The sequence below is a fragment of the Podarcis tiliguerta genome, assembly GCF_965153285.1.
Source record: "Podarcis tiliguerta genome assembly, chromosome: 11".
NCBI classification, from domain to species: Eukaryota; Metazoa; Chordata; class Lepidosauria; order Squamata; family Lacertidae; genus Podarcis; species Podarcis tiliguerta.
The window spans coordinates 2,344,329-2,488,507 of NC_139544.1; positions in this window are offsets into that span (position 1 = coordinate 2,344,329).

Genomic DNA, 144,179 nt, shown 5'->3' on the forward strand with positions numbered 1-144,179 from the left:
ATGACGCCCATGTTGAAGCCATTGCATGCCTTTCACTTTTGCGCTGGGTCTAATTAAAAATAAAATTAAAGGGATAACCTTTAAAGCCTTCTATCCTTGGAACACCTACTTCCAAGTCTGCTGACTTTTTAAGAAAATCAAGAGAGGCTCTCCTGTGGCTCAGCAACTCTTGAAACACATCTGGTTGGGGCCAGGGACAGGAGCTGTGCCCGGGTTCAAGAGCTATGCCCAGGTTTTGAACCTCTGTTCCAAGCTTACCTTGCTTCGTGACCTTTTGCCACATTATAAAAACCTCATTTTCTTAGAAATGTTTTGGATAACTGTTTATTACTTTGCTGGGAGCTTTTTTTTTTTTTTTAGGGATTTCTGATTGTTGAATTGTTATAGCTGGGGTACTAGAGTCTGTTAGTGAATATTAGAAACTAATTAATGGTAGTATTTAGATAATACAGTATTTGGGATATGAGGAGGAAATACTAGCTGCAGAAAAGTGCCCAGACAAGAAAATCCTGGGTTAGGTTATGCAAACCAGTCTGGCTGGGCTAGCCAAGTGCAGAGCTATGAAGGAACAAGGGGAAATCAAGTACTGAACCATTAAGGGCAATTGGCAATGCAAAAGAATGCCCCCCCCCCCATGAGAAGTGGACAGAGAGAAATGGCAGGTTGCCAAGGGAGTAAAAGGTAAAGGTACCCCTGACCGTTAAGTCCAGTCGCAGACGACTCTGGGGTTGTGGTGCTCATCTCGCATTACTGGCTGAGGGAGCTGACATTTGTCTGCAGACAGTTTTTCTGGGGCATGTGGCCAGCATGACTAAGCCACTTCTGGTGAAACCAGAGCAGCGCACAGGAACGCCCTTTACCTTCCTGCCGGAGTGGTACCTATTTATCTACTTGCACTTTGATGTGCTTTTGAACTGCTAGGTTGGCAGGAGCAGGGACCGAACAATGGGAGCTCACCCTGTCGCGGGGATTCGAACCGCTGACCTTCTGATTGGCAAGCCCTAGGCTCAGTGATGTCACAGAAAAAAAGTCCCTTTTGAAACATAAAGGCATTCTGGGAACAAGAAGGGGGAAGAGGGCAGATCCATATTGGTGATGGCTAGAGGAAGCTGCACCGGGAGACCAGGAGCCATGACTGACTGTTGCTTTGGACCCAAGCTTGCTGAAGCTATGAGAGGGGCAATGCTCTGCACTCCCTCCTTTGAAGACTCCAGGTGTAAAGATGTGTACAGTAAACCATTATTCTGTGTTCTGCTCTGCTCTGCTGTTCGATGTCCCAATGGAAACACAACCCTGGCTGCGCACCTGGAACTCCCCTGGAATCCTGCTACCGCTGGGCAGAGATTGGGGGTGGCACACAACCTTCATAGCAGTATTAACCTCTGTTGTTCTCAATTTTTGTAGTTTGAAGTTGATGTTTAAATATAAATATAATCATTTTATTGTCTTTTGAAGGAAAGGGGGTTCTAAATAAATGAGGAAATCTTTAAATCTGCAAGAAGAAGAAAGATGCTTCCAGAGCAAGAGCTCCTCCCCCCCCCCCCCGAGTAAAGGCAAGGTTATAATTTAGGAGAAAATATATTCTGAGCCATTTACCCAGATTTTAATTTGTGTTACAGTGGACGCCCTCCCAGCAGATGTCAAGGCAATAAGCATATATCTGTTTACCTGGAAGTAAATACCACTGGGTTCATTGGGGCTTATTTCCAGGTGCATGCAGATAAAATGGCAGCATTTATTTATGTATTTAGCAGCTTTTGTTCCTCTGTTTGGTTTGTTCATGCTTGAACTATCACACTTCCTTATGTTAAGTCAGCTACATAACAGGAAGCTACAAATTCAACACCACCTACATTCCCTGATGCAACTACACTGCATACCTTAGCTCAGGAATAGCCAGCATGGAATAGCAAATTCCATCAGTCCCAGGCAGCATGGCCAATAGCCAGGGATGATGTGAGTTGAAATCTAACAATATTTAGAGGATCACAGGTCATGTTCCTCTACATGAGTTAAAATGTGCCATTCACTACAATCCTGTGCAGGTTCAATTCTAAAGTGTGAAGAGTCACATACTGTATTTTTCGCCCCATAGGACGCACCGCCCCATAGGACGCACCTAGTTTTTTTTTTGGGGGGGGGGGAATAAAGAAAAAAAATTATTCCCCCCCCCCAGGCACGGGGCTGGCGTGGGGGAAGCCTGAGCTTCCCCCGACCCCAGCCCCCAGAACAGCCTGCTACCCGCAAGCCTAGGGAGCCATGCCGGTCTCCACAGGCTTGCGGAGAGCTGCGCGAAGCCCGGGCGTGCTCTTTAGCGCGCCCCAGGCTTTGGAATGCAGGCAGCTCTGCCCAAGTCTCGGGAGCCCGGCATGGCTTCGCGCTGGGCTCCGGAGGGTTGCGCAGAGCTGCGCCAAGCTCGGGAATGCAGGCAGCTCTGCCCAAGTCTCTGGAGCCTGCCGCGGCTTTGCGCCAGGCTCCCGAGGGTTGCCCAGAGTTTCCTGAAGCCTGGAGTGTGAGAGGGGTCGGTGCGCACCGACCCCTCTCGCTCTCCAGGCTTCAGCGAAAGCCTGTATTCACCCCATAGGATGCACACACATTTCCCCTTCCTTTTTTGGAGGGGGAAAAGTGCGTCCTATAGGGCGAAAAATACGGTATATGACTGCTTGTAATGCATCATCATGCTCCTTGCTCTATGAATAGCCCAAACATATGAGTACTACTCATTCATTCATTCATTCATAATAATAATAATTTATTATTTATACTCTGCCCATCTGGCTGGTTTTCCCAGCCACTCTGGGCAGCTTCCAACCGAATATTAAAAACAATACAGCATCAAACATTAAAAACTCCCCTAAACAGGGCCACCTTCAGTTGTCTTTTAAAAGTAAAATATTTCTTATTGCCTTGACATCTGCTGGGAGGGTGTCCCACAGGGCAGGTGCCACTACCAAGAAGGCAGTTCATTCATTCATCTTTTTATCTGTATGCTGCTTTTTCATAAGATTATGCCCAAAGTAGCTCACAATATCAAATGTACAGTAAATTTTTCAAAATAATAATAATAATAATAATAAAATTTCAAGACATCTTTGTGACAATACGTTTATTTATTTCTCTCTCTCTCTCTCTCTCTCTCTCTCTCTCTCTCTCTCTCTCTTTCTCAACCAATATTTAAAGGAATTTGCCTCCCAGCTACAATTTCTCTCATCACAAGCTTGACCAGTCAGTTAGAGCAGAACCCACCTCTATCTGCTGTTTACTTCCTTCTTCCATCACCCCACCTTCTCATTAACCCTTATGAGGTCAGTTTAGAGGCTCCCTCTTAGCAGAGGCCCTGCATAAGGACTTCTGTTTGTGAGACGGGGCTTTCCTCCTCTCCTGCCCTGCATGCCCCTGCCAGGCACGTGACGTGTGTGATGTCACGTGGCAGAAGGAGGCCTGACGGGGCCCATCATGGCCTCTGAAAGGCCCCCCCCCCCACTGCAGCGATGGGCTCCATTGGGTCCTCCTGTGGCTGAGACGGGCTTCAACAGAACAGCACATAATGGCTTTTTCCACTGAGTGTGTGAGTCTTGTATGTCTGCAAAATATTTTCACCAAATAAAGATACACTCAGTTGGTTAAGCAAAATCCGAACTGCAAGGGACTCTATGAGAAATAGAAAACATATGGCCATTGGAAGATGAAGTGAAAGACAGAACATCACGGTTGAAAAGACAAAGTTTTTTCTTCTTTCCTGCTAATTTAAGTCTGAGTACCAGACTTTATTAATTTAAGTTTAAGTGCCAGCACAGATGCTTTTATTATAACAGAGAAGACCTAATATGAGTAAGAATGCAATATACCACAGAATATAAACTCAGCAATAGATAGTGGAAAAGGTATTTGTTTAATGCATTGCAGACCCATTGGTTTTGCAGCACCTTGTGTGGTAAGGAAAGCTGAACAGTAATGGAAACCCCACACAAATGTACATACAGTTTGATTATATGAAGCGCTTTCTGGAGCTGTGCCTTGCTGGCTTTTTATCTGTTTTGTGTGATCCAAGAAGCTCTGTGCAAGAGCTTCTTTCAAGCTGTTACCATATTTTTTTTCCCCCCGAATCAGAGGAGGAAGGGAAGGAGGTTGTAATACTGACGGCCAGCCCCCAACATACAATCAGCTACCTTCCCTCTTCCTTGCACTGTCTTTTCTCTCTCCCTTCACATCAATAATCTCTGAACATCTGGCACAACTGCTTTACTTACAACAATGAACATGTCCAGGGACTTAGGTTATCATTTGCTTCAGCTTTTTTATATATTCTAAAAACTATATTAAAATACAATTACGGGTCTAGATTAAACTGGCAAAAGCCAGAAATACAGAATGAAGGATTATCTCTCATCCTTAACTCAGTCGACTATGGCTGAATCTTACTTTCCACTGGGAAGAGGCTATCAGAACAACATAATTTTCCCAGTCAGTGTTTGAACTGTGTAGATTTTGTTGCTCAGTATTGTCTGCACCAGGGGTTGGAAACATCAGGCTGAGGGGGTGCCCTCCAGGCCTCTCTTGGAACTCTCTCCCTCCAGCCACCCGCCTCTCCCCAGGCTACTCATGTCTTGCGCTCTCTTTGAGTGGTCTTCTTGTTGTTGTTTGTCCGGTTGGAATGTTCCTGAAATCTGAGAATGTGGCTCACTTGTCTGGATGGAGGATAGAGAAGAGTGTGTGAACACGCATAGAGAGACTGTATGGAATGATGTTAGAGGTAGTATAGGGTTGGGAACCTGCATGGATGAGCGGATGTCAGAAGTAGCCTCTGCTGGATCAAAGGCTCTTCTGTACACAACATTATCTTGACCAGGGCTTTTTCAGGAGAACCTCATTGGAACTCAGTTTTGGCACCTCTCTGGTGGGTTCCATTGCCATTCTATGAGAAAGAGGTGTTCCCGGTGTGTTCCAGCACCTCTTTTTCTAGAAAAATAGCACTGATCTTGACGAGTAAGTTTGGAAAATGTGGCAATTTTATTTTAGTCCTGTTTAAGGTTCTGTTCAAAGCTCTTTAAATTTGAGACTGATTACAAGGAAGCTTAATTATAATTCATCTCCCTGCCCAATAATGATTTAAAGTAAAGAAAAATGTGTGTGATCTCTGACATATAAATTTCAATTTCATCAAGAAAGGACCACTCAGGCTGGCCATTTTTATTACCCTTCCATATGTGATTTGTGTAGTATAAGGCTACATTTAGCAAAGTGTCAGTAAACAAAACTTATTACAGGCTTTGACAGCTTTTGAAGGTAGCAGTAAGCAAATTTGAACTATGAGCTGATCTTTTAAATGATTTGTCAGAAAATTATATCAATGGCAGCCTTTTCACCAAGGCATTTAATATTCTGAATTGTTTCTCAACAAATTGAAAGAAACGTCTGTTATTCTGCCACTTGTAGATTTATTTCATGACTTACTATGAATAACATTTGACTCCTTTGTTTATTACTTGCAGTGTCAAGGAGGTTGTGCTCTCATGCTTCAAGTAGATCACTTTCTTTTCCTGGTTCCAAAGAGAGGTTAAATAGAAGAGCTGTTGCCAAGGCTTTGAGTTTTCTTTTAAATATTGCAAAAATTGTTTCAATTCAATATCCTTCACTACCAAAGGTGTATTCAGGGAAGACCTATTTTTCAGTGGCAGATCTTATTCCATTTCTGTAGGGGGTGGGGGGCAAAGGGAGAGAAAAGTTGTGATCAGACCTTGAGCTATTATGATGCTTTTGAATTCAAGGAGAGAACACACGTTGAATACACACAGATCTGTGCTTTTCATTAAGTCTAAAAGGCCAGCTTTGGCAGACTTTCAGATCAAAGTGAGTTTGTTTAGTTCCTCAATCAGGATAAACGCAGTAATGACCGAACATATCTAAAAGTATGGGTTGCATTTAAATTGTGGCAGCAATTTATTATAGGAACACAGGAAGTTGCCTAATACTGAATTGGCCCATTGATCCCTCTAGTTCAGTATAGCAGTATCCTGAGTTTTGGGAGACATTCCCAGGCCTACCTGGAGATATTTGGAGTTGAACCCAAGACCTTCTTCATGCAAACAGATGCCTTAACACCCAACCAGCTCCTTTCTTTGATTTCTCTGTGGCTGTGATTTACTTCACTACCTGCCCTCTCCCCCAAAAAACCACATTTCCTGTTTTCATGTTTCAAATAACAAATTCTAGGAAACAGGGCCAGTAATGCTTCTGAATACCATAAGTTGTTGGAAGCCACAAGAGGGGAAAGTGCTTTTCTGCTCAGGTCCTCCACATGCATCTGGTGGCTTTCAAAACCCTAAAACGTATTTTATATAATTGACTTTTTATTTCTATTCTTTGTATATCGCATTGTTGTTTTATTGCTATGGCCGATGGCTGGCGCAGAAAAAGATTCATTCATTCATTCATTCATTCATTCATCTGAGTGGCTGCTGTGAAAATGGGATCCTGGACCAGGCATGCTCAAGCAGGCTCTTATTGTGTTCTTATATTAATATGTAGTTGTTATCATATTTATTTGGAAAGAACTATGCTAAGAAGCCTCATAGTGCAATGGGTCAGTGTATCTGGCTGTTAGCCAGAAGGTCGGTGGTTTGAGACCACACAGAGACAACTGTGGGCAGGATTCCTGCATTGCAGGAGGGTGGACTAGATGACCCTTGGAGTCCCCTCCTACAATTCTATGATTTTATGAGGAGAAATATAATACAGAAGTAAAAGTACATAAGAACAGCCTGGTATGCCGGCTGAGACCCTCCCTGCCCACAGACTGTCTCGGCAGAGAGGTGCATGCTCTAGTTATCTCCCGCTTGGACTACTGCAATGCGCTCTACATGGGGCTACCTTTGAAGGTGACCTGGAAACTACAACTAATTCAGAATGCGGCAGCTAGACTGGTGACTGGGAGTAGCCTCCGGGACCACATAACACCGGTCTTGAAAGACCTACACTGGCTCCCAGTACATTTCTGAGCACAATTCAAAGTGTTGGTGCTGACCTTGATAGCCCTGAACGGCCTTGGCCCAGTATACCTGAAGGAGCGTCTCCATCTCCATCATTCAGCCCAGACACTGAGGTCCAGCTCCAAGGGCCTTCTGGTGTTTCCTTCACTGCAAGAATTGAAGCTACAGGGAATGAGGCAGTGGGTCTTCTTGGTAGTGGTGCCAGCCCTGTGGAACGCCCTCCCATCAAGGAAAAAACCAAATATTTGACATTTAGAAGGCATCTGAAGACAGCCCTGTTTAGGGAAGTTTTTAATGTTTGAGGAGAGTGAGGGCCTGGGCCAGCTGGAAAAGGCCTTGGAAGGGAGCAGGCGCTGCAGTCCTCACCACAGCCAAGAATGGAAACACCATCCCTCGAGTGGGACTGGCTTTTGCACTATCAGTTTATCTGATACAGTGGTACCTCGGGTTAAGTACTTAATTCGTTCCGGAGGTCCGTTCTTAACCTGAAACTGTTCTTAACCTGAAGCACCACTTTAGCTAATGGGGCCTCTGGCTGCTGCCGTGCCGCCGGAGCACGATTTCTGTTCTCATCCTGAAGCAAAGTTCTTAATCCGAGGTACTATTTCTGGGTTAGCAGAGTCTGTAACCTGAAGCATATGTAACCTGAGGTACCACTGTAGTTGGTTTATACTGTTCTTAAATTTTGCACTGATACTTCTGTAACTGATTTTCTTATTTAATTTTACTTTTTGTTTTTAAAAGTATTTGTTAGGAAAAAATAAGAACCCCCCCCCCAGCTTTAGTTAATAATTAAATAGCAATATTTAACTAATCTGCTACTTCCCAAAACTGCAGCCCTTTCAGGTCTGCTCCTCTTACCGTATATGTTTAACATCAACAGATTTTCTTGAGTCCAATTTCTTACCTCCAAATGCAGTGACTATCCTAACCTAGTGAAATCCTGAGAGACCTGCACCTGATCATAGATTAGTGCCTTGGCTGGTTTCTTTGTCAGCTGACAATGAATGAAAAGATCCAAACTGAATGAAACAGTCTTTTTACTTTGGGAGTGGGGGATGCTCGAGGAATGGGAATGACATGCTAGTTTAGATTTGGGATTAATTTCACCATCGAGTGCAACATCAGGGGGAAAGACTAGAAATGCCCTCAGCAGAAAATGGTGGGCAAGGAGGGGATGGCTTCCTCTCATCTTTCTTTTGTTAGATGTCTAAGTACTTTATCTGTTTCCCTTAGCTGTCAATGTCAACTTTGATCACTAATATAGTACCTCGACAGGAAGATAATCCAACAACATCCCTTAAAACTTTGTGTTTATGCAGCCTACATCTCTTAATGCGCAAGCCATATATCAGCCCTGTTGTATTATATATTTTTACAAACATATTTTATATTTTTCAAAACAGAGCAATTAAATAAGCTGCCTCTTTTAATGTCAAATAATGTTATATTTCAACTGTCTCTATTTACCGGTATGTTTAAAATAGTACTGCCTTTCCCCCATATAATTTACTGTTAAGACCATTTTAATTTTATTTTAAAAGAGAAACTGTGATCCTTAGATCATGTTTCAGTTTAGCTTGCTTTGTGGGACACTATCTTAATGAACCTTAGGGAACTCCATGAAAGTGCTTGGCAGTGAAAATGCCCGCTTGACTGAGCGGCGTATGAATTCCTTTGTAGAGAGAACACCAAAACAGATTAAACTGCATGCATCAGGAAGATCTTTTTGGAATTATATTGTACCGAATGGCTTCTTTCCTTATTGAAGGTACAAAGCTATCAGAAATAATGTTCACATCCAGCAGGTACCGTAACCTTCCAACAATTTGACTTCACCCCCAAAGGTGTACTCCTCCATCGTCTCCCAAGACAGGCGGATACCAACCAGCCACAACCATGTGATCAGAACCTCTTTCTTTGGGTCCAAGAGTCAAGGCCTTTATCATCCAGCAGGAAGGGCTGGAGTAGGAAGTGGGACAATTTCCCTGCCTTTCATATGTTCTGTGTGTATTCCTGAAGCCCTCACTGTATCTTACAGTCTGACCTCTCAGTTGCCCGGAAGCCTTATATAAGCTTCCTATAATTTGGAGACACCCGGTTGGATGTTCTGCTGATGACCTGTTTCCAGTAACTAGAAATCCTTTCTTCAGATATCCATTATTTGAAGCACCTTTCATAGTTTTCACCACCTGCTTTCTTGCCTTACAATATAACTGGAACAAGCTGTCTTGCTCCTGAAGTTCTTGCTGCCATGTGATTGGGTTTGTTTTATAGGTATAGTTTTTCTTGTGGTGCAGTATTCTTTTTCTGATTTTATGTCATGCTTTATGCTTTCAAAATTTTGTAGGTCACTTGCAAACTTTTTACCTGTCAAGCAACAAATAAATTAAAAATAGCAATAGCAATAATGCAATAGCATCAATCACTCCCTTTTTTATACAAAAGCATCGATCCTGTGATCTTTCCCATGAAACATTATATTGAAAGTATCTAACCAACTGGCCTACCTTGAATTTAAATTGTCCTACTTCTTTTTTGTAGTCTATGCTGAAGTTTGTCTTTCATCATTACAGATTGTATACAATATTTGGGTCCACCTCTAGGATCATAGGCTCATCCCATCCAGTGGCGTAGCAAGGTCAGGTGGTACCCGGTGCGGAAAAATTACTGTCACCTCCCCCCACCCACAATGAAATTATTAAAAGAAGGAAAATAAGATACTTACAGTTGCAACTGTTATTTTCTGGTTTATTTACTTAACATTGTGAGCATAAGCACTTAAAACCTTTTTTTTGTGATGGGGATTTCTTATGAATGAAACTTTTACTTAATTTTGCTATTTTGCAGCTTTGTCTTAATGTACAAATACAAACAAATAGCATGCATCATAAAATAAAATAAATTATTGGCATAACGTTTACGTTACTTACCGAACTCAATATCATAGAGAAGAGGATGATCACAATGAATCAATGAACTAAGAAAATGTAATAAAAATTACTTCACCACGGCACTTATAAGCTTCAGTAATAGTCCCATGGATTGCAAGAAGATCAAACCTCTCCATACTTAAGGAAATCAGCCCTGAATGCTCACTGGAAGGACAGATCGTGAAGCTGAGGCTCCAATATTTTGGCCACCTGATGAGAAGAGAAGACTCTCTGGAAAAGACCCTGATGTTGGGAAAGATTGAGGGCACAAGGAGAAGGGGAACGACAGAAGACGAGATGGTGGGACAGTGTTCTTGAAAGCTACCAGCATGAGTTTGACCAAACTGCGGGAGGCAGTGGAAGACAGAAGTGCCTGGCGTGCTCTGGTCCACGGGGTCACGACTAAACAACAACAATACAGTGGTACCTCTGGTTCCATACTTAATTCATTCCGGTGCTCTGTACTTCACCTGAAACTGTTCTTAACCTGAAGCATCACTTTAGCTAATGGGACCTCCTGCTGCCACTGCACCACTGGAGCATGATTTCTGTTCTCATCCTGAAGCAAAGTTCTTAACCCGAGGTACTATGTCTGGGTTAGCGGAGTCTGTAACCTGAAGCACCTGTAACCCAAGGTACCACTGTAATGCTCAACTAACTCAACAGAATGACGTGGGGTGACTGACCGGCATGGCAGCGGATAGGATTGGTTGCCAGTTGAGTGATGATGAGTCACCGGTTGTTCACGTCTCGCTCGAGTACAAACTGCGGAGACAGACTTCAGCGAATCAGCGGAAAGAAACACCCGCTCTCCCTCCTTATCCATACGCTCTCCACCACACAGCGTCGAGTTCAGCTGTGTTTCATTGCATTTGTTGATTGAACTAAAAAGTTTCAGTACGTATTACGTTGACTTGTTAAGGTTAATTAATTGTCAGACAAAGTTATTAAACTCACTTTAAATAAAAAAAAATTCAAAAGTGTCATGAGACCATTTTTTAAAAATATATATAAAAAACCCACATATTTTTGCCATTTTGTCACCCCCCTCAGTGATGACACCTGAGGCGGCCCTCACCCACCGCACCTCCCTTCCTACGCCACTGATCACATCTTCAGCATTTTCTTTGGCATGCTGTATCATGCATTGTTTTTTTTTTAAATAATTTTTATTAACTGGCCAATCAAATCAAATTAAATCACATAAATTCCGAATTACAAAGCCGAATTTTAAATTTTGTTGGGGGGACCCATATTTCAAGATCCGAAGGGGGATTCTGATCATCTTGCTACTGCGTTAATGTCCAAATCAATCCAAATCAGTTCAAACAGAGTTCATAATTCTATCCAGTCTTATCTTGCTGTTTCCACATCACATCTTGTTCATATATTTTCTCTTTTTTCTTTATGATCTCTTCTGATAGTCTCCTTAAGCCGATAAACACCAATAATATGCCTGTGTGAATTTTTCCATTCTTCCAATCCTCAAATCGAGATGGTTTCCATATATTGTCGCCTTCATAGATAACATCGCTCTTTCCATCCTTAATCTCGCAAAACTGTCGCTCTTAAGTCCCTCTGAGGAGTTTCACCCACAATATAAAAACAGCTCTAGTTCTCTCTTTCTCCTCCCAGACTCAAGACCTCCGACAGAACTTCCCAATATGGCGACGGCATTTTTAACTGCGTCATTCCAAAGCTCTTATACATTCCACGCTCTTCTTAAAACATGCTTTGATTCGAAAGTTTATCTCCACACAGCCTTAAATCCACAGCTTAAGTCCTTAAAACGGCTGTATCATGCATTGTTAGATGTACCAGAAATATGGGCAAAATGACAGCTCTTTTTGTATGCACATTCCCCCCCCCCCCAAGCACTAAGCAGTGCGAGATTCCTTGGCACTTAGCCAGCGTTTGGTTTCCTTGGAATGAGGGGCAGCAGAAACTGGTGTCTTTATGATATATGGTTTATTTACACATATATACAACCTGATCCTGCAGTGGAGGGGGTCATAGCATTAACCCCCCAAAAGGTCTTGCTTCTCTCACAGCCACAGCCTGAAGCTGCTTCTAGCCTGGCTCTCTTGCACACTGAACTCTGCCTTTGTCTTTCTCATTACCAGCCAGGTGAGGGAGGGGCTTCACCCATTTGCCTTCTAGCACAGAGCAACCTCCTTTGTTACACTACTTAGGGGCCATTAGGGCCCTTGCCTGGCTAATTCAACAATGGCATCCTCCATTAGACTTTAATGCTTGCTGGACCAAAGAATTAGAAGGGACTCGGGCATACAGCTTAACCCTCTTCCCCAACCCACCCCCCAAAACTCACAATGTTATCATTATGTCCATCCACTATGAGAAGCATTTATCCTGCAAATGCTATTCAAAAGCACCTGACATGTCCTTTTAGCCCTCAATGCAGTGTACTTGTGCCCAATCATTTGAATATGTTCTGTACAAACAGAGGGAAAGCAAAAATTAAAATCTATCATGGAGAGATTTGCCAATAACTTCATGCTCACAAATCCAGTTCTGGATTAGAATGAGAAAAATAAAAATAGGTCCCTCAGTATTGTTTATAAACATATTCTAAAACTTGATATACTTTTACTCTAATAGATCTTAGGAGTCACTACAAAGTCACTACAAAGAAGATATATGAACACACCTTTTCTGTATTTATCCCATTGCCCAATCACTAGCAATAATGTAAATACATGCCGCTGGTCCTCCTCCCCCTTACTTCACTATTAAAAAGGCAGCAAAAATTCAGAAATCTAGTCTAAAGATACACTCCCAGACACAGCTACTCTTCTGCCATATTGGCTGACAGCAGATTCTATCTCATTTTAAAAACGACTGAAAACACAGATTCTTAACAGAAGTGCTTGGCTTAACCTGAGCTCCTGTATAGCTACATGAACTCGCAGCTATAATAATTAAGCAATTAGGCATGACAGAGAGTTGTGAGTTTCCCGAGATAATCACCCCCCTGGGGTATTACAAGTCATGATCCAGAGATAAGTGTTTTTAATCCCCAAAGGGTGTGATTAAGTTATGATAACCACACACCCCCAGAGAAGGCTTATAAGTCATATAGAAATCTTTTTTACCTCAGTTCGTGGGGTGTGTGTGTGTGTGTGTGTGTAAATGTCTGTGGCTGTGGGCAGAAGTTCCTGGAGTACACAACTGGATGTGGTTGCCACAAATTAATTAAGAGATTTAAAATACACAACAGCCTGATAAAATGAGTCATCAGTTCCATCAAATTTAATTGGGGGAGGGGGAGGAATTATTAAATTGTTGGCTCATGTTCCTGTAGTTAACTCTCCCCCCCCCCCCACAGTTTAGAAATAATAGAGCCCCATAAAAGTAGCAAACTCTGCTGTATTTCAAGATATGCCAGAATACAGTATAATGAAACAAGGATGTGGCTATGTTTTTATTAACACGCTGGATATTTTCTCTCTTTAACTTCAGTATGTTGTTGTTGTTTTATTATGCTGTGCTTTATGGTTTTATTATTATGTTACATTAATTAAGTTCTTAATGTTGTGCACCACCCTTGGATCTTTGGAAAACAATGGTATATAAACTGAGTAAATAATTCCACCTGCAGACACCATCCTCCAAATTTCTCCTTCCCCATCAGTTTGTTTTCCTCGTTGCCTTTCATGTGCTATATCCCCTCTTTGGATTTTCCCATTGCATTTCTATACCATCAACTGCAGAACTTTGGCTTCTTTGCAATGGTATTTTTGAATTACATCAACTCGTTTGCTTGTGTTAACTTACTAACTTGGGGTCAGAAGCTTTGATGTATGAGAGAGAGGACCGTCCCGGAGCCGAGATGGAGGCAAGACGCCGACAGGGAGCACCCAGTGCAGGAGACAAAACCCTGGAGGAAGATGGCACCCAAAGCAGGACTGTCAGGAGCAATGCTGCGTATCTGGGGCTACAAAATTGATTCCATGCCCTCACCTCAGACACTGATTCTCAACCAGGGGAGCAAGTGTAGCGGTTGCAGGCCTCAGAGCACACCAAGGTGGCAGCGAACAGAACAATTTCTGTCCCTCCCAAGAGAAGGAAGAGATGTTTGGTGGTGGCAGGTGACTCCCTAAGGAGAGGGACGGAGGCAGCAGTGTGCGGAAAAATGACTCATGGTTTCAGTTGTCGCTACACAAATACACAACATATGGGAAACAAACAAGAAGAACTTGATACAGGATGGCAAGTGACGGGAATGTAGAAATTGAATACAACCTGCTCTAAAGAAATAGATCAAACAGGGAGGAGGAGTAACATGAAATGTATAAAAATGTGTACACTTGTGAGGAGATCCATGACTTGGAGCATGAAAGACAGCTTATATGGTAAAAATTGTTGGAGAAGGGAACAACAGTGACCTTCCTGTGGGCGTCTGCTGCAGACCACCAAGCCAGACCTCCTAGAAGCTGTCAGCATGTGGCAGCGGCCACACCCCCAGAACAGCTTCAACTGGCCAGCTAAACCAGGTCCATGATGGGTCTCAAATCCACAGTGAGTTAGGGACTTACCCTGAATCTGAAGACAAGCTCCAGCAGATTGAGCATGTATGATTGAGCATGTTGAGATTCCGGCACTGCAGGGGGTTGGACTAGATGACCCTCAGGGTCCCTTTCAACTCTACAATTCCATGAACTATGATTCTGTGTTGGTCCCTCTAGTAGTTCCTTACAAAATCATTGCACTTCCTAGCTATATCAGCTTCTTATCTTGGTATTTCTCTGCAGATGATGATGACAATATGAATTCCAAAATTAATTCAGAAAGCTGCAAGCTCCACCCCTTAAAGCATTCTTTTATCCTAGTTTATGCCAAGATTAGAATCTTGAGTTTTTTTTAAAAAGTAAGAATCATCATGACTATTGCTCCTTTTGTTTTTATAAAACATTTTATAAAAATGTTTTTATATATTCTAAAGTCTTTTAAAGGGTTTTTTACTTTTTACTTTGTTGTGCCACCGTGAACAGTGGTTTTTATTGATGTATTTTTATTTTGTTCCATTTTATTTTGGTTTGGGGTTGGATATTGAGTGGGGTGGGGATTTGTTTTGTTTGGTACAATTGTTTTTGGTTTAATTTGTTTTTCTATTTTGTAAATGGAGGTTGGTTTGAGGCTTGGGATTGCTACCGTAGTGGGGCGAGGGAGGTATGGCGGTGGGGGCAGATGTCATAGGCGAAGGGGATCGAGATACGGATATGCTCGTACCCCTTCCAATCTGCGCCCCATCCTGAGGGACGAGGGTAGGGTGAGCAAGGATTACTCACCTCCGTCACTGGTGTTGTGCAATGCCAGGTCTATAGGCAACAAAACCGCCACCCTGCGATATTTCTTCACCTCGCAGGGGGTTGACCTGGCTTGTGTGACGGAGACCTGGGTGCGCGAAGGGGAAACTGTTACCTTACGAGAGATGGCGCCCCCGGGTTTCTCCGTCCTCCACCAGTCGCGGACTGTGGGCCGGGGAGGGGTGGCATTATTAATCTGGGAAGATTGTTCTTTCAGGGCTCTACCATCGCCATCGATCCCCGGCATTGAATGTGTTGGCCTAGTGTGGGGCTCCGAGGAGAGCTTGGCTGTCTGGCTGGTGTACCAGCCACCTAGCGCACCAGCAGCCACCCTGTCAGGCCTGCTGGAGGCGGTGGCCGGCTGGGCCTTGGAGTTCCCTAACTTATTAGTATTGGGGGACTTCAACATCCATGCTGATGCCACTCCCTCCTCACAGGCTCTGGACCTGGTGTCTTCCATGGCGACACTAGGGCTCTCCCAGTTTGTTTCGGGCCCCACACATCAAGCAGGCCACACGCTGGATTTGATCTTTGGCGTCGGTATAGATGTGATCATGTCTCCTTCGATGAAGGTACCATGGTCTGATCACTACGCTCTGAAAGCCAGGATTGACTTTCCACCCCTACCCTGCTTAGGTGGCGAGCCGATTTGGGCTCGCCCGCAGAGGCTGATGGACCCTGATAGATTCCGTCAGGCCTTGCGGGACCTTGCTCCCTCTGGCGACTCATTGACTGAGCTTGTTGAGGGCTGGAATATCCAGCTCCTAGCAGCCATCGATGAGATCGCACCTAGGCGCCCTCTGCGACCCCGCAGAAACCGGGCTCCCTGGTTTACCGAGGAGCTTCGGAAAATGAAGCGGGACCTCAGACGGCTAGAGCGAGTATGGCGGGGTGCCCGTGACGGAGCCTCAAGAACATCTTATGGGTTTTTATGAAAACCTACGAGATGGCAGTGAAGGCCGCTAAGAAGTCCTACTTCTCGGCCTCCATTGCCTCTGCTGGCTCTCGCCCGGCGCAATCATTTAGTATAATTAGGTCTTTAACGTCCCTTGAAGGACAGCCAAATTTAAATAACAATTTGACACTCAGCTGTGAGGCATTTGCGAGCTTTTTTGCGGAAAAGGTCCTGTTGCTCCGCCATGACCTCCCTGCCAATTTGGATACAATAAACGAACTGGAGGCCCCTTGACTGTCCTCGGGTCCAGTATTGGACCACTTTGACTGGATATCCCCAGCCAATGTGGACAGACTCCTCCGAGCTGGAAAGCCCACCACATGTCCTCTTGACCCGTGCCCGTCTTTGCTGATTAGAGCGTGTCCAGATGAGGTGCGGGCCCTCCTGGGGGATATCATCAATTTGTCCCTTGGCACGGGGACATTCCCAGGGGAATTGAAGGAGGCAGTGGTGCGCCCGCTCTTAAAGAAAACATCATTAGATCCCTTAGATCTATCCAATTACCGCCCGGTTTCGAATCTTCCATTCCTGGGTAAGGTGATTGAGAGAGCAGTTGCCCTAGCCCTATACAGCCTAGGACCCTCGTACCTACGGGACCGCCTCTCCTGGTATGTCCCACAGAGAAATTTATGGTCTGCAAATAAAAACATCCTGATGATCCCAGGCCACAGAGAGGTTAGGCTGGCCTCAACTAGAGCCAGGGCTTTCTCGGCCGCGGCTCCAATCTGGTGGAAAGCTCTGTCACAAGAGACTAGGGCCCTGCGGGACCTGACATCTTTCTGCAGGGCCTGCAAGACAGAGCTGTTCCACCAGGCCTTTGGTCAGGGCACAGCCTGACCCCTTCCTCTGGCAATCTGCACAGAATTTTGCTTAATGGTTGCCATCAATTTGATTTTAATTAATTTTATAATGAATGTTTTTAGAATGTTGGATTATTTTGATTGTTGTTAGCCGCCCTGAGCCCAGCTTCGGCTGGGGAGGGTGGAATATAAATAAAATAATATATGATGATGATGATGATGATGATGATGATGACAGATCCAAAAGCTTTAGCTGCCACAAGTGCCACATTTGGCAAGCTTGTGGTGTCGTGTGGGGGTGGGGGTGTGGAGATGTAGACCTCCCCGCCCAGATGTTCTATTGAGCTAACCTTATCTATACTAGGTCAGTCTTAAGCACAAGTACCAAATGTTTTTTTTTAAAAAAGTTTCTAAGAACTTTTTGGTAATCCCACTACTTCATGACATTACTCTGCAGCATTACGAAGCATAGGGTTGTATCTAGTGAAGTTGTCCCATTAGAGCAAGGACTTCTGCTTCTGCAGTGGAGTTTTCCCTCCCTTTGCTTCCTTGCACACTTCCCTCAGACCTGTTCTGGGTGATTCCCCAACCCTCCATAGCAGACTTGGTCAGGGGTGTTGGGAGAGGAGGAGAAGAGGAAGTCCTTGCACTAATCAGATAAGTTCATAGAGTATATTTTGCGCATGGCCACATACCAAAGTACTGTGCTGCCTCTAGTGAATTTGTTCACCTCCCTTGTCGGGAGATGCATGGGCAACAGGTGTTCATCCCATAGAGATATATGTTTTCCCCCCCATTTGGAACAAACTGACAGGAGATGATTCTTCAGGTGTGGGCATACCTGGGAAAGCCACCCACTCGCAGTAGGTCCCATTTCTTTCAAAGACCACAGGACAGTGTTGGTGAGACTGGAGACAGTGGTTCAACTCCTCATCTCTAAAAGCCACTGGCAAGGGCTCACGGCAGCCCCTGGCTGTCTAGTCTCAGACTCTCAAGTTGTTTTTATAGATTGACAAGTCAAGCCATATAGTCGATGTACCAGAAACGGTCAGATTAAATCCTCTGCTGTTTTATTGCATCTGTGTTTGCACCACAGAACAGGTGGTTGGTGCTGAAAGCTTTTAAGGGTGGAGTGCCCTGTTAGGCCCCCAAAGGTGATCAAATTGGACAATGCAGCCCATCTGTTCAGAGAGGAGGGCCTCTTATGCAGCAGCATGTTTTTGGTCCTGCTGTTGTACAAGAGAAGGGGCGACGTTGTCACATGCAAAACCAAAAGCCTGTCATGGCTCTGATGAATAGTAAATATCACTCCTGCAATTTGTACTGTCTCACCCTTGGTCTTCTCTCTGCAATCGGGGGGTAAGAAATATACTGAAATATTTCTAATCCCTCTATATACAGTGGTACCTGTGTTTTTACATGAGTAGAATGTGTGCTTTTATTTAAAATGCATCTCTGGGTTATTTGTGGGGCATAGGAATTCATTCATTATTATTTTTTTCAAAATATAGTCCAGCCCCCCACAAGGTCTGAGGGATAGTGGACTGGCCCCCTGCTGAAAATTTTTGCTGACCCCTGTTCTTGCCTTTAGTACCCATTTTGTGTTGTCATTTTGTATTTTTATGTTGTGAACCACCCTGTGATCTTCAGATGAAGGGCAGTATACAAATTTAATACAGTTGTACCTTGGGTTACATACGCTTCAGGTTACAGGTGCTTCAGGTTACAGACTCCGCTAACCCAGAAATAGTACCTCGGGTTAAGAACTTTGCTTCAGGATGAGAACAGTAATTGCACACTGGCGGCACAGCGGCAGCGGGAGGCCCCGTGACTGGGGGCAGCCGCCGAGACCACATAACACTGGTCTTGAAAGACCTTCATTGGCTCCCAGTACGTTTCCGAGCACAATTCAAAGTGTTGGTGTTGACCTTGAAAGCCCTAAATGGCCTCGGCCCAGTTTACCTGAAGGAGTGTCTCCACCACCACACATAAAATGTGTGACATTTTAATGTATTTTTAATTAAGGGCTGGGGAGAAACTGGGGGTTGGTTTGTATTTTAATTTTAATTTTGTATTTTAATGTGAACCTATGTAATTTATGTTGGTTGACAAGGAAAAATAGATAAATAAAATGAGAATTCCTTGGATGATTAAGATCTAGGTTTGGGGCAATCACTCTTTGGTGAGAGAGCACCAGTAGAGATTTAAAATCACAAAACACAAAGCAAAGCAAAGTGTGGAAATATAGACTGTTAGACATTTAGAACCTCCTAAGTTTCCCACCTCCGGATCATAGAAAAGACCTAATACTTAGTAAGTTAACAATGGTTTACTTACAAACTCTTCAAAGGTCAGATGCATGTGCTTTTCCATACCGCAGTCAGAAACCACAGGTAGTAAGACTTAGGTTCGTTCCAAAGTGGTGGAAGTTCCTAAATTATTTGTTTAGGAGCATAAGTATAGCTTTGTATTCAGTTCAGATGGCCTGCAATGGCGCCCATCTGAGAGGTGCCAGAACTGCACTCTGGCATGTTCTGGCTGAAAAAAAGCACTGGAAATAATAGGCTAGACTTCCTCCCAAGGTGAGGGGAAGTGACCTAAGCTAAGCCTGGCAGGACATTAACTCTTTCATGCGTTAGTTGGATTTAAGCATTTTGATTATAGAAAGCTGGTTATTCTACAATTCACACTTTGTGAAACAACTTCATGTGTATTAAAACATGGTTATGCTTTGAAAGTATCACTTCTCCACATTTCATAATGAAATTCTCCAAACAAAATAATATATGCAGGAATATGTATGATAGGGGAAAGTGTGCATAAAAACAACACTCACAAATGTATTATATTAGGGGAAATTGTTTGTCATCATGTGTATATTAGGGTAAATTGCATGGAAAAGTGCTGATGAATTTTGTGAGGACATAGGGCAACCTGAACGTAAGACTGGAAAAGTGAGAAACTGAAATGGATAGGTTTGTCCATCTCTACCTGGAGACCTGTATGTCACCTTATATCCATGTTACTTGACCTGTGTCAAGTATAAGGTACTCTTTATATCACATTTGACCTGTGTTGCACATTGTACTTACCTTATGTTGCTTGACCTGTGTTGGTGTTTCACATTAAATAAATAGCAAAAAGTTTCCCCTTTTCTAGCTGTCTTAGCTCTCTGATAACTTACTTCAAAGAAACTTGCCATTCAATATTTATCTGCAGTTTATTTCAATGTTTATCAACTTTAAAAGTTTACTTGAACTTGCAGAGGAGCAGCAGACTTGCAAAGATTGAGTTGCTGGAGGAAAGGATAGCTTTTTGCAAGCCTGCAGCTCCTGTGCAAGTTAAAGTGAGCTTTACCAAATCTCAGCAAAGCTAATTTACCCTATTCCTATATTACAGCAACCAGTGGAAGACAGTTCAAGGTGACTTTGATTCCACAGGGTAACTGTGCACGAGTCACTCACCATACGGAATCTGCTACCATGTGGACCACTGTCACACACTTCTGATGGCAGCTGACACTGGGATGGAGAGACTCCATACAAGTAGGGCAATCAACATGGTAAGCAGCTCACACACTTTGTGGCCACCATGTGGAGCTACTGCTACATGGAAACATGTCCAGTGACTTCCCTGTGGTGACCCTAATGTAAGAATCATGGACATTGGGACGGTTGCCACCTCTGTGCCTAAGGCTGCTCTTTATATAGTACTGTCACCTCAGGTTGCTGTTTTGCATAGAAATATGATAAGATGCTGTAAAGCACATCGTGAGCATAAAAACTGCCACACTAGTAATAGTAATAACAATAGTACACATCTCCTTGGGGAAAGTCCCAATAATATAGAAAGCTAAACAATGAATGACAAAGCAAAATTAGTATAGAACTAGGTAGACCTGGAATTTTCTAATCACAACAGAAAATCCTAGGTAAGAGAGAAATGGAATATCAAAACAAAGCATAGCTCATTCCTTTTGGAAAGAGCGTAAGAAAGGCTAATGAACTTGCACTATTGCCACTTTTTCTAGAGTATATAATCTGAAAGGACGTTGGCCAAGTATTCCAGCCTGACATGGGGGAGAGAAAAGAAGGTCCTTCCCTATGGATCTGAAACTTGCAAGCAAGGCCCCCAAATGATGTCTCCATTCTCCACCGACTGCAATTGAAAATGACAGGATAACCTTGACAGTGGTTCATTCCAATTTGCGCTACAGCAATTTATGGTCTGCTTCTTTTTTTAACCCTTCTCCGTTCCTCCCTCCACCCTTTTCCCTGAAGAATTTGAGGCTAACAATTGTTGATGGATGATAGCAGCCTTCCTTTTCAACAGCCGCATTCTTCATATAGAAACAACATGCTTTGTTTATGGAGGTTGCAGTGCAAATGAAGAGGTTCTCTTCCCAGACAATGCCGAGGCTGCAACTCTGAATTGTAATATTGAACTTCCTTTGGTACAGCGCAGTCAGAAATCTTTTTTTTCCTTATTGTTGTTGTTGTTTCAGCAGAAAGTTTGCATCCATTAGCTTCCAGGATTGCAATTAGTGTTTGGGAGAAACAAAGAGTCAATATGATGTAATGTCTAGACAACATGTAAATTAATATGAAAGCAACTGAGTTACGAATTCTATACTAATACAAATTAATCTGAATTAAAGTTTAATCCACAGTTATTAACTGATTAAATGTGGCTGTTGGTGGCTACAGGGTGCTGACTTCCATCTGTGTTTATTAGAGGCACCGCTTAATCGCAGATTCTGAATGGGGAAATATTTAAAGGACATGCCATCTTACGCTTCCTCTGTGCGTGCAGTGGAAAATCTGGAGATGCAAATGTGAGCAACTGTTTTAAAAGCTGGAGAAACCTTTCCTCAACTTTAATAATTAGCTGTGGATAGAGGGATGCCTCATTTTTGATGTATTCACTTATTGATACCATGTATGAACGCCCATGCAAAGGAAGATAGCCACTGATGTTAACATTTGGAAAATAGTCATGGAAGGAAGAAAATATCCGTAAAATGTCAAGGGTGGTTGTTGTTGTTGTCATCATATGCAATGAATGGACCACCTGTTGCCAGGAATAAGGACATATGTGTCTGACACTGACCCCACTCGATTGAAGGTGTTTGCATTTCAGAGCAGGATGGGCACTAATGTAAACACAAGAGGGGCAGATTTGTCTACTGAAATTAAGAAAATGTCAGTAGCAGCAGTCAGACTAAGGCCCTGAGTCAAATATATTCAGCTGAGAGCTTTTAAAGAAAAATAAAATAAGGGTTTTTATTTTATTCTATTTTTGCAGCAAAACAATGCCCCCCTTTCCAACTAACCTCCTGTAAATCTTTTCATATTATCAGTAGTTTTTTTCTGTTATAAGCACCAACAGAAATCCAATTATAAGCACTCTGTAGTAAAGGCCCAGAAAGCCTCATTGTTCTTACATTTGTACAACTCCCTCGTTTATCAATAATCCAAAACTCCACTCGGATTAATCCTGCTTGGAAAACTGCTCAAATGATTGTGTGAAATAGTTTTGCTTTCTTCCTTTTTAACTGTGAACCATGAGCAGGCTCATCCAAAAACGCACTCCCTCGCTTCTCTCTCTTAAAGTTTTGACAAGGCTTTGAAATCTATTATGAATCTATCATATAGGATGTATAGCTGGTAATTACAAACTATGTGATATCAAAACCAGGGTCATTGCATTGTATAGACTCTTTTATAGACATCCCACTCATTGCCTTAATAACTGAAGCTGTCATGGCAGTGATCTGTGCCTAGCATGAAGCCCTAAACAATTCTGACAAGCTGCAGCTCATTAAGGGACAGTCATTTTGCTGCAATGTCTATCAGCTCTCAGGGATGTACCAAGATGAATAGGCCCAAAACAATAGCCCCATTTGTTAGCGCAGGAGCTTCTCTAATGCATGATGAGACAATCAAGCCAAGCCGTCTTCAGCACAAAGACATAATTAATCAAATGGACAAATGGTTCAAAAATGGCTCTACTATGTTCAGTAGTGGACAAGGCGTTTCCATGGAAACATTGGCGTTTGCATCATTGTTAATGACCAATTCGGTACAATGAAGTTACACACACACACACACCAAACAAGCTGGGGGCGGGGGGAAGGGAAGAGAAAAACAAGAAAACACCACTGTGTGTTGTGGGAGGAGAAAAAAGAATAATTTTTTAGAAAAGATTTTTTGTGTGCAATATATCCATTCAGTTATGTTAAGGGTGGTTTTAAATAGAAGTGAGCTAGCCTTTTCCCCAAGAGACTGCTAAAAATGTGTGGTAACACTTGCTTAGATAACACTTTCCAACAGTAACTTTTGGAAAGTACTCCAGGTGTACCGTTATTCACAGTTCCTCACCAGATTGCGCACTGCTTTCCTTTTGGGTGAAGAAAGTAGGTGTGGAACAGTTCTGCCTTCTCTGTCACCCCATAGCATTTCTCCGTCTTCTCCATGAAGAGGACCTACTACCTGAAATATCTACCGTCTCTTGCAAGGCTGAGTTCATTCTGAGCTTTGGCTGCCTGACCTTCTCCCTGCAAGTGTTTCTTCACAATTCCCCCTTTTCTTTCATTTCTTCTACATGCCCTTCTTACATCTCAGCTCATCTGCAAGCTCCATACGCAGCCACACTGGCTTCTTTAGATGCCTCCCATTTTTCTTTCTTGTTGGAATTGTCTGCATTTGTGCCTTCTATATTTCACCTTTAAGAAACTCCCACCCATCTTGGACTCCCTTCTCTCTGACTATTTCTGATCATGGGACTTCACCCAGTAGTTCCTTCAACTTTCTGAAATCGGCTTTCTTGTTTGTTGTTTGTTTGTTTGTTACTGTTTTCAGTATTAGTGTGAGTGAACTTCACTGGATACTGTGAGTCTCTGGCAGCTTTTTACTTTGTTTTCACTTACACAATTTCTTTAATGGATGGGAATGATTGGGATGACAAATTATTTTTAAAAACATTATTTTTTTGCCACATATCTGGTAGCAGTTTGCCCTCATTAAAAACTGATGAAATTAAGAATATAACATTGTTATGCCGATAGGATAGGAAAGGAAAGGAAAGGAAAGGAAAGGAAAGGAAAGGAAAGGAAAGGAGGAAGACTTTTTGTCTTCCCTCAAAGACATGCTGGGACATGTATTTTCTTTTGGCTACAATGGATACTGTCTGGCTTGTAACTTCTTTTTAAACTAGAATGGGGCTGCTCTCAGCTCTGGTGGAAGACTTGAAACATTGACTAGATTCCCTTAACATTACAAGGGCTGCTCTCTACTGGAGCTGGAGCCACTTGCTCCTGGGGGATGTTCCTTGGCATTTTGGTAAAAGCCTTTCAGTGGTTCCTCTGCAAGGGCTACCAGAGTCTATACTAACATGCATATTTTTTCAGCCTGTAGTTTAATGGAGTCATGCAGGTTCCAAGATGCTGCCATCCTATCATAATTAATTCAGGGAACCTGTTGCGTGTGAAGCCCCCCAAAACCACCCCCAAAATAAAGACACAATAGACACAGAATTTAGTTTAAGGTGGTTTTTTTGCATTAATTTTGGCCACAACTTTATTGATTAGAGCATGTGAGTGGTTACTTAGGCATTGGTTCCAGACTACCTGAACCTGCACTGAGGCAGGAACAGGACTGACAACTGGGCACCACCAGAGGTCAGTAAGGGAAAGCATCCTGGGGGAGCAAGAAGCTGACTTCAGTCTCACAGCTCACCCTAGATGCTCCCAGGGGCTCTGGCGTGGCCCTAGCCCCCTGACAGGGTTCGGACAAAAGCAAGGCGAGCCCCTGGAATCCTTTAACGGAATTTGCTAGCAGCAGTGATTGAGGGGCAGGCACATTCAACCACTTCCCCTCTGCAAAACGTTGAACCAATGCCTAACTGCCAACCTTACAATGTTGTGACAATTTGCTACATGGTAGGCAAAAACCAAGTGGCACCAGCCAATTAGCCAAATGGGAAAATTCCTACCGGGCCCCTGCTCCCCAAAACAGACGACCCCTAAACAGGCACAGCAAGGTCAGAAGAACAACCCTAAATATAGGGAGGGGGTGGGTGATCCAATACACGTCGTGATAAAGAGGAAGCTCGACACGATGTGCAGCAGCTTAAATAGCCCCTCAGTTGCCAATCACAATCCCCAAACAGCTAAATTCTACCTCAGCCACCGAGGGGCAACCAATGGGGTGTTGTGGCTATCCAAACGGTCCCGCCCCAACAACAAGGAGGCGGTTTTAGGTGATCTCACTGCAACACGTGCCCTCCATGATGGAGGACACAATTTCCCTGTCTAATGTTGTTCCAATCCACCTTAGCTAGCATGGCCAATGGTTGTGAGTTGTAGTCCAGCAACATCTGGTGAACCACCCAAGTTCCTCATCCCTGAATTAATTTGTAAACTGTCATCACCCTGTTTGATCAGTGTTCATTTATGAAACTTTGTGAGTGTGGTTAGGCCTTAGCTTCCTAAAACCACATAGGACTTCCATTCAGTTTTCCACTTCTAGATCATCATAATCTCATTTGAATTGTGTTTTATATATCCACACATCTAGTTATCTGAATGTTTTGACTGCATTTCCTAGCCTTTCAGGGAAGTCTCTTACTGTGTTTATTCACAAAGCAAATCAGGCATTTCAAGTTTGCAAATAAATTCTGTTTTATGACTGGAGAAGAAGAAGGAAAATGCAACTCCAGGAATTAAGTAGGTCTTGGTGCCATACAAACTGATAACAACAACACTGGATTATGCAGTGCTTATCTCCTTTTAGTTTCATTACATTGCATGCTAAAGGCATGAATAAGACAATTTCCCTGTGGTTACTCTTTGTGACCTTTTCTCTATGAATTCTAGAGTCCCCTAAGAATCTTTTTACTTTAGCACTATATACTGAAGAAAAATCCTTGCAGTTGAGACTCACGTGGCTCACTCCAGAAGGGTACAAAATAGCGTCAGGAAACTGGAATTGGATGCCTTGAGAGAAGGTGAAGAATCCTGGTATGTGGAGCATTCTGGTCTACAGGGAATATTTCTAGGCTAATTGTTTCACAATCAGCTAATTTTGCATGCCCAGCTTGATGCATGTGGGAATATCTTCTTTTGTCTAAAACTTTCATGTGTACATATGTACTACAGAAGATCAGCTGCTAGTTGCATCACCATCCTCTTGAGTTTTTTCCTGTCATCCTGAATGGGACAAAAGATTATTGCTAGCACCTATGTACACTCCTTAAAGTTGATAATCATTTTGCATGCCACATCTACACCATACTATCAGATGTGCTATGTAGAACCATATAAACTTTCATTTGTGATTTCATTTAGGTGTGTCTAAAATGGATCAATGCAGATCTTGAAGGTGTCACGATTAGGAAGACTAATTAAAGTTTTGTAAGATGCTGGAAGATAATCAATATGAAACCTAAGAGTGGTGTCATTCTGATAATATAATGTTCTGACAGGATCTTTCTTAGTTGTCCACTCCTTCATTTTTTTTTTACTCTAATGATAGTATCTACTTGATCCCATTATAGGCTTATACCACTACTGTAAGGTGTTCATACCATTATGTTTAATATGGAACAGTGCCACTAGCAGACAACATGGATTATGCTGTTCTGATGCAATTCACATGGGAATGAATGGATTCCCCTCCTCAGTGGTAATTTAGGAATGCATCTGGCTGCATAGTGGTACTGCATGTCAAAAATGGTGGTAGGAACTCTGCATAATTTCATTGCTCCTGCCATATTGTCACTATATGTAATGATGTGACTCTTCATTGGTCTGGCTTGAATGGCTGTCTCACTTGCAAAACTAGCCAAGGATTCCCCACCCCAACCAAACTTTTGCCTTATTCATAGCTGTCAACATTTCCCTTTTTTAAAGGGAAATTCCCTTATTCCGAATAGGATTCCTCACAAGAAAAGGGAAAAGTTGACATTTATGGCCTTATTGTAATATTCAGCTGCTAATAAATACTAAAAAGAGCACACACATATGAGAGAGAGAGAGAGAGAGAGAGAGAGAGAGAGAGCGCAGTCCCCATCCATTCCCCAAGTCCCATAAGTTAGCCTGTTCTGCACACCCAAACTAACTTGCTGCCAGTCCAGTTGGATTGTATCCATGGGACATGTCATCACATCTGTTTCCTACTACTCCAGAGCAGGGTCGGTCCTACTATTAGGCTGAGTGAAGTGACTTCCGCAGTCAACATTTGCTGGGAGGCAGCGATGGTGGTAGAGAGACTCTAGGAAGCAGCAGTCTGCTCCTCCTCTCCTTCTGTGGCGAGAGAACTTGAGGGCTTGCTCTGCTGCCTGCTCCCAGAAGAAGGAAGTATTACCTGCACATCCACTTGTCACACCACTCCAGCTCAGCTGGACCCTTGTTGTACTTCCCGCCTTGCGTGCAGCTACTGCCTGGAAAGGCCAAGTGGGATGCAGGGATGGGTGGTGGCTGCCATAGTGAGTGAGGGGAGCAGGGGCTTCGGCGAGGACTCAGAGCTCTCTAAGGCAGACTGGCCTGTGTGGAGATGGATGGAAGCAGGCAGGCAAGTGCCAACCCAGTGCATGGAGGTCCCCTCAGCTGAGCAGCCAAGCTACTCACTTGCTGGCTGGCCTGGGCTCGGTTCTTGTGGGCGCATACACCACTGTGACACCTCTCCTGGCCAGCCACACTTTCTGAGCTTGGAGAGCCAAAGAGAAAGAAACAGAGCCCCCCAAGTTCAAGGGCTATCTACCTCTGCATAACACCTGGGGGCACCATTTTCTCATTTACCTCAGGTGACAAACTGTCTTTGGTGAGCCTTTGGCTGCATGGCATACACTGCTCTGTCCTTCAGCCTCTCAACACCCCTGGCATTTGCTGCCTGAAGTGGCTGCCTCCCTCTGCCAATGGGTAGGGCCGGCCCTGCATGGAGCTTATTCACCCTTCTTAGTAATGTAGACCACTGCAGTCAGGTTCTGTGGGATGGGGAAGGTGTAGCTGCTTTAAACAATGCCGTCACACCTCCACAGGATTGGCTGGGCTACATGAGGTAGCACCACTGACACAGCAGTCTTCCCCTCATGTTCTGTCCCTGTAAGACATAGAAGCAAAATCCCTCCACCCTCAAAATGGGGAATGTCATTATCGCAATGGAAGTCCTTTTGCTGAGGGGAGATGGTGTCCTCTACAAATATGAATTCTAAGGGTAATTTTAGCACTTCAGATGATCACATATTCTTCTTACCAGAGAATGTAAAAATCTTTGGTGGTTCCACATGATTCTTGAATGTTTTACAGCACACCCACAGGACTTGGAGTTTTCATTGTAACTTCAATCCTGCCATACTCCAATCATACACCATTTGTATAATTTAGTGTTATAAAGAGCCATATCTTCCAGTCCTGAAGGAAAAAGTCTCCTGGAAATATCGGCTCAGAGACTTAAAAGTGGATTCACTTCCCAGCAGTTCACTTGGAGTTACCTCTCACCCGGCCTCTGCAGAAATCCTAATTCCCTGCCTACTAAACTTCAGGAGGTCCAAGATTCTGTGTCCAGAGCAGTACTCTAATACTTTAGGAAGCACGACTCTGTTGCCCTCAGTCTTTATTCCTCAGCTGCATTTCTCTTCATTTCAGAAGCCAATTCAAATTTGTCCTCCTCCTTCAAATCTCTCTCTGAAACGACGGCCTTTCCTGTACTTCTCTGACCCTGCTCTGCCAGCAGCCCACTCTGTTCTTCTAATCTTGGCCTCCTATTTGTGTCTTTCCTCAGACTCCACATTTGAGTGTCCCCTTTTACTTGTCACTTCCATATCTGCCCAGAATGATCTTCCTCTGAATCGCTCCCTTTCCTCACACCTCACCTGCAAAACCCCTTCAGGCTAGCCCACTGGCTGTGTTGCTCTGATCATTTTTGTGAGACCAGCAAAAGGTGGAATTTGAAGGCAGCTTTCCTTTCCAACTGCAGCAACTGCTTTGCCCCCTTGTATCTACTGAGGAAGTGCAGCATATTCCCCATCACAGTTCTCTTGGCAATAATGATCCTGTAGAAAGAGGGGATCTATGTCATGTAGAATAGAAAAGAAGTGTAAGGAAAAATGCTGTATTACTGAGAAAAAAACTTTGTTCCTTTCTTTCTTTGGCAAAGTCAATGCACCATTTTGAAATAATAAATGTCTCTGTTATGACATTTATTATCTAGTATAGTGAGTGTTCAGGGTTGTCAGTAGCACTGTTACACAGAGCCTTGTTTCTTCCCTTTGTGTTTAAATAATAGTGTATACCAGAGAAAAACTGGCAATGATGTGACATTAATAAATAGGAACAAAATTAACAGCTCAATTTTATGACCTATGCCACTGAAAAGGCATATTTCTATGATTCTATGATCTCCTAGGCTGGGGTGTCAAGGTCTCAATGATTGTGCAATATAGGGTGAATGCATATGACCTTCTAACAATTTAGGGCCAAACTGGATGCATAAATGCATTTAAGGCATAGAGTTTTCCTTCCTTCCTTCCTTCCTTCCTTCCAACAGCTATGGAGGAGGGGCTGTGACACATCCCACTTGTTTGAATTTATTTGTTCCAACAGCTGGATGCTAGATACGCCTGCATTCTGATCCTTTCCTGACAGGGAAGACTGACCAAGGGGGAGCATTAGCACTTCACTGAGAGAGACGCTGTCTCCCAGGTCTCTTAAGGAGGTGATGAGGAGATCCTTCCCCAAGAAGCCTTCTTTCAGATCCAACTAATTATAGGTAAGACTCACATTTACCATATTTTAGGCAAGATGATATAGCATGGGTAGTGTCTGCTCAAAGGCAGTTGCTTTTAGTTAAGCTAATATTCTGGATACATTTCAAATTGAATCCAAGATTGGTTGCGGGAGACAGAGAGGGGTATGTGACCATGTTGATTCCTTGTTGAGCCCTTGGTGGCTTTCAATGTCACCAGCTATGGTAGCCTTCTGCAAAGACTAGCAGAGTTTATGGACTGGTGGCTTAGGGCTATTCAGCACTTGTGAACTGCCCATGCTCAGTGTTAGAACCTCACTGGGATACTTGGTCATTTGTTGAAATGGCCAGAAAGGATTTTTTCCCTACCAACCTTGCTTGGCTCCTAGTTTGGGGTCCTTTGCTTTCCTTTGGTGACATATGGCTTATTTATGTTAGGCAATGTTGGTACTTTGTATACTCTGGTGGAAATGGCTTTGGGCAGGATTAGCATAGAAAGGAGGGGCATTAGGGGGTGGAGTGGAGGATTAGCTTGGGTTATGGCCTCTTTCTGGCTGGAATCTCTCACCCTGTTAAGCCAGTGAGACCCTGGATGCTTGGCTTGCACTATGCCAGGGCTCAACACTGGGTGCCTCTGAGTGCAGTGCCACCAGCAAGTTCTGGTGGAATGAGGAACTGGATCCTTGCCCTCCTGCCATGTCAATGTTACCTTCCACTAGAGTCAGTAAAGTTTTGGCCTGATTTCACCCAACCCCGGTGTTTTGTCTCAGATATTTCACTGCTGTTGTAGGGCCACAGAATGTGCCTGCCTGGGCAATCATAGAATCATAGTTGGAAGAGACCACAAGGGCCATCGAGTCCAACCCCCTGCCAAGCAGGAAACACCATCAGAGCACTCCTGACATATGGTTGTCAAGCCTCTGCTTAAAGACCTCCAAAGAAGGAGACTCCACCACACTCTTTGGTAGCAAATTCCACTGTTGAACAGCTCTTACTGTCAGGAAGTTCTTCCTAATGTTTAGGTGGAATCTTCTTTCTTGTAGTTTGGATCCATTGCTCCGTGTCCGCTTCTCTGGAGCAGCAGAAAACAACCTTTCTCCCTCCTCTATGTGACATCCTTTTCTATATTTGAACATGGCTATCATATCACCCCTTAACCTCCTCTTCTCCAGGCTAAACATGCCCAGCTCCCTTAGCCGTTCCTCATAAGGCATCGTTTCCAGGCCTTTGACCATTTTGGTTGCCCTCCTCTGGACACGTTCCAGTTTGTCAGTGTCCTTCTTGAACTGTGGTGCCCAGAACTGGACACAGTACTCCAGGTGAGGTCTGACCAGAGCAGAATACAGTGGCACTATTACTTCCCTTGATCTAGATGCTATACTCCTATTGATGCAGCCCAGAATTGCATTGGCTTTTTTAGCTGCCGCGTCACACTGTTGGCTCATGTCAAGTTTGTGGTCAACCAAGACTCCTAGATCCTTTTCACATGTACTGCTCTCAAGCCAGGTGTCACCCATCTTGTATTTGTGCCTCTCATTTTTTTTTGCCCAAGTGCAATACTTTACATTTCTCCCTGTTAAAGTTCATCTTGTTTGTTTTGGCCCAGTTCTCTAATCTGTCAAGGTCGTTTTGAAGTGTGATCCTGTCCTCTGGGGTGTTAGCCATCCCTCCCAGTTTGGTGTCATCTGCAAATTTGATCAGGATGCCCTTGAGTCCATCATCCAAGTCGTTGATAAAGATGTTGAATAAGACCGGTCCCAAGACAGAACCCTGTGGCACCCCACTAGTCACTCTTCTCCAGGACGAAGAGGAACCATTGATGAGCACCCTTTGGTCAGTCAGCCAGTTACAAATCCACTGAGTGGTAGCATAGTCAAGACCGCATTTTACCAGCTTTACAAGAATATCATGGGGCCTTGCTGAAATCAAGGTAGGCTACATCCACTGCATTCCCTTCATCTACCAGGCTTGTAATTCTGTCAAAAAACGAGATCAGGTTAGTCTGACATGACTTATTTTTCAGAAAACCATGCTGACTATTGGTGATCACAGCATTCCTTTCTAGGTGCTCACAGATTGTTTGCTTAATGATCTGCTCCAGAATCTTCCCTGGTATTGATGTCAGACTGACTGGGCGGTAATTATTTGGGTCCTCTCTTTCCCCCTTTTTGAAAATAGGGACAACATTTGCCCTCCTCCAGTCTGCCGGGACTTCGCCTGTTCTCCAGGAATTCTCAAAGATGATTGCCAGTGGTTCTGAGATCACATCTGCCAGTTCTTTTAATACTCTTGGATGCAGTTCATCTGGCCCTGGAGACTTGAATACATCTAGACTAGCCAAGTATTCTTGTACTATCTCCTTAGTTATTCTGGGCTGTGTTTCCTCTGCTGAATCATTTGCTCCAAATTCTTCAGGTCGGGCATTGTTTTCTTTATCGGAGAAGACTGAGGCAAAGAAGGCATTGAGGAGTTCAGCCCTTTCTGTGTCCCCTGTTTGCATTTCACCATCTTCTCCTCTGAGTGACCCCACTGTTTCTTTGTTCTTCCTTTTGCTATGAACATACCCATAAAAGCCTTTTTTGTTGCTTTTAACCTCTCTAGCAAGCCTGAGTTCATTCTGTGCTTTAGCTTTTCTGACTTTGTGTCTACACGTGCTGGCTCTTTGTTTGAATTCCTCTTTGGTGGTTTCCTCCCTTTTCCATTTTTTGTACTCATCCTTTTTTAATCTTAACTCAGTTAAAAGTTCTTTAGATAGCCACCCTGGCTTCTTTAGGCACCTTCCATGTTTCCGTCTCATTGGTATTGCCTGAAGTTTTGCTTTTACTATCTCCCTCTTAACAAACTCCCAGCCATCATGAACTCCCTTTCCTTTTAGTATTACTGTCCATGGGATCTCACCCAGCACTTCCCTAAGTTTTATGAAGTCGGCTTTCTTAAAGTCAAGAAATTGAGTCCTAGTATGCTTGGCTGCTCCTTTCCGCTGTATAGTAAACTTCAGAAGAGCATGATCACTCGGGCCTAATGATCCACTTCTACCCCACTAACCAGGTCATCAACATTGGTTAGGACCAGATCTAAAATGGCTGTTCCTCTTGTTGCTTCTCCCACTTTCTGGACAATGAAGTTGTCTGCAAGGCCAGTGAGGAATCTGTTTGACCTAGGGTTAGGGTTTGACCTAGGGTGAAGGAAGACTGGAGGAAGTTTAAAGACTATCTACAGAAACACTATAAGATAATGAATGTTTGATGACATCAGACTGAATTTAAATAGAATATAAGCATAAAAACTTGAGGATTAAGAAAGTCTAATGTTTTAAGATATATGGAAATGTAATTATATTAAGATATTAAGGTTAAGTTGAACTAAAGATAAGTCAGAGGGAAGGAATTTACTGTCACAATATAAGATCTGGAATACAGAGTGGGAAGGATTGGGGAAGTCGCAGACCCAGGTTAATGTTATATAATGCAAAGACACAATGATTGATTTTAATCTTTTTCTTTTTTTTCTTTTAATCTATAAATTTGTTATTGTATTGTTTGTAGTGTTTGTATGTATTATTTTCATTTTCTTTTTTTCTGTATTTGTTTGTCTGCAGTGTGTGTTTATTGATTGTAAAACCAATAAATATTACTTAAAAAACAACAACAACTAAATCTTGGATCTCTTCACAGGTATATACATCCCTGACATATAACGCCACTCCTCCTCCTTTCTTGTCTGGTCTGTTTCTCTGAAATAGATTGTATCCCTCCATTATTACATTCCAATCGTGGAACTTATCCCACCAGGTTTCAGTGATGCCTATTATGTCATATTTAGTTTGCTGTACCAAGAGCTCAAGCTCATCTTGTTTATTTCCCATGCTATGTGCATTAGTGTACAGACATTGAAGTCCATTAATCATTCCCCCGTGTCTCTTATTTAAGGATTTTTTCCTCCCACCACTAGGTCTGCGTGCTGTTTGCTCCATTTGGTCTATGACATTTGGATGATCATCTTCATCAGTTGATAGACTCCTACCTTCAGGAGCACTGTCTCCCTCCCCCACATTAGTCAGTTTAAAGCCCTCCTGATGAAGTTTCTGAGATTTTTGGCAAAAACATTCCTCCCAACCATTGTGAGGTGCAGCCCATCACTTGCCAGAAGTCCATCTTCAAGAAACTGCAGTCCGTGATCTAAGAATCCAAACCGTTCCTGTTTACACCATTTGCGAAGCCAGCTGTTCACTTCCACTATTTTTCCCTCTCTCCCTGGGCCACGTCGTTCAACTGGGAGGACAGATGAGATGACAATTTGTGCATTTAATTGCTTCAATTTCCTGCCCAGAGCCTCGTAGTCTCTTTTGATCTTCTGGAGGCTATTGCTTGCAGTGTCATTGGTTCCCACATGAACCAAGAGGAAGGGGTATTTGTCAGTGGGTTTTATGATTCCTGGCAGTCGTTCAGTTACATCTTGGATCTTAGCCCCGGGGAGACAGCACACTTCCCGAGACATCTTGTCAGGCCCACAGATCACTGCTTCTGTTCCCCTCAGTAGGGAATCCCCTATCACCACTACACGTGAGCTGTCCGTTCTTCCGTGAGCTGTCCGTTCCAAGGTCGCCTGCACATTCCCTGAGGACTGACTTTGCTGCTCGTCTTCATATACCTGATCGACTGTAATGAGGGAGAGATCCTCAAATGGAGTCTGTTCTTCGTCTTCCATGCTAGGGGAGAGGACTTCAAAGCGATTGTGTATTTCTAAACAATCAGAGCGAACCCTGGGCCTCCTACTTCTTTGAGTCACGTTTCTCCATATATCTGGCAGCTGTGTTGGTGAACTAGCCTCCTTCTCAGGGGTGTCCCCTGTCTCCTCCTTGGTGGAGACGGTGTTCTCTGTTGCTTCCAAGAAGAGCTCCAGCTCTCTAATTCTTTGGAGCGTAGCTACACGTTCCTCCAGTTGCTGGACTTTGTCTTCTAAGAGGGCAATCAACATGCAATTGCTGCAGGTAAAGCTGCCTGCAACCTTTGGCAAGATGGCAAACATTGCGCAGGAACCGCAGGCGACTGCAGCTGTTCCCTCCCCCTCCATCTTGAGAACGTGTCATTGGGGGTGGCTAGGGTGGTCCTCCATCGTAAAAAGCGTGAAGACAGGACAAATAACTCCCCCCCCCCCAAAAAAACCCCTAGGTCTCCCCCAACAAACGTTTGAAACTAGCTCCCCTAAATCTAAAAGATGGATCAAACTGCGCGTGCCGCTGCCCTGCAAGCTCTGATAAGCTCCTCCCACAGCTAATCACCTGACTCAACGGAAACCCCACCCCCTCTGACCTTTGCACAGGGAGAGCAGCTAATCAGCCACAAAGAATCACACACACAAGAAAACCCTAACAACTCTGTTAAACTCTAACAACTCTGTCTTATTTGTCTATCTAAAATGTCAGCTATTTCAACTAGAATGTCAAGGCTGCAGCTCATTGAATTTGCTAGTAGAATGGATCTGGTGGGGAGGGAAGTGCAATCTTTATGGAAGAGGAATTGTTATGTCACAGATTCACAAAACAATCTCTCTGCTTTCTGAAAGTATATTAACTCTTTGTACAGGAGTGTGGGTTCAGTCATGTTCTTTTTTAAAATCAATGGGAGAGATAGTCTTTAAAACACTGAAGCACGAAAGGTGGCACAATTGCAGGGGGCATCAGAAATACAATTTACTGAAGTGGAGCCACTCCAAGTTCTGTCTATGTGACTCATGAGGGACAGTTTCCAGAACAGCTTTATGCAACCTCTTAGGGTGAAATAGCATTGTCTAAAGTGTTGAATGTTGTTAATTGTTCAGAATATTATACTTTAAGTTTTTAGAAGTTAATACCTAGATACAGGATGGCAATTATAACAAACACCCTTTTTTGCAAGGTAGTTATTTTCCATGCAATAATAAGACATGATCAGAGGCTGCTCCAGGTTTAGCATATTGCTGTAGCTCACTAGCAGAGCAGCTGCAAAGGTCCCAGATTCAGCCTCTGGCATTTCTAGGTACGACAGAGAAAGGCTTCTATCTGAAATCCTGGAGATCTGCTGCCAGCAGGTGAAGAAGACAACAATAAGTTAGATGGATCAATGGTCCAATTTGCTAAAAGGCCGCTTCCTATATTCCTTAGTGGGTTAGTCTTTATGGACTTACCTGGTAGCGGTACAGTAGCAGTTGTGCTCTAACAAGTGCTAGATAGCCAGGAGCTGCCATTTTATTTTCTCACAATGCAGCAACTTTGGAGGGAATTAAAATGGTGCCTGCCAGCTCTAGCCCTGATGAGAGGTTATGAATGCCCCAAGGCCAGCTACACCTGCTGATGCCAGGCCTGGGACTGATGGGAGATGGCTAGTGTCAACTCACAAGGCCTATTCAACTACTTTGCAAGATTTGCTTTTGTGATTAACAAGAGTCAGGTTTTGTGTGTGTGTGTGTCTCTGAGTGTGTGCACGCGCACCCTACTTTTAAGGTGAAAGGGGCATCAGATAATGCATTAAACCAAAGTTGGGGAAGCTGAGTCTGTCTAGATGCTACAAAATTCCAATACTCATTATGCTCAGCCAACATTATTATTATATTATTATTTATTACATTTGTTTACTGCCCTATACTTGTAGGTCTCAGGGCGGATCACAGGATAAAATAACAATTGAAAAACAAAATACATAATCAAAATAAAAACAAGAACAATCCAATAGCCCCCCCCCCCAACATTTTAAAAGGCACTGAACATCAGCCAACCAAAGGCCTGGTTAAAGGGGAATGTTTTTGCCTGGGGCCTAAAGGTGTCTTTAGGTGAAGGTGCCGGGTGAACCTCCCTAGGGAGAGCATTCCACAAATGGGAAATCACCACAAAAAGCCCCGTTCTAGTGTTGCCACTCTCCGGACCTCTCATGGAGGAGACACATGAAAAAGAGCCTCAAATGAGGATCCCAGGGTTCATATGAAAAGAGGCGGTCCTGGAGGTATTGTGGTCCTGAGCTGTTTAAGGCTTTATAAGTCAAAACCAGCCCCAGGGCAGCTTTAGTAGTTGGAACTGGCCAATGGCCAAGGATAATTGCAGATACAGTCCACCACAGAATCCCTATCTGACCATTAAACCCTTACAGTTCCCTCTTCTGTGATTCCACAGGGGAAGAGTCTAATCTTTTCCCCCAGCTTAATTCAGAATCAACAGTTTTCTTTGCAAATAATTGCAAAAGCTGCTATTTATAGGACTGTGGGCAGCAAAGTTGGAGAGAGGGAAGAACTCTGAAGGCATGGGGTTTTTTATATGTGATAAAATGCATATAGCTTCGTAATTTCTTTGAGGGGAACTGTCCTGTCATTCACCCACACTTTTGCTTGTGAGTGATAATGTAAAAACAAGTCAAATAGGGAGAAAGACAATGGACCCCTGGTAAATTCAGACTCAATCAAAACTTGATCATTAGTCAACATTTCCATAAAAGCCATAAAAAGAGTATCTGCAACTTGAATTACAGGATCTTGCTTGAATTCTTGTTTACATGTGTCAGGGGTTCAGGAGCAGAGGCACAAGAAAGGGAGGAAATGGAGAGCGAGGGGGAGGAGTCCGAAGGAAATGTTAGCGATGACAGCGGTCCGAGGTCTCTGAGTCTTTCCAGCGAATCGGAAGATTCACAGAAAGGGGCTCCCATGGTAAGAGCAAGGGGGGTGCCTAGGGGGGCACCCCAGGAAGAAGGGGCCAGAGGGGACTCAGAGAGCAGCCGTAGGGAATCAGTACCAGCGTCCACACCAGAGTGCAGTAGGGGGGAGGAGTCCCAGGCATCGGGATCAGGCGGCGCACTGCCAGCGGGAGGACATGAGTCAGGATTGGCCACGCCTCCATCGGGGAGCGAGGAAACGGTCGAGAGGAAGGTTGAAGGCTGCGCGCGCGCGCCAAGTTCAAATGTAAAGGAGGGCGGCACAGTTGGCAGCCCGGATAGGGAGCCAGGTCCTAAAGCCCGCCGAAGAGAGAGGGAGGAGTCAGGGGGGTCAGCATCAGCGTCAGAGGAATCCAGGAAGGAAGGGACCCCGGGGGGTAGCAGGACCCAGAGGAGAAAGGAGAGACGGAAGAGGTGGAGTAAGGCTAGAATCTTAAACTGGTGTACAGGGGGCGGAGATTCAGATGGAGCTTCGCCGATCTAAACCCTAGACGTAGAGCTGGGGCGCTCCGGCTTGAAAATGGAAACTGTACTTCAATAAAGACTTTTGTACATTACTACCGGCTAGCGTTGGTCCTCTGTGAGCTGGGACCTGGAGCCAGCTCTGACAACATGTAATGAAAATCTGACAGAAATCCAAAATTTTGCTGAATTTTATTTTTTCAAAATAAAAAACCCAGATATTAAATGTCATTGAATCGAACCCTTTTAAGTTTTATTATGACAATTTCAACAATCTATTTTACTCTGTCCATTGAGAATACGCAGTGACTGGTCAAATAGGCTTCTTTACCCACAGACATGTGTAACAAATGGCATGGTTTGTATGGGCCTAAAGATGGGTGAAGAACACCACAAAACGGATGTGATGTCTTTGGACTGTCCATGAACTGTGTTGTATAAGCGCTAATGGAATGAGGAAAACATCATGATGTTGGGGCAAAAATGGTGTATTATAGGAATGGTACAGAACATCCCACACAAAGAGGCATGGAGATGGGCTACATAACATTACCTTCGAGATAGGATAAGAGTTGAGAGATGATGCCAAGGACAAGGATGTGAGATGCCAAAAACAAGGAGTAAGGAGTTGTGTAATGTCAAGAATCAGATGAAGAGCAAGGTGTATATATGGCAAAGCCCTCCAGCCTAAGTTGTGTGCCAGACATTGACAATGTTGTTGTCTGCCACCCGTGGCTCTTACTGAAACTGATCACTTCAGTGAAGAGTGGAGAGTGGTGAGTATGAGAGATGTATGAATGGATGTATGTATGGTTGAGGGCATATTCCTTGTCTTGACATGTGAATTACTTGTTAATCAATAAAAGCAATATTATAGAGAAAATCCAATGTTGGTTTGTCTGATGTTTACTTGTACCTTGCTAGAGTATACTGGGTCTCATTTATGTTAAACACCTAAACAGGTTAAAAGAACCTAATTGGTCATTTCACTTGCTGCAGTGAATTTCAGCCCATTCCACATTCAGCATCCGGTATGTTCAAGCCTAGCAGTGTATACTGTGACCTTAGGGGAAAATATCAGCCAGTTCTATGGCCTGGTGAAAATGTTCACAACTACATATTTTAGTAGAAATATATTTGGATTTACTAGGTTGTTTTTACAAAATGCAACCCGAGCATCCAAGTTTGTTGCTTTGGAATTGGATTTGTCAAAGTGTTTGTTGTGGGGGAGGAAGGGAAAGGAGGTTGTGAGCCGCTTTGAGACTCCTTCGGGTAGTGATAAAGCAGGATATCAAATCCAAACTCCTCCTCCTCCTCCTCCTCCTCTTCTTCTTCTTCTTCTTCTTCTTCTTCTTCTTCTTCTTCTTCTTCTTCTTCTTCACTGGGTGGCTTCTGCTGGTGTCTCTCTCACAGGCCCTGGATTTGTTTCAGGCATCATGGAAACAGAATGACATTTGAGTCAGCAATGACACAATTCTCTTTGAAAAGAGGCAACCAAAATGATTTGGAAATGGAATAATCCCCTATGATGTATTATTTTTTATTTAGAGAAAAAGCATGTTTGTGAGAAAGTGGATAGAAACAGTTGTTCTCTGTCTCTCATAATACAAGAACTTGGAAACATCAAATGAAGCTGAACGTTAGAAGATTCAGGTCAGATAAAAGTGAAGTTAATCTGTGGAATTTGCTCTTCTAAGAAGTAGTGATGGGCACCAACCTGGGTAGTTTTAAAATTCATGGAGGATGAGGCCACCAGTGTCTACTAGCTACAATGACTACTTTCTGCTGTTGCTATCAAAGGTTGTGATGTTTGTAGTGACAAACTAGAATCCATGCTCAATACAAGGTTTTCCATGTTCCTTCAGTGTTAGTAGGGAAATATAGTTTTCAATAAAACTTGTTCATAACAGAACACAAATTATTAACTCTGAATTAGGTATTGACATATGCACAGTTTTCTCTGCTGCATATAAACCAAGATACAGTTACTGTTTAAAAACATCATAGAATGCTCTCGGCAGATGAGGATTTCCCACTGACAAGTTGCTGCCCCAGCCTTGTCAAAGGTCCAAACCTAAGTGGAGGCGATAAAGTTTCATAAGATAAAAGTTTTGTGCATCACACAAATTTCATGAATAGCAGTGTGGGGGAGGGGAGAGATACTTTCAGAACTGCAGGGGTATATCACTAAGGCCAGATGAATAGCACCTAAGCCAGCTTTCCAGCAAAAGTGCACCCTTGTCTTCCCCAGCAACACTTTCCCATGCAAACTGGGCAAAATGGTTTCATTGCTCTCTCCAGGGGTGTGTGTCTCAAGGAACAATCCAAGGTGGTGGTGGTAGACAAAGATCAGCCTAATTGCCCCAAACTGTACATTGTTCCCCATCAATAACCAGGCCACATTGATATTTTGCATAATAGAATAGCCTGACTACAGAACCATGTTAGGTAAGAAACTGGATACAATTACATACAGCAACAGACAAACTTTGCACATCTTTTCTTTTATTTATTTAATCTATTTATTCTCTGCCTTTTAGAATATAATCCTCACCCCATGGCTTACAACATGCCAAGCTTTAAAGAGAAGCCAGTAAATTAAACAACTAAAACAGCTGTCATTGAAATATTAAGCCAGCATAAAACCATCAATGAAACATTAACGTAAAGCCACCAATGAGAAGGCCACACGTATTTCCTGGGGAAGGGAATTCTGAGGATGGAGACCTGGAAGGACCGGATGGTGAGGCAGAGAGCCGGGCCTCCAGAGCTAATCTCAGGCCCAGGGCAGCTTCATATGGATGCAGCTGGTACTTCAGGTAACCTGCCCCCAAAGCATTTAAGGCTTTCAAGCCCCTCCCCCCCAAACCCCAGTTTAAACTGGCCAAAGGAACAAATACGCAAGTGGTGCAACTGGAGCAGAACTGGTGCAGCAGCTTTCTGTACCTCTCTGACCTGTCTTGCAAAGGCAGCCAATTGTGTCATGTGCTGCTGAAACCAGGTCTGCTTCCTCCAGAGAGGGCCACAGCTGGCAAACCAGACTTACAGTGCAGTTCAAACTCCTTTTGACCTCACCCATCCCCAAACTGCTTCTAGACATTACTGGTCTTAAAAAAAATCTTTGCCAGAACTGTTAGGGGAAAGGGAACTTAAAGTACAGTCTCCTGAGTGGTTTTGAATTATGCTAATTATTACTCTTAATAATTATATCCTGTGGCAGCAGCCACAGGCCCCTTCATGGTACACCTAGCTTTTAATTGGAGGATAGCAAATCTGTAATAAAATGCTGTGTGAAGTCAGGTCATGCCAAGGCCCACATATTGGCAACAGGGGAGTGGGGAATAGGAATGCAAAGCTGGTCTACAGACTGTCATTTTGGAGAGTCCTACATCCCTAATTGTGGTTGTGAGTCCTAATTTTTAGTAATATGTCTGATTTTCTGTGGTTGGCCTTTATCACTGACACCAATTCCTCTTTTTATAGGGCATTCAGCACAAAGGCCATTGCAAAGCATTTCATAGGAAGTAACAGTTAACAGCCGGAATCTATTTTTAAACACAAAGCAAATGTCTAAGGGCAAGATTGTAAAACACTTGAGATGGCAGATAGTGACAAAGTGTTCCATAGTTCAGCAGCATGACAATAGAAGAGTATATCGACCTCTTTCTCCTTTAGTAAAATGCTGATTTTTACATGTGTGCAGTTAGCAGTCAGCTTAAGAATATTGCATGATCATGCTTGTGCATAATATGGCAAGCAATTATATTATTCATATTGGGATTATTTTCAGTCCTATGCTAAATGAGCATCATCCGATCTCAGCTGTAGCATAGTGGATTCCTAAGTGTGAACCTTATACCAATGTACTTGGTATATGTGCAGGTTCTATCATGCGACATCATTCTACCCATTGATGCCCCAGGGGGAGTCCAGGCACATGGGGCTGCTCCACTTCTGTAGCTGCAACTGCAGTGAACGTTTCCCACAATGGAGAAACAGTTGAAGCAGCACCTCTCACCCAGTGAATTGCTTGAGCCAAGAGAACAGGCGTGTGCACACAGTAGCCTCTGGGGCAAAACATGGTGTTTCAGCTTCTGTCCAAGCACACTTTTGTTAGGCCGATAGCCCAGGATTCTTGGGCCATGTCTCTCCATGGGTGCTAGTGGTTAGGATAGATTCTAACTAATAATGCCTGGAGATGCATGGAGATGCAGGGATGCATGGAGGAACATGGTTCACTTTCCTTACTTGTGTTTCCTGAAATGCATCCAAAGCACAACTATCCTGTGAACTTTGCACTTCCCTGAATTTTACAACCAAACAATCTTTTTAAAAGTGCACGTTTGGAAAGCCTGCATTAAAAATGCATTTAATAGTGAAAACAACATACAAAATGCATTATGGTTGCTGGTTTGTTTCCAGCTGTTTTGTTTTTAGTTCAGTCGGTTGTGGAGTCAAACCCCACAATGGGCAAAAGATTCCTGCACTGGAGGGGGTTGGGCCAGATGACCCTCATGGTCCACCCCAGCTCTACAATTCTTTAATTTTATGAAATTGCTGTATATTTGGCAAGATGGCACACAAAAATGTGTAGATTAGAAGAAATGCCAATAAATAGTGATGCCTTTTTTATAAGGACTTGGAGAAAAATCATAAACTAATGCAGAGAAATGGTGAGCTGAATTCAGAAGTGAGAGAAACTGAAATGGAGAGATCTGTCCCTCTCTACCTGGAGGTATCTCTAGCTGTCTCTCAAGGCGGCAGACTCCAGAGCCTGGGGAAAGTGACCTGCCAGCTAAGAGTAGCTGATGGTAGCTGTGCCTATGAGTGACTAAAAAAACATTTTTTGCAGCATAGAAAAGAATCTGACAGAAAGGAAACTGGACAAGGATGCACTGGGGGATACAGGATCTTTCTCTGGAAATCCAGCATGGAGTTGCAGATCTATGGGTTGCAGGTAGGTTTGCTGTTTGCCCCCTAATATGCACTCCAGTGCAAATGTCCAGTGCTGCCTCTCATCAAAAGGACACCAACCCAAGTCACCATGGCCTACTATCGGCATCCACTTCCAAGACATGTTTTCTACCTCTTCAGGTTGTGGGTGGATAATTCCATGCTTAAATGTTCATTCATGTGAAAATATCCTGTGTCAAAAACCAGCATGGCAGGGAGCTTTATTGCTGCAGAGTGATTCAGTCACTCAGTGCCCTCCTGCTCACTTTTAGGCTGCTGAAATGGTACAGTCCAGAAATGCAGATTTCACAGGAGGCTCTTGAGTATGTATAAAACGCAAAACTTAGCCCAAGTGGATGTTGCCTGCAAACCCTGAGAGTGAAATTTCACAAGACAAGCATATAAAGGCGAGAGCTTCATTAACAAATGCCTAAAGGTGTGCCGCAAGGCATAACCAATAACAAAGGGTTGCCTGCAGCATGAAGGGCGGGGGAATGCCCCCTGGTCTTGGGCAACCCCATGCTGACTCGGTCCCAACCCCCCAGTTTAAATGAAGGGAAAGTTCTCAGAGCTAACTCTTTGCCCCTTCTGCCCCTGCTGTCTGGCATTCAGCAAGGAGGCTCCTTCAGATCCAAAGCACATCACAACAAGCCCCCCTCGAGCTGGACAGCAATGTGAGGTGACTGGCCATATGCCCTTCACCCAAGGCTGCCTTGCCCACCCCAAAGTAAGCAAATGCCAGTTAGAAACCAAAATATCCACACCCACACCCCCCCCAAGCCCAAACAGTGAAGAAAAGGCAAAGAAAGAGCATTTGGAGGCCCATCAGAGGTATCCCCCAAATTCCTATTCAACCCCAGTGGGTGGGTGGGCAGATCTCTGCAAAGGGGCCAGGAGGACACCTTGAGGGCAGTGCTTTCCTTATAAAAAGGAAAAGGCCCCTGGGCATCCTCCTGGCCCCTTTGCAGGGATCCAGTCAAATACGACTATGGGGTACTGTGCTCCTCTCACTTTTCATTGACTAAATCACTACTGGCACATTGAGAGAAACCAGAGCGCATGGAAACACTGTTTACCTATTTATCTACTTGTACTGGCGTGCTTTCAAACTGTTAGGTTGGCAGAAGCTGGGACAGAGCAACTGGAGCTCACCCCGTTGGGCCAATTCAAACCACCAAGCTTCTGACCAGCAAGCCCAAGAGGCTCAGTGCTTTAGACCACAGCTCCACCCGTGTCCCTATCTCTTTTATAAAGAGAGCAGCTGTCGTGTCCCCAACTGAAGTGGTGTGAGTCTCCTTCCTCCTTCTGAGAGGAAGCCTCTTGCAAATCTTCTATGTGGATGGGACAAATTCATATCCACACAAAATAGCACCGTAATATACAGACCTGAACACACACTTGATTCCAGAAAGTTACACCCAAGGAAGTAGGTTGGAATATATAACATTTCTTGCCTAACTCTCTTTTAAGTTTCTGTTTTGCAATCTGGGATATTCGTTTGTCCCATAGCCGTTTTAGGAGAGCCTTCTCCAAAAGTGAATATCTCTAGTTATAGAAAGCTTCATCTTCCATTCATTAACAAAACTAAAGTTTCAAATAATTCTAGTGATCCACTTAGAAAAAATTTATATTTTAAATTAAAGGGAAAAAACTAGACGGCAACTGAAAAGTCAACCTTTTCCTCCTTTAAATTATTTTGGAGAGATTTTAAAAATGAAATATTAATGGTCATCATGGCACTTTCTGTTCTTTTAATACGTTCACTACAAACACTTCTCCAGCGAGCAGATCGCAGTTCGGTGTTCATTATGAGCTCTCATTAGGGTTTAGCAGTGGCCTGGTCCGCACCATAGATTTCACATCTAGTTAGGCTCTGTGCACTTTTGCCGCAGTGCACATCAGTATATGAAATATGGGATAGAATAAGACCACACTTCAGCAGGTTTTCTTCCATTCTTTTCTTTGTTTTCATTTATCTTTTGCATTCTTCCTTTACTTCATAGATGTTCCTAGCCAAGATTTGTAGCCTAGTGGAAGAGGGAAAAGCCATTGACAGGACTGAGTCCTACCAAGGCTAGTTCCCTAGAAAGTTCACAGAATAGGATAGCAGAACTTTCAGCATCCTGGGGCCCCCAGATGTTTGCCATCAGCCCCAGGCAGCACATTTGTGTAGGTTGGGGCTGATGGCAGACACAGGCTGTGCACACACTGTATTCATACAGCACATGAGAAACACATTCTTTCCCTCAAAGAATTATGGGCACTGTAGTTTGCTCCCTCACAGAGTTGCCATTCACAGCAACCCTTAACAAACTGCAATTCCCAGAATTCTTTAAGGGAAAGGATGTGCTTTAAAGGTATGCTTTGTACATAGCGATAGTCAAAACACCTGGAAGGCACTAGGCTGGGATAGTAGGCATTGACAACTAAAAAGCAGTGTTTCTGTGCCTTTCAATGGGATTGTCTAGAAACAAGGCCAGAAAGGTCAAAGTCACTATAACAAGATATTCAGGATAGTTGCAGGACTTGCAGTAGGCGCAAGGAACTAAAGACCAGCGTTGTTTCCAGCAGTCCAAAGGTTCATATGCTAAACCAGACCCTCACCACAGATGCTGGGTGTGCTGGATGATTGATCAGATTTTTTTTACGTGTAGACCCATGACTCTGGGTCTGTAGTTGCAGACTGTGCCATCCTTCTTTGGCCTGGACCTGAAGGTTTTGGCACCAGCTGATGTTGAGGACCGAAGGGCCACTCCACCTGCTCCTCTGACAGGGGCTTCATCAAGTAGCAACTCAGAGGCACCTCAAGGGAGACCTTCGGGACTGGATTCAGGGGCCTGTCAGCTCCTCATAGTTCTTGACCTGTGGGATGTTTGGTTCAAGGACTTCAAGGACTCCATGCCAAGTCAGGGCTAGGCATTATTATTGTTGTTATAAATTACATTTTCACACCGCCATTCATCCAATGATCATAAAGTAGTTTACAATATAAAAACACAAAGATGCACAACACAGTAACGAACAAAAACAATACCCCCGCCAAATTTAAAATGTCATAATTGTTTAATTAGATAAAGGCTTGGAATGTAAAGATATGAATTGAAGGTGCCAGGTGAGCCCCCCTGGGGAGAGCATTTCACAAATGGGGAGCCACCACAGAAAAGGCCCTGTTCTTGTGTTGTCACTCTCCAAACCTCTTGTGGAGGAGGCGCACAAAGAAGGGCTTCCAATGATGAAGATTGCAGGGTCTGGGTCAGTTCATATGGGGAGAGGCGGTTCTTGAGGCATTGTAGTCCTGGACCATGGCTTTATGGCTTTATAAGGCTGGATCTAGACACAGCAAAAAAGCAATTCACTTAAGCGCGTTGTGAATTTCATAAATGGAAGTCCCATTGGCAAAAGACGGGACTCCACAGCGCCATCTGGTGTCACGGTGTTATATGACTTATATTATATAAAGTGCCTTTTCTTTACTAATGTAGCTGAGTCCTAGGTTAAAACCAGCACTTTGAATTGGGCCTGGAAACTAATTGGCAGTCAGTGCTGTTGGGCTGGGATTGGTCTTATGTGCTCAAAATGTCTTGCCCTGGTGAGCACCCTGGTTGCTGAATTTTGCACTAGCTGAAATTTCTGAATAGTTTTCAGAGGTAGCCCCACATATGATACATTGCAATAATCTAGCCTAAATGTTACCAGAAGTTAGGCTGTGCCTGTCCATATAGGGGTGCAGATGGATCACCAGCCGAAGCTGATGGAGGGATGACACATTGGCTGGGACAAATGCACCCTCAGTATTTTATGTCCCAGCCATTTTTTGTTTAGGAAACAAAACGAAATGGTATGCAGCTAAGTATGGGGACATGTAAGAGAACCATGTCCAGAATGTTCTGTTTTTAAAATTAATTAATAAACAGAAGAAACTACATTGTAGACTTACTTCTGTGTAAATTCTACAATGAAAAGTGTAGCCAAGGTAGGATTTTGTTCCAAATTATTGTAATATGATATACATCTGCCAACATTTTTTATTGGTGAACAGTGTTGGTCTTCAGAAACATGCAGTAAATACTGGGAAATCTGCAAATTAGATGCTGCTCATTAGTACATTTTTAAATAAGAGATCATGTAGCATGGAAGAGGCACAATCTTTTTCTGAGGCAGTATTAATTTTGGCTCTCTGTGATAAATAACAAAACACTCTGTTTAATGTAAATATGGTGTAGATTAACTCACTGAGTTGCAATTAGTTATGGCAGTAATTATTGATGACAGTAGCTGCACGCATAAGCCAGTAAAAAATGTTATAAATACTAGTGTAATATTGTGAACAAAGATTCCTCTAGGTATAATAGCTCCCCTCCTCACCCAGCAGAATGGAAGCCTTCAGTATATTTTATAACCCCAATTTATGTACTGTAACGGCTCATTCAGAATGTTATGATCTAGCATGTTAATAATGCCATGATAAAAATACTTTCAAATTGTTCATTATGCCACAAACTACTTGTAGCTACTTTTATTATTTTTTTAAAAAGAAATGTAATAAAGAGTAGCTGCTTTTAGTATTAAAAGGATATCTTCTCAATATGGATTATTCATATTAAAAGTTAATGTACAATCTGCTACATATATATGTAGCCTGACTAGGCTGTCCGGCAGAACTATGTACACACTCTGACAGAGAGTTTTAAGTGTGTCTAAATTAGGAAGCAAGGTTGTCTTTATATGTTTCAGCCTTGTTACCGAACAGGCACATTTGTCTTTGACTGAACATGTGAAACTGGCTTTTGCCAGGCTGGGTTCCTCCAGAAGTTTCTGGACTACAATTCCCATGAGTTCCAAGGATAAAAGAAGCTGTGGTCCAGCAATATCTGGAGGACCATTGGTTTCTCATCCTCCACACATGCATTTTCATCATTTGATGCTTGTAATATAAATCATATGACAGTTCCATGTATGTGTGTGTGTGTGCACTCGCCTGCACAGATCTGGCACCACAGACAGAACTTTCAAATGTTTTCTATTTATCTGAGTATATTCTTTTTTCCTTTTAAGGCCCACAAAAGTATGTATATATATATTTTAAAGCCTTTATGGCATAATTTAAACATACATGTGGAATTATTTCTACTTATTTGAATCCTTACATAACCAAAATAGTCCATCCAGGTCTTCTTCTTCTTTGGCGATCACTCGTAGCCAAATAAGATTGTCTTCCATGAACATGGTTTTAACTGTGAGTCCGTAAGTGACTGTTGAGGCCAATTCTGGATCCACACGTCCTTCTGCAGTGGGGACATAGGTTTCCGGGAGGAGTTGATCACTGTGAGGGTTTGCCAAGCGTGCCTTCCTCTTAGCTCGTTTCTCCTTTTCGTCCTGTTTGTGCTTTTTCAAAGTCCATGGCCTCTTTGGTGAAGGCTGTTCTCCAGTTGCAGGACAGTGTTTCCCAGTTATCAGTGCTTATGTTACATTTTTAAAATATCTATCTTGAGAGTGCCTTTAAACCTCTTTTGTTGTCCACCGATATTTCACTTTCCATTCTTGTGTTGGGAATAGAGTAGTTGCTTTGGAAGACAATAATCAGGCATCCAAACAACATGACCAGTTCAACAAAGTTGATGTTGAAGAATCATTGCTTCAGATTGGTGATCTTTGCTTTGTCCAGTACACTGACATTAGTTTGCCTGTCTTCCCAAGTGATGTGTAAATTTTTCCAGAAACACTCAGCTAGCTTGAGAACCTAAATATTTCTAGAAGTTCAAAAGCAGCTGGCTTAGAGATTGCCTTTTTATGACTTATCAATTGACTAGGTAAAGTTGATTTGATGGAGTTTGGAAAACAGCACTTGCTGATAAATTAATGCAACATTGTAGAGTGGTTTGGGGAGAAATTCACAGAGACATAAAATTGAAATATTATGATGATTTGTTTCCTTTCATTTCCTTTATCCACTCTTCTCCAGAGGAACCACACACGCATGCTGCTCACTTTTCCTTCTGGGGAGTCTTTGTTGCCTTGAAGTGTGTTCCTGGTGGGAACACATCTTACATTTTCATTGAAGGCTGATATCTGCATGCACACACACAGTGTGTCTGCGTTTCTCTCTCTCTCTGTGTGTGAGAGAGAGAGAGAGAGAGAGAGAGAGAGACTTTGTTCTAGGAATGATTTGTGCATAAAGTGATATTGCCTGGAGAAGCGTGACCCAGAAGGTGGTGGGAAGGTGGACTTGCATCTCCCCATTGTGCTCTTGTGAGCTCTTGTGGGATGGCAATCATTCTGTGGGATCTTGTGTGAAGAAGGAGGGGCTAAGGCAATGCCCTTGAAGGTTTGGGGCCATTCTACCCTGAAAGCTTCCCACCCACCCACTCATGGGTTAGAACTTCACTGAGCTACTGGGGTCCTTGGCTGACAGGACAGAAAGGTCTTTCCCCCTTCCTAACCCCCACTGCAAGGGATGCGGTTGCCTTTCCCTCAGTGAAATGAGGCTTAGTTATGTTAGGCATTGGAGAGCACTCTGGGCATTGGCAGCATCAGTGTTGTAAAGTTACCCCCATACCCCTATGCCTGAGAGGAGGATGGACTAAGGCACCCCCTGAGTTCAGGTCAGGACCTCTGCCTGGCTGGAATCTCTCCCCTCAGCTGCCCAGTGAGACCCTGGATTCTTGACTTGCAGCACACCAGGGTTCAATGGGGGCAATTCCCATGGAGGGGGCTTCGTTGATACCCAACCCTGATGATGTGCCATTCCATTTGCAAGGTCTTACTTATATGGTTCTAAGAGGTCTGAGATTAAGATATGTGAAGTAATCTGGACACCCCAGGTATCATAATCAATCATCTATTTTACTCATTCGCCTGAATCCTGTGCAAAATTCAAATTTTGTGAACATGCCAGTTCTGTAATTTACACTAATTTTAAAATAATAAATCCTTGATTAAAGCAATTATTTTCAATGTATAGGCGGGAAATAGTAGTGACCATCTCCTAATGTGGTTGGCATGAATAATCCTCAGCCATTCTAATGGCTGTCTTTTTTATGAAAAGGAAAAATGTGAAAAGCATAAATAATGGCTTAGTATAATTTTTAAAAGTCATAAATTGAATGCATTTTTTTTAAGATAGCTGGATGCTATTGTGATTATCCCTGAGCTGTCTGAAGTACTGCTGACTGTCTGGTCAAATTATGAAACATAATTAAATTACATTACAATTGATAGACCTAAAAAACCCTCATACAATGAGACACTTAGATAAGTGCTCTGTAACTTTGGTTCTAAATGGTATCTTTAAAGGTTACATAGAAAGTACTGTACTGCTTTGGCTTACTCAAAGCCACTGATGAGTGTTAGTCAGAAGTTGTGTATGTTATATAACAGTCTCCTTGAAATGAATTTCTGATGGAACTCTTTAGCTATACATCTGCTCAAGAAGATGTAACTGTTAAATTAAAAGGCTGAAAATGCTCAATTTCAATAGATATTATATTTTAATAATTAAATAGCAGAAGGTTCAGACTTTCAACCCTTGGAATTTTGCAACAACAACAACAACAAGTGCAGTGTGTGGGGAAAACCTAAAAGTTGCTAAGATGGCACAGTACAAATAAGCAAACGTACAGCTTCCTGGGCCACTTTGCTCATCTTCTACTCCTGCTGCTGTGAGGTAAGCCTTGGTTTGGCTTCCTGTTACATCCATACCTAGGCTCATGGTTGGTCTCATGCCAGACAAGCTATAACCATGCTTTGTTCTTTGTTTACTGTTGTGTTTTGGAGGAGGTAAATTATAAGCTATGGCTTAGCCCTGATCTGGTGCCTGCCAGCTCAATGGACAAACCAGACACCCTACAGGTAAAGGAGCTTGAGGCCCCCTGAACCCAATGCTGATGATTTGAGGGACTCTCTGGGTTGATACCTAATGAAGAACCTCTGGAACTCTCAGAGAAGGAGGTGGGGTCAAGCCCCAGTCCTTGCAAGAGCTAGCCCAAAGAGCTTTGACTACAGGCCAAAGAGCAATGACAAAGTATGTGGCCTTGGAGTGCAGAGTCATTAGTCTACTCCTGAGTAAGCAATTGGCAATGTTTCTTTATTGCCAGCAGCTGTGGTTTAGGAGGCCAGATGCTAGAAAGAACTCAGGTCTCTGACTGCTTTGACTGGCTTTTTAAAACCATGCTTTGAATCTAGGCTGTTATGATTATACTGACCCTTATATCCTGCTCTCTTGACAAAGGTTTTTAGTAAAAGGCTTTATACTCTGTCCTTGGGGACACTCCCTGGCAGTGCCGGTGCCAGGCTATTTTGCACACTAGGCAAAGCTAACTGCTTGTACTCCCGCACCATGTTAATTTCGATTTTCAAAAACAAAACTTGCAACTGCTAAATTTATTTTAAATTGCAAGAATAAGTAATCAGTATAAAACTGTGCTCCTCAAAGATCAGTACTGCACCTCTCTGAAGTCTGTGCCTGAGGCAGCTGCCTAGTTGGCCTAATAGAAGCACCAGTCCTACTCCCTTGAACACGACAGGTGGGGAGCAGCAGAGGAGGAGGGCCTTGGCTGTGATCTTGGGTCCAGGAGCCCACACATTTGCAGTTAAGACATGGTTTGGCTTAGCATTATGTGTGCTTCCAGAGGGGATTCCAGCAAAATAAAAAAGTGAACAAAGAAAGAAGAAAAGTTCAAGATAAAACTTGAAGAAACTTGTGATTTGCATGCAACTAACAGTAGATGTGTTCTTAGTCAAATGATATGGGTTACATTAATTTAGCTACTGAGTCCCATCAATGGAAGCTGTTTGCACAACTGGGCTTTCCCCTCTCCACATGCCCCTGCAGTTGGCTCAGGGAGGGCTTATGCTCATCTTGGGGCTAAATGAGATTTCTTCACCTTGAGCTGAAGGGAAGATCATAAGCTCGTTGATAAAGTGCATGTTTTTCATGGAAAAATATACAACATATCCAGGCAGGACTGGGAAGGACTTGTGCCTGAAAACACCAAGCACCGTTGTAAGCAGAGAGGCTGTGCTGAGCTATATAGACCAATGATCAGATTTAGTATAACACAACCACCTTTCTTTTACCCGTGCTTCCTCTGATAGCCAGTAGATTTTGGAGATATATGATAAATATATATTAACTTTATTAACTTGGTAACCCACCACGGATTTAAGAAACCACATGCAAACTTGCTCTATGGAACTTTTCAAAGTTCAATTACAGGGCAGAGGAAACTGCCCCTCCCCCCACAGAAAACTAGGAGAAGCAGCTAAATTTTCCAGAAAAAATGAGTCAGTTGACATGAGTTATACAAAAGAGAAGAAGCTACAGTATAAGCTGCAGGGGTTAGGTTGTTTTCTTGTTTGTTTTTTAAAAAATAATTTACCAGACAAAGGAAAGTTTCTGGTGCATTGTATAAGTAAATGCTTTTGTACTTGAGTGAAGATGAGGTTGAGTGAAAAAGGGGGAAATAAGAGAAAACTTGAAATACATTTCTTAGTACATTCATGATGAAGGTTACAATGTCAAAAGGAAAATGTATTTCACTTTTAGCGTATGAGGCCTACAAGTAGAGCTTCTAAATGGAGAGCAGGAATTGCCCAAATTGAAATAAGGGGTAGCAGGAGGGGATTGAGAACTTAATTGCAGTGAGATTGCAAATGATGATTAGTAAATAGATATCTGATCCAATCTTTATTATGGTCATAGACCAGCCTAAGATAAAAGCACCTCTGTACATAAATAAAACATGCTAGATAGGCAAAAGGGCAACTGCAGGAAAAGAGGGTACACATCCTCATTCTCTCAATTACAGTAGACTAGCATAAGATTTTGTTGTTGTTTAGTCGTTTAGTCGTGTCCGACTCTTCGTGACCGCCTGGACCAGAGCACGCCAGGCACTCCTGTCTTCCACTGCCTCCCTCATGCTGGTCGCTTCTATAACACTGTCCCGCCATCACGTCCTCTGTCGTCCCCTTCTCCTTGTGCCCTCCATCTTTCCCAACATCAGGGTCTTTTCCAAGGAGTCTTCTCTTCTCATGAGGCGGCCAAAGTACTGGAGCCTCAGCTTCAGGAGCTGTCTTTCCAGTGAGCACTCAGGGCTGATTTCCTTAAGAATTGAGACGTTTGATCTTGCAGTCCATGGGACTCTCAAGAGTCTCCTCCAGCACCATTATTCAAAAGCGTCAATTCTTCGGCAATCAGCCTTCTTGATGGTCCAGCTCTCACTTCCATACATCACTACTGGGAAAACCATGGCTTTAACTATATGGACCTTTGTTGGCGATAGAAATACATAAAACATGTAAATCAAACCTTCAGTTTTAGACTTGCTGTGTGTAAATAGATAGAATTGCCCACACGGCTATTTCAGAGCCATGTCTAGCAAAGCGCCTTTAACCGAATCAGATCACTGATCCTTCCATTGCTCTGTCTTCTTTACAATGACTTGCAATGGCTATCCTAAGGATTTCAGGCAAGGGGTTTTCCTGGGCTGGATCTACCCCTACCTGTTTAATGTTATTTCCCCCATTAGAATGTTATTAGATATGTCATTCTAAAATGTCACTTGTTAATTTAAATGTTTTTTTCCCCCCATCTAATATAAATAATACCCAACCACACCATTTTCCAAAATGCTGTTTCTTTCCCTGCTGCTGGTCACTGGTTGCTCTGCTCCGCTCTCTGGTGTCACATTTTAATTCTTCCTCCCTCCATCTGTGTCCTTTTTTATCTGCCCCCCAAATACCAATGGGGGGTGGGGTGGAGTTTGAAAGCAATAAATAAGGTAAACTGCTACATAGGGACATATGAGCAGTGTTTCACTGTTATAATAGCATAAAACAATGAAAAAGTAAGTGATAAAAAAACAAAGTAATGAGGTAAAGGTAAAATGCATTATGAACATAAAAGCAGGATGTCATGTGTCCATATGCTATCAAAACCATTCCTTAACCATTCCTTATTGCTAAAAACCATGAGTGTAGATCTGCCCCTGGTCTTACCAGGAGATGCAACAAACTAAACTAGAGAGCTTCTACAAGCAAATTTGCTTTTCCGCTAAGCTACTGCCCTTCTCTGTGTTTGAGTTTGCCACCTTTCTGAGCTAGCATTGCAGCAGTCCATTGTTCCTCTAAGAAGGAGGAGGAGGCACATCTCCTGGGTCATTAGAGTGCTCCACAGATTTTTGGTTCTTCATGTTGTGAATTGGTTGATGAAGAGCTTTATTGCAATTAGTATAAGAAGACTTCTTCTGCACAAACATGCCCTACAGAGAATGGAAACCCTGCTAGTTCACGCCAGTGGCGCGTCTAGTCCCACATCCTCTTCTCAAAGTGGCCAACCTGAGCAACGGACGGGGTGGAAGAACAAAACCCTCATGGCTGATAGCCATTGATAACCTTTTCCTTCATGGATTTTTTGAATCTTCTTTCAAAGCAATCCATGCTAGTTGCCACTACTTTGAATCCTCCCTAGTCCCAGTCAACCAGTTCACATTGTAAAAGTCACGGTGTATTTCTCTTTTTATTTCGTGTGGTGAGAACAAAGTAGAGGAATATCAGCAAGTATCAATTTAGAGCCTCATGTGGAAATAACATGGCTGGAAACAGCATCTCTTTAGGGTTCCCTTTTTCATGTGTCATAAAAATGACTTTGTAGCGAGCAGGATTAATGTCTTGCAATCAATGAAGATCATACAGGAAATTAATAGCAACAAGCTGCCTAAGAGAAAGACTTTTAAAAGTACAGCTGAGGAAGTAGGGGTGATATTTGCAAATAGGTTGTTTGATTTCAGAGAGAGAGAGAGAGAGAGAGAGAGGGATGTCATTTCCTGCAACCAGTGGTTTTCCTTTGAGGTTTTCTTTTTAATATCCTCTGCTTGCTGGGCTGGAACTTCTTCCCACTGGTCACCACTATATGAGTCATGTGGGAAGGGGTAAAATGCTTCCTGTTGCTGCCATGTTCCATGGGCCCCAGTTTACACAGGATAGTCTCTCTCTTTCAAATCGCCTTCTATGCTGCCCAAGTATGCTTTAAAGAATCATAAAAACAGAGCAGGGCCCTTGAAGTTACCCCTACACAGCACAGCCAATTGAACAGACCTACAAGTCACCTGACCACAGACTTCCTCACTATGGTTTTTTTTTGTTTTTAAAAAGAGTAATTATGTCTAAATGTGTATCTATACATTCCCATTAGGACATGTACATTTTATATAGATTCGAGTTCTCTTTTATTTTCACCCTAATTTGTGACACCCTAATTTGTTGAATGGGCCAGACCACTGCTGGGTGTTCAGTTGCAAAGTTTATCATGTTATATGCCCCAAGGCTGACCCGTCCGTTGAAAACCTCTTCTGAGGCAGAATTGTAGTGAGCTTTTTTTTTATAATAATATTTATTAATTTTCCAAAAAACCCAAAATTAGAAAACAAAAAATTCAAATACAGTAGCGAGCTTTCATTCAAACCAGATGTCTGGTTTTATATGATTTTAGTATGGTTTTGCACATGGATCCTTATGTAAGCAAGCACTTTGAAGGCTACAAAACCAGCTGTTTTAGTAGGGCAGCTCTAGCTACCTTTCTTTATTCTCCTGAGTGTTTTTGTTCTGGTGACTTGCATCTAACTTAAATAAACAACTGGATTCAGAGGCTGCAGGTATATCTAAGATCAATCTTATTATTGGCAGCTTGCTACTCAAAGCAGATGAGTTGGTAGGGACACTTATGGTCTTAGGTGTTATTGTAGTTGTAGATGTCATATGGATCAATAACATCCACCTGAGTTAAAACTGAAAGCTGTTTAAAAGCTTTGTGAGATCTGTATTGTCAAGGTGGATTCTTGATTAAGTATCCACTGTGAAGAGTTCTTTTTCAAGCAAACCTTGCAAATGAATTGGTATTGTGAGCAAGCACTTTTTCCCATTCATGCTGCTAGTTACTATTCATTCCAGAGCACCTTCTTTTCAAGCTCTTGTTTTAACTCCAAACAGTACAATGGCTTGAAACCAGATAAGAATGGTGGTGCAAACATAAAAGATATATGAGTAAATATGCTTTGCCAGTGCTGCAGATTAGTTCCAGTTCTTTTAAAAATACCATTAGGGGCCCTCTAGACATCCTTTTTATTATTCATTTGTGATGTTTTGTGTTCACAAGGCTCTTGGGCAGCCATACATGATCATGCTTTCAATACAGTTGCAAAGGTTTTGGGGTAGTCACACTGCTTCATTTCTAATCAGTGTACATCCTGTAACTTCCTGCTGAAATACGGTAATTTTTAATAACACAAATGCCCTGGTTAATTTTTGCTCCACTTTTGTTGTGCTATAGCCTATCCAGACAACCATAATGTGGTAGCATATAGGAAGCATCACAGAACAAACTATAGCAGAATAAATCTACCACTATTGCACAATTATTTTGTCAAAAACATGTTGCAGATTAGAGCTGCAACAAAACAACTGGCTCCGCCTCCCTGCAGTGCTGATTGGCTAACTGAGGCGCCCTTTGCGGGAACCTCCAATGACTAGCACAGGGAGGCAGGCCAGCCCAACCAGCTGGTGGGTCCCATGTGGGCCGAGGTGCTGTGCGCAGTCCCGCAAAGGGCGCCCACAAAGGAAGGTGTGAGCACTCATTCTGCAACAAATCATCAGTTTCAATGGATTTAGTTGAACTCTAGAGCAAGGTGCAGATGCCATGGTCCAAGATTTTAAAAATATGTGATGGACCTGTGTGCATGAATTAATTATTTTTCTAATTCCTGTATAGATCTTGCCTACTTCTATAGACAAACAATGATGCAGAAGTATGCAGTCAAAATGAATGGTTAGTGATATCTATGTGAAAACAGTCCTGATATTTGTAGCATTAATAATAAAACTACAATTTAACATTTGAGCAATTATTGCCATATTCTCTTTGAAACTTCATTTGTCACCTGATTGTGGCACATGTGTTTGTTACATTATCAACCAGCTGCTCCTGTGCCATCACACACACACACACACTGTTCACTGCTACAAAAATATATCCAAATTCCTCCCACCATACAGTTAGCAGGGAATTTAAAGAAACTTAAATACAATAACCCAAGTTCAAATGACCATAGTCATTTTCCTCTGCACTTCACCCTACTAAACACTATAAATTGTCTCCATTTAGTGATGTCACACCGAGGTGTCAATTAAAGATGATATGTGCAAATCATTTAGGGCCATAAAGGGACAGAAAGAAAAGGTTACAAAACATGAGGTCATGACTTGGTAATTAAGGAAGCAATAAAAATGGAGGTGATGCATGGAGGGAGATTAAGAGCGTACAGAAATGGAAGACATGCTGGTTGCATTCATGCACTGGAAACATATTCTACTTGGATGCCAGTGGCAGCTCCATGGATCTCCGCAGCCCAGCCCAAGACTGCCCCCCCCCGTACCTGCCCAGGAGAACAAGTCCCTTCCAAAACAACAGACTTTACACACGACAGAAGGATATGCCTCCTTCTTCAGTCTGAACAAACTGAGGCTTCTGGCCATGCAAAGGGAACAAGCCGCCTTGTTTATTCACCTGGCACTGCAGTTTAATAGGCCAAGAGAGCAGCAAACAACCAACAGGATATTGCAGGAGACAGATTGGTAATCAATGTTCCAGAGAGAATGAGTGATGGTGGGAGATCCCAGGACTAACATCACATGTTAATTAGAGCTGTCGGTTAATGACTTGAAAATGTGATATTGCTGGCATAAAATTCATGACAAATTGGGCACCCTTACCCTGAGAGTCCACTCTGTTTATAATGAATAATAACCAGGTGCATTTCAACTTGTTGCACCTCCTCTGTATCTGTGCGGAAGATATTCATCAGACAAGGATGACAGGCCTAGCAACCCCTGTCAGTAAATGCTTAGAACTTGGACGTACTTTTAAAAACTCAGGTCCATCCATCCATATGCGACATACATGGGGCTGGCTCTGAAAATAGATTGGAATCTGCAGTTAGTCCAAAATATAGCTGTAATTGTGTTAGCGCAAGGATTTCCATTTGCCCAATAGAATCTGCTCTGGAAGCACTGGAACAGATTTAGGTGGCGTATAGGAAGAGGAGAATTCTCTTGCCAAACTACTTCACCCAACGTTTGTAGGTTATGATCACATTGATCTTGTGCTTTTCCAGCTGCACTGGCTCTGAGTAAATTTCTGTATTCAATTCAAAATTATGGTTTTGAGGTTTTAAAGGCCTTCACAGTTTGGAATAGAGATACCTCTTGATTGGAACGTCAGCGGCTCGAATCCCCGCGACGGGGTGAGCTCCCATTGCTCGGTCCCTGCTCCTGCCAACCTAGCAGTTCGAAAGCACCTCAAAGTGCAAGTAGATAAATGGGTACCGCTGCAATGGGAAGGTAAATGCTGTTTCCGTGCGCTCTGGCACTTGTCACAGTCCTCCGTGCACCAGTAGCGGCTTAGTCATGCTGGCCACATGACCTGGAAAACTATCTGTGGACAAACACCGGCTCCCTTGGCCTGAAATCCAGATGAGCACCGCAATCCCATAGTCACCTTTGACTGGACTTAACCGTCCAGGGGTCCTTTAGCTTTACCTTTACTTTTAGCCAAATGACAGTTCATAGCCTCATGTTCCCCACCATACAATAACATAATCAAGAGGGGGTTTCCTTCTGATGCTCCCACACCATCTGAGGGGTTGCAGGTGGCTATAGAGGACAGGGTACTTTATTTATGTATTGATCCCCCAATGTCCCACTTTTCCTTAGGATGTCCCTATTTTCATTGGAGGAATGTTGGAGGGTGTGGTCAGTTATCCAACCCCTGAGCCCTCTGAAGGCAGCCCTGTATAAGGAATTTTTTAGAAAATGTTTAATGTTTTATTATGTTTTTATATATGTTGGGAGCTGCCCAGCGTGGCTACGGCTACCACATAAGATGTGTGGGGTATAAATAGTACAATTATCATTATGGAACGGGACAGCCCTCTTTTCACCAGAGAAATGTTGAAGGGACATTCCTGATTTGATTGTAGAATGTCCCTATTTCCCCCACCAGTGTTGCCACTGCCGAGCTCAGGGAGGAGGAGGAGGAGCTGGCATTTGGTGGTGGCAGTTGACTCCCCATGACTGCTGCTGACCTCCTCCCTTGGGCTGCTCGCAGGAGCAGTGGCCGAGGGGGCAAGGAGGAGGAGAGGCTGCTGCCACCGAGGCCCAGCCTTGCGTGATGTGCTGGTGCTGAGGGGCAGGAAGAGGGCAGGGCCCCCCGGGGCGGAAAGGAAGGGGAGTGGAGCGGAGCGGAGTGCAAGGAGTCTTGATTAAAAAAAAAAATGCTTTGTGTGTTTGCATCTACTGTAATCTTGCTCCTTTTTAGGTGTATGTGCGTTGTAAATCTACCAAAGAATAAAATGAAATAAAAATGGGATTAAGGGTTTTTTTCAGGACAGCGGAGGGTGCTGTGTCCCATTGGAGCAGTGGTGGTGAAAATGCGGGAGGGGGGCAAAAATGGGGGATGGAGGAGGGTCAGTTGGGGGGAGTGAGAAATGTCCCTATTTTCATCTGAGGAATGTCGGAGGGTATGTGATGGGGGTTCAACTCCTCATTCATGAGGTGCACCGGGTGACCTTGGGCCAGTCACTATCAGCCTTCCTTGCCTCACAGGGTTGTTGTGAGGGAAATGGAGGGGGCGGAGAAAGAAACTTGTTTGTTACCTTGAGCTTCCTAGAGGAAATGTGGGCTATAAATGCAGTAAAACAATGATAAAGATAATGTATTTTTATGCTAGAAATAATAATAATAATGTGCACTGCATGGTCCAAGAAACAAAATTAAGGCTCCGGCACCAGACACTTCCTGCCTTTCTTTCCCCTGTGATTCTTTGCCAGACAAACACAAACCAGGGTTGCACATCTCCTTTAAAATACAGAGTTGTTCATCTTGTTTTTACCAAAGGTGGTCTTGATCTTTCCTTTAGTTTGTCCACAGCTCTGATAAGAATGCCAGCAGGAGTTTTACTGTTTCTAGACTAATGGCAGAGGAAATAGAAATATTACAACTGCTACTCTGCATGTGGTAGTCATTTTGAAATGCTGCATTTCAGATTCCCACATTGAGCTTTCATTGCTATTCCCACTGTATCAAACAATTGGAATATCCAGAAGGCTGTGTTAACATTACAGGGGGGAGAGGAATCAGCACAGCCAGTTGAAGGAGCGGAGGAGGAAATGGCGTGATTTTTGTATTCATTTCTTGTCTGAAATCTGAAATTGCCAGTTCTGTATTTTTAACGTGCATAAGGTGTGTGTGTGCGTATACACACACGCACAGAGGCACAATATATTTTCCATACTGAAGATACTTTACCAGTTTGTATATTTCTCATTCCTTCCATAAATGAATGGGAAGCAGAATAATCTGCTTACAGTGGTACATTTTGAAGTGTGGGAGTTCATCATGACAGCCTCCCTTGCCATACCCCTAAGGAGAACCCATAGCCAAGGCCCCACGGAGAGTTCAAAACTGCAGCCAGTTGTGATGGTCTAGGACACTGTTGGGCTTCCATGGCAGCAGCATGCCAAACGGGGCACATGCTGCCCATCTGCTACTGAGACAGGTTCAAGGTCCTTGCATTAATTTACAAAGACCTGGACAGCTTCAATTCAGGGTCAGTTAGGGACTGTCTGAACTCTTATATCCCAGGTCCATCACTGAGATCATCTGCAGGAATGTTGCTGGCCCTTCCCCAAGATCACAAGGCTCATTTGACACCAACAAGAAACCCAGCCTTTAGAGTCCCCAGTCCAGTCCTGTCCCATCAGGCTCTTCTTGTGTTCAGTCTCGTGGAATACTCTCGTGGAATAGAGAGTTAGGATTCTTAACAGGAAAACAGAGTTTATGAAGACAAGCAGAGACAGCTGAAAGTGGACAGTTGCACAGTAAAATGAAATAAAAATGAAATTTTCAGCCTAAACTTCTAATCTTTAGTCTGGATGGAAGGCTGATTTTGTTTTCACAAGAAAAATGTCCAGCCTCCAGCTCTTCTTATGGGTTCAAATCCCATATTCAGCCAAGTAAATTAACTGGCTGGCCCTAGTCAGAGTAAGCCCATTGAAATGAATGAATCTAAGTTAGTCAGGTCCATTAACTTCAATAGATAGAGTAGGATGAGCAATGAATACAACCCACTCTCTCTTAGCTCAGACCTACTTTACAGGATTCTCACAAGCTAATCCTATGTACTCTACCTTGATGTCCATAACAGAAAAGCAGGAACTGAGTACAAATAAATCTGGATAAAAATGATCTACTCTTTCTATTTCTTACCACAAATGCTATTTTTTTCCTGATGGTGAGGACCATGTCTGTGATAATTTATCATATCTGCTGTCAGATGTCTTTATCCCACATTTCAGTAGCTGAAAGGCTTGAAGCTACATATAGTGGCCACGAGCCTGGGCTTTCTAAGACTCCATCTTAGTTTAATGTTTGCAGGCTTGCAACAGATACAGATAGGCATGCTTGAAAGAGCTACAGTTAGAATCCACCTTCCATTTACCACTGTCCAGGCAAACCTAAAAATCAGTACAGAAAGGCTGTTGATAATATTGAGGACTTGGGCAAGGACATCATTAGATTTGAATAATCAGCAAAACCGACCTGATCCATGAACTTATTCATCATGAGTGCATATACTGATGAAGGCATTGCAATTTAAAACAAAATACAGGTGAAATGCTGTACTATGAATATAAAATACCCATCTGTATAGCACAGAAAGGTGAGATATAGCATCTAAATGCTTTGTGTTGCTGTAAAATAATGGTGTTTTGGAAAACTTTGTGATTGGATGTTATTGGCATGATAGCAAAGACCATTGTTATCCCACCTATCTGTTTTCCAAGCAGCTGAATACATTTGAATAAGAGCGCTCTTAAGACTGCGTGTGCACCAGCCACTACATTAAGTTATTCTGACAGGAGAAGAGCACTGCAGATTTTCAACCTGCATACGCAGGGAAATACTGGACTGTTTGACAGCAAAATATTAGGGTAAAATGACATCCTTGCCAATGGTCACTATAGACATGCACACACCCTTTTGGTTTCCAGTCGGGAGAGGGGGAGATCTGTCTTTGATTTTCATGAAAACAGAACTGATTATTTCATAAACAGAATTCTAATTCAGGGAGCTACTGGTAACTTGTTGCAATCCTAATCAGGTTCTGCTAGGAAAACAGTGGAAAGGTTAAGTGCCTTTCCTCCCCACTGCTACTGCTTCTCTCCTCTAGAATTTATCTGGTTTGTTATCTTTTTAAAATGGAGCTGGTGGATATAGGGATATCGTTCCTTGTGCAACTTCCCACCCGTTCTCTTACAGCACCCACTTTGTGATCTCCCCCCCCCGCCGCCCTTATAAGAAGGACAAGCACTTGTTAATTTTCATCCAGTTTCTCATTTTTCTCTTCATAAATTCTGTTCTCCACATTTCTGCAGCAATTTGCAAATTTTCTTTTTTAAAAAAATCCTTGGGATAATTCTTGAACCTTCTAGTGCTAATTTCTCCTAATAGAAATGGTTTTTTTGTGCAGCTTTGAGTAATGTGCACATTTCTGAAGGCCATTTCTCCTAATATGGTTCATTAGGTATGGTATTTTTATGAATAGATTCATTTTTATGTGCATGTTTCCCCATCACCTGCATTTTGTAAACATTCTTTGGTTATGGAACGCGCAGTACACATTTCAGGTAAGTGTGAATTTCAGATGGCAGTACTTCAGTTTTCATATTGTTTTGGAAAGGGCGAATATGATAAATTTGGTTTTCAGTGAGAACTGAATTGAACCCCAGCCCCAGCCCTGCTCTCTACCCAGAGTTGCCTCAAACACATGAATCACAGATTTCCGTGAAGAAATGTGTCCCTTGCATGTGTGGTGCAGTTTCTGGGCTGGGGTGCCGTGCTGAAGTTTTGGATTCTGGCAAATTCAGGTCATTTGGGTTGAAGAGAGTTTGTGCTCCATTTGCTAGTTAATGCTTTCTGCATATTGCACAGTTATGCCTTTCAGCTGTTTGTGCTTTGTGGAGTATGAGATAGAAAACTCTCTTGTAAAAAAAATCAAAAACTTTATGGCTTTGTTGTAGCAAAACATGTATAGGGTGATGCTTTCTCCAGAGCACTGACAATGAGAATCTTTTCAACATTAATGTTTGCATCCGTGGTTTATTATTTATGGAATACCTCCCAAGATAAATTCTATAAAATGAAAATATTGTTAAGTTGAATAATAATTAGTTCCGATTCTTCAATAAATAGTTATTATTTGTGTCCCCTGGTACCTAAGATTTAGTGTATATCTGTGGAGAGTTGGTAATTGTACAAGCCAAGACGATGAAGAGGAATATTTTACAACAGAGATTTGAATAAAAGTCACTCATCTGTGCTCTTTCCAAACAACTTATTTGTGTAGAAGATTTAGGGTAGCATGACCAGGATTGCCAAAACAATGGTGTAGAACGGAGCATGAGAGGTGTGGGGCACACCAAATTTTAGCATCACACAGGGAGCCACTGAAATTTAAGAGCTGAAAGTCTGCCACTGTGCCCCACACCTGAAGGACCCTGAGACACCAGGCTGAGGCATGCGAGGCCCTTGGGCAGTGAATGTTTTGACATGCAAACCCTGAGCAAAGACCACCCCATTACGCCTTCCCACTGCGTTTCCCTCACCGCTTTCACTCTTCTCCTTGCTAGCACTGGTGTCTTGGACAAGTCAAGGCATAGCATCAGGGCCGGATTTAGGTTTGATGAGGCCCTAAGCTACTGAAGGTAAAGGGGCCCTTTATAAGCAAGTAAAATATTTAAAGTCTTTTTTTACCAATTCAGTATATTTTCTTTTAATTATCAAATAATTCTGTGTACATTGCGGCAGCCTTTCGCTATGTGCAATAAAACTGACTGAGTAATATAATTTTGGTATTTATATATAGTATTACAGTAGCAAGTGGGGGTAATAGGGAACTGTACTAGTAAATAATAATATAGGCCTATTAATAATAAAGATGAATATTTTTCTAAAGTAATTTTATAATGGGATCAAAATAAATAAATTATGTATTATATGAAATCAATCAGTAGACATAAGACTCATATCCTTAGTCTATGTTGCCTGGTCACCAGTCTACAAGCACTCTTTCATATTAGATAAGAGGTACAACAGCTTGACCTACATTCAACTCTGCTGCACTGCAGTCTGCAGCTGCATGCTGCATGTTGCCATGCAACCAGTCCATGCAGAATGTAGACACACTATATATAGAAAGGAGCAAACCAGTGATATTTTAGGGAGCAGGCTAGCAGGCGGGACCCATGACTTACATCATAGGAGCCTATATGTTTTTATTTGTTTTTTATCTTATATTTTGGAAATGTACATCCAGTTTTTTTCCCTTTAAAGGTTTTTGGGGGCCTAAGCTATAGCTTGTTTAGCTTATACGTAAATCCGGCACTGCGTAGCATGGCTGGCAGAGAAAGTGAAAAGGAACTGTGTGCTGAACTGAGCAGCAAAAAGAAGTGGAGGAGGAAGGCACCTGCCATGCTGTAGCCCCAGTTGCTGCTGCTGCTGCTGCTGCAGGGACTGCAAGTAGCCTTTTCACCCTCTGGCACTGCATCCTTTGGTTCACCTCAGCAGAGCACCTGGCCTTCCTTGCATGGGCCCATCTTCACTTGGCCTGCTGAACAAGAGGATGGGGGACACTAGTTATATGTGAATGAGCGGTTTTGAATGTATAGAATATTGGCTTCATCCCATCGTTTTTTCATTCAATCAAGGTCTTGTGGCTGTTTATGGCATGAAAGCTGCTATAAACAGATTTGCCTGACACACTTCTGACCAAGATTTAGCAGAGTTGAAATACAGTCTACAGCGAAGCATGAGGAAATCAGCCCTGATTGATGAGCAACACACAATTGGTCTAGGCAGATTACTTTATTGCCTGTCATTAAGCTTGGTTACTATTTACAGAGACTGCTGTGGATCCCCACAGCGGCAGATCTGCTTGCATCCTCTCAGCAGATCAAAACCAAAAACTCTCTCTTAGTCGCTCTCACATAATGTGAGCATTTCCATGACTTCATTGTCTTATTTTTGCACCTGTGTAAACAATCCAGCTTCACAGCCAGAGTTTCATCTTACATGCAGAAACTCACAAAGACAGTTTTCTGAAAATGAGTGACCAATACCCTGAACAGGACAAGGCTGGCCTGCACAGGAGGTGGGCTGAGGCAGCCACCTTGGGGAAGCAGTGGCAGCTTCTGGTGAGATCTTATGAGAAATCTCATGAGATCTCATGTATCGCCTCAGTTGGCAAAATGGGACATGTTGTCCCTGTTCAAGGAGTTAACAAGGAGAGGGGTAGTAAGCCTGCTCTGTTATTTTCTTCTTAGTGCCTCCTCTTCATTTCTACTTAGGAATTGAACAACACTGAGATATTGTATGGGCTCTTTCCCCACTTCTCAGGCTTGCTAGGATTCCAACCAGTGAGTCTTACAGTTCTGAGAAGCACGATGTCTCTGTCTCTCTGTCTCTCTGTCTCTCTCTCCACTCCCATTTTCCAGGCAGTTCTTTGTTAAACAGAATCAATGTAGAATCAGGTTGCGTTGAGTGCAAGTTGGTGTGCAGCACTTCTGTCTTTGATGCCTTGCTTGTAATGCTTAATCTGTAAAATAATGAAAGTGCACTGATGTGCCACAATGAGTGTACTCATTGTTGTAATAAAAATTTAGGTCCCTCTTAACAGCACGTAATCTGCACGTGGCAGCAAAGAGTTTACAAGTGAAATTGATAAAACAATACAAAGGGTGCACACTTTGTGTTAAATGCCTGTTGCTGGACTCCCCGTTGCTGTTGTGGAAGCAGTTTATGAACACTTTTTGTATTGGTTTAACTTCTAGTGCAACAAAACAATTTACAACCACATATGCCAGAATAAGTTTAATATTGTCTACCATAATAGCTCTCTTTCCTTTTTTGGTGCCATATGCTTCAAGTGAAGCAGTTTGAATGAAATTTTCAATAAGAAATCAAATTGTAAAATCGCATGTAATGAAAACCTGTTCAGATCGAGTGATCCTTGTAATTTTTATCTTCAAAAGAGGTAAGAGTTTGGAAATCTGACATCCAAGTTGTCAAGTAAATAGGTTTCTTGTTCTTCAGTAATACTTGCCATCTAAGGAGTCTGGTTTGTTTGTTAGAAATTTTCTCATGTAAAGAAGCCTTAAAGGTAAAGGTAAAGGGACCCCTGACCGTTAGGTCCAGTTGTGGACGACTCTGGGGTTCATCTCGCTTTACTGGCCGAGGGAGCCGGCGTACAGCTTCCAGGTCATGTGGCCAGCATGACTAAGCCGCTACTGGCGAACTAGAGCAACGCACGGAAACGCCATTTACCTTCCTGCCAGAGTGGTACCTATTTATCTACTTGCACTTTGATGTGCTTTCAAACTGCTAGGTGGGCAGGAGCAGGGACTGAGCAATGGGAGCTCACCCCGTTGCGGGGATTTGAAGCGCCGATCTTCTGATTGGCAAGTCCTAGGCTCTGTGGTTTAACCCACAGCACATGTGCAGGGGTGGGGTATGTGAAACTTTGTGAAGTTAAAAAGGGACCTTCATACTTGTAAAAGTTGGTGGCCACTGCACATGGGACCAATCCTATGGCAAGATCTTTTGGGATGAGCAGTCTAGGATAGACGAGAGCCAGTGTGGTGTGGTTAAGAGCGGTAGTCACGTAATCTGGGTAACCGGGTTCGCGTCTCCGCTCCTCCACATGCAGCTGCTGGGTGACCTTGGGCCAGTCGCAGTCTCTCAGCCCCACTCACCTCACAGAGTGTTTGTTGTGGGGGAGGAAGGGAAAGGAGAATGTTAGCCGCTTTGAGACTCCTTAAAGGGAGTGAAAGGCGGGATATCAAATCCAAACTCTTCTTCTAGGATGCAGCAAGTCTGCAGCTCAACCATTCAATTCCCAGCTCAGCCACGGTTGGGCTCAGCTGGCGTTCCGTCCCCAACCCCAGTGCCAATTGCGCATCTCATTTCTGCAAGAGTGCAGCTAGTGAGCCAAGGCTGCTGCTGTAACTCCCCCCTAAAAGAGGCATTCAGGGGCTGTGGGGAGAGCAGGGTGGGGAGCTTAGGCTGGATGCTAAGCCTATTCATCTCAGTCACTCAGTGACCCGACAACCCACCACAGAACATTATTTTAGAGGCTTGTTTTCTCTCTGCCAGATTTAAGTAGAGCAGTACCAGCACTCCCACTCCTGAACAGGTTTGGATCTGGTGGACCTTTATGGGGAGCCAAACTTGCACCAGCTTGCTTACCATGAAATTCTTCTGCATAAGGTTGCAGAACTCACATTAATTGTAAAAAAAAAAACCCCTTAATTGTCTGGTATGTTCCATCATCAAAATAGCCACAATCTGGAAGCTCCTCAAGCTTCCTCTACAACAAACCTTTGTTTCTGAGGTGTCCATGCACATTGAGTGTATGTGCATGTAAAACTCCCCTTGAAATGTTGTACTCTGGACTGTTCGATTATTTTGAAGTGTCTCTGATACTGAAGATAATGGCTGCATCCGCCCTCCTGAAAGCCCAGCCTCCCCACCTCCCTAGTTGTTTCCGCCCTGCGGCTCTCCTTTGGAGGTCAGAGGGGACAAAGATGCAGTCGGGATGGACAAATGTGTCAGTTTTTGTTGGTTTTTCATTTTTCCAGCCCTAAATCCAGCTCAGTCCATTTCTGCTGACCTGTTTATAGTTTTTTTTCTTTGAAAGGCTGCACAAAATTCCATGTGCATCTGTGCACATTACTCCTAATATAAGCATGCATGTATGAAAATTTGCCTAATTCACACATTTTTTGCAAGCAATTTTCTTCAGTGTAATGTAGTTTTGTACACTGTTTTCATTTCTGTGTACATTTTTGTGCACACTTTTTGGATGGAGAACTGCAGCACAAAATTCAGTGCTGTGTGATTTATTTATTTTTTGATAGCTGTGTTTCAATTTACTCACTGGTTCATGAAATGAAGAGTAGGTAAGAGAACCAAACCAAATACCCCCCCCCCCCATCCCTAAATGAGAGTCATTAGTTCTGCTGATCACTCCTGCTGCAAACATGGAAGTCAAGAGTCCCTGTATTTGCATTCTGGAGTGTACATTCCAAATAGTGGTGCCCCATGTCATTGTTCTGAATGTGTCATACTTCTGATGGTGTAGATTAGACTTTACCTGCCACTGTGCAGGTGTATCTGGCAGAGTTCTTGGGTGCAGAAGATCATTCAGGGTTTGCAAATCTACATTACTATTCTCTGTGAAACTCATCGGCAGCCAGGGCTTCTTTTGTGTGTGATGGTACCATCGCCAATCTCTTTTCCGTTTTTCTTTTTGCTGTGCATGATGGGCAGCCATTTTTTTTGCTAGCCCCCATGTTGCTTTTATTTTCTATTTTATTAAATTTACATATTACCCTTCATCCGAGAATCACAGGGTGGTTTAAATGATAAAAACACAAAAATACATAACATGATAAGAAACAAAGCAATAACATTACACAGTTTAAAAGGCCATAGAATGTTTAAGTAGCCAAAGGCTTTGGAGAAGAGGAATGTTTTCGCCTGATGCCTAAGGATATGTATTGAAGGTACCAGGTGAACCTCTGTGGGGAAGGAATTCCACAAACAGGGAGCCACCACAGAAAAGGCCCATTTTCATGTTGCTGCCCTGTGGACCTCTTGTGGAGGAGGCGCACAAAGAAAAAAAACAGATGATAACTGCAGGGTCTGGGTTTGTTCGTATCAAGAAATGGGTATGGGCATATCACCCCCCCCCCAAAAAAAAGAGTGCTGTGAGTAACTCTACAAGGAAAAGCTTGAGCATGACGGGCTGATAAGCCAGGTGCATTTTTTATTATTTATGGAGCAAAGCACCAAACAGGTTCTGCAGATTAGAAAAATGATCAGATGTGTTGCCAAGGAGTAGTTTAATTACCACTGTAAATGCTTAATGCCTGAGACCTTTTTATTACTATTATTTTTTAAAGGTCATGAATGGAGGATCTGTACTGGAATGTAAATCAGTATACTACTTTGGCTGTATTCCCCCCCCCCCCCCCCGGTTATGAGGGAAGGGGGGGGGGGAGAAATACATTACCCTAGGTCTTTTAAACTGAGACCAGACATTTGAACTGTCAATTTCACCTCTGATTTCCATCAAGGTTCACAAACCTTTTGATAGGCACTCGGTAATATATCCTAGATATCAAGATCCAAAAAAGACAGCGCTTCTGTTCTCTGGTGGTGAGAGGCAGAGCGCAAAAACCTTTGTAGTCCACAACGAGGGAGTTCAAAAGCACCAACAAAGGACTTTTATGCCGCCAAGGACTTTTTCCCTATGACTTTTATTCTAAGCTAAATGTATTCTGCTAACAAAGAATGGGAAATAGTGGCTTTAAAACAATTTTCATGGCTTCTTTGGGGATCTTTCAGGAATCTAATGAAGTACAGCAAAAGGATAATACCAATAATTAGATCAGGCAGAACATTTTCACCATCAAGAGTAATGTAATTGATTTCTGCTAATTCATATATTCTTATAATAGGACATTATGATTACATTAATGTGATAAGGTCAGCCCTAAGACCGCAAATGTCCCCATAACTCAAACTTGGGAGTTTTACAGTTTGAGCTCATATATGACCAATAGATCTCTGTCACTACTTATTTGTGGTTAGTAAGAATATGGACACACATACACACAGAGTGGGCAGCTAAATCCTATGCCTGCTTCTTCTCACAGCAGCTGACTCCCTGAAAAATATGCACAGGACTTGAGCCTGAGGGCCCAAGCACACATTATATTAAAGGCATAATTAGCAATGGTGATTTTGTTTCTTTGCTAACTGGGACCACAGTGTGTATGAACAGGGAATTTAACTCCCCCCATCCACCTGCTGCCTGGCAACTTCTCTCCTGGGGAAGAGAGGGGTAGAAGGAGGGGTGGGGTGGCTATTACAGAGAGGGGAGACATCAGTTGCTTCACTCTCCAGATATCCTTGAACTCTGAACTTCACTCTCCAAATATGGAAAGTTAGTTAGTTGGTGGGGGGGGGGGTATTGAAACTAGCCTACTGTACACTGGTAAAATGATGTAAATGTTGCCCCACCCACTTTTGCCTCTGGCTCCTCCCACCACTAGCATGTGATCCTCTGGGTTGCCAAGAAGTGAGCGTGTCCCTCTGGCTGAAAAGGGCTCCAAGCACCTTCTGATGAAACTGCACCATTTGCCAGTAAAGCCCCACTTCTAAGTTACATTATCTTAAGGTAACTTAGTATGTTGATGTTATATCAGCAGCATAGCAGTGGGAACAGTTTCCCCATCCCAAATCAAGTCCAATAATAATTTGAAAGGTTGTACCCCTCAACCATCCTAATTTGATTGGCACATCCCATTTGGGGGGTTGCATGCTCTTGCGCCCTGAAAGACCCTCCCCCCCATTTTCCTTTGGGACATATTGGAGGGTATGCAATGTATTGGTGAGCATTTGGATATTAATGAATTCTGCTTCAGGCAGTATATTACACAAACAGTCACACACACACTGTTTAAAGGGTCTGAGGGTGAGTCCTATGTGCTATTAAGGTGGATAATCTTGAATGAACTCTACATATAAAGATAACCACAACCTCACTTATTTTAGCTATATATGGGTTTTAGCTGTCAGTTTTTTTAAAGCAGGACTTGCAGCATTCCTGTGGTTGCATCTTTTCTGAAATTACCACATGCACAGGAATGATTAGTGTCACAGTTACCACCATAGTTGGAGTGGGTTTGATGTGTCCAGAATAGGTTAAGTATCTTTGTAACAACAAAATAAAGTTTAGTGCCAGTGCCCCAAACAGGATAGTTTTATGAAACCTTCTAGTAAGCTTCCTTCAGTTTGCAACATCATCATCGTCATTATCATCATCAACAACAACAACACATGCACACAATTCCAGGTTGCTTCCATCTACTGTTCTTCTTTTATCTTGACCACCCCATGCTGAATTAAATGTATTGGCCATGAACTGTGATACAATCTGATTCCTGTGTTACGTACCCTCCAACTGTCCCAATTTTCCATGGTGATGATTACAATAGGGACTGCAACAGATGATTTTGCAAGAGAGATAATGTTCTCTGGTGCTGCCATTGATGCTTCAATGTTTTATTGCAATAAGCTGCTGGTTGCAAGGCCTAAACCTTGTGCACTGGTTTTAATGTGCTAACAAAAGGAATGGGTTGTATTGAGTTTGTGTCGCATAGAGGCTAAAGCCCCGAGCTAATGCTATGAAATCTGCAGATCAAATGTGTCCTTGGTCATCATCTCACATCCTAAACAACACATGTTTCCTGAAGAGATGGCCACCTCAGCCCCACATTCAGCAGAAATGAAAGAGGGTGAGGAAGTGGGTTGCCCACCAGCATGCTGAGGGCTTCCTGAAAGCTAGAGCTGACTCTGGCTGAGCTTGGTTTACCATCCTGCAATGTAGCCTGTGCAGATAAGAGCAGGGATATAAGGAAGGCAAAGCAACATGGCCCAGAGTTGACTGTCCTAGAGAAAGAAAGAACCTAAAGCCTTAGCTGCCTGCCCAGCACAACTGGAACAGTTAGTAGTCCTTAACGTGTCTGCAAGGCAGGAAGTTAATTTTCTTCCCAGTGCTTTTCCATTGTTGTTGGCACATCTACTGCCTTTTCCTCAGCACTGCCAACTCTGTTTCAGTCAAAACTCGTCCTTCCTTGTCCACCCCTTTCTCCAGACACCCTGTTAGTATCTTGCCAATGCCTGCCCCATGCACCTGTGTTCACAGCCCCATTGACCCCTGACAGACCCCTGACAGATTTTAGTAATCAGATTTAGTTCATGTTCCAAGTCCAGAATCTATCACCTTGAGCTACTCTAAATTTGATCTTTGTGAAGAACCTAAAGAACACTGGGTTACTTTAGGTCAGGATTGCAAAGCCATTGATGGGGTGGAATGGGAAAGCTTTTATTAGTGTGCTTCTCCTGCTGAGTCTATTTATATGGATAAATACTTTGAGGGAATGACAGTCTCCAGGGCTGTCAACATGGTGCTTTTCAAGGGCCCTCAACTTATACAGAACAGTTAAAGAAAAGGAGTGTACTGAACTGACTCTCTTGATTCCAAGAAATGCAGATTTCTTAAATTGTGTAATCTGCACTACTAAATAGAGCAGGGAACCAATTAAGAACAGTCCCCTATTTAGTTTAATTAGGCTAACTACAGGTAAGGGAGTCGGATGGTAAAGAAAAGAGCATTAGACAGGGGGGAAAAACCCTGCCTTTTATCTCTTCTGTCTCTAGCATCATAATATTCAAAATGTGCACTGGCTGAATTTTGTTCCTGCTCTTTTACGACAAAGTGAATGACAGGCCATACCAATATTTTGATTTAATTGCATGAGCCGTTGCAACACTGTGCTCAGAATAATGCAATTAAGGTTGTCATCCTAAACACACTTATTTCAATGGAGCTTCCTTCTGCATAAACATGCTTAGGATGAGGGATGAGGAGGAATGCATTTTAAATGGGTTTATACAAGGAATTTTGTGATTTTGACTCACATCTGACTCACTCTTGTGTTTAGCACCTGCTTATGTCTGAGTCACCTGTGCATTAAGTTTTTAAAGCCCATTTATACGCAATTATATGTATAAAAGAATCAAGACCTGTGTGGTACAATATTTATGCAAATATCATTATTATTAATAATACATAAATATTTTATACAGTTATGTATGCATTGCTCTATGTATCAGTGCATGTGCTGGTTACTTTAGGAAACATGGAGGGTTTGTGTATAATATACAGATTAAATTCCAGTCATACTTATACTGTACATCATTGGTGACAACTGTTTGTATTGTTTGCAGAATTGCAGGGGCAGAACTTGCTTCTTGATGAGATTGAGGAGCAAGATGGAAATTAGAGAAAAATGTGTGGATAAGCTTGATACAGAGTTGTGTTAAAAAAAGAGAATCCCTCCCTGCTTCAGATTACATTGCATGGTAGTGGTTCTATGCTTACTTGCCTATGACTAAGACCCATCGGGCGTAAGAGGACTTACTTCTAGTAGACATGCATAGGATTGTGCTGTAAGCCTTTTATAAAAACGTAATTGCTTTGAGTGGGGAAAATACTTTAAAGTTTTTCAAATTCAGTGTTCATTTTTCTCTCAACATAACCTAACAGGGCTGGAGTTTCTCATTATTCAGCTGCCTAGGAAAGCACTTTGATTGAAGCAGCAGTTAACAAGACACTTTCCCTTCCTAATAAATATCATGGATGTGAATTTCCTGCTCCCAAATAGTAGAATGTCAAGGAAAGATTAAGGGCCTTCTGCTACTGCTGACTATGGAAGAACAAAAGAGGAATGCCATTCTGAGGAAAAGCCTTGGCGAATTTTACCATGTCTAAGATCCTGTTTAGACAGAAAGGTTGCTACAGCTCTTGGAGATCCTGTCTTTCTGGAACATATTAAGCAGGAATGATAAATGCAGAACCCTCCGGATGCTGGACTTCAACTCCCAAGGGTCAAGGATGATGTGAGTTATCGTCCAACAACTGGAAGGCCACTGTTTCCCCACCCCTGATCTAAAGTGTCTGGCAACCTCCCCTCCTTTGGAAATATATTATCTGTGTGGCTGCTAAGGTGGCTATAGTACAGTCATGATGGCTGTAGTATACCTTCAGGATATACCAGGTGCTGGGGAAGAATGAAGAAAGCTATAGCAGACCCTCCAAGTGTCCTTCTTTTCCAGGGATGCACCAAATTTAGGGAAGCCATCCTGGTTACTGATTTGATCCCAGAATGCCCCACTTTTCCTTAGGATTGGAAAAGTGTATTGTCATTGGAGAAATGTTGGAGGGTATTCTGTAGCACTGGTGCCCTGCCTGTGGGCTCCTTACAATCTTTTTTTTAATAATTTTTTTTAATTAATTTTTTATTAAGTTTCCAATATACATTCCATCAAAGTTTAACATCCATATCTAAAACATACATCTTTTAGACTTCCCTCAGCCTGTCTGACAATTTTCCATATTCTCACAATTACTCACATTTCTTAAATTTATATTGCACTTTAACAATCTTAATCTTATCATATCTTTTAAGCAATATTTCTACCAATCATTTTCACAGAGCTTCTTGAAAGCCAACAAGCGTTAATTGCTCCTCACATATATTTTTGATATACTCTGTAAATTTATTCCAGTCCTCGGTGAATCTCTGATCGCGTTGGTTCCGAATTCTCCCTGTTGATTTATCCATTTCAGCGTATTCCATCAGTTTCATTCTCCATTCTTCCCTCGTCGGCATTTCTTCCTGTTTCCATTTCTGGGCCATCAAAATTCTAGCTGCTGTCACTACATACCTAAATAACTTCTCATCCTTCTTTTTGATTTCATTCCCTAATATTCCTAGTAAAAATGTTTCTGGTTTCTTAACAAAAGTATATTTCAACATTTTCTTCAACTCATTATAAATCATTTCCCAGAAACATTTTACTTTTTTACATTCCCACCACATATGATAAAATGTTCCTTCTTTTTCCTGACATTTCCAGCACTTATTGCTAACTTTATACATCTTACCAAGTTTTACTGGTGTTACATACCATCTATATATCATTTTCATAACGTTTTCTTTTATTGTAGTGCATGCAGTAAATTTCATTCCTTCTTTCCACAATTTTATCCACTCATCAAATTGTATGTTATAACCAAAATCTTTGGCCCACTGAATCATAACTGATTTTACTTCTTTGTCCTTTGTATGCCACTCAAGTAATAATTTATACATTTTTGATAGAATTTTAACATCATTATTCAAAATTTCTTGATGAAACCTAGATTTTTTTTCCTGAAAAACTCTTTCTGACAACTCTTTTTTGAACATTGCATTCAACTGATAATAATGCAACCAATCATTCACATATTCTTTAACTTCATCATATGGTTTCAATTTCCATTTCTTTCTTTCTTTAAATATCAAATTCTCATATGTAATCCATCTCCCTGTCATATTGATCTTTTTAACACTTATTACCTCCAATGGTGATAGCCAATATAGAGTTTTAAACTCCAATAAGTTTTTGTACCTATTCCAAACTTCAATCAATGATCCTCTAAAGATGTGGTTTTCAAAGCCTTTATTCACTCTTTTTTTATCATACCATAGATACGCGTGCCAACCGAATCTATTATCATAACCTTCTAAATCCAACAATTCTGTGTTTTCTAACTTTATCCATTCTTTAACCCAGCAAAGACACGAAGCTTCATAATATAACTTTAAATCTGGCAGGGCAAAGCCTCCTCTATCTTTTGCATCTGTTAATATCTTGAATTTTATTCTTGGCTTCTTGCCCTGCCAGATATATCTTGACATTATTCTTTGCCATTCTTTAAATATTGTCACACCTTTAATTATTGGAATTGTTTGAAATAAAAACAACATTTTTGGTAGCACGCTCATCTTTATCGTTGCGATTCTTCCCCACAATGATAGTTTCAGTGGGCTCCTTACAATCATTTGGTTGGCCCCTTTTCTGAGAAACAGGATGTTAGACAGGTCTTTGGTCTGATCCAGCAGGGCTCTTCTTATGTTCTTATAACATCCTGGCAGTCCACAGGCATGGAAGACTTCCAATGTTCTCTTTCCAGTCTAGTAGTGACTGCAGTAGCAACCGCACCAATGAATGCAGGTCTTAGGGGGACTTACTGGATAATAGTAAAAAAGAAAGAAAGAAAAAGTGGTTGCCATTCAAAATGCAGCTGTGCTTATCCTAAAGATTAAACCATCTCTCTGTATCTAAATCATTTATAAAATTCAGCAACCCTGAATCTTTTTTAAAAAAAAATTACCCCCCTTTTGACTGTCTGCTTATCCTTGTCACCTATTCCCAGGGGTTGTTAGAGCTGTCACAATCATTATGGGCATAAGCTTTAGAAAATAAAATTACACAGCATTTCCAAACCCATCATTTCTTAGGGTGTTTGACTGTTATATAAAATTTGCATCAGTGTTCTGCACAGCAAGAAAACAATTATTCACAATAAATCTTTCCTGAACTGTTTGGGCAAAACTATTACTCACGCAGGGTTACAACTGAGTTAATTTTTGGAAAGAGTAGTTGGAAAAACAATCTTGGGCTGAACTGTTTATGAACACAGCCATTTCTCTGATTTCTAATTAGTGGGGAATGGTTCCAAGGAGGAGCAGCGCTGTTGAAGTCTGTGCTTCACAAAGTCCTCCTTGTTAAGAGACACAAGGAACAGTTCTGTGTTGCTGAATAAACAACTGTGTCACAGAACCTTTTCAAAAGCAGTACAATCTGGTTTACCAGCTACCATCTATATCTTGAACACCATTGATGTGAAACTGAATATCTTGGGATTAAACACCTTTCTATATTTTTTTGTTTAGAGCACTTTAGATCATTTTGAAATTGGACCTGGGCCTAATGATTTATTCCAGACTTCTGTTTGAAGGGCTTCAGACTCTGTGGAACTTATTACTTTAATGCAGTAGCTCTGTGAAGGGCAAGTGTGTTTTGATGTTGGTGTGTGCATTCTCAGTTTTATGGCAGTTTCGCTACTGACTTCAGTGGGCACAAATTTGTGTCCATTGGCCTCACTCTACAGAGCACCAGGGTGTGCTTGCATAAAGTTGCAACATGCTTTTTCCTCCTCCACTCATGCTCTGATTGATGCTTTCCAGTGTGCCATATCTTTTCTGCCAGTGTAAATAAATTTAGAGGCATAAGGCAAAGGGAGAGAAGATTGCCAGGAAATGGGGACAAAGATCCAAAGCCTAAGCAACATCCATTTCCACTGTCATATTATTGTGGCTACAAGTGTATTGTATAGAACATGTGTTCAATGTTTCTGCTTGTGAAAATATAACTCAAGTTTGCTTACAAATAGTTTAATGAAAGAATAAAATTTCAGTAAAATGCACAAAATAATGGAAACAGTTGCCCAGTCAGCTGAATGGCAGATGAATTAAAACCAGTACTTTGAAGCACCTTCAGCTGTATATTCCACACACTAGATGCCTGCCTACATCTTCCCCTAGCTTTCTGAAAAGCAACAGATCCAGCCCGGCCACTTCTCACAAATTCTCCTCAAATTCTGTGTCCGGTTGATGCTGAATACTCTCCACCAAGTCTTCCAATAGCTCCCTGAAAGAGGCAATACTCTTATCACAACGGGGAGAAAGGACACTGTTCATCATGATCACCATCTGTTTATTTGTATGCCACTTTCCCACCAAATTGTACCCAAAGTGGCTCACAACTTCTCATGTGATCAATCAAGTACAACAGTTCGAAAAATTGCATATTAGAAACAATTAGAAATAATATCAATCAATTAAAAGATTTAAATAATAACCCATGCACATTTTATTTGAATGTGTAATTCAATTCCACACTGTCCCAGGCTGCCCTCAATGTTCAAGAAGTTGTATATGAGACAGGGGTGCTGTGCTCTGGTGAAATATCCCAGTACCAATACAATACAATACAGTACAGTGCAGTACAGTGGTACCTCGGGTTACAGACACTTCAGGTTACAGACGCTTCAGGTTACAGACTCCACTAACCCAGAAATAGTACCTCGGGTTAAGAACTTTGCTTCAGGATGAGAACAGAAATCATGTGGTGGCGGTGCAGTGGCAGCGGGAGGCCCCATTAGCTAAAGTGGTACCTCAGGTTAAGAACAGTTTCAGGTTAAGAATGGACCTCCAGAACAAATTAAGTTCTTAACCACTGTAGTTTGGAAATAGCACAAACTTGCTGCCTAGGGAAAACAAGCTGCACTGATGTTACAAGAAACAAATACTTGGAGCAGTAAATTAGCTAAAGGGAGGAACTGGTGCTGTTTTGCATCACAGTTACAAGTTATACGTCCCTATGGATGGTGCTGTGACACAGGTGCTGGAGAAAGTGTAGGAGGATGGGTATTGCAACCAAGACCTTTGGGTAAATGAATCTTCTTTCCTTGCAATATTGTTTTTCAATAACGTCAAAGTGCAAGTAGATAAATAGGTACTGCTCTGGCGGGAAGGTAAACGGCGTTTCCATGAGCTGCTCTGGTTCACCAGAAGCGGCTTAGTCATGCTGGCCACATGACCCGGAAGCTGTACGCCAGCTCCCTCGGCCAATAAAGCGAGATGAGCGCCGCAACCCCAGAGTTGGCCACGACTGGACCTAATGGTCAGGGGTCCCTTTACCTTTACCTTAATCTTACCCTTAGCAATAAGATGTGCAACACAAAATATGGAGGTATTTATCCATTTTATTATAATGCATGAGAAAAGTGCACAAAAAACCAGAGCAAATCACTAGTATTCAGACATTTCATAGTGAAAATATGACACTATGATATATTTCACATGAGAGATCTATGTCATGCTGGCCACATGACCCGGAAAAACTGTCTGCAGACAAACGTCAGCTCCTTCGGCCAGTAAAGCGAGATGAGCGCCGCAACCTCAGAGTCATTCGCAACTGGACTTAACTGTCAGGGGTCCTTTACCTTTTCATTTTGCAACTGAAGATTTGCTTTTCTTCTGCATACCTTGGTGCAATCCTGATTAAATCAATGTTGTTTCAAAATTCTATTATATGCTCCTAATTCCACATTTTGGGGGTATTGCTATGGGGATTTGGCTTCTCCTTCCCTATAAATACATAGGGTATTTTTTCCAGAGCTGAAGGCAAGCAGTATGAGCACTCACAGCAGGCAACAGATTGCTCTGTCTCCCCATCAGTTCCCCAGGGAATGGTACCTGCAACCCAATGTGCCTTCAGCTTAGAGATGGATGAGTCAGTCTACCTCTGGCACATGCCCCTTTCACTTATGCCCATTGTTAAGTGTCTCATTTCCACATTAATCTGTGAATTTATTTCCCCCTTAAAATATTGATTTAAATATTTGTTTTTAAACTGATACACATTTTCAAAAGCTGTCATTTCAGAAGAAGAATACTGGAGAAAATGTTCCAGATACTCTTGCATTGCCATTGTTCTTGTGTCATATCCTGAAAATTATGATAACTGCATAGAACTAAAATGTACAAATAATGCATTTCCAAGATAGATTTCACTGCAATAAAATATGCCCAACTTAGTCCCAATTCTTTTCAAAATGGGATTAACAATGAAGACAAGAATCAAGCTGTAGATTCTATCACACGTTATTATACAGGTCTTCCTTTTATGCCTACCACCAATGACGCTTCTCCGATCATTACATGCAGGAGAATTCAGATATGGAATGGGGGAATCATATATAACAAGTAATGATTAAGATGAGTTTCTAAGTTTCTTCCCCAAGTTATCAAACATTCAGAGTTCCTGAAGGTGTGGGTGCTCCATTGGATAACACCATTACCGCACAATGGCTTCCCTTTCATCTGCTTTTATCTGAATTGCTAATGATATAGACATGAATGAGAGCAGCAGCTACAATTTCATTTTGATGGTAGCGAGAATAATAAACACAGTTCTTTGTGCATTTTTTAGAAGAACAGGAAGGATTGTGGCAGCAAAAGAAAGCTGTGTGTGTGTTTTGTTCAAGGCAAAAAGATTCTGTGCTGTTAATGAAATTACCTATTAGATTTGCATTTGTATTATATTAAATCCCCCCCCCCAAAAAAAAGTGCAGAATCAATTCAGCAGCATCACCCTCAGAAAAGAATTTGACAGCGATAGAGATGCCAATGAACAGGCCTATAAGGCTGCTAAGAAATGGCTTAATGAGAGTGTCCCCATTAAAATACTTTCTCTAGGCCTATTAATAAATGTCAAACAGCAGGTGTAAATGCACCTGTACACTGGACAAAAGATGCCTTGGAGGAAAATTGATAAAAGGCAAGGATGATCTTACATCATAATATTTAAATTGTATTTAAAATAGGAATGAAACTCATAGCAAGCTAAGAATGAATGCTAACTTTGTGTTCAACTTTTCTTGCCTCTTTACTGTATTGTTCCCATGATCTGCAGCAGCTTTGCAAGCCTCATTATTTCCTTCTTCCTGAGTGCTGTAAACTGTGTCTAGCTCTTTGCAGTGTCTCCAGGTTTAATCTGTGATGATGAAGAAAAGGCTAGTTGGGCCCAATCTCTCATCATTTGATATCCCTTCAACTTTGCCCTTCCTCCCCTTGCTCTATTCCCTGGCACAGAGCTGGTCTTTCGCTGTCATCTTCCTGTGGGAAGCTCTTTCCGAAGGGGCCTGCGCTTCCACTCCCCTCTCCTTGGCCACTTCAGCGCTCGTGGGGCTGGAGACCACTTTGAACTCAAGTGCTGATTCCAGGTTACAAAACACATCTCTTGCATTTGAAAGGCACATATAAATTGCCACTGTTCCTGTTATAATAAATTGCTAGGAAAGTATCAGGTCTTGGCTCATGGGTATTTTTATTAGAAATGTAAAAATACATGCACTGCCAACATATCAGTTGCAATTGATACTAGTCTGTGTTCTATTTAGTTATTAGCAATAGCAGTGAAGCATTTATGATTTTATCCTGTTGTTCTTTAAGGTGGCTTACAAATACCCTGCAAAATAACATAAGTACACCTAAAGTTAAAGGCACAAAAACAATGGCAGCTAAATATTTAAAGCGATATTTTTAAAGAGATAAATATGTGACTAAAAAAAATGCTTTGACTTTGTCCTCAGAATGTGTGGGACTTGCGTCTTCTTTGCAGAGGAAGGCCTACGAAACTAAGAATGCCCAGCCCCTGCCTTCCGCCTTTGGCAAGGAGAAGGAAGCGCAACCAGCTGGGGAAGGTCCAAGGACTGAGAATGTCTGGAATCCCGAGGAGCCACTGCCAGTCAGTGCTGGCAATTTTGAGCTGGCCAGTGGTCCAACTCAGTATAAGGCAGCTTTCTATCTTTGGAGGTTCTTCTCTGAGCACCGCTCCCCCCCACCCCCCCACCCCAGAAAAAGAGAATGGCAACCAGGAAGAGGATTGTGTGCTGCTTGCAGGATTTGCCCCCTAGAGAGGCTTGGGTTGTGGCAACATTGTTGTCTTTTGGGGGCCAGGCAAAAATTGATTCAGTCTTTTAACATTTGAATTGCTTTTAGCTTCTGCTTTAAAAAATAAAAATAAAGGAAAAAGATGATTCTGCATGTTTACAGTGTTTCACCTTTCCATTTGCTGTCCTGGAAATATGACTGAAGGCCAATAGATATGAAAAGAAATAAAACCCATAAATAAAATCCAGCGTGTATCTAGCAGCAGCAGGTTTGCATGCAGATTTTGACATTTGACGAATGCACGAATGCAGATGATATGCTGAACTGCTGACTGGGGAAGAGCCACGGCTACCCTTCTAGCTTTCTGACTTGTCTCCAAGGGGGACACAGGCACCATTTGAGAAGCACAAGTCCTGGAAAGGACCAACTGCAAGCTGAACAATGTTTGCACAGTTGTTATTTTCCAGTTCCAGTTGCATGTGCAGTCATACCTCGGGATAAATATGCTTCAGGATAAGTATTTTTGGGTTGCGCTCCGCGGAAACTCGGAAGTAATGGAGCACGTTACTTCATGGTTTTGCCGCTCGCGCATGCACAGACGGTCAAAAGGACATCACACGCATGCACGGAAGCGGCAAAACGCAGTCGCGTCTTACGTTCTATTCAGGAAGCGAACAGGGCTCCGGAATGGATCCCGTTCGCATCCTGAGGTGCCACTGTAGTTATGTGTCCTAGAGAAAGTAAGTGTGAGTATTGCTTCTCCAGAGTATTTGTCCTGATTTGTTTGCCCAGTGCTTATGTGGTGGCTAGACTATGCCTGTCTTCATTGAGCATTTGTTTACAGCAGACATGTTCAACCGGTCAACCATGATCAACAGGAAGATTGCCGAGGTGCTCCAGGTGGATTGCAGGATTAAAAGAAGTGATCGGCTGTGTGCTCCTGATTGACAACTCACTCCCCCCCCCCAAAAAAAGCTCAACAACTCTTGGCAATGACAATGGGTAGATCACTGCCAGTTTTATTATACTAGGGGTAGATCACAGTCTCTAGAGAGTTGAACGTGTCTGGTTTACAGGATGGCTGTATGGAGAACTAGTGTGGTATAGTGGTTAGAGTGTTGAACCAGGGCCTGGGAGACCGGGGTTCGAATCCTCACTCGGCCATGAAGCTCACTGCCTCTCAGCCTAACCTACTTCACAGGGTTGTTGTGGGGATTAAATGAGGAGGTGAGGAGAACCATGTATACTACCTTGAGCTCCTTGGGGAAGAAGGTGGAATATAAATGCAGTAAATAAGTGATAAATAATAATATTATGACCACGAGTGGCTTTCCCAACTATTCATTAGTTCTTCCTACACTTTTCAGTGCATTTCCAAATGACTTTCCTAACTGCAAAATGTTCAGTCGATCTGTTACACAAGCGTGACACGGGATGGGGTGGGGGGCTTTAATCCGCTTTAATTATGCTAACCTCAATTTCCAGGATGTGCTTGAATCCCTCCTACAAAATGGTGACAGTCTGGAGACAACAAATAGGCAGCTGTACTCAGCTACAGTTTTCAAGGTGTGTGCAGCCTCTGATCTGCTAACTGGATAGAATTGGATATAGGCTTATTTGATGTAACTGTCCAGACCGAGAGCATAATATCTGCATCTGAAAGTTACCATATCACCTCTACAGATCAATGCTGTTACCTCCTGAAAGAACCGGTGGAGATCCATTCTGGATTCAGTCAATGGGATTCAGTCCCATTGATGCCAGTGGGGCTTATTTCTGAGTAGGCGTGTCTCAGATTGCACTGTTAGAAAACATTCCTAAGAAAAATCATGGAACAGCTTTTCAGCACATGCTATGAAAACTCAGTACCATATCAACAGTGAAGGTAAGATTAATAGCACAACAAACCAGTGTGTGTTTTGAAGGAGAATATGCCAGATCTCAACCTCTCTCCCTCTCCCCCCCCCCCCACTTTCTCCTGCTTGATTTTCTTCCTTTCCGCCAGGTGGGGGCATAATTTATTTGACAATCTAGAGGTTTGATATTATTCTAATCCTTCCAGGGATGAAAAATTAATCAGTCTGCATTTCTGGAAAGGGAAGCACCCAAACAAAATATCAGCCACATTAAGTGATTCTTTAGACATATTGTGCAGAGGAAGAGTGGAAGGATTCTGCACAGCCTGGCCTGCTCCTTCTCCTCCCCTTGCCCAACTTAATGTGCTATCAGATTTCAGATTATTCAAACATCATATTCCTCCCACACAGTTTCTAAAACACTGCTGTTAAACAAGGGCTATGAATATGGGCTGCTCAGTGCTTGGACTATAGTGCCCAGAGAGTGATTGACTTTTATTAAACTTTGGTTTCTACAGTGAAAATGAAAGGTTAAGGGTTGGGGGTTTCTCCCCCCTCTCTTTAATACCTCATTTGAGCAGGGAGCCACATTATCGCTGAAATGAACGGGCTTGTAATGGAGCATAATCTGACAGATGATGGTGGGAGGTGGAATAGGAAGCTGATTCTTAAGAATTAAAAACTGCCCAACCTGCTTCAATAACAGAGTAATTAATCAACTGGGCTTCACACTTAATCTGATTAAACCTTCCTTTTATGGAACTACAGTAGACAAACTTTGGAATAGTATTTAAATATGGAACATGAAAAAAATGTGAGGTGAGTTCTTGGCCAAGGTGGCACTAGTTTATGTGGCCCCTTTCTTCCACATTAGTAGGAAATGATGCAAGAGCATAGAAGCTTCTGGAGGAAGGCTCTCCTTTCGTACAGAGAGAAATGCTGTCCTGGTCAAAAGCACGGCTACATTGTATAGGGGTTCCTTTCACATCAGAAACAGTGAGTGACTCTTTGCTGCATCCCAGGCCAAGCACAACACATGAGAGATCTATGTGCTGCTTCCAACTTGGCAGGTAATTCACATGAACGTGCAAGAGAGGCCTCCATGGTGGTGTTCATTCCTGTAGGCCAAAAGCTCTGGATGCAACAAAATATTACAAAACATGAAATGCAGCAAAATTGCAACTACCAGCAGCTGAAACTAAACTGTCCCCTCATAACCCATGCAGACATGACACCGATGTACCACCACACCAATTTAGCACTGTAATCTTCTATGGACATTGAAACTGAAAGCATCGTACAACAAATCCACTTTACCAACCCTTAGGTCAATAACTAAACAGTGCACAAACAAAGTGCATGCAGGCCAGCACCTTTACTACCCAAAATTCACAAGCCACATAAACAGGCAAAGGAGTTTTCAATCTGTTGGTAGTTGTGTGTGTTGCAACACACGCTGAATATATATTCTTGAGCATTTCCGTGTCTGAACTGTGGTTGAATTACTGCTGAACTTCTAGCATTAGGAGTTTGTTCCATTTTGTTGTGATTACACTCCAAAGTTTAGTACGTTCTGAATGGCAAAACTGAAAATGTAGGGGGTATTTAAATTCTGGATTGTGTCCAGTTATGGAGTATGCTCTTTAACTGGATGCTAAATTGCCAATTTTCAACTGGATAATTAACTGAACGTATTTGTGAGCAGTTTTATGTTGTTCATAAAAGCACTTTATATCTTTTAGTATAAATCAGACAGAAATTTCAACCTTTCATATTAGTGCCTGTTACAATAGTGGGGTGAAACTGCTGAGTGCAGCAAAGCATGTGGACTTGCACAATGTGAACTTTGTGATAGAATGAGTTGAGATTAGCACTTTCCATTAACGCTTAGTGTTGGGGGTGGGGGTGGGGGTGGGGAATCTCAGACACTACAGCCTAAGGTAGACTCCCACTTCATGACTGGGGGGGGGGGGGCACATTAACATTATCAAGGATTTCATACAGCTTTTTGAGTGAACTAGAATGTAGATACTCTATTTCATCCCAAATAGCAAATGTTCACCTGAAAACATGGTGCATATTAATACCCATAGGCCAAATATAATTCTCAAGTTATTTTAAACTATTCATTCCAAATGCTTCCATTACATTTTTCTTCTAGGAGTGTCTAAGGTGCATCACAAATAATGCACACATTATTAAAAGAGTAAAAATAAACAACTAAAAATGACATCAGCTAAAAAGCAATTTAAAAAACTTCCAATAACAGCATTGAATTATAGTCAAACTAGACCTTTCAGGAATTGAACATGTTGCTTGTAAAGGCAATTGTGGAAGCAATGTGTGAGTTTTAAAATCCAGGAAACTCTGACGACCAGCTTAAATGAGATAGCTGTGCCCAATGCAAAATGCTTTGGAGCAGTTGTACCAAAGCATGCTTGGACGAAGTTGGCATGGCCACTGTGCCTTTGAAAACAGGAGAAAGCCCCTAGTTATTGGGAGCTGTCCCTAGCACACCAGTCCTATGCAAGACAGACAGCAGGAAGACTGCAAACTCTGAAGACCAAGAGTGAAAATTCTGGATTACTTTCACAACATGGAACATATGTTCATTATTATACGTCAATAGATTAAACAAACTACAGTCTGTCAGCATTCATGTGGAGGGTGGCACCATATTTCTGGAGCTTGCCCACAATGACTGCATAGAATGCAGTGTGAATTCAGAGAGGTGGACAGAGGGACCTAAAGACACCCAGTGCGGGACATGGGGAGATTTCTGTGAATCTCTTTACAGTGAGAAATCATAATGTACAACGGAAAGGAAAGTTTTAATTCCCACCACATAATGGTCCATTTGCCTCGAGTGCTTCAGAATGGTTCAATAATCACTAGCCATGTGTGCAGTTTGTTGAATTATTTAAGCTTATTTCCAGGGGGGAAAGACAGGGAGGAAGGCAACTGGTTCAATGCAAATGAAAAGCTTTTGAAGCTCCCTATGGTGAAGATGTGATTACAGTCAGACAGTTAATAACCTAGACTTAGAAAAATCTGAAGGTTTTAAAACTGTCTGGCCAGTCAGTAAATGAGGTTTTTCCACACTATCGACCAACTGCCATGTGTCGTAATGGCTTCAGATTTGTTTGGAGTGTTGGTGGACCCACAAATGAAGAAAAGACCCCCTGCTTCACGATTAAGAAAAGTGGTTGATAAACCTCAGAGGTTTTCTTTTGGATTTGGAATCAGGCCTTAAATTAAAGTCTTTAGACATTGTGGGGGATCATCCTTTTGTCGAATACAATGAAGGGGGGTTATTCTGCATCTCTCTTTTTTCTTGTGCTCTAACGAATATCCCCCATTATCCCCAAAGACAGGCATCCCCTCATCCAGTCTTCTCTTGGCACATCCACTCACGGTCGCCTATGGTCCAGGAGACTGAAAAAGATGCTGAGGGAAATCTGAGTGAGCACTTGGAATGGACTCTGTGCCAGGACCTCAAACCATCCAAACCTAAACAGTTGACAACAGGAGAGATGTGTCTTATTCTCACTTTGTTACACAGAGGATTCAACGTAGAGGACTCACCACAACGGGTGTCCCCAAGAGGGTCCCATAGAAACACAGCGGCTCAGCTGCAATTCTCCGCCTCCTGCCAGCTACTCCCCATCCCACCTATTCCAGACTTCTTGTGCTCACCTTCCTTGATGGAGAGCAGCAGAGAAATCCCAAATCCAGTACAGGTGATCATACTGTATTTTCTTTTCTTTTCTTCCATCTAGCTTATTTTGCAATGCTGCTTGCAGCTGATGGTAAAGAAGATGCTTTGAGCACCTAGGAAAAGTGCTATATAAATGCTATAACTGCATTTCAAACTCTGTATAAGGTATGATCAAGTAGGTCTTGGAGTTGCCTTGGGGTTGTTCTTGCTCCCTTACTTACTTGCTCCACACCTCGTATGTTGGATAACTTTTTAAAAATTAATTTCACCAACATATTCTATAGAATGGCTGCAAAGTACCTGGCAGCAATCATGAAAGAACCACATTTCCAATATTAGTGCTTATGAGCATCTATAGACTCGCTCACAGCTCAGTTGTAGTTCTGAATATTGTGACCCACCAAACCTAACACAGCCCACCCACCATTCAGGATTTGATACTCTTATTTTTCTGTCTGCTTGGGTGGGTGATGGTGATGCTGCAAAATCAGTAAGTTGTGAAGTGCCAAGAAGGTTGTTTTTGGGTATGGTGAGTCACTTGGGAGTTGTGACTGTGCCCTCAGTGGCAATGACTGTAAACAACCGGTGATTCTTTTCAACTACTTTTATTCTCTGCTAACAGATTAATAATAATAATAATAATAATAATAATAATAATAATAATAATAATACTTTATTTCTACCCTGTCCATCTGGCTGGGTTTCCCCAGCCACTCTGGGTGGCTTCCAACAAAACACTAAAATACAATAACCTATTAAACATTAAAAGCTTCCCTAAACAGGGCTGCCTTTAGATGTCTTCTAAAAGTTTGGTAGTTATTTTTCTCTTTGACATCTGGTGGGAGGGCATTCCACAGGGCAGGCGCCACTACCGAGAAGCCCCTCTGCCTGGCTCCCTGTAACTTGGCTTCTCGCAGTGAGGGAACTGCCAGAAGGCCCTCGGCGCTGGACCTCAGTGCCCAGGCAGAACAATTCAGGTATACTGGACCGAGGCCATTTAGGGCTTTAAATGTCAGCACAAACACTTTGAATTGTGCTCAGAAACGTACTGGGAGCCAGTGTAGGTCTTTCAAGACCGGTGTTATATGGTCTCGGCAGCTGCTCCCAGTCACCAGTCTAGCTGCCGCATTCTGGATTAGTTGTAGTTTCCGGGTCATCTTCAAAGGTAGCCCCACATAGAGCGCATTGCAGTAGTCCAAGCGAGAGATAACCAGAGCATGCATCACTCTGGCGAGGCAGTCCGCGGGCAGGTAGGGTCTCAGCCTGCATACCAGATGGAGCTGATAAACAGCTGCCCTGGACACAGAATTGACGTGTGCCTCCATGGACAGCTGTGAGTCCAGAATGACTCCCATGCTGCGCAACTGGTCCTTCAGGGCCACAATTACCCCATTCAGGACCAGGGAGTCTGCCACACCCGCCCACCTCCTGTCCCCCCAAAACAGTACTGCTGTCTTGTCAGGATTCAACCTCAATCTTTTAGCCGCAGTCATCCTCCAACCGCCTCCAGGCACTCACACAGGACTTTCACTGCCTTCACTGGTTCCAATTTGAAAGAGAAGTAGAGCTGGGTATCATCCGCATACTGATGAACACCCAGTCCAAACCTCCTGATGATCTCTCCCAGCGGCTGCATGTAGATGTTGAAAAGCATGGGGGAGAGGACAGAACCTGAGGCACCCCACAAGTGAGAGCCCAGGGGTCTGAACACTCATCCCCCATCACCACTTTCTGAACACGGCCCAGGAGGAAGGAGCGGAACCACTGTATAATAGTGTTCCCAGCCCCTCTAGATGGTCCAGAAGGATGTTATGGTCGATGGTGTCAAAAGCCGCTGAGAGATCCAGCAGAACTAGGAAACAGCTCTCAACTTTGTCCCCAGCCGCCGGAGATCATCGACCAGAGCGACCAAGGCAGTTTCAGTCCCATGATGAGGCCTGAATCCCGACTGGAAGGGATCCAAATGGTCCACATCTTCCAGGCATGCCTGGAGTTGTTCAGCAACCTCTCGTTCAATCATCTTTCCCAAGAATGGAAGATTTGAGACTGGGCGATAGTTGGCCATATTGGCAGCATCTAAAGATGGTTTTTTTAAGAAGTGGTTTGATAACCGCCTCTTTCAGCGGGTCTGGGAAGGTTCCCTCACAGAGAGGAGCATTCACCACCCCGCGAAGCCCATCACCCACCCCTTCCGGCTAGCTTTTATAAGCCAGGATGGGCAAGGATCAAGGAGACAGGTGGTTGGTTTCACTCGTCCAAGCAGCCTGTCCACATCCTTGGAGGTAACAGATTGGAATTGGTCCCGTGCAACTTGACTAGACAGGACTAGCACTCTCCTGCCCTGGCCCTGCTCCCACGGTGAAGTCTACCTCTTCCTGAATATGAGCGACTTTATCTGCAAAAAAACTTTGCAAAATCATTGCAGGAGATCATGTGGCCCGTACTGGGCCTCGATGTAGCAGGTGGTTCCGTTAAATTGAGAAACCACGTGAAAACGTCTCCTGCTGCTGTTTTCTGCAGATGCAACAGAGGCAGTGAAGAAAGTCTTTTTCGTCGTCGCTACCACCACTTGGTAGGCTCGACATTGAGCTCTAACCTGTGTCCAGTCAGCTTCAGAATGAGTTATCTGCCACTGGCGCTCTAGCCATCTCAACGATTGTTTCATTGCCCTCAGCTCCATGGAAAACCATGGGACTGTCCGGGCTCCATGCAATCGGAGAGGGCACTTCGGAGCCAAACAGTCAATAGCCCCGGTTAACTCCACATTCCAGCGGGCCACCAGGGAATCAGCTGAAAGGCCATCAACATGGGATAAAGCATCTCCTACCACTCTCTGGAAAACATTTGGATCCATTAAGTGGGGGGGGGGGACACCATTCAAATCGGTCCCACCTCCCTGCAGAGGGTCACGGAGAAGTCTGGTTGTACCAGGAAGTGATCTGACCATGGCACTTCTTTTGTTTCGCTTTTACTTAGTGTCAGATCACCAACATCCATACAGGTAAACACCAGGTCCAAGCCATGTCTGCGGCTATAGGTTGGGCCAGACTTATTCAGGGACAGCCCCATGGAGGACATGCTTTCCACAAAGTCCCGAGCGGCCCCTTGTAAGGTCGTGTCGGCATGGATGTTAAAATTCCCTAGGACAATCAAACTAGGTGTCTCCAGGAGAACATCCACCATGACTTGAAGCAGCTTGGGCAGGGAATCCTTGGTGCAGTGGGGAGGTCAGTACACCAATAGGACTGCCTCTGCCTGTACTGCCTCTATTGCCCAACTTTCAGAACATGCACTCAGAGAACTGGGTTTTCCCAATAGGACGCCTGGTGCAAACTAATGACTTCCTAAAATTCACTGCAACCCCCCTCCCCGCCCACATGACCTGGGTTGCTGTGCCTAAGAGAAACCTGGTGGACAAGCAGCGGCAAGGACAGGCCCATCTGCTTCATCCAACCAAGTCTCTGTCACACATGCCAGGTCCTCCATCCATGATCAAGTCATGGATGGCAGTGGTCTTATGAATCATTGACCTGGCATTGCACAGCAGCACCTTCAGGTCATGTGGGTCTCCCTTGCTGATTCTAGTATATGCCCGGTCAGGACCAGACCCGGAGGCAGGGATAGTCCTCAGACAACGACTAAACCTGCCTCCTCTGTAATGACATGGTCTGGTCCTAGCGTAACTCCTTCTCCTACCTGTGATCACTGAGATTGGTTGTCTATGCCACTATTTCACTATTTAGTGCTATTCCCTTCATAAATTTAGTGCTATTCGCTTCATAAATATGATTTGCCAGATAAGTTCAAATCTGTACACAATGTCAGATGAATCAAAGATCAGAACACAGCCTATTACATATATTGACATAATTTTCTGTTAATATTTGCAAGTGGTTTTGCTTTATTTTGTGATTCCCATGCGGGAAATGAATAAATACGTGGAAGCACCATGCAGAGATAAAATATGTTCACAGTGCAAGTGTGAACCAACCCTGTGGCCAAAGTAAAATTGCTTGATGTATCAAGAGTGAAGGGTTGCTTTCACAGACTGGTATAGACTGAAAGGCCTAATCTTTGTTCCTGCCCACAACAAATGTCTTATCAGCCAATTTATGTGCACAGTATTTTCTGTGCTGTAGCTGCTGATGCAACTGGCCTTTCCTCCTCACCCCAGAGCAGTGCCTTGCATTGGCTTCCCCAAGAGACATAATGTCAGACGAGGAGCACTGAACCAGCCATTCTTGCACTCGTATAGGTTGTGTAGGGGGCGCAGGGGGCGCTATGATTTAAACCACTCTTGGGCTTGCTGATAGAAGGTCGGCGGTTTGATTCCCCATGATGGGGTGAGTTCTCATTGCTCTGTCCCAGTTCTTGCCAACCCAGGAGTTTGAAAGTATGCCAGTGCAAATAGATAAATAAGCACTGCTGCCGTGGGGTGGTAAACGGTGTTTCCATGTGATTTGGTTTCTGTCGCAGTGTCCCGTTGGGCCAGAAGCGGTTTAGTCCTGCTGGCCACATGACCTGGAAAGCTGTCCGTGGACAAACGCTGGCTCCTTCGGCCTGAAAACGAGATTTGCGCTGCAACCTGCCTTTGACTGGACTTAACTGCCCAGGGGTCCTTTACCTTTTTACCTATAGGTTGTGTCCTAAGATTTTCACTGGCTCTAGTTTACTAATAGAAAAGCAAAATCAGAGATGATGGCAATAATTAGTGAACACTGACTTCAGGGATGGGAAACCTGTGACACTCCTGAGGTTGTTGGATGACATCATCATTGAACATTGCCCATGTCAGCAACCTGCTGAGGAGCACAGGCTCTCCATCCCTGATCTCGTAGCAGCAATGTGTCTGACAATGAATCATTCCTTCCCCATTCAGTTTTTGAACTTGCAGAAATGCTATAATAAAGCAAACTGTTGATCTCATTGCAACGCTTAATAATGGAGCTTACAAATCATTTAATCAAAACATTTTGCTCATATTTGCATCAAACAACAACAGCTCATCGCCCCTTTCTCTCCCTTGAAAAAAGCATACTGATACTAACTCATAGAGATAATTAAGAAATTCAGTGATTGCCCCGTTATGGATTGAAACTTGTGTTTCACTCTTCCTGAATGTTCAATTTTTAATTCTCCCAAAAAAGTGTCAAAATGGAATTTTACAGAAAATATGCATAGAAATACATACATTGAGAGAAAATTCATTTCAAAATATATATTTAAAGATGTTTTTAAATGCAAATTGCAAGTGGGTTGGTTTTTTTTTACAATTTTCAGATGAATGCAGAAAAGGAACAAAATGAATATATGGGTGATTGTATGTGAAACTGATTGTATGTGACTCTTGAACACTCTTAGGCCATATTGTGGTACCATTCTCAGAGTGGTTTAATGATCAATCCCTCTTCACAGGGAACTGTGATAACTGTAGCTCTTTGAGACTCCTAACAATTCTCAGCACCCTTAATAAACTACAGTTCCCAGAATTCCTTGAGGGAAAGCAAGACTACTTTAAACCAAGAGCCAGTGTGGTGTAGTGGTTAAGAGCGGTAGACTCGTAATCTGGGGAACCGGGTTCGCGTCTCCGCTCCTCCACATGCAGCTGCTGGGTGACCTTGGGCCAGTCACACTTCTGTGAAGTCTCTCAGCCCCACTCACCTCACAGAGTGTTTGTTGTGGGGGAGGAAGGGAAAGGAGAATGGTAGCCACTTTGAGACTCCTTCGGATAGTGATAAAGCGGGATATCAAATCCAAACTCTTCTTCTTCAAAGTCTTCTAAATGGTATCATAGTACTTTAAATGTGTGGTATAAACATGGCCTCACAAGAGCATAAGTCCCATTGAACACAATTAGCATTTATTCCGAACAAATAGGTACAGTACAGTTATACCTCGGGTTGCGAACACTGCGGGTTGCATGTTTTCGGGTTACGGACCGTGCCGAACCCGGAAGTACCGGAATGGGTTACTTCCGGGTTTTGGTGCTTGTGCGTGTGCAGAAACGCTGAATCGTGACTCGCACATGTGCAGACGTGGCGCTGCGGGTTGCGAGCGCTGCAGGTTGCGAACGTGCCTCCCGCACGGATCACATTCGCAACCCGAGGTTCCACTGTATATGGTTTCAGTTTTAGTTTAGAAATCAGTACCCACCAGTTTAACTGGAGATCTGGTCTGCACTTAGGTAGAACCTACACACATATAAAAAACGCTGTGAAAATTTTCAAACATCAGGAAGCTCCCCAGTACCCCTTGGGCCAACTCATAGGAAATACTGCTTAGGCCCTATAAAGTGGCACAACTTCCCTCAAAGGGGGTGAAGCTCCAGAGTGGTGGACTATTAAAACCACAGTAGGACCCAGACGGTTGCTGGAGTGGGATCTTTAGCTCTTGGCGTCGTCTTGCATGAAGAAGTCCTAATCACTGGCAGTCTGCCCTTTGCTAAATCTCATCAACAGCCCTCTGGATCCCTGTCTGGGGCAGAATACTTGCAAAATTCCACTTGTCTAGCATTGGAAAATAATAATAATAATAATAATAATAATAATAATAATAATAATAATAATTTATTATTTATACCCCGCCCATCTGGCTGGGCTTCCCCAGCCACTCTGGGCGGCTTCAAAAAAATATTAAAATACTGTAATATATCAAACATTAAAAGCTTTCCTAAACAGGTCTGCCTTCAGATGTCTTCTAAAAGTCTGGTAGTTGTTGTTCTCTTTGACATCTGGTAGGAGGGCGTTCCACAGGGCAGGCACTACTACCGAGAAGGCCCTCTGCCTGGTTCCCTGTAACTTGGCTGCCTAGTGAGCCAACAGTGTGATGCGGCAGCTAAAAAAGCCAATGCAATTCTGGGCTGCATCAATAGGAGTATAGCATCTAGATCAAGGGAAGTTATAGTGCCACTGTATTCTGCTCTGGTCAGACCTCACCTGGAGTACTGTGTCCAGTTCTGGGCACCACAGTTCAAGAAGGACACTGACAAACTGGAAGGTGTCCAGAGGAGGGCAACCAAAATGGTCAAAGGCCTGGAAACGATGCCTTATGAGGAACGGCTAAGGGAGCTGGGCATGTTTAGCCTGGAGAAGAGGAGGTTAAGGGGTGATATGATAGCCATGTTCAAATATATAAAAGGATGTCACCTAGAGGAGGGAGAAAGGTTGTTTTCTGCTGCTCCAGAGAAGCGGACACGGAGCAATGGATCCAAACTACAAGAAAGAAGATTCCACCTAAACATTAGGAAGAACTTCCTGACAGTAAGAGCTGTTCGACAGTGGAATTTGCTGCCAAGGAGTGTGGTGGAGTCTCCTTCTTTGGAGGTCTTTAAGCAGAGGCTTGACAACCATATGTCAGGAGTGCTCTGATGGTGTTTCCTGCTTGGCAGGGGGTTGGACTCGATGGCCCTTGTGGTCTCTTCCAACTCTATGATTCTATGATTCTACCCTGCCTAGCTTTGTTTTTTGGAATTAAAACGTTAAGATAAACAGTTGAGAACTGCGAAAAGCAAAGGGGTCTACATGTATTATTCAAGCACAAATATTTCTGTTTTCCAAGCTTAAGAATGGGAACTATACATGCTTATGGGTTAGGTTTTTTCAAAGCAGTAATTTCACTGGTGGAAGAAGAGTCTGAGTTCAGGACGTCTGGGTTTATTGGTGTGTTTCTACTTTTTATTTTGTTATACCAAACACATTAGATCACCCATTACATTCCACACATACACCCTTTGCAGACACCTCCACCCCCTTTCTATGTTCATACTATAAGAAGGATCTAGAGAAAGGGTAACCCCCCAACCCCCCGATTATCAGTCTGATGGGTAGCTAAAGGGACTTGAAGAAGTGACTAATCTGATTAAGGCTGCTGCAGTTCTAATCATGTGCACTTGCAATGCCTGTTCAAACTGAGTTTATCAAATGGAATTTGTTCAGAAGAAATAAACAGATCCCTTATATAGAATTGATATTCAATGGTCTCATGTGCATAAACTGCACCACAGGAGGGGAAGTGTGCAAGTCTGCGGCTCACTGTGACTCATTCTCATCACAATAAACCATGACTTATCGTGATGTCTGACTGCAGCCGGTATCAAATAGTCACAATTTAAAAGTGAGTGATCAAAAGGGCTAGTTTATAGGCCACGTTCCTTATTTGAAGTAGCTCAACTCTGAAGCACACCTTACCCATTTAGTATCTAAATGCAATGTGTTTATATTATTGTATTATTCAAGAGCACTCACTTAATATTTTACATTTTTAAGCTACACATATCCCTGTGGAGCATCTCCCCCCCCCCCCGCACACATGGTAAGTGCATTACTAGATTAAAGCAAAGGTTAAGCTCCAGCTCTCCTGCAATAGTGGCAACAACAACAGCCAACAGCAACACAATATGTCTGCTAGAAATATGCCAAACCAGTTTGGAAATATATGTATGTATGGAAGGGACAATAATATATCAAGATTGCAAATGATCAAAAGGGCAGAAGTAGACAAGATAAACTCCTTGTGCCCTCCCTCCCAGTCAAACTTTCAAATCCTAAAACCATACCTCGCATCAAAAGAAAGTTGCCACCCCTTGTGGAATTATTACTGCAGACTACGTATTAAGAGTCCTAATCCTTTAAGAAGGATTGAATTTATTTTATTTTATTTTGAATCAGAGACCATTGGTTAAGCCCATATATGTACACAGACATTTAGGGTGCTTTGCAAGAGAGAGAATAGCTGTGCGTTATCTTATTTGGTAATAAACATTTCAGGAAGAGGCATAGCTGGCTGTGATGCATTAAAAAGGCATCTCATTCTTAAAGTAGGCAGAGCAAGAAGAGATTCCATGGGAGAGGGTTTATTATTAGCTAGTAATTAAATAATAGTTCATGTTGCCTTCTTTCACTGGGAATTACATCCTTTTCACCTCTTCTTTGCTAGAGCAGAGACATCCATTACGATGAGTAGCTACAACACTTGTCAGCTCCAATCAGCTCCAAATGGCTGAAGACCAACTGACGTGTACTCTCTTAAAGCATGGCTCCTCTTCCCCGAAAAGCCCACTGTCCTTTCACGTGCATGTAACAGTCAAAAGAGATCACATCACACAATGAAGAAAAACAGAAGCATATGGTACGATGGGAGCCTCTGCAGGAGATGGCTGAAATGTTAAGGCTCACACATCATAAACTAAATGTATTTCAGAATACTGGTTTGGAACAACCCGATAACAAACAGCAAAATTAAAGCGGGGTTTCATGAAGTGAGCTAGGTCTGAATTTTTGTTGTTATTGTTGTTCCAAAGATTGATTGCAATGATGCATGAGAACCTGCTCAGTTTGAACTGCTAATTATGTAAGAGCAGCCATCCAGTTCAATTTACATGCATACATACATGCATATTACAAATACATAATTTGTATGTCGCCTCTCCACAGTTCAAACCATGCTCAAGGAGGCTTACAACATGCAAAAACACATAACTATAACAATTTTAAATTTTTTAAAATAGAAAACCAAACTGAACAATTTCCACATAAATCATGACAAAATTTAAAATAAAGGTACAAAAAACCAACAGCAACAAAAAGCCCCAAATAGCACCTCAGCTGTTTAATTGGGGATGAGAAAACCCCCACACTTCCCCTGTTGCTCTATCGTTCCTCCAGTTTAGTCTCCTGTGCATCCTGCTCCTGCGAAATTTCTGCTTAAATATGAGTATTTCTAAAACTGATCTTGTGCAGTTTGTCTCTGCTTTTCTCCTTCTTCTGTTCATTTACATGTTTCTCCCTCTACACTACTGCTGCACATGTGTGCATTGATAAAACACGGTGGGGGGGGGAACCAATCTTGCTGCGGTCATGCATATGGTCACATCAATATTTTTGTGTGGTGAATATGTGCTCCTGCACATTGTTGAAATATCACACAACAAAATATCTTGAAACAAGCGCAATCTAAAGTTTGCTTTTAAAAAATGCAATGTTTAATCAACATACAAAAGTGGACATCAGTACACACCAAAAGAATATTGATGCAGTCATGCATATCTCACATCAATATTCCTGTTTTTGAAGTATTTTGTTCACATTCATTGATTATGTAGAAGGCAGAGATAAAAGACATGACTGAACTAAAGGATCTGCAAAAGTATACATGTTATGCAATTCTCACAAACCAAAGGACATGCTTCCTAAATATGTGGGTAGGGTGGATTTTCTCTTTTTATTTCTCACTAAATTAAGCCTCAGAGTGCCCATGTAGCATCATGGATTGCAGCAGTCCAGCTATGAAGTACATGGACCAAGCAAGTTGGGAAACTCATCAGGTCACAAGCTGACAAGAACCTTAAAAATATGGAAAAGCTGTTTTTGTTTGTAATTCATAAGTGTAACATGTTTAAGGAACTCCGGGATTTGCGTAGACAGGATTCTCAAACACAGATGCTCTCTGAGGTAACTGAAAGCAATTTCCTTGCTGGGTATTGCTGATTCTATTGTTAAATTCCTTGATATAATGTACAAATGTCCAGTGTAAACAAAAAGTCTGCTAAACCACATTAGGCCCTTTAATATCATTTTGGAATATTCATAAAAAATGAAAGGTGTTTAGATCACTGCCAGTCCGTCCCCTCCCCCCTCCCCAATTAAAGCATACTGTGTTTGAGGCACTTTATTCTTGTGGGTTTTGTTTTTGTCTTTGTATTGACTGGATTTTGCAAGCAAAGGAAAGAAACAATCTAATGAAAGCAAAGGAAAGGAAAGAAACAATCTAATGAAACAAATATTTAAAGTACTATGCCTTCCTTATGATTGGTTGGTGTTTGATTTGTCTCTTGAACAGAAATTAATCTTTTTCTTACATAGGATAATGTCTCTGTTTTTGCCACTATCTTAGCAGAATTGGAATAATTTGAATAAACAGAATCAAGTCACATATTGTAAAGTGATGGTTGTGTCACATTTGTTATTTTCAAGGAGATGTTCCTTCCTGAAAAAGAAATAAATTCAGGGTTCTGTCCCAAACTGTCAGTGGGATCATTCAGTTAAGAAAACAGCTGGTTCAAAAGCACAAGCTCTTCCAAGCAAAATTAGCACGGGCAAAGCAAATGGCCCCATCAGAGTCCCCTTCTCAATTTGTTTGCTTCACATTGCTAAAATATAAATTTAGATGCAGGGACACAAGAGCAATTTCATGAGTAAGATGTTGGTGCTTCTAAATATTAAGTGGCTGAGGGCAAATTTTAATATCAAAGGGAAAATTCACCTCCGTCATTGCTAAGCTAAACAAAAATATAACAACACTGAAAACAATCAATAGGAGTATAGCATCTAGATCAAGGGAAGTTATAGTGCCACTGTATTCTGCTCTGGTCAGACCTCACCTGGAGTACTGTGTCCAGTTCTGGGCACCACAGTTCAAGAAGGACACTGACAAACTGGAACGTGTCCAGAGGAGGGCAACCAAAATGGTCAAAGGCCTGGAAACGATGCCTTATGAGGAACGGCTAAGGGAGCTGGGCATGTTTAGCCTGGAGAAGAGGAGGTTAAGGGGTGATATGATAGCCATGTTCCAATATATAAAAGGATGTCACATAGAGGAGGGAGAAAGGTTGTTTTCTGCTGCTCCAAAGAAGCGGACACGGAGCAATGGATCCAAACTACAAGAAAGAAGATTCCACCTAGACATTAGGAAGAACTTCCTGACAGTAAGAGCTGTTCGACAGTGGAATTTGCTGCCAAGGAGTGTGGTGGAGTCTCCTTCTTTGGAGGTCTTTAAGCAGAGGCTTGACAACCATATGTCAGGAGTGCTCTGATGGTGTTTCCTGCTTGGCAGGGGGTTGGACTCGATGACCCTTGTGGTCTCTTCCAATTCTATGATTCTATGATTCTATGATTCAATGTAGGTTATGGCTACAGCAGTCTTCTGTTTAGCTTTAAGCTGAGTTGGCATTCTTTCCTACTCATGTGGAAAGAGATTGTCCTGGGCAGCTATGATCTTACATGATGGAGGATCAGTTTGTTACTATCGGGGCAAAAGTTTCAGGAATTTGGCTAGATGTGTTAATTTTAGTCCCCTTTTTCTGCAGCCTCAAAGCAAACAAATCAATAATTAAAAAAACACAATTAAGACAAATGCTATCAACTAAAAACAAATCAAGCTTCAAAATAACATCCACAACCACCAAAGCAAGCAAAACAGCCCAAATCAGGCCTGTATGTGGATCCTGTGCTGTTTATTTTAGCATGAAAAGTTAAAGCAACTTAAACTGGACCCAGTCTGGAAGCAAATATGTTGCAAAGGTAGTTTGGTGCAGAACAGGTTCAATCTGCACACACCTGCACACACCTGCACACACCTGCCAGCCTGAGATGGAATCTGTGCAGCTGCATTTTGACACGACTCTTTTAAGGGACATAAAAATGAAATCCCTACATAGAACATGTTACAGTACTGGCGGTTCTAGAAGCATAGATCAGAATGCCAAGATCCAACCCATCTGGAGAACGGACTAAGCGTTCTCAGAAGGTGCCAAGGTGACACACGTCACGTCCCCCCATTTCTTACCCAAGGACAAGCAGGGTCCCATGTTGCTCCTCAAGTGGAGCAGTAAAAACAGAGCAGGGAACCTAAAGCTGTTACCCTATTACTGCTACCTGCATGGAGAACTCAGATTTCTGAGTTTAGTTCTGTTTGATTTTGCCACTGCTGAAAAGCAAGAAAAAGCTGCAGTGTGGAGCCCTCTCAGTTAATCTTCCCTCAGGTGGTGCAATGGGACCGTGTCTCTGGCTGTGAACCAAAAGGTTGCTGTTTTGAGCCCACCCTGGGATGGCTGTTAGCAGGATTCCTGTACTGAAGGGGGTTGAGCTAGATGACCCTCGGGGTCCCTTCCAACTCTACGATTCTATGATTCAGGATTCCATCCACTCCATTCTATTCACTTTTTGCTGCACTCAGTCTGCCTGCCCCTCCCAAGCAGGGTATTCCATGGCCACTGAGCATGCTCTGACCTGGTTGGGTTGTTTTGGGTACTCCATCCCTCAGGGCTAGAATAGAATAGAATAGAATAGAATAGAAGGGTTGGAAAGGACCCCAAGGGTTTTCTAGGGACAGAAGTGAAAGCTGTTTCCTGGTTCTGGTGGATCTCTCAGCAGCTTTTGATACCATTGACCATTGTATCCTTCTGGACCATCTTTGGGGGTTGGGAGCACTGTTTTGCAGTGCTTCCACTCCTTCCTCCTGGGGTATGTCCAGAAAGTAGTGTTGGGGATATAGATTAGTAATTATTTATTGTAACTGATAAGTGTAAGCAGTTTAATTATTATTTGCTGCTGTTTAATTTACTATTGGGATGGGGGTGGCGCTGTGGGTTAAACCACAGAGCCTAGGACTTGCTGATCAGAAGGTTGGAGGTTCGAATCCCCGCGACGGGATGAGCTCCCATTGCTTGGTCCCTGCTCCTGCCAACCTAGCAGTTCGAAAGCACGTCAAAGTGCAAGTAGATAAATATGTACCACTCTGGCGGGAAGGTAAATGGCATTTCCGTGCGCTGCTCTGGTTCGCCAGAAGCGGCTTAGTCCTGCTGGCCACATGACCTGGAAGCTGTACGCCGGCTCCCTCGACCAGTAAAGTCAGATGAGCGCCGCAACCCCAGAGTCGGTCACGACTGGACCTAATGGTCAGGGGCCCCTTTACCTTTACCTAATTTACTATTAGTTTCTAAATGATTATTGAATATTGGTTTATTTGATATAAGTTGTTTATTTTAACGTTATTGTGACTTTTTATATTGGGTCAGATTACAACCATTAATGTTTGATGTTTTATCATGTTTTTATATGTGTTGGAAGCCACCCAGAGTGGTTGGGGCAACCCAGTGAGGTGTCTTCTTCTTCTTCTTCTTCTTCTTCTTCTTCTTCTTCTTCTTCTTCTGTCCAGCCCCCTGCAATGCATGAATGACCCCTGCAATATATCTATGCTTATATGCAGTATTTCTGCAAACCTTGGGATATCCATTTCAAGAGCATAGGAAGAGCATCTGCTGGGTCGGGCCAATGACCCCTCTAGCCCAGCATCCTGTCCTCACAGGGACCAACCAGATGCCTGGGAGAAGCCAGCAAGCAGGATTTAAACACAAGATCTCTCTCCCCTCCTGTGGTTTCCAGAAACCAACTGTGGAGGCAGAGCATAGCCATCATGGTGAGTAGCCATTGATAGCCCCCTATCTCCCATGATTTGTCTAGTCCTCTTGTAAAGCCATCCCTATTGGTGGGCACCACAGCCTTCCATGGAAGTTTCATAGTCTAACTGTGCTCTTCTGATACCTTCCTCTTGTGGGTCATTCCATATCACGTGATCCAGCTTTTTTACCTCCTGTCATCCAATTTTCTTAATATTTTGTACACTTGCTGAATGATCAAAACTAAGTTTAAACCTAAAATTTTATTTTATTTATTTTTTTATAAAATATTTTATTAAGTTTTACATAAAAGATGAAACAACAAGAAATACACAACAACAAAAACGAAGAAAACACAAACACAGAACAGCAAAAAGTATCAAAAAGAAGAAAAAAAACCAAAAATAAAAACAAATTTATCTTCATTATTGTCAGGGAACTGCCATCGGCAGGACAGGAGGTGCAAAGGCTCTCTGAGGTAGAGAGAGACGTAACAGCTGAAGAGGGAACCAGTAGGGGGAGAGCAGGAACGTCAAGGGAAGGAGAGTCGGAGGAATGGCTCAGAGACGCTTCCAGCGAAAACAGCGGGGAGGTCTCAGGACCTCCTATAGGGACACCCGTTCCTCGCCGGAAACTGTCACGCAGAGAGTCCAGAAGACGTGTTTCCGTTAAGGAGCTTTTATGTTGGAAACGTTTCCGAAAGCAACCACTTTCGGATTCTGCTAGCGATTGACGCAGCCATGCTGGAGGGGCTCCGTCACAGGCAGAGGTTTGAGAACTTGTTCAAACTCTGAGGGACTTGCAGTTTACGCACAAGCAGCTCTTCATCCCATCACAATTATAGTCCTTGCATTAACTTATTTCTCCGACTTCCCCAGACCTCCCTTCCCTGTATTCCAAATCATACATTCAAACAACAAATCCCTGCCCTCTGTCTTAATTAAATTTTAAATCTTAATTTTAGTATCTTAATATAACTTGATCTTCTTGTATCTTAAAAAATTAGATCTTTTAATTTTTTAAACTTTTTTACTAAAAACCTTTTACATTCAGTCTGATGTCTTCTAACATTCATTAATCTTATATTTCTGTAGATAATCTTCCTCCAATCTTCTTTCACCGTCTCTTCTCCCTGGTCTCTGATTCTGCCAGTCATTTCAGCCAGTTCCATGTAGTCCATTACTTTCATCTGCCATTCTTCCAGAGTGGGTAACTCTTGTGTCTTCCAATACTGTGCGATGAGTATTCTTGCTGCTGTTGTTGCATACATAAAGAAAGTCCTATCCTTCTTTTGCACCTGTTGGCCAACCATGCCCAAGAGAAAGGCCTCTGGTTTCTTCAGAAAGGTGTATTTAAACACTTTTTTTCATTTCATTATAGATCATCTTCCAGAAGGTCTTAATCTTCGGGCATGTCCACCAGAGGTGAAAAAAAGTACCTTCGGCTTCCTTACATTTCCAACATTTATTATCAGGCAAATGATAAATTTTTGCTAACCTGACTGGGGTCATGTACCATCTGTATATCATTTTCATAATATTCTCTCTAAGGGCATTGCATGCCGTAAATTTCATACCAGTGGTCCATAACCGTTCCCAGTCAGCCAGCATTATATTGTGACCAACATCCTGTGCCCATTTAATCATTGCCGATTTCACTGCATCATCCTGTGTATTCCATTTCAACAGCAAGTTATACATTCTTGACAAGTTCTTAGTTTTGGGTTCTAGCAGTTCTGTTTCTAATTTTGATTTTTCCACCTGGAAACCAATTTTCTTATCCAGTTTGTAAGCCTCCATTATCTGGTAATAGTGGAGCCAATCGCGGACTTTGCTTTTTAATTTATCAAAACTCTGCAATTTTAATTTGTCTCCCTCTTGCTCCAAAATCTCCCAATATTTTGGCCAGTTGGCCTCCATATTGAGCCTTTTTAAAGCTTTTGCTTCCATTGGTGACAACCACCTTGGGGTTTTATTTTCAAGCAAATCTTTGTACCTAGTCCAAACATTAAACAGTGCTTTCCTGACAATGTGAATCTTAAACATTCTATGCATTTTAACCTTGTCATACCATAAATATGCATGCCAACCGAAAACATTGTTAAATCCTTCTAGGTCCAGTATATCTGTATTTTCAAGAAGTAGCCATTCCTTCACTAATTTTTTTTTAATTATTTTTTTATCTCATCCCGGAAAGGCCAAAATTATCAATTTTTTGATATTTCAAGCCCTCATAACTCACAAACAGGATGAGATAAAAAATTAAAATTTTTAATCAACAAGTGTACCAAATATTAATAGATATTGATATGGAATGACCCCTGTGGAATTTGGCTACATATGCAACAGCAGTCTTAACATCAGTAATAAAGGAAATAACAGCATATTATCAAACAACACATATTAGTGTTATCATGTTAGATATGCAGAAGTCAGCAGAGTTCAGAAATAAGCAGAATACAATAATGATCTGAAAATGAGGTAGATTTTAGCAGGGTCTGGTTTAAGCAGCTTGATGCCTCTGTCCTTGTATACAACAAAGTCAACAACCTGCGAATTACATCTTTTCATGCCTAATCTGTAAACAAGTCCAGCTTTCTGAGAAAGGGTCGCCAGCAAGGGATATAATATTATAAAAATTATTAGAATAAATATTCTGGTGAGTATAACATTTAATGGCATTAAGTATGTATTTTTAATTAAAAAATGCCACTGTCAAAATGCAAGTTATTTAAAATAATGAATTAAATTATGTGATTATACAGTTTTGAGCCTCATGGTAGGATTCCATTACAAAGCAAAGTTAAAATAGCCTTGTTTAAGATTGAAGATGCCAAAATATTTGATAATCTGGGAACCCAATTCAATGTGTTATTTTGGGAGAGCTTATATGTGGGAATAAAGCAGTGAAGATTGTCTCTCTCCTCGTATTTACACATTTTAATGTGTACACATTTAATTTCTCTCTCTCGCACACACTTTAATGTGGAAAAAGTGAATAATAATAAGATTCTCCCTCCCAGACACAAAACAGCTGAAAAAGTACAGAGAAAATGATACAAGCTCTAATATGAAAGGATGGTGCCAGTGCAATCCTGTGCATTTATGCAGAAGGAAGTTCCAATACAGTGGTACCTCAGCTTACAGACGCTTCAGGTTACAGACTCCGCTAACCCAGAAATAGTACCTTGGGTTAAGAACTTTGCTTCAGGATGAGAACAGCGGCAGCAGCGGGAGGCCCCATTAGCTAAAGTGGTGCTTCAGGTTAAGAACGGACCTCCAGAACTAATTAAGTACGTAACCAGAGGTACCACTGTACATTCAAGAGAGCTGAAACCCCAGTAGAGATGTACAGAGTGAGGCAGAACCACCCAGCTGCTCCAGTTGCGGCTGCTTATCTGGATGGTAGGGCAGCACAATGGTGTGCTTGGGGCCGTGTCAATCCTGTGCTCCCACTCAGCATCAGTTTTACTGCTGCCCTGCCCATCCCAGCTGGTCCAGATAAACAGCAGTGACCCCACGGCTGGGAGGATGGCTCCACATCTCCCGGTGCACATCCCAGCTGCTAAACCCAGGCGAGTGCAGCTTAAGATGACACTCCTATACAGAATTGCCTGTGAGCAAGCACTGTTGCATAGAGTAGGATTTACTGTCAAGTAAACATATACTCATACCTGCAATCAGGAGACATCAAGTCTAAAGAAATAGGTATATTGTTGAGCTATGGGAGAGTCTTTAGATGACACTAATAAACACTAATATTGGAAATGTGATTCTTTCACAATTACTGCCAGGTACTTCACAGTTTGCTGAGCATGTGCGCACATTATTTTTTTAAGCACTAAACACCTTTTTTGTTGTACTGTTGTTCTTGCAAAAGTGCATGAGACATTATAGGAGTCGAAAAAGGAGTCTTAAAAGTCTGCAGGGTGTTGTTTTTTTAAAGTAATGCACTAAATTCCCCCATGGTTTTGTGGTCAAGTTACATGAACATGGCATACCACACAGAGATGTCTCTAAGCAAGTTCCTTGCAAAATTTCAGAAGGAAATGTACAGGGTTGTGGAGTTACGATGAATGAAAAACACCATGAGGCCTTTGGGCAGGGAACAACACTGATCACAATCTCTGTGCTGCTTCTACCTCCCAAAAACTGCCTTGGAGGAAACCCAAGCACTGCTATTATTCAGATATGAAATTATACCCGGCAGTGCTTATGTGCACACGTGTGTGTGTGTGTGTGTGTGTGTGTGTGTGGCACATGAAACAAAGAATGCTGACAGAGAAAGCCAGACAGCCCCAATACAAATTAGACCCTAAGGGAGAACACAGATTAGCTTCAGATAAATTGCTTTAGTGCCTCTCCCAAAAGCACTGTGATTCGAGAGCCCAGGCAAAGTCACTCAACCCCTGATTGGAAGCTAGAGCTGTCAGTCACAAAATCACACATCCCTTCTATCCCTCCCCCACTCCCCAGTGTTTTCCATTTACAGCACACTGGAGGAAGGTTCAAAAATATGTCAGATTAGGTTTACAAACTGAAACTCATAAGAAACTGTCCCTGACATTGGTCCAAAGCCTTTGGGACATTGCCTGTTTAAGTTCAGGCCGCTTTAGAAAATAATCATTTTGCTTCAAAGGTGGCCTAAATCCCTCCCAAGAAGGCTGCTTCACCTCCAGACTTGGGAGTCAGCTGAAGGTTCACTCTTCCTATATTTGCCAACAAGATGACCACCCAAAGCCAACTAGGTGTTTATAGAAGAAATCTTCATATCTAGAAACTATGTTTAACTGTAGAAGTTATTGGCTAGTTCACATTGTTGTTTGCAGATATCACCCCAGTCAAACTATCAATCCATTTTAGTCCCCAGCGTGGCACTTGGAGAGTGACCTGTTCCCATGGTTCTGTGCTATGTGGAAACCTCTCTATGATTCTGCACTAAAATGACAGAAGAAGAGGGTTAAGGTGGGAAATTTATAATAGCATCCCAACATGCTGCATCAGCTGCAGTACATAGGCTGCAATCCAATATACACTGACTAAGGAGCAAGGCCGACTGGACACAATAGAATTTACAACTGAACTGGAATTTACAACAGTGGAAATCATAACTAAATACATAGGAAAGTGCTATGTAAAATGAGGAATTCAGTCCTGTCAGTTTAGGACTCTGAACACCACATTCCTGAATATGTGGTGTGAGACTGGCCCTCCAGATGTGGGATTACAGCTCAGGTCTTCCCTCACCATTGGTATGCTGGCTGAGGCTGATGGGAATTGGACTCCAACAACATCTGGAGGACCATTGCTTGCTATTAATTCAAGATGAGGGGGCTGTAGGGTGGGGCTGTCTAGGGCAGAGCCAGTGGCAAACCAAAGACTCCAGGTGTCATTAGAGACACCCTTGTCTTTAGCGCTTCTTCATGCATGGCAGCCTTAGTGCCAAAATTTAATTCTGAGGTTATACCCTGGCATGCTGATTTGTGTAGGAGCCGCATCTTGCTAAGAATTATGTTAACAACAACAACACAAGGATCTTGCAGCCCAATTAAATTGGAGTAATCAGGTCTTTCCCCCTTAGTTTCATCATCTGCAGAATGGGAAAGCAAACTGCTCAAACCTTTGCAAAGTGCTTTTAAGTTTCATGCAGCCACACAGAACTCAGGAGGATCACCCAGGACAGTGCAAGCCGGGTGTGCAGTTGATGCTCGCTACAGTTTCGTGTAGACTTCAGAGACCTGGGTTTGGGCCCCCTGGCGAGATCAAGATTTGCAGATGAAAAAGCTTGATGTATAATTATAACGTATCGTTGTATTTCCTAATAGGGATGAAATATTTAGAGACCATGTGCCTTTTATCAATAAAATAAATGAAATTAAGGGGATCTGGTCTAATTAATTATGTACCTTACTTGCCATTTCCCCACCCCCTGCTGCTCTCACTTGACAGGTAAATTGTTGAAGACAGAAGACTTATTATAGATTTTATATCTAGCCTATGAGGATTTGGACTGATTCTGATGAGCGGGTTCAGGTCAGCTCAAGTCCCTGCCTTCAAAGCATCATGGGTGTCTCTGAGCATCACTGGAAGCTTGTTCTGGCAGAGAGCCAGGCTTCAAAAGCCTTTTTCACGCTGCAGTCAGTGACTCACTAATGGGCAACTGCAGGCTTTCTGATTTCTTTCTCGTTTCATGTGTTCATTTGACATAAATTTAATTAAACCAAATCTGGTGTTAAAGCAAGGAGAGATAAAAGTGATATGGCACAAATTAAAGAACTGCGAAAGATACAGGAAACATGCCCCCCCCCCCCCCCGTTTCTGTAAAATATTGTCAATTTGAGTAAGCTCGCTACTTTCCGTTTGCAAAAGAAGGAGCAGGGGGCGGGGGAGAAAAGAAAGTGTGGCTATGCATTATTAAGAATAATGTGCATGCAGGGTTAGATGAAGGTCTCAGCCCCTTATTCTCTGTAGTAAACCCTTTCAGAAAATCCCGAGGTTCCCTTTCATAGCTGCACTTCAGGTAGTCACCTCTTCACAGGAAATGAGACAAGTTTGCCCTCTCGCTCATTTGCCAAATCCATAGTTCTTAGCCAGCTCAAAAGCCTGCAGCAGCAGACATGTAAAAAGGACATAGATTAAATCTTTTTTTTTAAAAAACCCCAGCATTTTTGAAAGACCCCTTTTATTTTTTATTTTTTAACGGAACCTTAAGGCTACTGAGGTGATAGAGAAAGTGAAAAAAAGGAAAGAGATCATGCTGTTAAAGAGGGTCCATTTAATTGCTATGAATGTTGCATTAAGAGGCATTCATCCTGCTTCTCCCCCCTCCCTTTTAAACATTTTTTTGTGTTATTACTAAAAGATAGTTCCATCTTGAAATATATGAATGTGAACTGAAAGGGTATTTGCAACTGCTGTGGAGAGATATTCTGAATCGATAATGCTCAAAGAGCTCCAATACTATCAGTTCATAAGCACTATATTTAAGTTGCTAGTATTAAAGATTTAAGCACCGCAGGGAAAAACACTGGAGAGAGGGCCTTTAGTGTCCAAAGTGTGGTAGCTGGGAAGAAGCAAGCCTGGGTTTTTTTATTCCTTTTTCTTTTTGCTTGCGCAATCTAGATCTTTTCTTTTATATAACTGAGAACTTGTTTCACACTTACTCAGTGATTAATTATGTGATTTATTATTTTTTTAAAAAATCCTATATGTCATGCTGAAACGCTATGCTTGAGGACGAGTGTGAATGGAATGTTTTGCCAAATACTCCATCTAGAGCTGAGCTTGGTTTTTCCCTGGAAGGCATTTTCTTTCCTGGATGGAAAAAAAACTGACATTTTTCAATTCCTCACCTAAAAAAATCCAAGTTTGTTTTGCAGAATGTCCTCGAAATTTCCCCCACCATTTTTCTGTGACAGCCACCATTCCCCCTATGCCAAACAATGTCCCCAAGTGATGCTTTGTCCTGTGGAGGAAGTCAGGTGATGGTCAGGCTGGCAACACAGTTCACCACATCTGCACCATACATTTGAAACACTATTATCCCAGGATCACTGGATTTCCCTCCGTGGTGTGTTTGTACCACGCCAACCTCCCTGCCCCCCCTCTTCCACCTGGTAAGCACCAGTAACCCACCTGCAGGGGAGGCCAGCCTAGTGGCTCTGCCCCACCTGGCTGAGCTGCTTCTAAGTGAAGATGTTTGTAGCGACTAGCTGCTTTTGGGTCTGTTAACCAAAAGAAATAATACCTTATGTGAAGTAAGGCTGCTTTATCATGATATGATTGTCTTGGCTTCCACAAAGGGATGCTGGGGTTTGGTCAAGGTGCTCAGAATTTTTCTTTAAGATCCTTGGTATACCTCTCAGAACTAGAATTCCCAGGTTTCCTTAGGAGAGGAAATCTTCCCAGTGCTGTGGTGCACTGTTGATATGACACCTGTGCTAGTTGTTCAAAACCTGATCAAGGAAAGTTTACATGAAGGAAGTAATGTGAGGAAACTGAAATAATTCCCAGTTTTGTATGAGAGGTAGGGGGGCAGCTTTGAAATGTTGTTAACAGGTAGAGGCAGTAAGAAAATGTATTCAAATTCTTTGGTTCTATGCTTGGCTCATCCCTTACCACCCCCTCCTGTTTTGCTGAAAATACAGGATTAAAATTTTATGCACAAAACACTGTAAGCAGTTGCCTTGTGAACCCATTCAACAATGATTACGACATAGTACCAGTATCAGGTATTTCATTGTTCAGTGTGATTCAAATATGTTTAAAACGCATAGTCCTAACCTCAGCTGGGCATGCCATAACTGTTAGTGGCTCCTGTGTGTGTAGAAAACAAGAGCAAAGTTTTCTGAAAGGATTATTTCTTGCAAATAATTTACTCAGCTTACTGTATTTCCCACCCCCACCATCACATTGCATTGAGCTTCTTTGAATCTGGTCTTGGGGATGCACCCATCTGACAGATAAAGCGGCTGAACTGTGCTGCTGATGAGCTCCAAAGAGAGCCAAACATCTGTCCACATTTTGCTGCTGCCTCTTCCCTGCAGACATTTTATGCATTAAGTCTGTTTATCAGACAACACTTTGTCTAAGCCAAGATAAAGTCAGCCATCATAATAGGATATATCACTAATATGGGAATATGAATGAATGCTACTTTGATAAAGACTTTCAACGCGGAATGCAAAGACCGCCATTTGGCTGAGCTTCTGCATGGTCAGACATTTCTTTAAGAATCATTTTTAAAGGCAGTCCCTTGCAGGAATGTATGGGATTGCTGCAGAGTGGAGATGCTTTTTGCAGTTCAAAATGTGCTCACTTATGTTGCAGTCGGAGGAATCCTTTTAGACAAATAGCAAAGGGGTGTGTGCGGCACATTCTGAAATACTTTCTCTGTCAAGAGAGGAAGCTTCATGAATATGGGTGCAATTCAATTAAGTTTTACTCAGGGTAGACCCATTGGAATTAATGAACCAGCTTAGTCACATTCATTAATTCTGTTGGGTCTGCTTTGAATAAAACTTAGTTGAGTACCACCCAAAGTCTTTGACAGAATGAATTAATAGTTTTTAAAAACTCTTTGCTAGGAATTCAGTGTCACACTATTACAAACATTCCCTCAGCACGTCTGCTCGCCCCTTTTTGGGAGGCAGCATTGTGGGATGGCAGAGGCTTCCCTTGGGCCCCCATGAGGAAATCCTGGCATCAGAGCCCCTGCCTGATTGGTGGTGTGGGTGTAAGCCCGCACTGCCTATCAGGAGCCGGATTCTGGCTTGCATCCCAGTTTGGCAAATGGGGATGCAGGCCTGGAGGTGGGTTGGGCCAGGGGGCGGAGCTGGTGAGGCATCCCTCAGGTCCGCTCCTTGCCCATTTAAACAGCCCACACCTGGGGTTCTACCTGCTTTCCCCCTCGTTGAGAAGCCCCATTGTGCTAGCAAAAGTCTTTGCACACAGGCTTCTGCTTGTCAGACCAGATAGTGAATCTGGCCCATTAACTTTAGTAAAGCAGCATGGTACTCTTGTGTGTGTTTGTGCATAAGGGTGAGAGAGAAAAAAATATATATTGAAGGAGGCAAAATACATTTTTGGGGGGTGGGCAGTGGGGGAGCTTGTCCCATATTATATTTCCCATATTATATGCCAAAGTGTCATATTGGCAAATTTCACATTAATGCTCATGTGAAAACATTTTGCCTCTGAAATGAGTCAAATTAATTTTGATAGCATTAACTTTCAAGCCCTGTTATAAATTCTACTTTATGATTAAGTAATAGTTTACATGGGGAACATCTTACATTGAGATTCAGCAAGGATAGGGGAGAATCTTGCTACAGTTCACATTTAAAGGTGAGCTGACCCTAATATGCCATTTCCAAATTTTGCAATGCAGTCCTCTGTCCAACTAAAGTGTGCATAAAAATGCATATATTTGTGAAAATAAATATTATATTTGTTAGTTGCTTTTTACAAAAAGTCTCAAAGCGACTTAACAAGATAAAACACTATAGTGAAAAACAATTAAAATGAGAACACTTAAAACAATGTAATATGAAAATACCCAACATCATAATAATAATGGGGAATTGCTTGCAAAAACATGTATATTAGGCAAAATTGTATACAAAAATGAGCATATTAGGAGAAATTCCATGTAAAATACTTATGTAAAATACTCTGTTCACAAACTGAGAAGGAAAAGCAGAAAAAGATTTGAAAAATGAAAAACGGGGAGAAACTGAAACGGCCAGATTTACCATCCTTACTCACCACAAAGCTCCAGGAGGTTATTGGGGGGCTGTTAGTCTCCCCTTACCTACTTGGCGCCTCTTATAGCACCATAACAAAATATCATAGTTTGTCTCATTGGCTGTTAGTGCTACTTTTTTGTATTGAAAGGAAGGCACATGCTGATATCTATTTCTGCATATACTTTGACTTTTCAGGATCAAATTTCAGTCATGCTAACGGTGCCAAGAGATGGGGGAGGTCCTCACAGACATTCTAGATCACTTTTTGGGAAAGGGTCAGGGAATGAAATTAAGGCACAGGTGATCCTGGCTGTCAGCGAGGACTGTGCCATTATCACAGCAAGGCTGGGGAAGGACTGGCTCTTTGGCTGCCTAGAGCCTCGGCATCCAGAGAATCAGAGGATGTAAGAGACCAGGGGGAAGGAGCCCCTCAGAATAGCAGAAGAGAGGTAAACGGTAAAGGAACCCCTGACCATTAGGTCCAGTTGTGACCGACTCTGGGGTTGTGGCGCTCATCTCGCTTTATTGGCCGAAGGAGCCGGCATACAGCTCCGGCGTACAGCATGATTAAGCCGCTTCTGGCAAACCAGAGCAGCGCACGGAAACTCCATTTACCTTCCTGCCGGAGCGGTACCTATTTATCTACTTACACTTTGATGTGCTTTCGAACTGCTAGGTTGGCAGGAGCAGGGACCGAGCAATGGGAGCTCACCCCGTCGCGGGGATTCGAACCGCCAACCTTTATATCGGCAAGCCCTAGGCTCTGTGGTTTAACCCACAGTGCCACCCGCGTCCCTGCAGAAGAGAGGAGCAATAAATAATTTTGTTTCATTAGGCACCCTAGCTGGCTCCCTTTTCTTGTACTGTAGAGTGACTGAAACATTCTGTCAGAGAACTCTGCCCATGCTCAGATTCACTCACCCCGTCATATTTTCTTACCTAGAATGGTGGCTGACTGCCTAGCCTTTTTTAATATTAGAAGTTAGGTAACTATTTCAGTAGAAAAGCGGGGAAGTTGCAAAAACAGCAAGATTAACATCTTCCACTTGAAATGTTTTTTAGCCAGTTTGCCACATAAAACAATTTTAGAAATTCAATTCCAGGTACCAGAAAAAATACTGAGATTAACAATAAACTATGATGGAAATAACGAACTCTGTGCCAAATAAAATGAAAGCCAACGTGCTGAGTATTAAAAATAAATATTAACTTGTTGGCTTTATGAATTTAAAAATGTGTATTTTCCCCCTCAAAAAACAAAAGAAAAAATGTAAAGTCTTATAGTTCATTGCAAAGTCATCAGCTATATATTAAAACTGAGACACTTGTTTATATATATTTGACATTTCATTCAAATGTTATAAATGGAACCATACCCATCAGATTTATGATGCGTGATCATGAAACACAGTCTGAATTAAAAATGTTTTTAAAATAGTCCACTATATTCTGCCAATTTTGTACTACTTTTTAGTAATAGTCATACAACCACTCCATATTCATGCTGTACAGTATCGGGAAATTATCTCTGAATCATTTTTGTACTTGAATCACTTGACCAGAAACTGCTTTGAACTAAGAAAAACCTATGAACCACAATGATCATAACATGTTATAGTATTTATTTTAGAACCTCGTTATAAGGCTAATACCTATGTCTTGACACCACATTGCTTAATACTTTGAACATTTTACTGGACATTTACATTTTTGTCTGTCATGGAGTGCTTTAAGTTTTTTATTTCTTATAATTCTGCCAAATTACCAAGTGACACACTCTAAATACTGTTTTAGAACAAAACTTTAAGAACAGATGAGGCTGCAGAATGTGAAGAGTGCATAATTATTTATTAACTTTTTTAAGCGAAGCGATTGCAACAGTAAAGTGAGGAAGACTGTATTGAAAAGATCCAATTATAATTTATATTGTAGAGTGATCAGGCTATGAATACTGTACCTTTTGAAAATCCATAGGTTAAAACATTCACACAACTGCAATATTCTGGCAAATCACAGCACAACATCAGGCACTGCACCTCCAGGGCAACCCATGCATCTTTTTAACACAAACTCTCTCAGATGGGCTTGTCTGGAAACAGTAAAAGCACTTGGGCTAGGAATGTCAGCATTAAAAATACAGCAGTGGCTGGAAATGCTGTTGTGTGTCAACCTTTATTTGTCCTTTAAACCAAGAAAAAATAAAAGAACAAATGTATGCCTGAAGGCCAAACGAAGGGAGTTTTTACCCCCCTCTCCAACTTCTATGAGATTTGTACGATGAATTGTAATAGAAGGTTCCGATGACAAAAATTATAGTGGTGTGGCCAAGGCAAATACCCACGGGCCTTTTAGCCTCCCTCGTGCCAGCCTTGAACTATCAGATCAGCCTTCTGGACTCAAAAGCAGCACTGTCAATAGGAATACATCATCTTTTTTGTGGTGTAGAAGAGCTGTCGGTTGTAATTCCCATTATTCCAAAGCCAGGATTTTCCATTAGCGAAGCCACCTGCTGGGTTTCTCTACTCAGGTTTAATGGAGTCTGAATTTGAATTTATCACCATCTGTGGGAAGACAGGAAATGAGAGGAGCATCACTAATTCCTTTCTTCATTTACTAAGCATAAGCATAATCTTTATAAGGAGACAGGCAGAAGCAGCAGCGATGGAGAGAGAGAGAGAGAGAGAGAGAGAGAGAGAATATTTTAAATGGTATTGACATCCTTGTTCCAGACCAAGAAAAATGCTCTCTGTTCCTCTGCCAATTCCAGCAACAAAAAGAATGTTTTAATTTCCTATGTATTGTCATAGGAGGGGTGGGGGTGGGGGGTGGGGAACCTCACATTGAGATATGGGATCTCATATCTCTTTTGCTTCCAGAAAGATTTCATAATTTATACTGCATGAGGTTGAGGATTGGAAGATCTTGTAATGAACTTTTCGAAGCTGCGAGGAACTGCATTACAGTGCAAACTAGAGCACTGAAAAGTGTGCGGCTGCCCTTCCAAAGCAAACCACCATCCCATCCTACCACCGTGCAGCTATCAGGGGCAATGAGCAGGGAATAGATAGAGAAAGAGTGTGGATGTTATTTGTGACTTCAAGTACCGTTAGAAATTATTCACCGGGGATGGATGTTCTGCAAGTGGCCACAAAGGGGCGCCCTAGGGGACCAGCACTTTCCCAGACAGTTTCCCATTCCTTCTGAACCCCTTGAACTGTTGATTCTTTGGCAGCAGAGCATACCAAATAGCAGGTCATTACAACCAGGGTGGTTACCCACATAAATCTTTGGCTGATGTACAGGAACTCAGAGGCTTCCTTGCATGCAGAGCTGCCTCCATTCCCTTTGTAGGTGTTATGCCATCACAGTAAACAGATGATTGACATTTCTCCTGGCACTCTTTTGTCCCCTTCAATTCATTTCACAGCTCAAGATCCTCAAACTTTCTGTGGCAGCCACCCCTCTTGCTGATTGAAATATACTCAGAGTCGCAAAGTGATTTCATGCTCTTTATTCAGCTCATAGTGGTGAGGAGGAATGAATGAATGTCCCCTCAAAGTATCTGCTTTATATACATTATTTACACAATGGGCTGCACAAGATTGGCTAATTCCGGAATTCTTATGTAAGCCAATCAGGTTGTGGATTCACTTATATCTGGAGCATGATTGGGTGGTTCCTGCCAACCAATCATACTGCTGCATTCTGAATCCTATTGTTCTAGGACCAATCAGACTGCTGCATTCTGAATCCTATTGTTCTAGGACCAATCAGACTGCTGCATTTTGAATCCTATTGTTCTAGGACCAATCAGACTGCTGCAGTTTGGATCCTATTCAACTCAGTACATAACACTGATCCAGCAAAGATCTCAGTGCAAGCATCCCTCTTGAGGCAACCAACCTCATCATGGCAGATAGCAACCATTCTGACTCCTTCCCACTGCCACCAGGTGGCAAAGATGGATGGGTTCCACAAGTTATATCCAAAGGTTACAAGATTTGCTTGCAGTAATACCCTTCTCCCAGTTTATTTCTGCCCCACAGCTCAGTGGCTCAAATAACTACTGTTTACCTTTCTCCCACCTCCACTTTTAGCACACATGCTGATGTAAAACAAGCTGCAGAGCGCCCAAGTGGTTCTAGTGCATCCCTTTTGCCTATGGCACCCCTGGTTTTTGGAACTGACCCAGTTGTTCACACTGCCTCTGTTCCATCTTCCATCCTGTCAGAGCCCTTCCACTACCTGAAGTTAAGAGGCAGCATGGTCCATCTTCCTACACTGGTGCAAAGTCCACAAGACCAACCCTAAATCTGCATCAGTTACAGATGTCTTAATTGAAATAAATTAAAAAATTGTCCAGTAGCACCTTAGAGACCAACTAAACTGGTTCTGGGTATAAGTGTGCATGCACATGAAAGCTTATACCCAGAACAAAGGTGCTACGGGACAATTTTTAATTTTTTTTATTTATTTTGACTGCATCAGACCAAGACGGCTGCTTTCCTGAATCTAGATGTCTTAACTGTTGGCCTATTAAGACCTTGGCTTCCCTTCCCTGTTAAATGTCACAGCCATGCTAGAAGATCAGCAACCACATCTGCAGTGTTCTTCATGTTTTTGCCACAAGCTGAGAGATCTGTAGTGCTGCAAAGTGGACTACACTTAGTAATTTATCCAAACACTACAAAATAACTTTTGGCAGAGGAAGAAGTAAATTAAAGAAAGAAAGAAAGAAAGAAAGAAAGAAAGAAAGAAAGAAAGAAAGAAAGAATCCTCTTTCAAGCCACTCTGCCATCTCTCTGCTTCTGGCAGGAGTTCACTTCTTTCTCATTAATTCTCCTCAGTGTTTGTAATATTTTTATTTATAACCATGAACTTCAGGCCTTTCTTTGCTCATGTGGGTCAACTAAAGGCACTCAGATCATTAGAAAAAACACTATTTATTTCGGAGATGCTACCATTCCAAGGAGAAACAAAAGCAAACAAGTCATACCAAGGGATTTGACTCTGATCAGAGGAGCTTTGCATACTTTACTGTGACAAAACAAAGAGCCTCCGGGGAATTTGTATGTCTAGTGTGTTTCATTTGATGTTTGTTTCACCAGAGGAGCACGCTGTTTCTGACTGAATGCTGATCTCTTTAAATGCCATAAACACACATATGTGTAGTCACATATATCATTTATAAAGGTATGGGGCTGGAGGCTGGTTTAAAAAGGCCTGGTGTGTGGGTGGACTCCCCAATATGTCTGGTATTTAGTTCCCCATAGTGATAGTCCAGGGCTTTGGGGGGGGGGCAGTCAAAGACCTGTTACTATTTCTGCAACAGGGTCCCTGTCTCCAGCATCATAGAACTACCCAATCAGTGTGAAACAGGAGCTTTTGAGCCACTGTATGCTCCAAAGCCAAACATAAGGTGCTTCACTTTCAAGAGAATGGTGTCTGTTATAAATGATGAAACTTCAGGGAAAGCACAACCTAAGTCATTCCAAAAAAAGATATTGGAACACTTCAAATCATTTTGCAAGTATGTGTGCAGAAAATGATAGATCTGGCTGATACACTACACATGGAGTTCTTCATTGATTGTTCAATGCAGCCATTATATTGTTGTTGTTGTTGTTGTTGTTTAGTCGTTTAGTCATGTCCGACTCTTCGAGACCCCATGGACCAGAGCATGCCAGGCACGCCTGTCTTCCACTGCCTCCCGCAGTTTGGTCAAACTCATGCCGTTTTTGCCACCATGACAGCAGCAACAGGCCACATCTGCTGCCCCTGTGCCACCTGCTGCCTGAGGCGGTCGCTTCACCTGACTTCAAGAGTGGGCCAGCCCCGCCTCCCACAACTCTTTACACATCATTGAGTCAGGAGAGAGGGGTCTCTTGCTGTCACACTCTTCTGGGGCCAAAATATGTGTGCACACAGAACATACAAAATGCAGTGAAGTCGTAAAATGTAGCTTTCTTCTCCCTAAAAGCAGTTCTCATAGCACTTAATGGGATTGTTGATTCTAATTTAAAAGAAAGGAAGGCTCCTTGAAAGGGCAGGCAGAGCAGAACAGGAAGAGTTTATTCTTGAAGAGAATGGAGCAAAACTGGTTCCAGGAGGCTTCCACTGCGGTCCTGGAGTTTCCCCTTCAAGAACTTTCCTTTTCAAGAAGTCCTCACTAGACTGCCCCATAAGCAGATTGTTTTCGTTCCTAGTGACTAAATAAAATGTTTCAGTTTCTTCACCGAAGCCACCTAAGACTGCTTCCATTTCACAACAACTAGGAACCAGGCATTTTGGAAATCCTTTACTTTGAACCTATACAGACAGCCAAACTATTCATGAAGGACCTTTGATCTTGGGTTAACTTGGTTGTGTGCATCATCTTGCTAAGTTATAAGGGGCACAGATGTTGGATGAAATTTGTTGGGTAACAATGTCTTTAGTCAACTTTTATTATTTTTATTTTTATTTTTTTTATTATTACTACTACTATACCACCCTGTACCCACAGGTCTCAGGGCAGTTTACAAGATAAAATCACAATATAAAAACACAAAATGCATAATTAAAACAAAAACAAGCAAAAACACTCATGTGAGGCTGCTCTGCTCATAGAAAGAGGCAGCCATGATGTATCTCTGGCCTGGCTACTGCCATAATACCGTCTCCTCCTTCCCCACCCATGACATCCAGGTGTTAGGTGAGAACTCCTGAGCCAGGGAAGACTATGTGTCTGGGCCTACCAACTTCCCAGGAAAGCCTAGAGGTCTGCATGTAGAGTTTCCTGAGTCATACAGGGATGCGGCAGGGAAATCCGTGGAACTTTGGTCCTAGCCAGCAGCACACCTCTTTCTACAATTAGACCACACCTGTGAAGGCTTTTATGAGGGAGTGTGGGGAGATGGTTTTTTTTTTTTTTTTGAAAATTTTTATTTTTTCCAATGCAAAATCATAACAAAAATTACAAACATTGAATCCAAAAAAATACTATACAGACAAACAAAACGGAACGTACAAAAAAAAAGCCAGAAAAAAGGGGAACAAAACAGAATCAAACGAAAACGAAAAAGCACACATTTACAGGAAAACAAAACATATCACTACATACATTTACACATATTGACTTCCTTCCTTTGTTCTAAAACCTCAGTAAATTTACTCTTACTGTATTGTTGTGTCTGGTTAAATTACTTTCATCTTTATACTTTTTTTTTATATATATACACCATTTTTTCCCCCTTTAACCCTGTAAAGCATCATTCATTACATACCAATATACTTACTCCAGAACAATGTTTTTTCATATACTCTTTTGCACAACCCCATTCTTTTAATAATTTCTGGTCCGATTGTCCCCTTATAAATGCTGTGAGTCTTGCCAGATTTATGTATTCACAAAATTTAATTTGCCAATCTTTCACTGATGGAATTTTCCTCCCTTTCCAGTTTTTTGCTATAAGCATCCTGGCAGCTGTTGTTGCATAAAGGAACACTTTCCTTTGATTTTCGGGAATATCGTTTGTAATTAAGCCTAAAAGGAATGCCTCTGGTTTTTTACTGAAAGATATTTTAAACATCTTTTTGAGTTCTTCGTAAATTTCGTTCCAGAATTGTTTAATAGGTCGGCATTCCCACCACATGTGAAACATTGTTCCTATTTCTTTTTTACATCTCCAACAGGTATTCGAATTTAATTTATAAATTTTAGCCAATTTTACCGGAGTTAAGTACCATTGGTACACCATTTTCATAAAGTTTTCTCTTATTATGTAACATGCCGTGAACTTAATATCATGTTTCCATAATTTCTCCCATTGTTCTAGCCGAATCACATATCCTATATCACATGCCCATTTGATCATAACTTCTTTTACTTCTTCATCCTTTAATTCCCATTCTAATAAGAAATTATACATTTTGGATATTTTTTTTTTTGAGTTTTGTAATAATACTTTTTGTAATTTTGATTCATCTTTTTCAAATCCTATTGTTTTATCCTGATTGAATACTTGTGCAATTTGGTGATATTGAAACCATGTAGTACAGTATTGGGTCACCTCTTCATATGGTCTTAATTTTAGTTGGCCCTGTTCTTCCTTTAAGAGCTGCTGGTATGTCACCATTTTTCCTATAGTATTTTTCTTTTTAACAGATGTTACTTCTAACGGTGAGACCCACCATGGGGTTTTCGGTTCTTTAATTTATAACAAAGTGGCAGTACATAAAGAATTCCTAAACCACGTAATTAGAAATGCATTATACAAGGTCTGGGTGAGATATAGAAGGTTGTTAGAACCGGGAGTGTGGGGAGATGGTATTGTGGCACCATGCGTGGTGGTGTTGAGGGTTTCTTCAGTAATATGAATTGTCAAACAGAAGCACTTTTCTGAGGCATCCGTATGATATGGATATCAGATACATTGAAAGGAGTAGGTGCAGAAAAGAGGAGCATAAATGCCACCATTTAATCGGTAAACTGCCTTGAGTCCAGTCGGGGGTGGGGGTGGGAAAAGAAAGAAAGAAAGAAAGAAAGAAAGAAAGAAAGAAAGAAAGAAAGATGAAAGGACTAAATGCACTCATGTATTGTTGATTTTCTTAAATGTGAGAATTTATTATTTAGATGATAATGCTAAATAAATAAAAGAGCCAATTTTGTGCTTTTTTACTTGTGCAGAAGGTTGTTGGACTATATATTCTACTGGAGTAACCTTGATTTGCAATGCATCTGTCTTCGCTCCAGTATAGTGAATACAGTTACTATCACAAGGATTAGAGGTTTTTTGCCATAAAGTTCTGAAGACAATTCTTGGCATCAAAAGCGCCACTTGTGACTAAGCCTTTAGCAATTAGAATATTGTAGTTAATTCCATCTGACATAGCAAAAGCCACTATATGTTTCACTTTACTTTCCCCCCAATGTAAGGATCTTTCAAAGGCCCCTAGGGCGCAACCCAATTGCTCCTCTTTAAGTGGAATTGCAAAGGAGAGTGGGTGCGTGATTGTGCCTTCCACTTCACAGGGATTGCTTCCTTTGTGGCCTAGAGGTTTGGCTGGGCAATGCTGGAAGGAAATTAGTAGCATTTTTACAGAATTTTGTAAGTAACAATTAGGCATGGGGGAGAATTTTGATTCACATTCAAAGGTGAAGCTTTCTAATTCACACTGACAGAAACTAGAAGCTGTCAGCATGTGACAATGGCCACACCCTGGGAACAGCTTTGATTGGCCGGCTTAACCAGATGAAGGCAGCTGGTGGGTCTTAAGGGAAGTTAAGACTTCTCCTGCACATGAAGACAGGCTCCAGCAGATTGAGTTGGTCCAACAGTCAGAAATGTAGTTTCTGCACGTAATGTAGAGGGAAATGAGGGGCAGATGAGGCTTATCAACCTGGGAAGGTAGCCCATCTGGGAGAATGAAAACTCTGATCCTAAACCTCTACTGTTTTGCAGGATATCTTTGGGAGAAGGTAAGGCTAAGGAGTAAACCTGACACAAATCCAGAGTGGAGTTCCTAAGGCAGTTGGATGGTGCCTTGTATGCCTCCTTCTGGCAACTCCTGCAGCCAAGCTGGAGCCAAAGGTCTTGCTCTGCTTTCCTTTGGACTACATCAGTCAGGTAGGGATGGGGGTGGCACCTGGGCAGCCCAGGACCACCAGACACACTGTCCAGGCTTGCACTCCAGGTCACTTCCCTCCTGCTAATGCAGCAGTTTGGCCTCATCCCAGAGGTGCACACCATTGCCTTGCGAGAGAGATGTATATCAACAACATACAAAATGCCCTATATTAGGAGAAGGTGAGAAAGGCAGAGGTGAGGAGCCATTATGAGGAGCTGCTCCAGATGCTGCTGGACTACGGCTCCTGTTATCCCATTGAGCATGTGGGCCGGGACTGACTGGAGTTGGAATACAACATTGGGAGGGCTGCAGGTTGCCCAACTCTGCCCTACCAGGATCTAGATTGCTGTGTGCCTGAGAGATGTATGGTGAAGTAATGCATTATATAGTACAGGTGGTACCTTGGGTTACAGACGCTTCAGGTTACAGACACTTCAGGTTACAGACTCCGCTAACCCAGAAATAGTACCTCAGGTAAGAACTTTGCTTCAGGATGAGAACAGAAATTGTGCGGCAGCAGCAGGAGGCCCCATTAGCTAAAGAACAGTTTCAGGTTAAGAACAGACCTCCAGAACAAATTAAGTTCTTAACCCAAGGTACCACTGTAATTTGTTTTCAAAAAGGATAAAGTGAAATAAAATAAGAAAATTATGGCCTGCCTGTAGTCTGAGATGTCACACATATGGCCTTTTATACCAAGGGTGGTAACTTCAGCGAGTCCAAGGAAATACAAGAAAATCTGTCACTTCCGGTTAAAGGAATATGGTTATTACCTGAGGTCAAGCAGATGGAGGGCAAACTTCTCTGCTGGATGCTGCTGCTCTTTAATTAATGTCCACATTTGTTATGTCAACATGACGTATTGCATTTGGTGTAAAGTTTTCTCCTATTCTTCAGTACAAATGACTATATTAACTGAGTTTCCTATATTATTACAGTACACTGCTGCAAACAAGTGGTAATAATAATAATAATAATAATAATAATAATAATAATAATAATAATAATTTTATTTATACTCCGCCGAGCCGCTCTGGGCGGCTCACAGCATAAATCAGAACATACTAAAACATCAAACATTTAAAACTTCCTGATACAGGGCTGCCTTCAGATGTATTCTAAAAGTCAGATAGTTGTTTATTTCCTTGACGTCTGAAGGGAGGGTGTTCCACAGGAAGGGTGCCACTACTGAGAAGGCCCTCCGCCTGGTTTCCTGTAACTTTGCTTCTCACAGTAAGGGAATCAGCAGAAGAGCCTCAGAGGAGGACCTCAGTGTCTGGGATGAGCGATGGCGGTGGAGATGCTTCTTCAGGTATACTGGGCCGAGGCTGTTTAGGGCTTTAAAGGTCAGCACCAACACTTTGAATTGTTGAATGGAACACTCGGAAACACACTGTGAGCCAATGAAGATCCTTTTGGACTGGTGTTATATGGTCCCAGCAGCCACTCAGTCACTAGTCTAGTTGCTGTATTTCCGGGTCACCTAAAGTGGCCCCACATAGAGCGCATTTCAGTAGTCCAAGCGGGAGATAACCAGAGCATGCACCACTCTGGCAAGACAGTCCACGGGTAGGTAGGGTCTCAGCCAGTGTACCATTTGGAGCTAGACACAGAATTGACCTCTGCCTCCATGGATAGCTGTGAGTCCAAAATGACACCCAGGCTGCGCACCTGGTCCTTCAGGGGCACAGTTACCCCATTCAGGACCAGGGAGTTCTCCACACCTGCCCATCCTCTGTCCCCAAAACAGTATTTTTGTCTTGTCAGGATTCAACCTCAATCTGTTAGCCGCCATCCATCCTCCAACTGCCTCCAGACACTCAAATAGGACCTTCACCGCCTTCACTGGTTCTGATTTAAAAGAGAGGTAGAGATGGGTATCATCTGCATATTGATGAACACCCAGCCCAAACCCCCTGATGATCTCTCCCAGCTTCATATAGATATTAAAAAGTATGGGGGAGAGAATGGAGCCCTCAGGCACCCCACAAGTGAGAGTCCAGGGGTCTGAACACTCATCCCCCCCCCCCACTTTCTGGACATGGCCCAGGAGGAAGGAGCGGAACCACTGAATAATAGTGCCCCCAGCTCCCAGCTCCTCTAGATGGCCCAGAAGGAAGTTACGATTAATGATTTCAAAGGCTGCTGAGAGATCCAGCAGAACCAGGAAACAGCTTTCACCTTTGTCCCTAGCCCGCTGGAGATCATCGACCAGTGCGACCAGGGAAGTTTCAGTCCAATAATGAGGCCTGAATCCTGATTGGAAGGGATCCAAGTGGTTTGCATCCTCCAGGTGTACCTGGAGTTGTTCAAAGACCACCCAAAAGCTTTTAACAGGAGCCACCGGGAGCCCTGGGGAGCTGCCGCAATAGCCTCCCAGCAGCAGTATCACTGTTGTATATCCGAAGGGGCAGCAAGGTTATGAGTGCGCCTGCAGAAGAGACAGATTGGCTCTACCAGTATCCTCATGCAGCCCTGATCTTGCAGGCCCTGGTGCCACGGCCCCTTGCCATCCCAACTTTGTGAAGAAGAATCAGACACAACACAATACTTTGTGTCAAGTAAGGTCACAACTTTATTGGCATAGGCATTGGGTATAACAAATAACATCCAGTCCACCTGCTGGAAGTGTAACTTCGGGGGTCAACCCTGAGGCAAGGAGGTCCTATGACTTGCATAACATAGGAACATTCCCACAGGACCACCATCTTGAGGAGTGCTAAGGCCCTAGCCCCCACCTGGATGTCCAGACAAAAGCATCTTCTTCTGGGTATCCTTACTCATGGAGGGGCAGGCAGAGGCTCACAACCTCCTCTCCAGGCAAGACCAAGGCTTATCCAATGCCTAAATTGTGAGAACTGCGTGTGGAGGGAGAGGGAGGCCCTTTTAAATACCCTGCTGGCTCAGGTGGGCCTGGCCCCCGGGGAATGCCTGCCTCAAATCCAACTTCCCAGCTGGCCAGAGGCCCATTTGGCTTCACGTTGGCTGGGAACTCCCTATAGCATCTGCCCTGCGTTGGACCGCGCCATGTGGGGCAGCACCAGCTGAATCTGTATAAATCAATTTATTTAGTTACAAGGTCTGTTTCTACGTGCACTACAAAGTGTTTTTTGGGGAAATCTTTTCCCTCATTGTCACACTTGGTGTCTTAAATGTAGAACTGAAATTCAGATACTTACATGTTAAGCAGAGGATTTTAAATTAGGCATTCATGAATACAATTCTACATAAGATCACCAAGACATCTCTGCATTTTTTTTAAAAAAAATTCCATTATGCACAAAATAGTTTTCAAAATTCAGTAGGATAGGAAATTAATGTATATTTATTTTTAAAGGTGCTTTGTGGATTCATCTAGCTCAGCCTCATGTGCTAAATTCATGTGCTACCTATTTCCAAAATGCACACTGCGCACGGCCAGCTAGGGCTAGTATGTCTTCCCAAGCCTAAACCGAGTCAAGTTGAGTAATTTTACAGTCATGTGAACTGAAGAAAAGAACATATCTCAGAATGATTTCCTCAAGCTTCCTATATTACTCTTGGGTTCAAAAATATGCTTTTACTATTTTGAAAGTTGGTAAACCCATCAATAAACAGCCTAGGGTATGAATCTGGGATCTGAGATAAGTGCATTATTCGGACCTGGACCTAGAAGTTCCTGGCTTAGAGTAGAAATCTAAAAGCTTGTGGAACAAAAATTGTTAGGGAAAGAAATCACAGCCTGGAGATACAGGGAAATATAATGGGAAAATATCAGAGTATGTAAAAAGGAGTGGGGAGTACTATGTATGTGTAAAAGACTTTAGTTGCCTGGGGAGAAATAATGGACTCATGCAAAGCCAGAGAACTTAGCAGAAGTAAACTTCACATGTAGACATGTGGGATTCCTCCCCTTTCAACTATGTTGATGCAAAAGGAGGATAGGATCCGAGGCACATGGCCAAGTCCAGATGGCACAATCCACCTTCCAAAATGAAACAGCTCCCCCCACAGAAACACATTCATTTTTTAAAAAATACCTCTCAAATACATCCATTCAAATATGTGTGCTGGTCCCGGTGGGGGGGGGGGTTACCGCGAGGCGTGGTCAGAGTCTGGTCCTGGGCAGAGGGTCTGGAGACTGCCCACCAAGGGGGAAGCGGGGTCCAAAGCAAGAAGCCGGGCGTGGTCAGGAACTCCGGGAAAAACAGGTCTGGGTGCTGGCAGAAACCGGTTTCTAACGTCATTGCTCCCACAACCTGGGACTGGGCTGACTGGCCTTTATCTCCTTTGAGGCCAGGGGCGGTGACCCGCCTCTCCTGGCCTTAAGGCGAGCCCTCCTCCTGAGAGAACCCAGTTCCCTCCGCCTCTCTGCCCTGAGCCTCTGCAGCTCAGGAGAGGCTGGAGGGTTACTGGACCCAGGGGAAGGCTCACCTTCCCCTGAAGGGGCTGGGAGAGGCGCACCTGTAGGCAATGGGTCCTCAATCACCTCCGGAGCCAGAGTGAATAAATCTGGTGTCTGCTCCTGAGGACCCAACACAGCTGCAGGCCTTTCAGATTCAAGCCTCTGCCCTGGTTCAGCCGGCCCTGGAGGCAGGGACTCCTGTGCAGGCTGGGATTCCTCCGGTTCAGCCTCTGAATCAGATTCCCAGGCCATCACAATAAGTTTACATGGTCTTAAAACTTAGCAGTCCATGCAGGTTCTCCACAGACATGTTTGTGAGGCTGGTGGAAGAGCTTTACTTTATTTCCCCCTTATGTATGAAAAAAGGGATACCAGGTTTCATCAAATGTATTTTCCTTTATAACCCTGTCTGCAACTCTTCTAAGCTCAGTTAGGCATTCTGAACTAGCTATATCCCAACATTCAAATTTAAGTTCCATCAAACTCTGTTCTGAGAATTCGATAAAAAATGACATCCCTATTATTAATTCCTGTTTATTTTAATTAAAAGTTGATTATATGGTTGTAAACTGCTTAGAAGCCATTTTGGCATGTAAGTGGTATATCAATCAATCAATCAATCAATCAATCAATCAATTAATTAATTAATATCACATTTATTATTTCCATCCACATCACAGTTAAGGATACAAAACGCTTCTTGGTTTTTACAACACCTATTTTCACAATGACTCTGTGAAGTAGGTCAGAGATATAGAGGGAGAATTACTTGAGGCCGTTCAGCTGCTGATCTTCATGACTAAAAAGGAATGTGAAGATATGATCAAATGCCAGAGATAGACGAGAGACCTTTCCTTAAGTAAACTAACTTCTCCATCTATCCAAAATTATGGGATATGCAAGAAGGAAAGAAGATGGAATCATAGAATTGTAGTTTTGGAAGACCCCCAAAGGTCATCCGGTCTAGCCCCCTCTGATGCAGAGGTCACAGCTAAAAAAATCCCAGACAAATGACCACCCAAATTTGGTTTAAAAATCTCCAGTGAAGGAGAGTCCACCACCTTCTTACATAGTATGTCCTACTGTCAAATAGCCTGGGAGTCATTTTGGACTCACAGCTGTCCATAGAATCATAGAATCATAGAATCATAGAGTTGGAAGAGACCACAAGGGTCATCGAGTCCAACCCCCTGCCAAGCAGGAAACACCATCAGAGCACTCCTGACATATGGTTGTCAAGCCTCTGCTTAAAGACCTCCAAAGAAGGAGACTCCACCACACTCCTTGGCAGCAAATGGAGGTACAGGTCAATTCTGTGTCCAGGGCAGCTGTCTACCAACTCCACCTGGTACACAGGCTGAGACCTTACCTGCTTGTGGACTGTCTGGCCAGAGTGGTGGATGCTCTAGTTATCTCTTCCTCGGACTACTGCAATGCACTCTACGTGGGGCTACCTTTGAAGGTGACCCGGAAACTACAACTAATCTAGAATGCGGCAGCTAGACTGGTGAATGGGAGCGGCTGCTGAGACCACATAACACTGGTCTTGAAAGACCTACATTGGCTCCCAGTAAATTTCTGAGCACAATTCAAAGTGTTGGTGCTGACCTTTAAAGCCCTAAACGGCCTCAGTCCTGTATACCTGAAGGAGCGTCTCCACCCCCATCGTTCTGCCTGGACACTGAGATCCAGTGCTGAGGGCCCTCTGGTGTTCCCTCATTGTGAGAAGTGAGGTTACAGGGAACCAGACAGAGGTAGTGGTGTCCACCCTGTGGAACACCCTCCATTCAGATGTGAAGGAAATAAGCAGCTATCTTATAAAAACATATGAAGGCAGCCCTGTTTAGGGAAGTTTTTAATATTTAATGCTGTATTGTTTTTAACACTCGATTGGAAGCTGCCCAGAGTGGCTGAGGAAACTCAGCCAGATGGGTGGGGTATACATAAATAATAATAATAATAATTATTATTATTATTATTATTATTATTATTATTATCTGTCAGAAAGTGCTTCCTTTAGTCAGAATCTACCCTCCGGGGCTGCAGAAAAAGAGCTTGCTCCACCTTCCATGTGACAGCCCTTCAGATATTGGAAGATGGCTATCCTCTCACCCATTCCTACTCCTGTCGAGGATACTGACATCAGCACTCATAACACTCGTGTCTTAACCCTTTTGGAGTAGGTAGTTTTTAATTATTTGTAAGTAAACAATACTCTCACTGGTATTCACATTTTCTATCCCTTAGGGAACACTTTCCACATGAACCTTCCCTGCTAAGAATGGCTTGTCTCCTTAGTCAGAAGTCAGACCCCCAAGTGACCCACTGGCTACCTTGCTTTGTCTCGTCTGTGTGGTCCAGAATCCAACATCAGCTGATCTTCAAGCAGCTCTTCAACCCCCTAACCGGTTCAGGCTTCATCTGGACATGATTCCTGGGCTGTCTTTGACCATATCATTCACCAAGACAGCCTTTAATGCACTTGAACACAGTTTGAAAATCAGTGCCTTAACTTAACTGAAAAAAGTAAAGCAAAGAAATTGCGCTGCACTCTGAAGAAATGTGCAAAATTAGCTTGTCACTGTGAGAATTCTTAAGTTTAAGCATTATAAAAGACAACCATCCCAAGATCTTACACTTTCATTTGGAATTTCCTAACTTCAGCTATTGTCCTGCTTTAATTACATCTCTTGCACATCCTCAGAGAACAGGGGATACCTCTAGGTGCTCGTTATTGTTTTATAGGCTTTCCTCCAACCAAGTATTTTTAGAGCTCTGTGAGTTCTGGTGCTCAGTTTGTGTCCCTGTATAAGGTTATCAGCACAATTCTACATGTAAATGCAATCAGAAGGAAAACTCATATAAGCAAGGCAAACTTTCTCACTATGATTCAACAGAATTAACAAGACTGTCCACTTAACTAGACTTCGGCTGTTGTTGATTATGCTTGCTGCTTCAAATTGACCTCAACATCATTAAGATGGAATGCTCAGACTGGCAATCAAGCGAAATAAAGTTCTCAAGTTGAAATATCACATTATTGCAACACAATAGCTAAGACCGCCTCCCCTCCTCCCACAGATGCTAGTAAAGCACTGTTTTAGATAACCAAGCACTATATTAAGTTCATCTTGTTGCTCGCAGAGAAAAATGGATTTTTGGACCATTTGCAAATCTGCATAGTCCGAACACTTAAAATCACTGCTCTGAATGCCCCTTTCTCTCCACTATCAAAACTTTTGCATTCCTTCCCCTGAATTTATGCATCTTTCGCTTACATTGTGCATCAAGAAAGGGCAGCCAATTTAAGTAATTTTGCCTTTTTCTCTCAGCGTACAAGGTCATTAATTGCTATTGGGACCTTCATAAACCCTACTCTGCTGATGGGGTGAGAACTCTATTGTTAAATGTATTATGGCAGGGCTGTCTTTGGAGATTGCCTGCTTGATTGCTTTGTAAAGGCCCAATGGCACACAGCAATTAAAATCCATAGACCTTTATAACCCTACTGATGTTTTATGGGCCTTTTTGTGTCCTTTGGTATAGTTTACCATTTGTGTGTTTCCCAATGGGTCGTCTTTTCAGAACTCAGAGTGGGATTTTCTTTTTCCAGAGTGATAAAGCTAGTTATACATCATGTGAAAGGTTAATGACTATTTTCAAAAAGAGCATATGCTTAAAGTCATAGGGTGAAAGTTATAGGAAAGAGCTATTATGTAAAATCACAGACCACTTTCTCATTTTCTGAGTTGTAGGATACCTATGCCTGTCATGTGTGGACCAGGTAAATTAAGGAGCTATTTTTAAATGTCTGCACTAGCAAGAAAGCAATGCAACTAACTACTTCATGTTTGACAAAACCACGATAGGTCCATTGGACTCTAAGGAATATGACTAGCATCCTTTGTGCCTTTACATATGTGTGTCCATAGTCCCTTTGTGGCAGAAATGATGAAACGTTCAGAGTCAGTTAAACTGTGCAGTGTCAGATAACTAGTGTTGGAAACTGAAAAGCTAGTAAACTCCAGATTCTGTCCTGGATATTCTGTCCTGAATATTGGCTGCACATATGACCTGATAGATTTTCATTGTTTCCACCACCTTCTCTGACCCACAAAGACCTCATTTGAAGAGCCTACTTCATCAGGTTTGGACAGTCTACTTATATTGCATTGTTCCTGGGCCAGCTTCACATTTTGAGATCTAAATCCAAAACATCTATGCCCTGCTTTGGCTAATTGGCATCTAAGATAACAGACAAGTATCCTTTATTAATGCAAGATATCAAGTTCTGAGCATTAATAGACCTTTTAACCACCTGCTGGCTGAAAGGTAGAGTTGTTTATCATAAAGGAGACTGGGAATTCTTCAGTGTAGTTTGCTTTCCAAGATGGAGGCTAGGATGAAGTCTCTGAAATGTAAAAAAAAACACAATTCTGGATTTGCCTTGTGCCTCTTCTGTAACCTCACAAGGCTACCTGGGATTTCAAATATCAATGTGTCTTTTTTTAATGTGCTAATGAGATTTCCAGGAAAAATATCCAGGTATTTCTGTACCATAAAATATTTCTCCTTTTGAAACTAATATAGAACATGCACCAACTGACCAGCCTGGACCTCTGCAGCTGCCTTAGTGGCATCATAGAATCATAGAATCATAGAGTTGGAAGAGACCACAAGGGCCATCGAGTCCAACCCCCTGCCAAGCAGGAAACACCATCAGAGCACTCCTGACATATGGCTGTCAAGCCTCTGCTTAAAGACCTCCAAAGAAGGAGACTCCACCACACTCCTTGGCAGCAAATTCCACTGTCGAACAGCTCTTACTGTCAGGAAGTTCTTCCTAATGTTTAGGTGGAATCTTCTTTCTTGTAGTTTGGATCCATTGCTCCGTGTCCGCTTCTCTGGAGCAGCAGAAAACAACCTTTCTCCCTCCTCTATGTGACATCCTTTTATATATTTGAACACAGCTATCATATCACCCCTTAACCTCCTCTTCTCCAGGCTAAACATGCCCAGCTCCTTTAGCCGTTCCTCATAAGGCATCGTTTCCAGGCCTTTGACCATTTTGGTTGCCCTCCTCTGGACACGTTCCAGTTTGTCAGTGTCCTTCTTGAACTGTGGTGCCCAGAACTGGACACAGTACTCCAGGTGAGGTCTGACCAGAGCAGAATACAGTGGCACTATTACTTCCCTTGATCTAGATGCTATACTCCTATTGATGCAGCCCAGAATTGCATTGGCTTTTTTAGCTGCCGCGTCACACTGTTGGCTCATGTCAAGTTTGTGGTCAACCAAGACTCCTAGATCCTTTTCACATGTACTGCTCTCAAGCTAGGTGTCACCCATCTTGTATTTGTGCCTCTCATTTTTTTTGCCCAAGTGCAATACTTTACATTTCTCCCTGTTAAAGTTCATCTTGTTTGTTTTGCCCCAGTTCTCTAATCTGTCAAGGTCGTTTTGAAGTGTGATCCTGTCCTCTGGGGTGTTAGCCACCCATCCCAGTTTGGTGTCATCTGCAAATTTGATCAGGATGCCCTTGAGTCCATCATCCAAGTCGTTGATAAAGATGTTGAATAAGACCGGGCCCAAGACAGAACCCTGTGGCACCCCACTAGTCACTCTTCTCCAGGATGAAGAGGAACCATTGATGAGCACCCTTTGGGTCCGGTCAGTCAGCCAGTTACAAATCCACTGAGTGGTAGCATAGTCAAGACCGCATCAAAACAGTATCCTGTCCCATGTTCATCTATGTATATCACTTCCCTTAATTTTTTTTAAGCCCTGTCACTGATTTGTGTTTCCAAAAGAATAAAGAAGCAAATTCACCACTGAGCATTTGAATACCCTTGAGTTCAAATCTCATGTGAAATATTTATATTGAACCAAAAAATTTGGATATGTATTGTGTTAGGTGTCAAGATTAGCTGTAGTTCTCACTCAGGGCCACCAGTATGCAAATGGCGGATTGAGAACTGTCGCTCACTGATTGTTGGAAGTTGTTACTGTTACAAGTTACTTAGTATTATATAAAGCAGCCAGCTAGACTGCAGTCTGACTGACTCCAGGAACAGTTCTAACTGCTGTAATAAAGAGCTGTGAATCCAACAGAGCTGTGTCCTTCGTCCATCATCCCTACTATTTAACGTATTGACCACAATATTCAGTTAAGCTCACTATCTGGTGCTTCAGAAAACAGGCTGAAGTTCTTTGGAGGCTGTACAGGGTCTGGGTCTGCTTCAGAAAAACAAGGTGTTGCCTCTCTCATGCCTCTTCCCCCTGCCCCCACCTCTGGCAAATCTACTAAAAGTGTAGATAGTCAAATGGAATAAAAGGCCTAAAGAAGTAAGTTGGACACTAACTAGAAAATGGTTGGTGTGCCTTTAAATCCCACCATAACATGTGCTAACATTTGCTACTCAGCAGAAAAGAATTTCTGAAAGCAAGAATAAATGAAGAGAAAACATATAATATTCAGGATCGTATTAATTCCGCCCCCATCGCACAGAGATTGGAGACTGCTGGCAAAACCATTCCTTGTGATTACAAGGCATATCTGTCAGTTACAAAGGAAGAGCGCCACCCTGGCGCCTTATTTAACCTTAGACTCATGAATTTTGCTCTTGCCAAGCTCCTTTTCCTCCTGTAAAGCACTGGGACTGGAGTGAACATGGCAAAATCAGTACAGTGGTACCTCAGTTTATGAACTTAAGCCATTCCGGAAGTCGGTTCTTAAACTGAAACCATTCTTAAACCGAGGCGCGCTTTCCCTAAGGAGGCCTCCTGCCGCCACTGCCCTTCCACCGTTCGGATTCCGTTCTTAGACCGAGGTAAAGTTTGCAAACCAGGACACTACTTCCGGTTTTGCAGAGTTTGTAAACCGAATAGTTCTTAAACAGGGCTGTTCTTAAACCGAGGTACCACTGTACCTGTGATTGCAAGCTAGATATGCCAGTCATGAGGGAGTTTCTCTTCCTCCAGACTGATCCTGGCATTTCCCCTAAGCTAGAGGCATCATTTTTATTTTGAAAAGCTGCTGCCTGCCTCCCCTCTCTTCACATCCTGGTATTTTCCTTACATAAAAGGCTTTTATTTTCTTCTTTTTAATAATCTCCATTTTGATTTGGGATGCCTTGTACAGATCCCACTTCACCTCAGACAAATAATCTTTCAGAGACATCTTGCTTTGACTCAGGATTCAGGATTCACCCCAAGTATTTTTAGTCAATGTTAATTGAACATTAAGCTAATTAGCACACAGTATCATGCAATCAAAGACATACAAACATAAAAATTAACAAACAATAATAAAACATAGTTCACAACAGAGCAAAATAAGTGTTTTATGAATTTATGGCAGCAAAAGGCAGTGTTACTCATTTTGGACTACTGAGAAACAAATAGGTTATTTCCATTTAACAAACCAAAACAATCTTTTAGTGACATTGTGAAAGTGGCAGCATATGGCTCCAAATTTATTGAGTTGCAATGATTTCCATAAGAGATTTGTACAGATTGCAAGTAAATAATAGATTTTGTCCCCCTAAATGTGAAACATATAAGTCATCCTGGGCATCTGTAGATCCTGCTGAGATCTGCCTATTCTATGCATCCTCACAGTAAATAGATGTCCTTTTAACCAGATTAGGCCCTCAGATAGTTGAACATCCCCATTGTGTCCAGCTAGTCTTCTTGGGTGCGATGAAAAAATACATCCTCTGAAAACAATGCCATAGAAAATGATGTTTTGTAAATTTCCTTGGAAGGGTGTTTGTGATTTTTTTTTTAAAGGTTCAATAATCACATAATTAAATAAATTAAATAAAAGGTGGAACTAAGGGTCTGAATTGCTTTGCAAACCTTCTCTTGTGACAATAAGTGACCTCACAATCCAAAGAGAACACTTTTTATTCCCCTGGCAAACTGGGACAATTTGATGTAGGGATTGGGGAGCCTGTGAATAAGAACTATACAATGCCGTTCCTTACAAACCAACTTCTGTAACTCCAAGGTCATGAGGCAACCTCTTGAGGCAACAGAAAGGTTACCTCGGACCAAATTTAGCTCAATATGCCTTTGAAGAGCTTCAGGTCCACGGCCCCTGGCATGCAGTCAACTGTCCAAGTCACCTAGGCCTTTTTAGCTGTTATTATTCAGTCAGCTGGTGATCATGATACTTCCTCACATAAGTATATTTTATGACTGTGGACTTAGGAAAGTGACGCTGTGGCCTCTACCTCCTTCCTGTAGCAAGTTTTACTTCCCAGCGTTTAGCTCCCTGGGCTTCCACAAGAAAAGAAACTCCTGTGACCCTCAAGTAAAAGATGGCTTTTTTGACTTGGCAGACCTTTGTAATTCAGATTTAACCTTGAGTTTGAGTTGTCGGCCTGTGCTCAGTGCGAAAAGTTAACTAGAGATAATAGCACCATGTGCACAGTTGCTCTTCCATTGGCATTATGTGGCAGTGGGTTGAGGGGGAACCATTTGGAAGAGAGTTGCTACTGCTTTTCTCAGGTGGACTAACACACATTCTTGTGGCAGAGAAGCACAACTGGGGTGCACTTGAGGGATCAATATACATTTTAAAGAAAAATATAGAAGAGGCAGACGTGGCAAATTTTTCTGCAGTGTTTTGAAATGAGAGCATTAGTGAGTGAGGTTGTTCAGTTTTTCAGCAGTGCTGTGTGAAGGTGCCAAAACACCGATTTGGGGTTAGCACAGAGAAGGGATGGGGAACCTGTGGCCCTCAGGCTTTATTATATGGCCCTAAATCAAATCTTGACATCCTGCTGCAAACTATCAGTCCAGGCCTCTGGCAAATCTGCTGCCCCTGTGGATCCTGCCACCTGAGGCAGTCACCTTGCCTTGCCCCATGGGTGGGCTGGCCTGCAAGAGCGATACATCCCTTTTTGCCCAACAGATTGCCTCACAATAATGTGTCCCTCAGTAGGCAGAAGGCAGCAAAATGACTTAGGCTAGCACTGCTGTGTCTGATTCCACTTAAAATCTAAGTTTTAAACCAGTTGTCCATTAACCAACTGATAAATCATTTAACTGGATAGTGTGTGTTTTTTCTAACAAGAAACATTAAGGCAGAGCCACATGATACATTTAAAACTTATTCAATGCACATTTAAAGCACATGGCTTTCCCCAAAGTATTCAGGGAAGTGCAGCTTGTTAAAAGTGCAGATAACTGCAGCTCTGTGAGTGGGAAACTACAGTTCCCAGGATTCGGGGAAACTAAAGTCATGTGCTTTAAATTTGTGTTGAATTTAGTGTTAAATGTATGGTGTGGATCTGCCCTAAGAAGAACCTGGAGGGTTCATTCAGAATTCAAGATTGAACCAAATTAATAAAATCATAGCATATGTTTATTTGGCAGTATTGACTGACAGTTTATATTTCATCAGAAATATTTCCATAAAGAGAAATTCAACAGAAACTAGCAGTGCAATGTTCTTATGTGACAAGATAGGAAAGGTACCTCTTTTGCACATAAAGAAATGTCATGGGATTTAAAATGGAATTCCAAGAGCGATTTTGATAGTAATGGACATTTTGATAAAGTAAGAAATGTTCTCCATAGCTTCAGTTTTGGAGTCAAGAAAATGTTGTCCTTGTATATAATCTTCATGCAGCTGTAGTCAATGGCAACAGTCTCATTGGTTTTGTTAGATAAAAAAAAATGGTTGTGTTTGTAGGCTACTATGTTCTCAGCTATAAACTATATTGATGACAGCATCATTCATAGGACTCAGCTACCTACAGTGAACAGGAAGAGGCTGTGGCAGAGAGACTGCAGCGACTGCAGACACCAAGAGACGCTGACTCTGAGACTGCAGCGGAGGCTGGAGGGGAGGGTGGCCAAGAGGCAGAGTGGAGACAGGCTGCCGAAGAATCCAGGGAGTCTCCCCCTCCTGCTGCGACCAGCTCCTCTCCCCACTGGTCGTCCAGAACTTGCAGAGAAATAAAACAGGCAGAGCAGAGAGGGGTTGTGTGCAGAGGCAGCCTGCGACTGTGTGGGAAAGACCCTGGAGAGGAGGAGTCCTAGTGGGCACAGGGAAGGCTGGGACCTTCAGTCCTCACAACTGCTTCAATGGGGCAAGACCTCCTGGAAAGAGTTGCTGAGACCACCAGGCCTGAGCGGTGGTTTGTTTCCTTGAATAAAGAGTTAACTTCACTGGCCTTGAGTGATTTATTGTTTTTGCTGCTGACCTGCGCCTGACTTCAGCCCTGACAGATACCCATTGAAGCACACTCAATATCAGGGCGGTGGATTGTGTGGCCCTCCAGATAATGTTGAAGTACAACTTCCATCAGTTCCCCTGACCATAATGCTGGGATTTGGAGTCCACTAACATGTGAAGGACCATAGCTCTGTTTTAAAGGGCGCAGCTGGAAGGGGCAAATGACAAGAGGAAGCTTGTAACAATCCACAGCATGTTAGTAAAATGTGAATTAGCCGCAGCCTGTGCACTCATGGGAATGCAGTAATGTGGCACTTTGTCCTCGTTGAAGCAAAGTAATAGAACAGGGAGATAATGAATGATTTCTTAGCTCAGTAATTATAGAATGTTATATCTACTTTTTTTAGAAGTCCCAATTCTATGCTTATTATTACTGCAGCCATACACAATGCCCTCTCACCTTGCAAATGAGCAGCTGGTGTGCGTGTGTGTGTTTCAAAATGCTGCTCACATATTTAAGGTAACCACAACCTGTTTCTGAAGTGCCGCTGGGACTTGTTCCATGAATTCAATGGCACAGGACAAGGAGTGGCATCATGATGGCAGGCTCTGCTTGCACCCTAAACACATTTTGATACACAACTCACCTGTGAAACGCTTACTCCACCACAGGCATCCAATGAACATTCCCTTCCAATGCTACAGTTCTATGATTCAATGATCTCAACTACATTTCTTGACTCTAGCTTGCTCTTACAACACTTCACTTGCAAGAAGGAGAAACACACACAGTGGAAATGGAATTAACTATGGACTAAGGCAGAGGTTTTTAAACTGTGGTTGCCAACCTGGCACCCAGAAATCTCCACGTAGTTGCAATTGGACCTGTGCCAGGAACAAAATGCACTTGGAGCCTGGGAAATTTCGAACACTGCTATATACCCTTGAAAAGTTCTCTGTATCCTCCATCAAGAGAAGCAAGAGCCAACTGTTACTGGGCTTGGTCTTAAAACAACACAGTTCCTGACATTTCAAAGCAGGTACAGTCATACCTTGAGTTGAATGTGCTTTGGGTTGAGCGCGTTCGAGTTGTGCTCCGCGGTGTGTTACTTCCGGGTGTCGCCACTCGCGCATGCGCAGACGCTCAAAATGACGTCATGCGCATAAGCAGTGAAACGTGACCCGTGCAGACACACCGTCATGTCTTGCATTCCATTCAGGATGTGAACAGGGCTCCGGAATGGATCCCGTTCACATCCCGAGGTACCACTGTACTCCATTATCACAGAACATATTCAATGCATCCATTTGTTCTTGCAAACCCAGAACAAGACTTCCAACATAAAGGTTTCGTCTACCAAACAGCAGAGGTTCTTATATGTGCGGCTTTCCTCTAGCAATAAGCCACATGGTATGTTATTTGCAGCCTGAATAGGCTGTTAGCTGTAAGATGAATTTCCTAGAAATGTGTTGGTTCTTAAATGAATTTTTGAAAGCAAATGGCAAAGTTGTGCAATAGCTCACAGTAACTAAAACTAAAATGAAACTCTTCAAGTCCTGAATCAGTGGGTGCTTCACTAACAGAACAGAGAGCAGTTACAAAATGTTCACTGAGGTTAAATACAGTGTGTTTTTCTGAGGGGATGTAGGGGTATGCCTACCCCTAAAGAACTTGTGTTGCCCTGACTGACTGACCAACCGATGGACCGACATGCCAGCTGTCTCTGCAGTAGCAACGCGGACTGGAGCTCCGTCATTCTCCCTGCCGATGCCCGGGGAGGGGAGTCTGGGGCGGCTGTGGTGGAGACGACGGCACTGCTCACCCCTTCTTGCTCAAGTTGACCCCGCTGCCATCATCGCCCGGGGCCTTCCCATCCTCTCAGTGCCGCCACCACTTCGAGTCCCTCATCTGGGGGTTGGGGAATTGGGGGAGAGCAGCCAAAATGAGAGTACTCCTAAATATTTTTAAAAGAAAAAAACACTGTAGACATAGATATAGATGATATAGATATAGATATAGATGATATAGATGATATAGATATAGATGATATAGATATAGATATAGATATAGATGATATAGATATAGATGATATAGATATAGAGAGAGGCAAGCTTCCCTGTAAATTCACTGTGATTGTAACTACAATCAGTCATTGATGTAAGGTGTTTCATTCATCATAGGTGTATTCTACCAAATGACAAGTCTCCAAGGGGTATTCAATTAGTTGATCTGAAAACAGCTTTAGCACAGGCTCATTCATCTGTCAAACTATAACAAGATTTGTAATTATGGAAGCACTTTGGGTGAATAGCTTCCATGGCCAGTTGCCTGTTCTGAATGAGGTTGCAGTCCGTCTGAAGGAGAAGGTAGGTGGCTTGTAGGCACTCCTGGATTGGTTGCTTGAGGCTCAGGTGTGTAGGATTCTTGGATTACATCAACTGTGCCCATTCTTGGATTCGGATAGCTTGTCTATGGTGGTTCAAGCACTGATAACCTTGATGACAGACTATCATAATGTGCTCAAGCCTGAGGGCTGGTATAGAAACTGGCTGGTGTAGAATTTGGCAGCCTGGTTTTGTTATTTGGTGTTAACTGCTGACAACATACAGCACCTGTGTTGAGGGAGCTACACTGAATGCCACTGTGCTGCCAAGCTCTTCCTATTAGTATATAAACAACCCAGAGCCAATGTACTTACCTTACATTTATAGCCCTGCCTGATCTGTAATCTGCCACGGAGGCACATCTGACAGTGCCTCACAGTGTTGCGCTGTCCTCAACAAGAAACTGTGGTGGTATCAGGGTTATGGAACTCTATCTACTGAAATAAAGTTAGAATCATCAACTTAAACCTTTGTTATTCTAGCAAGCCTTCTTATGAAAATAAATTATTGTTTTTACAGCAGTGTCAGATTATCTTTTTGGTATTTCTGTTTCTTTAATTATTCTGCTTTAATTATTCTTTAATTATTCTAACCAAAACAAAAACACTCAAAGCAGAAATTACTACTACTGCTACTACCAATAACCATTCCCAAATCTGGGAAATGAACACAATATAGCCATGTGATTCAATACTCAGAAATCAATATAGAGAGCACTGAACATTCTCTGTGAAGTATTTTGGGCTGAGATCAAAAACTAGCTGCCAGTGTTACTTGTCAAAAGATGTCATCCAGATTAGGGCAAGTGTCATACTGCCTAACCACAAGGGACAGGAAGATCTTAGTAGCAAAGATGTACGAAGAAATTAAAAAGAACGAAAGAAATGTAAACTTAGACAAGAGTTTTGACAGGTAGTGTAGCTATGAAACAAAACTCAAATAAAAACACCTGACATGGTTTATTTGGGAGCTACACAATGTGCTGTCAATAGTCAAATAAGAAGTACCTAGTTTTAAAAATGCAATGGTGCCCCAGGGTTGCTTTTGTTTTATAGAAAACGTTGTAAGCAATTCAGGTTTGTGGGTTAATGGACTGGCAAGTGAAGGAATAGAGTGCTTTGGTCATGAATGCAAAAGGGTTGTGTGCAATACTAAGATTGTGCTTTTCTCAGACTTGCAAGTTCACAGTCAAGCCTTGGTTATTTTCATGTGATGAAGTTGTGAGGTGGTGTTAACTAATGGCATGATGCAGTGCTGTGTGAATTGGAACTTTTATTTTATTTATTTCAAGAGGTACAGCATAGTCTTCCCTAAAGTATGATTAAAATAACCTCACTGGCACAGTCTAGGGAAGAAAGGAATGAAATGTCCATGCACAGAAAATTCCACATGAAACATTCAATATGGACCTGATCCGGGAAACTGGTAATCCCTATCTGGTGGTTCTGCTCCAGTTGTATATTTCCTCACAGAGCACAAAATTGCACATGATTACAGTGCTTTCCTCCATGGCTTCACATGGTCGTGTGTGTGGGGGGGGGGTATCAAAAGGAACTGTCTTTCTGCACAACCATGTCTGCTCAGAACTAAGTCCTACTGAATTCAACAGGGCTTACTCCCACATAGGGATAGAAGGATCTTAGATTTTGATTCATTGGTTTCTTGTTTTTCCAATCTGCAATTCAGTTCTCCACATTTCTGCAGCAATTTGCATTAAAAAAACAACAGCATAAAAATACTTATGGAAACTCATCAGCATTTTATTGCAAATTTCTCCTTTTAAACACATTTTTATATGCAGTTTTGACTAATGTACACATTTTGCAATCAATATTCCATAACAATGCCATTTTGTATATTATATTCACTAATGTATGCATTTTTGTTAACATTGTTTGGATGGATAACTGTACTGCAAAATTCAGATAATGGTGAATTCTGAAGGACAGCTGTCTCCGCTTCAAATATTGCTTCAGAAAGTGCAAATTTGATAGATCCACCTTAACAATATCAAAGCTTAACAACTGGTATTTACTCTGGTATGACCCAGAAAATGGATTTATATCTGTGCTTAAATATTAAGTATATATCTCTGAACACAGTTGTATTTCATCACAAATGAAATATTTGAGGGATTTCTGCACCAGCCTGTTCCAATGTGCATAGAAGGAGAGAGGGGTTGTGTGTCGTCCCCACCACCAACATAGGTGTGTGGTATTGAAGGTTGGAGTGAAGCCTAGTGATAAACATTTGAATCCACATGTAGCCCCACGCACATCATTGTGAGTTCTTCTCTTTGGTCCCTAATTGCATAGAAAGAATCCTACATGAATTTTAAAGACAAGTGGCTGTGATCTAAAGGGTCCCTAGGAAGAGTCTAAGTGCACACCAACACTTCTCAGGCCTCTTCTACCACAGACAGTGCTATTTTTCTAGAAAAAGAGGTGCTGGAACTCACCATGAGCGCCTCCCTTGTTCTCTTATACAGTCATGACAATGGAGCCCTCCTGAGAGGTGCTGGAACTGAGTTCCAGCGAGTTCCAGCTAAAACAAAGCCCTGAAGATATCACACTGTGTGAAAGGCTGTCTTCAAAGTCAGAGAGAACCTCTGGGACGGTCCCTGATTCAGTGTAGAAACATACAGTTAGAAGAGGAAGGAGTGAAATCCTAGTGTGTGCGTGGAAGTCCTTGGACGCGAACAGTGGATGTCCAATTTCAAGTTTGGTTAGAACACTACTAATGCTTATTGATTAAAGAAAGAAACTGATTCTGTCATTACAAATTGTAAAATATACTGCTGTGCTGTAAATGATAGTATGGGCATCCAGTGTCTTGCTTTGTACCTGAGAATTGCAAAATGGTACATTTTTTAATGTTCATGCAATTAAATGGCCTGGTTAAAATCTCTCTCTCTCTCTCTCTCTCTCTCTCTCTCTCTCTCTCTCCCTCCCTCCCACTTGCTTCCTCCCTCTGCCTGTTTTTCTCATGCACATGCCTGCACTCTCCAAGGAATCCAAAAGGTAAGATGTCCCGGACTCCAGGGCTAATTTCATCACAGGAAACTGAGCAATTTTCACCCTCTTAAGAGACCACAAGCTGCCTCATTAAGCATTCTGTGCTCCTTTGCTGTCTCCTGTTTCAGACTTTATACCTAGTGGGATCACTGACTGTGTTGTCACAGAAATTCTGCTATGACTGTGCTCGGAATTTCCTTTTGTCCCTTAAGCAACACTAAGCTTTTTGGTCAACCGTCTAGCTGATGTAGCTGGTGGCCATGAGCTAATCAGAAATATACTTCAGAATCAGAAAGTGGTTCAGTCCAGATCTCAAAGTGCATTTGGACTGGCAGGATTTTTGGGGCGGTAGCGTGAGGTAGGGTTGGTACGTTTTGCTACAGGGAAATCATACAATCTGCAGCTCATGCTATGAGATCCTGTGTGCAATACACTCCCTGCATTCTTTGAACAAAACTCCCTGAGCCTCATTAGAGAGGTGCAAGCTTGTGTGTGATTGATCTGGACCACAGTCTCACCAATGTCCCACTTACTAGGCACCTTGATGCCTTATTGATTTTGCTCGCTAATTCCTTTTAGCAGAAGCTAAACTTGATGATTTCACAACCCATAACAAAGTTCCCTTTCCTCCTCCCCCTCCATCTCATCTTGCTTTTATTATCCACAACCTGTAAATTCAAAAGCATCGGGGGGGGGGGGGGCGGTGCTGGCAATTTTGTGTTATGAGAAATGACTTTGTTTCAGACTGCATTCATTTTGATTTGTACAGCTTCAGTGCATTTCTAAGTTCCCCGCCTTTGTTACAGAGTATGCTTTTGCAACTGGGTGGTGTTTGAGCCCTTGTTTAAAACACACACAAGATGGGAAGGGGATTGATGTTTGACAATAGAAAGGGAAAGACAGAGAGGGCTCACGTGCCAGTGGCTTTCCCAGAACATAAAAATTAAAAATGAAAGAAATAAAATTTTCATGAAGTGGTTTTCAGAATTCAAGCTTCTTAAATCTTACAGCCTGTTTATTACACTATGGATTGCACTTCCCCTATGTAGACAGTATGGGTGGGGCACAGCTCAGAGGGAGAGCATCTGCCTTGCATGTAGAAGGGCCCAGCTTCAGCCCTTGGCAGCTCCAGGCAGCGCTGGGAGAGACTCCCTGTAGGAAACCCTGGGGAGCTACTGCCAGTCCATGCAGACAACACACCTTCGGACTCCCAATAAAGACACTCAAAGACCCACTCTAGTCTGGAGGGTTGGGGGGACTCATAACAAATTGGGGGGGTGCAGGTAAGGAGAGAGACGAGTCCGACTGCACCAGTGGAATTCCTTCAACTGATGTGAGGCTTCTTTAGTGCTATGTCAGATTCAACACAATGACTTATTATTTGTTTTGATCCACAATTCCAGAGATTGCTATCACTTCTAACATCAGGGAAGCTGCATCTATAAACAAGCAACTGTCAGGGATTTTTAAGAGACCAAGGTAACCATTCAATACCAAAATAACATTAGAGCTTTGGCTTTTACAGAACTGGCAGGTTGGGCGGCTGTAGCGGGGGACTGTTGTGATTTATTTATGACATGGAAGTTAAAATCTAAATAATTAAAACTGAAAAGTCTTGTTCAAGGAAACAATTTATATAGATGCAAGTCTGCACAATTGTGGAGTGGTTACAATATGCACAAAGCAGAGCTGGCGCATGTAAGTCAATCTGTTCCATGAGGGTGCATTTCAAAATGTCATGAGATCATGCAATTATATCAACCTCCTTTTTGTAGCTCAAAAACAGAACATTTTTTTACACATGTTCCGGTCAGATAAGGAGGAGGCAACAAGACAGATAAAGACTCTATTTTGGCATGTCACCCCAATCTCCAAGTGGCAAGATTCCAGGGCTTCCAGATGTTTACCCAGGGTTCGTTTCCTTTTGGAATGAGGTACAGCAGAGACTGTGTTGTCTGTATGATATACGGCCTATTTACTCATATATACAATCTGAGCCTACGATGGAAGGGTTCACAGCATGAACACCCCAAGAGGGTCTTGTTTCTACCATAGCCACACCTTGGATTCAAGCAGAAATCAGACACGCTGCCCTGCCTCTCTGGCTTTCGAGCCTGCCGCTTCTCTTCTAGGTCACGTAACACACAGTTTCAACTCTAAACTCTGGCTTCTGTCCTTCTAACTATCTATGAGATAGATAGTCTTCTGGCCCATTTGTTTTCTGGAACAGAGTCCCCTCTCCTTTTCTCTCTTATTGGCCCATCACCCAGACACTTTCTTCATGAGGGAACTAGCCTGGCTGATATTTTAACACTTGTTGGATCCAGGAGTTCCGAAGGCTTGGTTAAATTCTAACATTTACTGGCTCTAGGGATTATAGATGTTGGGCACATATAAACTCCTAACAATAATATCAGTAACAATATCCTAAGCAGTTGGTTACATCCACAGATGTGAAGAAATGTGCATGAAAGAGAGTCAGGAGAATTTAAAAACAAACAAAATACAAATTGCTGCAGAAATGTGAATTTAAGATTGGAAAAATGAGAAACTGAGAGAAATGAAATTGATAAATTATTCCACCCTTACTAAGCTAAAAAGTAAAGGACCCCTGGAAGGTTAAGTCCAGTCGAAATTATCTATGGACAGTGACGCTCATCTCCGCTTTCAGGGCAAGGGAGTCAGCGTTTGTCTGCAGACAGCTTTTTGGGTCATGTGGCCAGCAGGACTAAACTGCTACTGGCACATGACAAGTGCAAGAGCACATGTAAATGCTGTTTACCTTCCTGATGCAGCAGTGCCTATGTATCTACTTGCACTGGTGTGCTTTTGAACTGCTAAGTTGGCAGGAGCTGGGACAAAGCAATGGGAGCTCACCCCTGTTGGATTCCAAGCCTTTATCAGGAGAAACTGGCAACTCTCCCAGGCACCCGGCTTGGTCTCCTGTAGACCTCCCGGTCTGCTCTCCCGGCAGGATCCAGGCAGAGGTCGCGATAGGCGATCCTTCTCAGCGTGAGAAGAACACCCCCCCTCTTTCCTGCCCCCCCGGCAGGGGAAAAAGATAGACAGAAAACCTATTTACGTGCCTTTATTTCTGTCTTTGCAGCGTTACAAAAAACATGACTGCTCTCTTCAAACTCCAGCAGCTGAGAGAACAAACACTTCCTGTACTGCTCATATTACACTCTGAGCTAATTCCGGTGCTGTCTGTTTCCCACAGACACTCCCAACATCACATGACTTTTCCAAGCAACCAGCTTGCAGCATCATTGCTTCAATATCGTAACAACCCCATCATGCAGACTGCCATCCCATCACTGCCAACTTTACGATCAACAAACTCAAGAGGCTCAGTGGTTTAGATCACAGTGCCTTTTCACCATCCTTACATTTATGATATCTATACCCTGTAATTGCCATGCAGGACCTCCACTAGCCATGCATTTAGACAGCTTGTGAAACATGCATTTACTTGGCTACACACAAGGGCCTGCACACATCAAATGTAATTTATTATTATCTATGCAACATTGACCATTTTTTCACCCCAAAGGACCCTTTTTGTGCTGACCTGCAGAAGGTGAAGTGAGTAATATTAAAGTTCTTTTGACACTCTTTATCTTTTATTTTTGGACATCTGCTGGAGAGTTAGCATAGACCATCCTTTTGGGAATGCGCAGGTA